Source organism: Chironomus tepperi, unplaced genomic scaffold (assembly GCF_022539635.2).
Source record: "Chironomus tepperi strain 1889 unplaced genomic scaffold, CSIRO-AGI_Ctep_v1 contig_73, whole genome shotgun sequence".
In the NCBI taxonomy this organism is placed as follows: Eukaryota; Metazoa; Arthropoda; class Insecta; order Diptera; family Chironomidae; genus Chironomus; species Chironomus tepperi.
Genome location: NW_027226195.1, coordinates 1,206,459 through 1,342,535, shown reverse-complemented (window position 1 = coordinate 1,342,535; position 136,077 = coordinate 1,206,459). Strand labels below are relative to the sequence as shown.

At 34.5% G+C, this 136,077-nt stretch overlaps 6 protein-coding genes, 5 long non-coding RNA genes and 1 other non-coding gene across 12 annotated transcripts; 4 read left to right on the top strand and 8 right to left on the bottom strand.

Annotated features, from left to right (window-relative positions):
* Positions 1-13,339: 13,339 nt before the first annotated feature.
* LOC139101035 (pickpocket protein 11-like) lies at positions 13,340-14,987 on the bottom strand. The gene is made up of 5 exons (XM_070653897.1): positions 14,907-14,987; positions 14,697-14,848; positions 13,859-14,229; positions 13,587-13,806; positions 13,340-13,535 (listed from the first exon to the last, which is right to left on the bottom strand). The coding sequence occupies exons 1-5, from the start codon at positions 14,985-14,987 to the stop codon at positions 13,340-13,342; spliced, it is 1,020 nt and encodes a 339-aa protein (XP_070509998.1).
* Positions 14,988-17,692: 2,705 nt separating this feature from the next.
* LOC139101034 (pickpocket protein 28-like) lies at positions 17,693-22,295 on the bottom strand. Its single transcript, XM_070653896.1, has 8 exons — positions 22,279-22,295; positions 20,181-20,540; positions 19,214-19,343; positions 19,005-19,153; positions 18,719-18,919; positions 18,229-18,599; positions 17,955-18,174; positions 17,693-17,903 (listed from the first exon to the last, which is right to left on the bottom strand). Exons 1-8 carry the CDS (start codon positions 22,293-22,295, stop codon positions 17,693-17,695), a joined length of 1,659 nt encoding a protein of 552 aa, XP_070509997.1.
* Positions 22,296-42,386: 20,091 nt separating this feature from the next.
* On the top strand, positions 42,387-50,635 carry LOC139100958 (cysteine sulfinic acid decarboxylase). The gene is made up of 4 exons (XM_070653744.1): positions 42,387-42,609; positions 47,657-48,244; positions 49,347-49,476; positions 49,848-50,635. The coding sequence occupies exons 1-4, from the start codon at positions 42,478-42,480 to the stop codon at positions 50,480-50,482; spliced, it is 1,485 nt and encodes a 494-aa protein (XP_070509845.1). The 5' UTR covers positions 42,387-42,477; the 3' UTR covers positions 50,483-50,635.
* Positions 50,636-80,549: 29,914 nt separating this feature from the next.
* LOC139101032 (pickpocket protein 28-like) lies at positions 80,550-82,303 on the bottom strand. Its single transcript, XM_070653895.1, has 3 exons — positions 81,960-82,303; positions 80,922-81,896; positions 80,550-80,856 (listed from the first exon to the last, which is right to left on the bottom strand). The coding sequence occupies exons 1-3, from the start codon at positions 82,301-82,303 to the stop codon at positions 80,550-80,552; spliced, it is 1,626 nt and encodes a 541-aa protein (XP_070509996.1).
* Positions 82,304-88,918: 6,615 nt separating this feature from the next.
* LOC139101031 (protein Cep78 homolog) lies at positions 88,919-90,567 on the bottom strand. Its single transcript, XM_070653894.1, has 2 exons — positions 90,303-90,567; positions 88,919-90,246 (listed from the first exon to the last, which is right to left on the bottom strand). Exons 1-2 carry the CDS (start codon positions 90,565-90,567, stop codon positions 88,919-88,921), a joined length of 1,593 nt encoding a protein of 530 aa, XP_070509995.1.
* A 9,411-nt stretch (positions 90,568-99,978) lies between these two features.
* On the top strand, positions 99,979-103,799 carry LOC139100944 (uncharacterized). The gene is made up of 3 exons (XR_011545493.1): positions 99,979-100,133; positions 103,298-103,493; positions 103,576-103,799. It is a non-coding gene; the product is annotated as an uncharacterized lncRNA (long non-coding RNA).
* Positions 103,800-111,349: 7,550 nt separating this feature from the next.
* LOC139100943 (uncharacterized) lies at positions 111,350-112,206 on the top strand. The gene is made up of 2 exons (XR_011545491.1): positions 111,350-111,603; positions 111,663-112,206. It is a non-coding gene; the product is annotated as an uncharacterized lncRNA (long non-coding RNA).
* On the bottom strand, positions 112,148-113,028 carry LOC139100942 (uncharacterized). Its single transcript, XR_011545490.1, has 2 exons — positions 112,861-113,028; positions 112,148-112,793 (listed from the first exon to the last, which is right to left on the bottom strand). It is a non-coding gene; the product is annotated as an uncharacterized lncRNA (long non-coding RNA).
* Positions 113,029-114,193: 1,165 nt separating this feature from the next.
* LOC139100995 (uncharacterized) lies at positions 114,194-115,040 on the top strand. Its single transcript, XM_070653819.1, has 2 exons — positions 114,194-114,347; positions 114,522-115,040. The coding sequence occupies exons 1-2, from the start codon at positions 114,218-114,220 to the stop codon at positions 114,968-114,970; spliced, it is 579 nt and encodes a 192-aa protein (XP_070509920.1). The 5' UTR covers positions 114,194-114,217; the 3' UTR covers positions 114,971-115,040.
* Positions 115,041-117,453: 2,413 nt separating this feature from the next.
* LOC139100992 (uncharacterized) lies at positions 117,454-118,248 on the bottom strand. The gene is made up of 2 exons (XR_011545502.1): positions 118,107-118,248; positions 117,454-117,924 (listed from the first exon to the last, which is right to left on the bottom strand). It is a non-coding gene; the product is annotated as an uncharacterized lncRNA (long non-coding RNA).
* A 636-nt stretch (positions 118,249-118,884) lies between these two features.
* On the bottom strand, positions 118,885-119,690 carry LOC139100962 (uncharacterized). Its single transcript, XR_011545494.1, has 2 exons — positions 119,551-119,690; positions 118,885-119,386 (listed from the first exon to the last, which is right to left on the bottom strand). It is a non-coding gene; the product is annotated as an uncharacterized lncRNA (long non-coding RNA).
* An 11,297-nt stretch (positions 119,691-130,987) lies between these two features.
* Positions 130,988-131,059, bottom strand: TRNAQ-CUG (transfer RNA glutamine (anticodon CUG)). Its single transcript has one exon. It is a non-coding gene; the product is annotated as a tRNA-Gln (tRNA).
* Positions 131,060-136,077: the final 5,018 nt, after the last annotated feature.

Below are 136,077 nucleotides of genomic sequence, written 5' to 3'. Positions count from 1 at the left end.
CTGTTGCTGGATGTATCACAAAGCTTGTACCAATTCTTAGTTTTGACATCTAACTGGCATTCCTTCATTACCGTCCTACGCCATGTTGCTCTTAGAGCACCTTGACGCTTTTTCCCTTGTGGATTCCAACCAAGGGCAGTATAGAAGGCTAAATGCAACTGGATAAATGTTTCAAGTTTTAGGTTTAGTACGTCAATAGGCAACCTTGTCGGAATATCCTACTTTCGTACATCCTCAACATTCTCAATATTTATTGTGACGGCAAAAACTGTACAAATTCAAGAAAAACCATACAAATCATCAAGAAATTGCATGGTTTTTGCCTGTAACAGGTTCCTGTTTTGCAACTCTGTTCCCTACACTCCAGGACATACCCTTAAGACACAAGTGCTCATCAGATCCAACAGATGCGCCATTACATCTCACCAACTCACAATCATCTGTCCTTTTCTATTACATTTCTTCCACAATTCCTTACCCATCCTTCTTCAAGACAACATTTTTGAGGCGGCAATTATTTCATCAGTTGCAGAGACAGTGTCAGTGTTCATGAGAAACTGTTTGTTGAGATCTAAAAACGAAAAACTTTTTTTTATCTCATACAAATGTTTATTACAGATACATAGAAGCACTGATAACCGTAATTATTTTATGGAAATTTTTCTTACCATCTCTTATCGCATCCCAACTCATTTTATGCAGCCATAATGAAATGCAAGAAAAAATTTGAATTTTTTTTTTTTGTGTTTTGTTGCTTGTTAAGTTTTTTTATTTCCAACGATCTCATCAACGGTGGATATGAGAAATTTACATTCATTTTCACGCCCAATGCATTGAGTATCGTTGCGAATGTAAAGTGGCTTTTTTGCTAGTACTAAATTAATATGTTAATGACGGTGGCTTTTTGCGATAAGAATATGGATATAGATAGAAAAGTTTTGGAATTTATGGTAGATATTATGAACTACTTTCAGCAGTTTTTCTTGGTGTAAATTCATTGGAATTCATTTTAATTCCAGTTTTTTGTGAGCTTGCAGATTATTTGGACTTTTTATGGCCAAACTGAATAAAAACAGACTTGCTAGTTATTTTCTTAAAATTTGATTTTTAACAGTCGAGCTGCTAGCCTGAACCCCCACAAGAAATTGAGTATACTGACCGAAATGTGAGTATATTTAATCATTATAATTGACCATCAATAGTGTGAGCATACTCATGAGCATGTACATTGATGCTCAAGAACAGTACAACGTGTACGCTAGGGCACAGAAAAGGAGGGCAAAAGAAGAATAACGTTAGGATTTCGGGATCCACCCACCTAAATACGCGCCTGCTAGGTCACCACTACGTCACCGTTTTAACATTTTGACGCACATCAACGTGGCGGCAAAATAGGATCAATTTCACGACAAAAAAAAACGGTTCACCGCAATATGCCTTTCAGGTAGGTTTATTAAATAAGTAAAGCTGCACGTGTTGGACATAACATTGCGGATTAGTAACTGCGATGTGCTGTCAACAATTGAAAGCTGAGGTTTGTTTATAACAGTATACTACCAAGATTGATGTTCTTAAAATATCTCAAATTGCATCCCAATTAGGTGCGTGTTCAAGTGAGGGGTTGAACCAGAGGTTGAAATACCACTTATAGACCCAGAGTTGCAAAACAGACACCTGTGACAGGTAAAAACCGTTCAAATTCATGATGATCTGTATGAATTTGTAAGAAAAACCATTCAAATCACGAATATCACAAGTGTCTGTTTTGAAACTCTGAATGTTCCTATAAACGGTCATATTATCTGTTAAGGTCAGTATGACATCAACCTTAAATCAGCCAATATTCATATTCTTATCCATCAATTTTAAAGCCTTCAAAAGCAAACCTTTAATAATAACTCATTAAAAAAAGAAATTCAAAACAAAAAACTTACTCATGCTCATCAAGCAAAAAAGCCACAGCAACTCGAATAATTTGCAATTCAAACTAACTGTAAATAGCGAATATCTCATATATATATAAAAGTAGAACAAAAATGTCAGTCTATTGTCATTTGTGCCAATATAGTTCATTAAAATACTATCCACAGAAACCAATCATCAAACATATTGATGAATAGTCATTAATGCATCATCCATGTCTATATGCCATGTTACATTCCACTATCATCAATTTCAATGACATCAAGCTGAGCTTAAAAAAAATATGAATTATATTTTGCCATTGAAGTATCGAAGTTCATAAGCATTCAAATAAATGTCAATCATGTGCACAAATTGATATGGACATAAAATGTGAAAAGAGAGTGAGTGAGAGAGGTTCCTAAACAAACATAAAATTCATATTTGTGTATTCAATTGAGAGCTTTATGAAAAAAAAATCCTTTTTTCCATTATATGACATTCTGCGGTCAAATGTTGGGAATGGTTTTGTCGATTGTTTTTAGTGGTTTTCATGGCCTGAAGAGATTTGAGTTCTTCTATTCCATCTTCTCTATCTCTAATGATGACTATATACATTCTCATCCTTATCTAATCGCTTTTATATGTCCCATAGATGATGGAGAAAATAAAATGATTACAATATGCTTGAGGTGAGGTTTTCAATTCTTTCTTTGGTCTTCTGTTGCTGGGGTTGATAAATTTTTTTGGAAATTTGATATTCACACTGAAATGAGTTTGGATTAAAACCTCAAATTTATAAACATATTTGAATTTTTGTGATTTAGAATCTTTTGTTAATTTTGAAATGGGAAGCTGTTGTTATTAATATTGAGTAGACAGTAAAATAGGTTATGGGAAGTCTATGAAAATCTTTAATGAATGCGTCAAGTCGGTGGTGCTTTATGGTTGCGAGATTTGACTTGAGAGCAGCGAAAAAGCGACAATGGTCTAGTTGGTTAGAAAGTCGGGTAATCGACTCAAAGGCTTCGGGTTTGATCCCAGGGAAAGTCTATTGATATACATTGGGTCATGCTGCATGCAGAGTCGAACAAAGTAAAACGTCCATTAGGATAAAAACAGTCATCACGATAGAGTCTGGTGGACTGATGATCCAGTTTTATTGACCTTCAAACGAAGTATTTCTACAAATAGCTGGTCAAGAAGACATTAATCGGGAAGGACTCAAGCAAAAGTATGACTGGATCACACGCTTCGGAAACGAAGCGCTAAACACAGTGGCTTAAGTGAAGTGTAGCACACACTTGTTTTACCGTTCTTAGTTGGAATCTACAACAAAAAAGCGTCTAGGTGCTCTGAAAGCAACTTGGCTTAGAACATTATTGCGAGAATATCAATTAGATGTCAAAACAGAGGATTTGTACAAGCTTTGTGATGTAGACCAGCAAGAGTCAAATGAATTGTCCACGCAATTGCCTGCCAGGGATACTTATCAGTGATCGATTTTCGATGAGAAGTTGGTTAAGCTTTTGTTGATCGGAACTAAGTGACGTCGCTTTCTATAGAGAATATTAGACAAACAACCAAGTTCGCATTTAGGATTAGTAATTAGCAAAAAGCAGCAATAAAGCCAGTTTTAGACTCCAACTGAGAGAGACTATGGATCACAGTTGATCTGTATGGTCAGCAAAGCAAGTGAGTATGATAAGGACCAAAAAGCCATAGGTTCGATTCTCGCTTCGAAAATAGAATCAATGACATAACCTTGAAAAATGTCTATTTATACTCTACTCTATTCAAAAGCTACAATCCAAAACATTTACTAGATTTCATCTACAATCTCCAAATGTTTCCTTACAGATAAACTTTTTCTTCTTTAATTCTCAAAATTGTAAGGTGTAGTCAGAGGATGCAAACATATTGCTATCTAAACAACGAATAAGGGATGAAAATATTTACATTCACAAAAAAGAAAGAAAAGATTCCAATGAACCCTCAATTTTGTCTTCCTTCCTCATTCGGAAACTAAAAGTAGAAACTTTTACTTCCATTTATTGTTTGTTTAAATTCGAGCATTTTCATGTGTGATTCCTTTCCTTTTTTATAGTGTGCTCTTCTTCTCCTTTAATCTAGACATTTTATGTTGTGTGACATTAGTTTAGAGTTTTTTTTTGTGTTTGTTCAAACAAGAGTGAATGGATCAAGTGTCTGATTTCAAGGTTTTTTGTAATACACAAATGGATTTTAAGCAAATTTAATTTATTTTGATAGAATGGATTTTAATTTAATTACAAAGATTGGAAAGTTTCATGTAGAATGTCTCAAATCTCGGTTAAGCATCTGCTATTTTTGGACTGGGTGTGTTGCTGGGAATGTGGAAACTGAGAGAAGGCATTGAAGGATAGCCAGAGTTGACGAGATTTCGTAAGTCAAGATTCCTAAATTTGCCTCCACTTTGCAGTTTGGAATCCTATTTTTGCCTCCACTCAGGAGTCCAGATTCCTATATTCGCCTCCAATTTGGAGACTCCTTTAGTCGCTTTTAGTCCGGACTCTAACGTAAAGGCGCTTAAAAGAGTCCGGAATCCTAAAGCAGCATCCACGTTGAAGTCCGTACTCCTATAGTCCCCTTCAGTTTAGAGTCTGGACTCCTATAATTGCTTCCACTTTGACTCCAAAGTCCGGACACCTATAGTGGCCTCCACTTTTGAATCCGGACTGCTATATTTGCTTCCACTTTGGAGTTCGGACTCCTAAAGTTGCCTCTACTTCTTAATCCAGACTTCTATAGTTGGTTCCACTTTGGCTCCAAAGTCTGGATTCGTTAGGTCGCCTTCACATTGAAGTCCTGCGAGCTCTTGGGTCAGTTTACAACACCGAATAATGTCCGGAACGCAAAAGTATGGGTAAGGGTAAGGGTCATCTTCCCGACAACGGATCTACATGCACCTCAGTCTAATGAGGAGTTTAGCTGCTTTCTACTAAAAACCACAATCAGAATCGCTTTGCTGCTAGCTCATTCCATCATTCCAGTTGCAAAAAACATCGTTGATAACCCCAATTACTTCATTACTATATAATTATAAGACTTGAACCCAGGAAGTCTTTAGCTAATTTCATTAAAGCAACTTAAATACAACTCTTTACAGCTCCCACAATCATTCCTGAAGCAAGTTAATTCAAACTTCACACAAAACCCTTTAAATCCTTTTAAATGTTTCACAATTAGTTCATTCAAATCCTTTAAATGTCACACAATAAATATTGTTCCTAAATACTTCAAAACTGCACCACTTTATAGAACAATTCCCTTTTCATAACTTTGGAATCATAAAACAGTACTTTAAGTGAAAGAAGTGCAAGAACGAATGTTTATTGTCAAAGGTATACTCGCGGGAATGAAAAGCATAAAAAAAAATTCCTTTTGATGTCCTTTGAAGCGTGCATTGTTGAAAGTTTTTCATTTCCATTTGTTTTTGATTTCTCTTGGATGGTGTTGAGCTGGATGTAAAAAAGTTTCTCTTGTTTGACAAACGCTAAATGATTATTTTAAGATGTGAAATTGGAATTAAAGGATGGAGGAAATTAAAGGAATTTAAGGGATGTTAGTAGGATTTGTTCTAATCTTCAGGTCTGTAGATAAAGATAGCAGGTTTGGACTCTTACTTGCTGCATACTAACAAGTTGGTTTCGGAAATGGTCGGTTGTAAGCCTTGCCATCTCTAGCTATGGTTATAAGGGTTTGCATTGGATGAAGGATAATGCAAAGCTCAAAAAAGCATGGTTTTCTCAAATGCAGGAAATGAAGGTCTACAGTTCATTGCCGAACCCTTGATATTCCAAAATAAATATTTCCAATGAAGCACAATGCGGCGAACCGAATTATAGCCGAAAAAATGAGTCGACATCAATCGTCATTATGTTTAATGTACATCTTTGCGTTTTACCGTTAATACGGCAACTTAGGAGCGCCCTAGCAAACAGCGTTGTGCTGATCGGGTATGCGTTAGGCCATTGGTGAGCAACTTGTCTGCCGTGGCACTCTAGTGTACACTAAAACATTGCATTAAGCCAATTTTTGTTTTGCAATGTCAAGAATCGTATGCGATGTGAGTTATTGTTCGAGGCTTCGAGGTATTGTACACCACCAAGGTCTAAAAAAAACTAAAAACTAAATTTGAATTAGATATCCTTAAAAGTAAAAAATTGTCATCCATTTTGTGACATCACTGTGACCAAGCAAGTGCTAAATTATTAATAATTCAAATAGAATTCCGTTATATTTTAAAATACAGCAAACATCATTATTCCGCATTCAAAAGAAATCATTATCCAGCACATAAAAATGCTCAGAAATCCAGACTCTATATTCAGTAAAATTATTCCTGAAGCGAGGACGTCTTCAAATCATCAAGTGCCTTTTTTCAGGATCTCATTAGCCATTCTAATTAGATTGTAGAAAAATTTGTTCCTTTTCATCGCGAATGCGATACGGTTACTGACAATTCTAGTCAGTATCAAGCAAAAAAAAATTAACATTTATTGTGATGCGGGAATGGAGTTTACTGCTTTAATTTCCATAGAATTAAGGCTTCCATTCAACGACCTTTAGTTTATGTAAATAATGGTGATATTTTTTTAGTCCTGTTGGACATAAAGCGCGTGGAAAAATTTTTTCATGGCTATGATTGAAAATTATGTATAACATATTTACCATTCAGTTGATGTACGTGATGCCTATGGGATGCTTATGAATTTTGAAAAGGAAGGAAATTATGGAAATGAGTGAGTGGAATTGAAATTGGCAAAAATATTTTAAATTGATTATTTGGAGTTTTGCGGAATTTTAAAGTCACATGTTGGTTATTGATTGTTGCTGAATATTGTAATTTAGCTGTAATTGTAATTAAGAGCTCAGTACTTACTTATATCGATGGTCGGACTGATCAATTTTGATCCATGGCCTCCCACAGTTTATGCTTTCTCGATACCGGGGCCGGGACCAAGCAATCAAGATAAAGTCTCGTCCAGGTTCCGTCTTGAGTCCCGGAAATCTTCTGGGACCGGGATTTCGGGGAAACATAGAAGCCGCCTGAAATTGGTCCTATCGTTAGCTTCCGCTTACCAATTTTCAATAATCTAATACTGTCACTATCAACAGCTTCCTTCCATGAATTCTTTCGACGTTCTCGTGAAGGAACTCAGTACGGATTGAAATATTACTAACACAATGTTTATTATTCGATGTTCAAGTGCAGGCTGAACTTTTGTATGAAAAGGGGTATTCAACTATGAAAAATCAAGATTACTTAAATCTAAAATGACCGTTATGATTTGGTTATGACATTATTCTTGATCTTCTCCATTTGGTAGTGTTTTGTGGACGATGCAAAGCAGTATTGAACAACCTAGGTGGCAAGCTAGGTAAGCAACAACCTCAATCGCATTTGGCATATAGCTCATGGCATTTACAGCAAAATTTACCAGAGTATACCGAGTCACAAAGGTTGTCAACCATTAATTTATAGTGTTCATTGCATATTCTGCAGGACTTTCAGACTTCGTGGAGTCCAGATTTCAGAACCAAACAGCATAACGTGCTTGCTAGGGCACCGAAAATTGTCTTGATGACACTGTAGCGGATGATTTTGATCTATTTGCAATCTTTTTGTCGGCGAAAAATGCGATATCCTAGATTGTGTTACTCAAGAGTAGATACGCCTCCACTACGCAATACTGCCAACTGTGATAATAATGAAACAGCTTCTCTTTCCTCATCAGTCACGAACCATTTAAAAAGTTCATAGTTCCGCCTATCATTAGTACTTGAACTTCTCATGATAATAATAAACAGTAAAATAATAATTAGATTTACGTCCTTAATGCCATCATTCATTACTCGCCAACGCACAGTACCCTTTTCAATGAAACTTAAGACCATTTTCAGCCTTCTCATTTTTCACCTTTTCGCTGTCGATGGCATGAAATTTTCACTTTTCTTTATCATAAATATACACACAAAAAATATCACGTAGAAAGGATGACGTTGTCGACGGTGATGATGATGGCATTAAGCAACACAAAAAAAAAATTTCTTTATTGTACAGGTTCTGTATTGTGCGAAAAAAGAGAAAAAAAATCTTTTCAAGATATGAAAAAAAAAATATGAAAGCATCCGCGAAAAATTAACAGTAATGATGATGATGGCGGTGATGTTGTTGCTTTATTATCGTAGATAACGTGGGGTAACAAAAAAATATTCTCTGTTGTACTTTAATGGATAATTGTCATGAAAATTATTCGCATTAAGATTCAACAGATGAACGTGATAAGCCAAATGTTTGAGCATAAAGTAATTAAGGCTTTATTTCAAGTTTCTTTTAAATGCTGTTTCAAGGAATATGATACAATCTTTGAGGCTTTTTTGTCCTCGAGCCATTTTCGAGTTTGAAGCAGAAATTAAAAGGGGTTTTAGGGATTATTGAGTATTATTTCATAGTTTTGGTCCAAAATTGCAGGCTTGGAGTCAATCTGGAACCTTTGACTAACTATAAGGTACAACACGAAACTGCAGATCTGCGGTTATTACCCGAACCCCATTACTTTATTAACTCAGTTTTACAGCTAAATTATGAAACTTTTCCAGGCTTACAACAACAACATTAACTGCCAATTTGCTCACATCACTGGACATAAAGATCAATTGCAATCCATGACCTTCCACAAAACTTAACTAAAACTACTTTAATTTCTCAAAAATCTCAATAAATCAGTCAATAATCTCAATGTAAAATAATAGAAAAATTCAACAATTGAAAGAAAAGAAATGCCAGCAAATAGTCCCAAAATGCCACCAACATATGACAGGAAATCGACTAATTTGAATTGTTGATATCTAATTTGAGCATAATATTCAGCATCCTTCCATATTATTGATATTGAAGAGTTTTTGGCTCTGTAAGGAAAAAGTAAAAAGTTATAAGTATAGTGATGTCTTCGATCGGCCAGACTATGTACGGCAATCAAGTGGTTTAAAATAAAAATTGCACCTTTGAAGCCATATGGCAACCACCTTGCAGCGATGAAAAATTTGTGTCAATCTGTACTAGCCATCAACTAGATATTGATTTGTCTTTAATTAGTTAAAACCAGGGTTAAAACGTATTTAGGTCCACTTTGGATAATGACGAGCAATCGAACGATAAAGAATATCGTGTGACGGTCATATGATTGTCTGACTGGATTGCCCAAGTAGAAGTAGACAAGATTCATAACTAGTTTCATGCCCAGTAAATATCTAGTTAATGACTAAGTTCTAACATTTTTTTTCCACTAGGCTCTTCGTCATTGTTGAGAAATTTCAATGAAAAACTTACTTTTTGTAAATGTTAGTGACCACTTCATATGTATACGAGACATAATTGCACGTAGGCAAGCAATTGCACTTCCCTTGAGCTGCAAACAGATGATCATACTGACTGAAGTTTGAGAAATTTTCAAATCCAATAGCACAATCGTGGAAACGTCTATATTCACAAACAGTTACCGATGAATTTCTGACGTAATAAAATGGAACGCATCCGCAGTTTAAGTAGACTGGAATTAGAGTTTGTTAATAATCAGGTAATCAGATGTGAATAGTTCTCACTTATTTCCGTCAAGCATTCCTGTTCGCAATTCCTTTGTGTATAAATTTTGAAATAATTCAGCTTCCTTTCATCATCAAAATAGCACTTTCTGAGACTAATGTCAACATGCTTCAAATCATCGTCCGTCTTAACAATTTCTGGCGTGATGAAGACATCACTTGTTGCCACTTCTTCATACCGAACTATTTGTGCATTGATTGGTAATTCATTTGATGGATGAATGATGAAAGAGTCGTAATTTAAGCATCCTTGAAACAATCTGTTTGTTTTGAAGACCAAATCTAGTCCAAAATTGTATCCAGATCTTGCTTTCCAAGGGAAACTTGTGTCATTATAACCATCGTATGTGTAGAGAAAGTCTGGTGATATCCTAGGAAATAAAGGAATACAGTGTGAAATTTAGAAAATAGTTGCCAGTTTTACATTTCCTCATTGAGAAGCTTCGACTTATCTATCAAATTAAAAGTATATCCAAATCCATGATGAGTTAAAATCTCTGCAAATGGAGGATCAACAGCTCCATTCCATTTTGCTTTTCTGTGCTTGAACCAAGGATTCTCCTGATGTGTCACAACACGAAGCATGTCCACAGGATCCGAAGACGATGTAAAATTGAATAGTTTAACTGCTTTGCCGATGTTGTCGAGTGTTTTACACAAAAGTGCATACATTTGATATCTAAAAGAATAAAATTACTACAATTTGGAATGTTAGGTCTGGTTCAAAGACTTACTGTACAGCAATTGAGTAGCGTCATTCATCATCACTATAATCATCATATTCATCATCATTCTTGACTGTGACTGTGACTTGATCTGTGACATCTGGAACATCAACATCATCTTTTTTCCATCGTATAAAGTACTTCCCTTCACCATTATGATCATTTACATCTGCAATTAATGTAAAAGCTGGAAATGGAATCTGGAATAAAGGAAATTGATTATTGAGCATCTTTAATTTTTGATGATTGATTACAGATCTCGAAATCGAGTCGAATTGACTCAAGTTCACTTCGAGTTCTGGTTGATTTGAAGCATAAATTACGTCTTGGACATTTGTTGGCTTTCCGTCTGAACTCATGTAAATCTCGCTTTCCTTTAGTTTTTCATAAACTTGCTGTACCATCAAAAAAGCAAGGATCATTGAGAGGACGAAATAAAGGAACCAAACTAATCTGTGGATGGAAATGAATCATTTTAAGGCACAAAACTTAGAACTGTATCTGATCAAACCTTTCAATTAACTTCTTATGTCTATCACCAAAATATTTGAAGCTGTGGATCGATGAATCCTCTAAATAAACCAAGATGTAGCTAATAACTGCATTTTGATGCTTCTTTGGTATTTTGTTCACCAATGGACGAACTTTAGTCTTTCTTTTAAGTGACGCAAATGGATAAATCACAAAATACAAAATGATTTCTCCAGCAGACAGAAACGAAAATCCAGCAAAAAGTCCTAGAATCCCACCGATCAATGAGAACATGTCAACCAACGTGAATACTTTTCGCTTTCTTGTTGCTAGCGTGCTTTGCACTCCGAATTCAAGTTTAGCTTCAATGTCATTAAAACTTCGGCCATCCATGAATGAGAAAAGCAATTTCCTTTTCCAGTCGAAGCTGTAAAGGATGTAAAATAATCAAATACATTGATTTAAGACAAAATTCAAGCTTTACGTCTTCTTGACTTCATATTTTAGAGTTTCGCATGGTTCATAGCACAAACAGGATGACTTCACATTTTGAAACTCATCCTCGACGTTTCTGAAGCAGGTTTCATCGATAATGCCACAAATTCTTGTTGCTTGATCTCTTACCATGTAAAATTGGACACATCCACAAGTTTCCAGCGTCAAATTTGACAAACATTCATGTTCGCAGTTGATTTTGTTGTAGACTTTGAGAAATTTCAGTTCACGTTCATTTTCAAGGTAACACTGTCGTCTATAGCACGTCAAATGAAAATAATTTTGAGTTACAGCAACCTAAATGTGCATTTGACTTACTCTTCCAGCTCAAAATCCATCATCGAGTCATCAACTTTCAAAATTCTTGGAATAATTAAGATTTTCGAATATGACGACTTTCGAAGTTGAAGATTCACAGAATCATCCGACAAAACTTCATATACATCATGAAACCAAATCTTCAATCCATTATAATCCTTATGTGGGACAGAATCAATCAAAAAATCTGAACGAGCTCCGGTTAAATTGTATCTTTGCATTTCTGTAAATCCCAAATGCAATCCTTTTCCTGGATTTTGTGCCTTAATTGGATATGACAGTGTGAGCATGTAATCTCGAACATGTGTGCTATCGGTACCGAGCATTGTTATTTCTGAGTAGTTAAAATCATTAGAAGTGCTGTAAAAATATTAAAAAATTGTGTATTAAATTTGCTAACTGATTTTGACTACAATGTTGCCTGCATGCAACCTAGTGGATATCATACTAAGAACTAAAACAAGTTAGTATTGACAACTCCTTGATGGTCGCTTGTAAGTCACTATCAAGTGGATTCGTTGGAGATCTGTTTTAAACTTCCGCGCGGCTGTCGTATGGACAACATTTAGCTTGATAGCAGTCAGCAAGTTGCTCTTAAAGAAATACAGCATGGTTCCAGCAAAATAAACAGCACGGATGTCGACGTCTTACCTGTTCAAATGAAACATTTCCGACGAATTAGGAAAATTAAAAGTGTAACAATATCCAGTTTTCCACAGAGTGTGTGTTAAGTTTGCTGCATATTTGTCTGTCCAATTAGCCGTAAAATATGTACGAAATGGTCTTTGTGGAAACATAGTATCTCCAAAAAATGTACCAAAACTTCCAAGAATCTCAACAAAATCATCAGTTGGAATTGATAAGTTTTGATAGTTTGATGACATGAACTGATCATCAGCAACTATGCTTGCTACTTGCATCATTTTGAGTTCATTTAGAGTTAAGTTACTAATGCCCATTGTCTGATTTTCAAGCATTGCCTTTACGTCATGATACATGAATGGTTTTTCCATTGTTTTAAATAAAATTCCAGGACAAAAAGAAACTGATGGAAAGTTTATGTCCTGGACACTTATTGCATTCTGGTCCGTATAAATGACAATTGGATTTGCTTGATTTTCGACTATAAATTTATAGATTAACAGTCCAGTTAAGCCAAATGACACAAAAGTTGAAAAACACCAGAAGATTCTTTCAATTCGGCTACGTGATGGTTGACCAATGTAGAAGAAGCCATGAAGACTTGTATCAGTACAGAAATTTTGAATCAATTCTATCATTTTTAGACGCTTTAAAGTGCTGAGAACTTTAAAAACTAAATCAAAACGCAATAAAAATTAATTTTTCGATTTAATGCCGTGACATTCATTCCCGAACAGCACAATGTGTTAGTTAGGCTATAGCTACGTCACTGTATTAACGATAAAGACAAAGATGCAGTTTCCTGCATTGTGTTGCTCGGAATTTTTGATTTACAAAAGTGATAAATTGTCATAATCAGGGCAAATTTATAAAGCAATTTCCACATTTATTCAAAAAGTTTGCATGCTGATATTTTAATATCACGAAATTTCCATATTACAGTAAAATTATGGAACTGCTACACGACTTTAACAATTCTTACAAACATTAAAAACAGCAACACTAAATTTCTACTTACTTACTTCGATTAACTGGGCTTACTGGTCGGCTGTGATCCATGAATGTCCGTAGATGCCATCGCAAGCTAGCTCTTTAGCTGACTATCGTTTGCTAACATTTTATGCATAATTTGCTAAATATCATAATAAATTAGAAAATAATCTCAATGTGAAATAATAGAAAAATTCAACAATTGAAAGAACAGAAATGCCAGCAAACAGTCCCAAAATTCCACCAACATATGACAGGAAATCGACTAATTTGAATTGTTGATATCTAATTTGAGCATAATATTCAGCATCCTTCCACATTAGCGATATTGTTGTGTTTTGAACCCTGTAAGAAAATAAGACTCATTAATAGGAATGGTTCAAAGGTGAAACTTACTTTTGATAGGCTCTTGTAACTACTTCATACGTATACGAGACATAATTGCACAACGGCAAGCAATTGCATTTTCCTTGTTCTGGATAGAGATGATCATACTCACTGAAGTTTGAAAAATCTTCGAATCTTATAGCACAATCGATAAAACGCCTGTATACACAAACAGTTACTGATGAATTTCTTATGTAATTAAATGGAACGCATCCGCAGTTTATGTAGACTGGAAGTAGATATTGTTAATAATCAGTTAATGAGATGTGACTAATTCTCACTTATTTCCGTTAAACATTCCTGTTCACAATTCCTTTGTGTATATATTTTGAAATAATTCAAGCTCCTTTCGTCATCAAAATAGCATTTTCTAAGACTGATGTCAACATGCTTTAAATTATCGTCCGTCTTAACAATTTCTGGAGTGATGAAGACATCACTTGTTGCCAAATCTTCATGCCGAACTATTTGTGCATTGATGGGGAGTTCATTGGATGGATGAATGATAAAAGAGTCGTAATTTAAGCATCCTTGATGTAATTTGTTCATTCTGAAAGTTACATCTAGTCCAAAATTGTATCCTGATCTTGCCTTCCATGGGAAACTTGTGTCATTATAGCCATCGTATGTGTAGAGAAAGTCTGGTGATATCCTAGAAATGAAAGAATGACATGTGATTATGAAGATGAGAGTATGTGAATCTTAAGGCTTATTACTTTTCCTCATTGAGAAGCTTCGACTTATCAATCAGATTAAAAGTATATCCAAACCCAATATGAGTAAGAATCTCTGCAAATGGTGGATCAACAGCTGAATTCCATTTTGCTTTTCTGTAAATGAACCAAGGGTCTTCCTCATGTGTCAGAATACGAAGAATATTTACAGAATCCGAAGTCGATGAAAAATTAAATGGTTTTTTGGCATGTCCGATATTGTTGATTGTTCTACATATGACTGCGCACACTTGATATCTAAAGGAAATATATTGGAACTGTCAAAAGTTCTGAATCAATCCTAGTCTGTTAAACATCTGCTAGGATTGGTCGAATACTAAGCTATACACCATGCTAATCACAATGATATTATAAAGTGCTGTTCGAACCTGTTTACCTTACTTACTTTACTGAAAAAAAGTAATCATCATCATCATATTCAACATTGCGTTTAAGTCGTGTATAACTCTTTTCGGTCTCTTCGATCATCGGTATGTACTCCATGTCATATGTGCGTTCATTAATATCTGGTACTAATGTAAAAGCTGGAAAGGGAATCTGAAACAAAGAAAATTGAGTATCATTGATTTTCGAGGATTAGTAAGAAGTGTCTTACATCTTCGACATTTGTAGCCATTCCATCTAAACTCATGTAAATCTCACTTTTCAGTAGCTTTTCATAGACTTGCTGTACCATCATAAAAACAAGGACCATTGACAGGATGAAGAAAATAAACCAAACTAATCTGTGAATGGGACTGGTCATTTTAAGGAACAAAACTTAAAATTACGTCTGACCAAACCTTTCAATAAACTTCTTTTTTCTATCTCCGAAATGCTTGAAGCTGTGGATCGATGAATCCTCTAAATAAACCAAGATGTATCTTACAACTGCATTTTGAGGTTTTTTTACCACTTTGCCCTCGAATGGATGAACTTTAGTTGATGTTCTTCTCATAAGTGATGCAAAAGGATAGATCACAAAATACAAGATTATTTCAGCAGCAGACAGAAACGAAAATCCAGCAAATAGTCCCAAAAATCCACCAATTAATGAGAAAATGTCAATCAGTGTGAACACTTTTCGCTTTCTTGTTGCCAGGATGCTCTGTACTCCAAATTCAATTTTAGCTTCAATAGTGTTATAGATTCGGCCATCAAAGAATGAAAAGAAAAATTTTCTACTCGAGTCGAAGCTGCAAAGGATTTGAAATAATCAAATCAAAAGTTATAAGACAAAATCCAAACCTTACGTTTTTTTGACTTCATATTTTAGAGTTTCGCATGGTTCATAGCACAAACAGGATGACTTCACATTTTGAAACTCATCCTCGACGTTTCTGAAGCAGTTTTCATCAATTATGCCACAAATTCTTGTTGCTTGATCCCTAACCATGTAAAATTGGACACATCCGCAAGTCTGCAGCGTCAAATTTGACAAACATTCATGTTCGCAGTTGATTTTGTTGTAGACTTTGAGAAATTTCAGTTCGCGTTCATTTTCAAGATAGCACTGTCGTCTATAGCATGTCAAATTAAAATAATTTTAAGTTCCAGCAACCTAAATGTGCATTTGACTTACTCTTCCAGCTTAAAATCCATTATTGAGTCATCAACCTTCAAAATACTTGGAATTATTAAGATTTTTGTATAGGAATAGGCCCGAAGTTGAAGGTTTACAGAATCATTTGACAAAACTTCATATGCATTATGAAACCAAATCTTCAGTCCATTATAATCCTTAGTTGGGATAGAATCATTCATAAAATCTGTAATCACTTCGAGTTTGTTTCTCTGCATTTCTGTAAATCCCAAAAGCAATCCTTTTCCTGGATTTTGTGCCTTAAGGGGATATGTCATTTCAATATTGTAATTTGTAACGAGTTTACTTTCTGTTCCAAGGAGTTTTGATTTCGTGTAGTTAAAGTCATTTGAAATGCTGAAAAAACATGAAATATTAATGATATCCAAAATTAACTTCCGTGTTCCCCGCGGAAGTTAATAGTTGTTGTCTCAACTATGTGTGTTATTAGAATTGGCATCCATAAGAGGATGTCGATTTCTTACCTGTTCATATGAAATATTACAGACGAACTCGGGAAATTAAATGTATAACAATATCCAGTTTTCCACAGAGTATGTGTGAACTTGGCTGGATATTTGTCTGTCCAATTAGCTCTAAAGTAATGATAATATAGAGAGCGATACATAGTATCTCCAAAAAATCGACCAAAACTTCCAAGAATCTCAACAAAATCATCAGTTGGAATTGATAAGTTTTGATAGTTTGATGACATGAACTGATCATCAGCAACTATGCTTGCAACTTGCATCATTTTGAGTTCATTTAGAGTTAAGTTGCTAATGTCCATTGTCTGATTTTCAAGCATAGCCTTTACGTCATGATAAATGAAAGGTTTGTTCATTGTTTTGAATAAAATTCCAGGACAAAAGGAAACTGATGGAAAGTTTATGTCCTGGACACTTATGGCATTCTGGTCTGTATAAATGACAATTGGATTTGCCTGATTTTCGACTATGAATTTATAGATTAACAGTCCAGTTAAGCCAAAGGACACAAAAGTTGAAAAACACCAGAAATTTTTTTCAATTTGGCTACGAGATGGTTGACCAATGTAGAAGAAGCCATGAAGACTTGTGTCAGTACAGAAATTTTGAACCAATTTTATCATTTTTAGACACTTTATAGTGCTGAGAACTTTAAATACTAAACTAAACGCATTTAAAATGAATTTATCTATTTAATGCCGTGACATTCATTCCCGAACAGCACACTGCGTTGTTAGGCTATAGCTACGGAATATAGCTACTGTATTAATGCTTAGATGCGATGGTGACCTGATGACATTGTGACTGCTGATTTTGACTTTCTTCTACAGCAACAGACGCAGTTTCCCGCATTGTGCTGCTCGGAATTTTTGATTTACAAAAGTGATAAATTTTCATAATCAGGCAAATTTATAAAGCATTTCCACATTTATTCAAAAAGTTTGCATGCTGATATATTTAATATCTTTAAATTTCCATATCACAATAAAATTATGGAACTGCTACATGACTTTTATAATTAATTAATTAAATTACAAACAATAAAAACAGCAACACTAAATTTCTGCTTACTTACTTCGATTAGCCGGGCTTAGATATTAATTTTGATGTCCCATGACCATCCATAGATGCCATCTCAAGCTAGCTCTTTTGTTGACCACAGCTCACTAACATCCAGTGCAATATTTCCAGCATCTTTCCATAGTTTCTTTAGCCGTCTACGTGATCTCTTACCATATATTATGTCAAACATGTAAACCTTCATTAACGGACCTTCCACTGGCCTCCTAATAAAATCTCCAGCCTTTTAAAGCCTGCAATACTATACATAACTTAATTTACTAAAAATCTCAGTAAATTAGAGAATAATCTCAATGTGAAATAATAGAAAAATTCAACAATTGAAAGAACTGAAATGCCAGCAAATAATCCCAAAATGCCACCAACATATGACAGGAAATCGACCAATTTGAATTGTTGATATCTAATTTGAGCATAATATTCAGCATCCTTCCACATTAGTGATATTGTTGTGTTTTGAACTCTGCAATAAATTAAGGATCATTAATAGCAATGATTGCAAGGCAATACTTACTTTTGATAGACTTTTGTGACTACTTCATACGTATATGAGACATAATTGCACAACGGCAAGCAATTGCATTTTCCTTGTTCTGGATAGAGATGATCATACTCACTGAAGTTTGAGAAACTTTCGAATTTTAATGCACAATCGTGGAAACGTCTGTATTCACAAACAGTTACCGATTCATTTCGGACGTAATAAAATGGAACGCATCCGCAGTTTAAGTAGACTGTAATTAAATATTGTCAATAAGCTGTCTATAGTATCACTGACTAGTTCTTACTTATTTCAGTCAAGCATTCCTGTTCACAATTGCGTCGTGTATAGATTTTGAAATAATTCAGCTTCCTTTCATCATCAAAATAGCATTTTCTGAGACTGATGTCAACATGCTTTAAATCATCGTCCGTCTTAACAATTTCTGGAGTGATGAAGACATCACTTGTTGCCAAATCTTCATGTCGAACTATTTGTGCATTGATGGGAAGTTCATTTGATGGATGAATGATGAACGAGTCGTAATTTACGCATCCTTGCCATAATTTGTTCATTCTGAAAGTAACATCTAGCCCGAAATTATATCCAGCTCTGGCTTTCCATGGAAAATTCGTATCATTATAGCCGTCGTATGTGTAGAGAAAGTCTGGTGATATCCTAAAAAGTAATGGAAAACTGTGTGATTATAAAGACAAGAGTATGTGGATCTTTAGGCTTGTTACGATTCCTCATTGAGAAGCTTCGACTTATCGATCAGATTAAAAGTAAATCCAAACCCAATATGAGTAAGAATCTCTGCAAATGGTGGATCAACAAATGAATTCCATGTAGCTTTTCTGTAAATGAACCAAGGTGTTTCTTCTTCTGTCAGCATACGAAGCATGTCTACTGGATCCGAAGTCGATGAAAAATTGAATGGTTTTCGTGCTCTGTCAACATTGTTGAGTGTTCTACATATGACTGCGTACACTTGATATCTAAAAGAAATATATTGGAAATGTCAAAAGTTCTGAATTAACAAGATTGCTTAGCATCTGCTTGGACGTCGGAATCATAACTTACTTTACTAAATAAGAATAGTAATCATCATCATCATCAACATCGCGTTTCCATCTAGCATCGTGCTTTTCGGTCTCTTCGATCATCGGAATGTACTGGAAACCATAATGGTCATTAATGTCTGGTACTATTGTCAATGCTGGAAAAGGAATCTGAAATAAAAGAAATTGAGTATCATTGATTTTTGAGGGTAAGTTAGAGTTTTATGTTACATCTTCAACATTTGTTGCCTTTCCATCTAAACTCATGTAAATTTCACTTTTCTGTAGCTTTTCATAGACTTGCTGTACCATTAAGAAAGCAAGGACCATTGACAGGCTGAAGAATAGGAACCAAACTAATCTGTGAATGGAAATGAATCATTAAAAGGCACAAAATTTAGAAAAGTAGCCGATCAGACCTTTCAATAAATTTCTTCTGTCGATCTCCAAAATATTTGAAGCTGTGAATCGATGAATCCTCAAGATATACCAAGATGTAACTTATAGTTGCATTTGGAGGCTTTTCTGGCCTTTGGTTCACCAAAGGGTGAACTTTAGTTGAAGTTTTCTTTTTAAGTGACGCAAAAGGATAAATCACAAAATACAAGATTATTTCTCCAGCAGACAGAAACGAAAATCCAGCAAATAGTCCCAAAAATCCACCAATCAATGAGAAAATGTCAACGGGTGTGAAGACTTTTCGCTTTCTTGTTGCCAGGATGCTCTGGACACCCAGTTCAATTTTTGCTTCAATTGAGTTATAGCTTCGGCCATCCATGATTGAAAAGAAGAATTTTCTACTCCAGTCATAGCTGTAAAGGTTATGAAATCGTTAAATACAAAGTTATAAGACAAAATTCAAGCCTTACGTCTTTTTGACTGAATATTTAAGTGTTTCGCATGGTTCATAGCACAAACAGGATGACTTTACAGTCTGAAACTCATCCTCGACATTTCTGAAGCAGGTTTCATCAATTATGCCACAAATTCTTGTTGCTTGATCTCTAACCATGTAAAATTGGACACATCCACAAGTCTGCAGCGTCAAATTTGACAAACATTCATGTTCGCAGTTGATTTTGTTGTAGACTTTGAAAAATTTCAGTTCGCGTTCATTTTCAAGGTAGCATTGTCGTCTATAGCATGTCAAATGAAAAGAATTTTAAGTTACAGCAACCTAAATGTGCATTTGACTTACTCTTCCAGCTCAAAATCCATCATCGAGTCATCAACCTTCAATATTCTTGGAATAATTAAGACTCTTGAATACGACTCGTCTCGAAGCTGAATATTCACAGAATCATCCGACAAAACTTCGAATGCATCATGAAACCAAATCTTCAATCCATTGTAGTCCTTAGTTGGGATTGAATCATTCATATAATCTGAAAATACTTTGACATACTGGTAACGTTGCATTTCTGTAAATCCCAAATGCAATCCTTTTCCTGGATTTTGTGCCTTAAGAGGATATTTCATTTTAAGTCTGTAATTTGAAACGCGACTTCGTTCTGTTCCAAGCATTGTTGCTTTCGTGTAGGCAAAATCATTTGAAGTGCTTAAAAAAACATGAAAAAAATTATGTAAAAAATGCCTTCCGTGTTCCACGCGGAAGCTATTTGTTCAAAACTAATAGTTGTTATCTGATTGTCATTAAATATTGTTTGATCAGCACATGCTAAAATGTTGTCCTCACGACATTAAAATTTCGTCAAAATGACCGTTCGGTTAACAGCTTTAATTACTTGGTGGTCACTTGATAGCCGCCTGGAAGTCACCCTAATATGAATATAGCAGTCGTAGTAAGCTACGACTCATAACTTACTCGATGTGTGGTTCATGACATTTTCCCAAAAATTTACCGGCTCACGGATTGCCCACCAATAGAATACAGGATGGTTCTGTTTAAAACTTTCGCGTGGCTGTCAGATTGACAACATTTAGGCATGCTGTTGATTAGAATTGCCATAGTTATGATGTCATGGATCATAATTAATCTGTGCGGTCATCGAATTAAATAGTAAGGATGCCAACTTCTTACCTGTTCATATGAAACATTTCCGACGAATACGGGTAATTAAAAGTGTAACAAAATCCAGTTTTCCATAAAGTGTGTGTTAAGTTTACTGGATAATTGTCTGTCCAATTTGCTTTAAAGTAAGGATAATATAGAGTACGGTACATAGGATCGCCAAAAAATGTGCCAAAACTTCCAAGGATGTCAACAAAATCATCAGTTGGAATCGATAAGTTTTGATAGTTTGATGACATGAACTGATCATCAGCAACTATGCTTGCAACTTGCATCATTTTTAGTTCATTTAGAGTTAAGTTGCTAATATCCATTGTCTGATTTTCAAGCATTGCCTTTACGTCATGATAAATGAAAGGTTCTACCATTGTTCTAAGTAAAATTCCAGGACAAAAGGAAACTGATGGAAAGTTTATGTCCTGGACACTTATTGCATTCTGGTCTGTGTAAATCACAATTGGATTGGCTTGATTTTCGACTACAAATTTGTAGATTAAAACTCCAGTCTGAATAAAGGACGCAAAAATAGCAAAAGCCCAAAAGATCTTCTCAATTTTATGACGAGATGACTGATTGATGTAAATAAAGCCATGAAGACTTGTGCTGTCGCAGTAATTTTCAAACACTTTTATCATATTTGAACTTGCATTCACGACTGATGTTTCATTTTTTGCGGAAATTAATTTTCCATTTCCTAAGTATCAAAAATTCATAGGAATATATTGCATGACAATAAATAGTGATAATGATCATATTACATGATATAAGGTAATTTGGATGTTGTGTTTAATTTTTAGATAACAATTTGTTTGAATTAAATTCAGAAAGGGAAGTAGCCAGATGAGCCATTGGATCTCCCCTCCGAGAATTGGAGGGGAATTTTCTGGATACGCTCCAGGATTTAGGAAAGTTTTTGTATTGTGGTCAACATCCTCCTCTTTTTGGCAATAATTCTTCAATTTGCAAGGGTTTTTCGTCATAAAAATCCTTTAACCCCACTAACCCTTTGGCACACCCTTTTCCAATCCATACCCAAATTTCCTGACTAAGTCTCTGCTTCGATTCCTATATTTATTTTTTAAGGTTTGCGTGTTAAATTACAAAATAATTTGATTATAATAAAAAAAATACTTTCCTGTTGACACGCGGAAGTTGAAAGTGAATCGTTCAGATCCATTCAGCTATTACGTAACGTAAAAAAATCGACTTTTTGAACCTCCTTCCGTTCATTGATTGTTTGAGTTGTAACAAAATGCCTACTCACCGACCATCTTCCTCCATTTTGGCTCTTCCTCTATCTAGACCCTTCCTCTATCCAGGTCCTTGGACTCCCCTCTTAATAGCATCAGATAATGAGTTAACATCCCCAAATGACAAAAGCATGTCCTCAAAAATTGAAATTAAATCCAAAACTCCAAAAAGTGTTCCTCATTCACAACCCATAATCTCACATAAAACGACTAATATAATGTACAAAACTTGTTGCGCACATATCCGATGACATTTTTGTAATTTAATTTTCCCATGGAAAATGGCATCAGTGAGTGAAATAATTCTTTCAGCAAGCAGCACTAAGCACAGTGACATGGAAAGTGAAAAAAAAATCCAATTTGCGAGTTACAAAGGAATCGAACCGTGAAAATTGATGACATAGATTACAATGAAATTAAATAAGCTTCAACCATATCCTTGAAATTTAAATTTTTTTGTAAGGAATTTATGGAGGTGGATGAAGTTTGGCACAGCTACGAATAATGAATAAAACGGAAAATTGAGATCAAATATTTGCGGTAAAATTGTTTTGATGCGAACCTTTTCCATGTCCCTTTTTTTATTTTGGTTCCACTCACACCAAATTTCAGTTCCTTTTTTCATTCACTCACTCGTCACATTCAATGGCCTACCTCTTAGTGCCACCACACAATTCTTGATCATAATGATGATTTTGTGAAAATGTTAAGAATGGAAAGAGAGAAAATGTTCATGTTGAGTGCGTGCGACGGAAGTGGCACCTTTTGAATTTTATTTACCAAATGAATGCTTTTTGAGGATAACCGAAAGATGAGGACGGGATGGTATGAGGACCCTTGAGGCTTTTTCTGTGATTTAGACTTTTTTTCTTCTGTGATGAAGGCTGCAATGAGAGATTGCTTCTTAAAGTGAAGATGAGTGAGATTTGAAATTTAAATTTTGACATTTTCTGTAGTCGGTGTTGAGTTGGAAGTTCTTTTGACTTAGGAGGATTAATTTTTTTGAAAGGCATTTGGGGATTAAGTTTAGTGAACTGTCTTGGATTTTGGGAATAATTTAACATTGTGAACTTTAAAATTGAATCTTTAGATAGTTGAGGGAAGCAACACGAATAGTGCAAACCGGTAATCGATCCGAAATTCGACAACAGGACAGCGTGAGTCTGGCATGATACTCACTTACATGACCTTTCTCAGTTGACGTCTAAAACTGGCTCTATTGATGGCTAACCTTTGCCAATCGCCAACACCAAGTACAAAACTCTTTTTATCAACTGCTTCCTTCCAAGAATTATTTAGCTTGCTCGTGCTATTTTGCCATCTACAAAAGCATCTTTGACGTCTTTAGCATGGTATCGGATATCAATCTACACAATAAAGGAAGCAAATCTAAAATTGTCATTAAATTTTAAGCAAGAACTTTTGAGCACTGTGATATTATCCTTAACAAGCTGTTGCATATTTCAGAGTTGCAAATCTGTCAATTGTCTGTAAAAAGAAATTGACAGGCAATGCCTGTTTGTAGTCAATAACTGCGAAGGATCTGTCATTGCTGCCTGTCACAAGCAACTCTGGCTACCTGTTTTTGCAACTCTAGAGTGTTCATCAGGAGCCAGTGTTCATATTACTTTTCATTCCAATAATTCAGTAAGTTACAATAAATTCAGGTTAGTTTTAATGGAAGTTCAACTAACTACATCATTCATGACTAGTTCTTACATATCTCACGTCATTAAACTGCAATACTTAAGAAGCCAAATGATTGAAACTTTCGAAAAATCATTTGACTGATATTGGGATTTGAACCTTGCCATTCAAATTCAACACTAACATTCATGATTCTCCAATGATGAGTCACTTTTCCAAGTGACATAATGCCAATTTAATGCATTCAAGGCAACTTCTCGTCTTATCGTTGATACGTCGTTAATGTTTTTCAACATAAGCCACTAAGAGTTGCAGCAATTGCTCACAGATTTCCAAAATTAGTTTCCGCATAGATTTTGGGGATGAATCTAAACTCTTAATTTGAAAGATGAAGTTAATTGAGACAATCACTTCCTACAGATTCTAAATTTTTAATAAAAAAGGATGCGAAATTCCATATTCCCTTAATGTTCATTACTTACAATAAAACTCCATCTGAAATTTACCTTCCTGATCTAATTTTGACTCAAATTTCCCGACTACACTTTAAATCAAAACGAGAATGTTCAGATGCCAACATCTTTCATTCCTTAATATAATCAGTAATATTTGGAAAAAAGAAGAAAATTGTCAAAAAAGACCCTCAATTTTATCATCACTGCCACACATCCTTCTATAATTTCATAAGTAATAAGAATGAAATGAAAAGGAAGGCAAGGATGAAAAAAATAAGAAATGTCCTTCAAATTAATTTAATATACGATGTCAGAAACCTTTTGATACGAGCCCTTTGCCTTATCCATCTTCTGTGCTAACCTTTTTCTTACTCTTCATGCCCTGCCCTCCCATCAACTTTTTTTTTGTGTGCTTCCCTCCTGTTATTCAATTTCTAGTCTTGAGACAGACACAATTTATTATACCACATGTAACATTTCCTTCTTCATATTTTTATTAGCGCAATTTCCCAAAAAGGGGATCTTTCCACGTTTTGTCTGTCCGTCTGTCCATCTGTCCGTCTGACTATCCGTCCGTTTGACTATCCGTCCGTTTGACTATCCGTCCGTCTGACTGTCCGTCCGTCTGATTGTCCGTCCGTCTGATTGTCCATCCGTCTGATTGTCCGTCCGTCTGATTGTCCGTCCGTCTGACTGTCCGACAATCAGACTGTCCGACAATCTGACTGTCCGTCAATCTGACTGTCCGTCAATCTGACTGTCCGTCAATCTGACTGTCCGTCAATCTGCGCTACCGTCGGTCACGTGTGGACGCGTCTGTACAAGTTTACTTTTTTCATGTATTTTATTAGATTTTTTGTAGAATCGTCTCCAACCTTCAAATCATATTTCCTTTCATTCCATCGCTTACGTTTACGTTTCATATCAAGTGACATGAAATGAAATAATAATAATGTTATTAATACAGGAAAAGGAATATATATGAAATCTTACTTTAAAGTTAGTAATTCCATTGTTTATGACAGAATGAGACAAAAATATTATGAATTTTTCTGCGAGTATGAGCATGTATGTGTGGTATTGTCAGAGATATGATACTTATGTCCATATATATAAGACATCATAAATCTCCTTTCTATGTGAACTTTCATGAGAGCATATTTTTTGTGGTTGAATGGGGATGTGTGGATTCAGTTTGAGGTTATGTTGGCGTTGAATTTTGGAATTTTTCTTGGATTCATCATTTGAATTGTGGATAGATTTGAGGGGAATGGTGTGATTAATTTGAATTTGTTAACAGCATGAGCAAGCATGCTCTCCATTTACATCATGGTACCAGACAAATTGTGCATCACTTACAGAACCTGGATTTATCACTTTCATCTGATTTAAATCATCCATTATAAATTAACGTGTTTTTGAGTTTCAAAAATTTAACGGATTACTTGATTTCAAAAATTAACATGTGTTCTAAAGTTTCGTACTAAATAAATGTAAACAAGTGATTATTTAATTAATTTATATGTTAAGAGAGTGATAAATAAGTAATTGAGTCGTCGTTAGGATATTCTTCTGTTCAGAAACTGCTGAGGGTCAATATTGAGGTCAATTTTGCCCAAAAGGTTTATTTTTGTATAATTTTTTTATTTTGTCAATTTTTTTTGCTTATAAGTTAGTTTATTGCGCAGATTGACTCCTTATTCAATATCTAAATGATGTTTCATCCTTAATATTTATAGCTTAAGCTCACCAGATGACCGCCTTTTATTGTTCAGAACAATAACAATTCCTTAACTGGATCTTTGACTCATACATTTCATGAATCTTCGAAAAAACAAGTGAAGCTGCCCTAATGGCACCGAAACAGCCGTCTTCCCCTCATCATGACAGCCTAAAATGTAACTTTAATGAGTTGCTAATTTCATTTACAAATCCATCCTCCACAAAGCGCCAACAAAACTTCATTCCACAAATGACTTTCCATCCAACTTGTTTTATTCATACATATAACATGAAATGAAGTAGAAAAGAGAGAAAAATCATAAGAAAGAAAAATGAAAATCACATTTTCGTAAAAATTTTTCTCTCTTTTTTATTCCTTTAAAAAAGATCCATCAATGTCTAAAGGAAAATGTGGAGTCATAATCTCAACATTTGTTGCGAGAACACTCGCCTTAAAAGCAAGCACATTCACAAGGGTGTAGATGATGATAATGATGGTGGGCAGAGATACATTTGGTGTGGGGTGTGGGAGGTGAGGATGGAATGAAATGTATAGTACTAAAAAAATCTCATTTTCACTCACAGCAGTCAAACAAAAGGCGAAAAAAAGGGAAAATTATGAGGCAATGAAAATTTATTATCATCCCAATTTGATTGTTTCGTTCGCTGACACAAAAAAAAATGGCCATGAAAAATGCAATGGATGTAATTTCTTACAATTTCTCTCCTACGGCGTAGCTTTAAATAAAATTTTACTAAGCAATCTTTTATGGCTGGTATCCCCTTTTATGATATGGAAATTGACCGGATACTGTGTAAACAAATTCATGAATTTAAAATCATTTACATCGTTTTTTTATTGCGCGATGGATTTTTCTGCTTCTTTTTTGAAAATTGGATGGTTTTTAATGGGAAATTTGAACATGAAATTTTGATGATGTGTGAGGATGTCTTATCGTTTTGGTTAGTTAGTAGGCCATCAAATAGAACAAAGTTGTTCAATCGATCCAAAATCTGGCACTGGGTCGGGATGAATCTGGTTTTGTTAATTTGACAAACAAAGTGTGATTCCAAATACCGGATCCCGCGAGTAGGACTCGAATCCACGTCCTACGATTCCGGTCACATGCTACTGAGCTATCATGGGTTATCCCTCTTACTACTGCATTCCTAATGCTATACAGTCGAAAGACCATTACTGAAATCCAATTCCAACAGTTATGGTATCGAATTGACTAATCGATTCAAACTCTAGCACAAACTTGACGTGATTCTGACATTGTGTTGGATTTATACTGAATCGGGCACCAAGTCCAAGTCCGAGATTCGATTTTTCATCAATTTACCGATTTGTGCTATTCGAAACTCAATTTGAGATACAATTTGGTACCTAGCCTTAACAATTGCTAACAACACAGACTTCGCGGCACACCTTGGTGGCTATTCATGCCCTAACACTAGTGTGTGAGATTGTCCACTCCTGCTTTAAGCCTACAATTCATAAAGGATGAAGAAAATTAGGTCAAAATTCAGTATGTAATTCGGTACATATGGAATTTGATGGGTTTGTTTAAAACTGCAGGTCTGTAGACAGAAAGTGGAGTCTGCAGATTTGCACGAATTATATGTTACAGCCTTAGACGAACTTTAAGATACAGACTTACACGAACTAAATGATACATTCTGCAGCCCTACACGACCTATATACTAAGCTACAGTCGTAAGCTGCAGGGCTATGCATTTAAAATGAACGACAGCTGAACCCTATTAAAATGTTGCCATCAAGTCTGAAGATGAGGCAGTATATTAAGAACCAACTAAGAATCAATTTGCGAATCTGCTTTTTTTCGTCGAGTGCCATTTCAAATTCAGCTGATCGGGTTGAAGATAATTTTGAGGTTTCCAAAAGCTTTGTCGATGACAATAAGTGGTTTAATAATTAATGTACTTTGATTTTCGATGTCAAGTTCCTTATCTCAGTCATGGTCGATTTCCAATCATCACTTCTATTCAATTCAAGGGAGGATAAAACATGCGTTTCTACAAATCCAGTCCTTAATTTTCAACTTTTATTCATCCTTTTTCTCCCTCTCACTTCCGTCATTTCAATTTGATTTTCTTTTTCCAAACCCCACAATCTGGCCAGATTAAATTAAGTTGTAAAGCATTCAATTTCTGGGTCTACATTTCTTCATTTTTGTTTTCATTCCTCTTTGTATTATTCCTTTATTTTTTTTCATCATCGTCATGCCTTAAAAAATTTTTTTTTCTGTTCAGTTCCTTTCTTTTTCATCTGTTCAAATAAAACACAATTCGAGTTACTTCACACTTCTCTCATATTCCCAAATCTATTCAAAAAACAATCAATGTTTGTTTTACTTTTATTTGTTTTACTCTTATTGGCACATCATTGTAAGCAGCGGAAGACAAAGTTGGGGATGGTGATGATGATGAGGAAAAATTGGAAAGAGATCGGGGTAATCTTTTATATAGCTGTTTAAAACAATTTATGTTTTTTTGGCTATAACAAACAAACAACAAAAAAAGAAATTACTTTTATGACTGCTTCTTTTCAGGATGGGATGGAAGAGTGGGATATGAGACTTGATACAATTTATTTTCTGCTTTCTTTGTTCTTCCTGTTTAGCTGACATGTTCTGTGAATGAAACAAATGGTGGAATGGAAACATTTTACACGTTTGGGATATGATGATGAGGTGGAATGGGAACTGATTTAAAGGTTATTTTTGAGGAACTTGACGCTGCAGGATATAATTCTTTAGTGCGATTTGAAATATTTTAGAAGTTTGCATTCAAAGTTTAGCTTTAATCAGGATATATTCCATTATTTAACTTTAAATTATGATAGTGCCCAAGCGAACAAATCCGAACAAATGAACCTCAAAATCTACTTTTGCCCAACTTTCTCCACGCTGAATACGCCCTTGACTCCTGGATCATTTAAAGCTCCGGTAAACCTCTTTTATTTACACCAAATGGAAGTTGCCTTCATGTGTATGCTAAATGGCAATCGTTAGGATGTGGGTCGAAGGGGCTCGGTAGCGTAGTGGCTTCGTTCTTCGGAAGTTAATCATTATACACCAACCAAGTGATCATGAGTTCGAGACTCGGCATGGGAAATAGTTTACATGTCTTTTTTAGAATAACATGATCAGGAAACTCGTCTGATAGCCTCCCTTTATAGGCTACATTCAGTAATGTCTTTCAAGGAGTGGTTTCGGATCCCATTGTTTATGTGTAAACCTACTGAATGCGGGTGCTTAAAGAACCCTCAATCGACATTCACTAATGTTAAATTATCATTAGCACTGAAACACATGCAATGTGAAGCACTGGATTCTGCTATGCGGATCTTTACAGTTACTTATGGATGCATCTTCATTTGTGTCGTGTCATTTGGAGTATTCATTCAGTATGGATAAGCCAAACTAGCTATTTAGCTATTATATTCAAATCAATAACCACTTATTTCCACAATTGATTCCCATATTTCAGAATTGATAATTTTCTCATTTTCTCATCCAACTTATCACACAACCAGCCATCTGTTTCCTCAATTCCACAAAAAAACATTCATCTTCCATATCAAAAAGCGAACACAGACAAAAACCAGACCAAAATTATTATTCATTAAACTATAAATTGAGTGAATCATATCATCATATGTCGCCCAACTTACAGTTGTTCCTTATTCTTCAATTCCATTTCTTTGCATTTCGTTTCTCCTTGGATCACATTAATATATTTTTTTTTGTGTCATTACTCCTCCACAATAAATTCATAAGGACAATATTTCTCTTCAAATATTGTCGTCAGTGATATTTGCACAAAAGGAAAAAGTATACAGCATGATAACAAAAAGCGGAAGATGGTAGAAGTGAATGGCAATGATGATGATGATGAAATGTATTTTTTTTGTGGTCTTCATTTAAACTGAATATTTTTGCCTTGGATGGGGTAAAAATATGCCTCATATCATAAGCTCAATCTGACATTATATGAGGGAATGAAAATTGACAAAAAAATGACTACGACGTATGTATGAGTTATGAGCACTTCCATTTTTAGTCAATTCGCTGTTATTTGTGTGCCATTTTTTGAAGCTTACTGAACTTGATGTTATTTTAGATTAAAGGTTTTTGTAGCTATTTTCTGAACTTGAATGTTATGGGAGAACTGTGAAGGATTTGCAAACTAAAATAGAGCAGATTTTATGAGCTATTATGTTACTTTGTCGGTAATAAAGGTCATTGCATGAGAACTATGTATGGCATGGAATATATGTATGTAATAAAGTTTTATTGGACATGACCGTGGCCGTAAATGTTGTAATTTGAGTGACTTTTTAAGGGTTGCTGTTTGTAATTGGTTGAGGTCGAAGTCGACTTGAGTTAGTTACAGTTCTCTAAAAACCGATTGAATTTACTTGGAATTTTTGTATGCTGACTCTTAACAAGAAGTATAACATTTCATATAAATTTCAATGTGTTCTTAGTGAACTGTACCGAACTATTTATGGTTTCCAAGTCTGGCAATTGCTTTTGACTTTGACTTATTTCATTTATTTGTGCTCAGCATGGCTGTCTGGTAGTTTATTGGATAGGAATAAACAGAATCTCTGACAACAACTTTCTGAGCAGTGGAGTAACAAGGGATAGGTTGGTGGGGTATTTACCCAGAGTGTTTCAGGTTTATCAATTTTGCGAATTTTCTTACTTAATTTCTAGAACCATGCTCCGATTAGGAGCCTAGATTGCCCTAAAAAAGTTTTTTATCTGAATTTATTGTTGACCGAATCACAAAGCTTGTACAAATTTTCAGTGCTCAATGCAAGCAAGTTGACATCTAGGTTGACATGTTCTTGTCCATTTGCAACAGCACCTAAAAGCTGACTCTTTTCTTGTTAGATCTTGTCTTATCGACAGTAATCTTTACAATGGATTGAGGGATATTACTCTGGTGGGAATTGAACCCAAGGATTCATAAAAGAGTGAGATATCTCCGGTCTGTAGAATAACCCCTCGGCCATAGAGGCCTTACAGACGCACTGGCAGATTCATCTATATATGACTTGATATCTCAGATTCCATTCTATTCATCCACCAAACAAATCAATTCTAACGCGATTTTAATACAGAACTTCTATTAGAATCACCAGATCAGCAGTGAATTATATCCAACTTCTAAGCTCAATTTGATAAGTTGCCATTTTATCCCGTCAATTTAACTCAAAAATATGGAAGCCATAACACAATCTCATTATAGTTTAAGTGATATTACCCTCATATATTCTAAAATACCTCAACTATAAATAATTTTCAATTATTTTCTCATCTGTATCTGCTCATGTACGATGATGAGTCTTGAAACTACAATAAACTTGCTTCTAAATTATTCACACAAGATTAAAGTGCAGTTCTAATATTTTTCTCTAATGTCAACATTACTTTAATTCATCTACTAATATGTGAGATGCATCAGGACTGTATGATGAAGTCCATTTAATTTCATAATAAAAGAATGAAAAAAACAGCACTAACAAATTCACTAAAAAATTCTTTATATATCATATAAGAAAAGCAATTTCTCGATGCTCCTGCCCTTCCTCCCCAACAATGCGCAAATATTTGTCATCCAACGATGCAGAAGCAATTTTTAATGTCAAGATCTAATATTGAAAAATGTATATCCAGTTCTTTTGTGCATGCAATAAAGCTTTTTTTTTCCTTTCTTTCTTGTATAATATTGCTAGATGTGGAAACTAGCATGCTGTGATGGAACGATGTGATGGAATTTTTTGTTATTGATGTTTTTTTAGATTTTTTTTGAATTTTGTTGCTTAGGGTTTTTGAGAAAGAGGTATCTTGGTCTGTGATGTGACATGTGTGGGGAATGACAGTTGGATAGCTTGCTTGAGCTGCATTTAGTCTTTATTATGCTGAATGTCCTGTTGCTTAGGGTTTTGAAGGACGTATCTTGACTTGGACAGTGGGACAGCTTGTCAGGGCTGCATTCTTTCTTTACTACGCTCTATGTCTTAAAACAGCGATGGACACCCTTCATATTCATTTATTTTCAATTGGGAAGCTTGACATGGACATCCTTGACTTAATTCCTAATTTACTGGAACCATGATCAAATTTGAAGTCTAGATTATTACAAAAGAGTCTTTCTATCTGACTCTTTTGCTAGCCACACCACAAATTTTGGTCGAATTCTCTGTTTTCAGAGGTTCTGACATCCTTGACTGGCACACAGCAATGTAGTGATGTCGTGCAAGCTAGGCTGTGTCACATAGTGCTACTCTTGTTTAGATCTCGAAGTCGACCTTGTCAGCGTATCGATGTTCTAGCTAGTAGGCTGTGCTGCGTAATTATTGTCTTGTCCACAGCTCCAGGTCAACCTGACTAAACCAAATACGAGTCAACTTTGAGCTTTTTTCTTGTCAACGCTGTGATGCCTTAGCTGTTAGGCTATGTCGCGTAGTTATTCTCTTGTCCAGATCCCGAATTCGACTTGACCAAACTAAACCTGATTCAAATTTGACAACATTTCATGTCCATGTCATGTCTAACTCAGGAAAACGATAAATCTTCATAAATTTTTGTAGTTTTTGGGTTCCATTCTGAGTTGTACACAACAGCATCAAAGACTTACTACATATACATTTAAATTTTTAAGCAAAATTTCTCAATTTTTTTTTATTTTTTGACTATAAAGAATTTTTCTCGTTCCTCAAATATTTTCACATCTCCATTCTATCTACTGTCGTTTTTTTTTCTTCTCTTACGTCTTTTGTCAGATTCAGCTGCATTAAAAATTACTAACATGCCATTATGTATATATGTATGTTGGATATATGTTGAAGAGATAAACATTCACTATACAGTTGCTGTAATGGCACAAAAATGTGAAGATGATAAAATTCCAAATATATATATATATAAAAAATATTTCTTTCTATAGTAATAAACTTCTTTCTTTATTCTTTTCAGTTCTAGCTATGCATTTTTAAGTTCAGAATATATAGATAGAGGGTGAATGGAATTCTAGATGAGATTGATGTGGGGATGGATGGAGCGCATGGTTTTTTTGGGAAACTTAAACACCACAAAACGATTACAAATCCAACCTTGACTCTGACTTGGTACCGATTTCGGTTTAATTCTGGCAAGTGTAACATTCTGGCACGAAGCAAGATTCTGGCATGATTCTTGAATCTGGCAAGATGAATGACTCTGGTATGATGCCAAATTTAAACCGAATCCGGCACCAAGTCACGGTTACTTCGGCCAATGGTTGGATTATTGCTTGATCAATCGCTTTGCCCAATTCGGGTAAGTTTGTAGTTTTTGGAAAGTCAAAGAAGAGGATTCTTTTGGATTTATATTTTAAATTGTTGGGTTTGTTAGCATTGTGACAGTAACAAGATGTGTACCTGAATAGCACAAATCGTATTATCAATCCTAAATCCAGCACCAGGCCGGCATGAAGCTGACTTGATGTCGAATTCGGTTTAAATCCTGTACCAAGTCAGAGTCATGCCTTGAAATGTCAAAGGTGAGGATTCTTTTGAACTTTGTTCGTTATTTTTGAGTATCTGAGCATCGTGACAATATTAAGAATTGCACCTGAATAGCACAAATCGTTCAATCGATCAGAAATCCGGCACAAAACCGGCATGAAGCTGAATTGATGTCTGATTTAAATCTTAGAATCACGCCAGCTTAGTGCCGAACTTCTGATAAATTGAGCGACTTGTGCTATGTATTTGAAGTAGTTCTGCGACTTGAAATAAATTTTGCTGGATTATGTACCAGAATAGCTTGAATCAACAGTCTTTAAATATCATATTGACGACATTAGTCATTTTTAGGTTAACTTCTAGGGTTAATTCACCAAATAGACACAAAAAGTTCTAAAAATTCTTAGTCAACAAGACAAAATGCTCTTAAAACTCTCTCATACCTTCCACATCAGTTGCGCATTTTCTTCTCAAAAAAGAACTTAAAAGTTTGCACATTTTAAATGTGTTTACATATTTTTCCATCGACACAAAAATAGACGAACGAGAATGAAGAAGAAGAAGAATTTATTCGCAATTTACAGTGTAACTGTTAGATATGCACTTATGTCACTCAATTTTGCTACTTTACTTCATTCCGCTCAATACAATTTTGTTGCTCACGAATTTGTGTACACTTCATTTTCAATATGTGTCTTTGTATGTACGTTTATCTCACTACTCAATATCTTACTGAAAATAAAATACATACACAAAAAAAAATTGAAAAGTTTGTTATGTGAACAACATCTGCGAGATTCTTATTTTACTTAATAAACTTCTTCATTCGTCGTAGCTTTCTTTTTCCTTTTTTTGGATATAAAAATACGTGAAAATAAAATAAAAAAACTATCGAGTTAAAAGAACCAAATTCTCTTTTTGCTTAACTTTTATATGCTTTTTTTTCTATTTTACTTTCCATTCTGTATCTATCGCACCTCATTTGGAATTGATAAAGAATATTGGATGAGATTTGGCTAATGCGAGGAAAAAGTTTTTTTGTTCAACAAATTTTCGAGAAAATGAAAAACTTTTTTCTGAGGATTTTAAATTTAAATTCCTTCTTTTTTGAGATTTTGGTAGAGAAATTCGGGTTTCTTTTGAAATGCATGCAAGTAAGGAAGAGTTGATGAAGTAATGAACTAGGCTGGATTATATCAGAAAAGAGTTTAATTCTATGGACTGTAAAATTCTGCCCATATTGTATCCAAGTGGACAAAAACAGTCATAACTACTCCCCAACTAGACATGAACAGGTTTTTAACTAGTTATTACGTATTTTTGTCTACTTGGCATAAGTTCTCAGAATATTTAGTAATGATCTAAGTGTTGATTCAGAGATCTGTCTTTTGGTAGAATTTGAACATCTGTCTTCACATAAAGTACTTCAAAATTACAGTTTGTTCCCTAACCACACGACTACAGAAGCTAGATTCTAAATGCCAGATTTGCTAACATTTAGTTCGATCAGTTTCCTGAATAGCACAAACCGGTAAATTGATTAAAAATCCAGTCTCAAGAATCGATTTAAATTCGGGATGCAAGAGTCACGACGGTCTGGTCTTGGATTTAAGAGCAATAAACCTACTCTGGTTATATTCTATTTATCAGGGACCATAGATTTCAAGCTTCTTCAGTTGTATTGTCTACACTTGACATCAGATTGTATACAGTCATGTAACTTAACTCTCACCCGAGTGGAACAGACTGTGATTAGACTACCGTACTTTCTAGTTATAAACCTGACATTTCAGACATACTGAGGGCAAGTTTCATAAATTTCAAATGTACAACTTGATCTAGGGTAGTTCTAATCGCAGTCTGCTCCAATAGGGTCTGAGTCCAAAACGTGATTTTTATCCTAACCCCACACATGGACACCGGATGAACAATCCTTTTGTTTTAGATGAAATTGTCATGTCCATGTCTGGCCCTAACCATAAAGAACTAGATCAGTTCTTGTAATTTCAAGTGTTGTCAATGTGCTGCACAAATTTGTGTGCATTAGGATTATTTGCTGAATACTAACTGCAGCAAACTTTCTGCTGTCTTTTAATGGTTTTACTAGGGGGAATATGATACTAGAGAGGTCATGGATCACAACTGATCTGTACGACCAACAAAGTAATAAGCAATATGATAAAAGCAATTTAAATTGAAAAATTCCAATTCATCCCTTAAAAAATTGCAATAAAATTTCAAATAAATTTAATAATCCTGAATAAGACACTCTTTCTGATTACTGAATTCCTTCAGAAAGCAATATTGTAATCTCAAAAAAACTCAAAAGCAAATATCATATCCCACAAGCACTTAACCAAAGTGAATACACAATCGCAATTTTATGAAATGTTATGAAAAAAAAGAGAGTAATAAAATGAAATTTCCAAAAAAGCTTCAGACAAATGATTTCATAATGCTGGTTCACTGCAATTTCCAGCAGAGATTTTTCATAATTTTTTTTATTTTTTTTCTTCTTATCTCTTTTTATTTTTTGGGTATTATGAAATTCAACATTGCATCTTACAAATGCCAGAAAACAATTTCAATAAACGATACATTGTAAAATTTATGGATATTGAGATGCAAAATTCATTCGACCAACGATAAATTTATCTTTTCTATACGAATTTATTTCTGGTAATGCTGGGGATTGATTTTAAATGATGTCTAATTCTTAGTTGGTTGTAGAAGGTTTAATAGTGTTCGATGCTGTACCTGATTTTTAATGCGTTTAAAATTATGTGCTGATTGGGGTTTGGAGGTCTAGACTTATATTGATGCAATAGATTGATGTGCCTAGGCATCTTATGCAAATGTAACTTAATGAACCAAATGAGCTTAACATCCTTAGACTCAGTAAATCTAAATAGTTCAGAGCAGTGCAAGAGAACTGTTTATATCTAATAATTATTTATCTGAGCAGCACGATGCTGCAAATTCTATTTTTGCCTTTAAACAGGACCAAAAACTGCCATCATTGTGTTCAGTTAGGGCCACTGCACGTATTCACGTCAACGCGGCGTCTAGTCATTCTTGAGATTTATTGCTAGGGTTAATGATGGAGGATTAGCTAGAGACCATTGAGCTCAAACCTAGACTTACAGTTTGTAGAGTAGGGAGCCGATCCACTCCTTTGTGGACATATAAAATGATACCACTTCGTTGCCTTCAAGAGGAAGTTTGTAAACCGTGCTTCCAATAAATGTGATTCGAATAAGGACAATTTTGAAAAATTTCTAATTCCGGGTTTCGAAACCATGATTGCTAAATCGATTTGAAATCATCAAATCTCTAGGAATTAAACCACTACGCCATCGAGCTACTTCGACTTACATGAGTTTAAAATCTTACTAAATTCACTACTTCCAAAGCAGAATTGCTATAATTTTCAAAAATTCCTACTAAGCCACTACAAACCTCTCATTCTTACTCAAGTCTCATTCATCCTGGACGTCATTTTCAAACAACCTCCAGGATATTCTGCTGAATCCAACAAAAAAAAAAAACATTTAATGGAGATACTTGCAGGAATGCAATAATCGCAGTAATATGCAACATTCACATAAAAATATTGAAGTTATTTTTCTATTTCAATATTCTTGCTTTTTATTGCATCATGAAAATCATTCCAAGCTCCTTCCTCAGTGCCCTTTACGATTATTTATGGCTTCTCATTCGAAAGAAAAAATTGCAAAAATTTAAGTTTTTTGCTATAAAATTGAAAAAGAAAGATGCTGACCGCATTGATAGCAATGAACGTGCCCCAATTTGAAACTTTTTAATCATTTCATAGCAACGAGCAATTAAAGATTTTACGATGATATAATTACGGAGAAATGCATCTTAGTTCATAGACATTCGGAATTAAGTAATTAACGCTAGACAAAAAGTGAAAGCTTTGCGGTTTTTATAAGTCTAGTGAAGCTACATATCAGTAAAAAAGTTTACAATGTAAGTAATATTTAATCTGAAAAAATCGGATCACGTTTTTAAAAGGAATTACCTAAGAAATGTTTTGAGAAATGATGACCAGATTTTAGTGGCATTTAAATTATGTGAGGCGGTGTACTTACTTACTTGCTTCGCTGGTCGTATAAATTGATTGAATTTCCTGGTGTCTTTTAAATGGCGTCTGATGCTGGCTACTATCCCCAGTGAACAAAAATACGTTTTGACTAGTTAAAGGCAAGATAGTGACTAGTTCTAACGTTCTTTTTTTCTTCAACTTTGGCAATGCTGCTCAATTAACAATACTGAATTTATTCCTAACTCTTACCAGCTTCCATCTACAAATTTTTGGATAACTCTTTTAGATCTTTAGCTGTATTTGGTTTTATAAGCTTGCTTTTAAGCCACTTGTCGATTCCCGATTCAAAGTGCCAAGTGAATTGACCTGGTAGTGCCAAAAGTATTATTCACATTAAAGGATCTTCAATCAGGGATAAATCTAAATTTTTTTATACGGATGAGGAGGGTGGGAGATTTAAAGATTGCAAATTGGTATTTGTATCCTCATCCTTTAAACCTACAGATTGTAAGACTCTATTAGATGCTACCAATATGACAATGATTCAGAACATGTTCATAAAGTTATGCTGTTGAGTTTAAAAATCCTTTAATTATTAAAATGAATCATCTCATTCCACACAATCTTCTCCCGTAAATATGATATCCAAAATAACATCGAATACAAATTAATAATTGATACAATCTGGAAATATAAAACAAGATTTTCCATTAATATGCCTTGCAGTCATCATCTATTTAATTGAGTACTGGTGTATTTTTTTAATTATTTCAGTATCAATGCTGAAGAAAGTGATACTCGTGACTAGCAAAAAAACAAGAAAATTCAAAAAACATCGAAAATCACTTTTCGAAAATTTTCATTTCATGTATTTTTTTGAGTGGGGTAACTGAATAGAACCAAAAAAAATATTGAAAACTTTAATCATTTATCAATAATCGGAGGATATTGGATGGAGTGGAAATAAGAAAAAGGAGAAAAAATAGGAAAATTTATTGTGAAAGTTTTTTTTTGTTTTATTTTTCCTTTTTATACCGAAACATGAAGCTATCTATCAATTGATATGTTATTCTCACATGTGCTATTATTTACATTTTTGTTCCTTCCTATTCAATAGCTTTTTGTTTAGTTTTAAATATAAATTTTTCTCGTGTGTATCGATTATTGTGATTTAGTTCCATTCTGTTTTCCCTTTTAATATTATTGTTATGTTTTTGTTTTCATTTTCACTTTGTTTTGATTAAATGGCATGTAGAATGGAAATGAATGGGGGATTTTAGGTAGTAAAATATTTAAAATTTGTCGATGACAAATTGGTGAATGTTAGGATTTTTAGATCTGAGAGTAAAGTCATTGTGGCCGAATGGTTTGTCAATAGACAACAAATCTAAAACCCCCTTCTTTTTAAGAACCGTGAGTTCAAATCCCACTGCATTGAACCATTGAAAAATCAGAAACATTGCATTCACAAAAGATTCCAATCCAAAAGAAACTTCCAATTTCTTTACATATTTAATATCCCTCAATTAGCATCCATTATTGGATTCACAGATCATAATATTCTTAATCTTCCAATTACTCACAAGTAAATATGAAAATACTCTAATTAGGCTGCAGTTATGAATACCAAGTAATAATCTTCATTTTTATCATTTCAAGAATGAAAGATAATATTGTAAGATTAGTAAGAAATAGCAAGATGAGCATACAAAAGCAAAAAAAAAAAAAACGGAAGCAGAAAAATTCTTTTATATTCATTGAATGTCTGAATTCGATCATTCATTCATATCCCTTTTTAAGCTTCAATAGGATAACGATAGACTTTACTATCCGCTTTTTTCTTATCATTCGACCATCGGGGGTGGATTAAGGAGGGGAGTCTAAGATTTCTAAAGAGAGACACCAAGACACTGAGACATAGACGACACAGAGACACAAATACATAGAGATATAAAGACACTGAGGACACAGAGACACAGAGGACACATATGACAAAGAGACACAAAGACACATATGACACAGAGACACTAAAGACACAGTGGACACAGAGACACCAAGACACTGAGGACACAGAGACACAGAAGACACAGAGGACACATATGACAAAGAGACACAAAGACACATATGACAAAGAGACACTAAAGACACAGTGGACACAGAGACACCAAGACACTGAGGACACAGAGACACAGATAACACAGAGACACAGAGGACACAAAGATACAGATGACACAGAGGACACAAAGGACACAGAGACACAGAGGACACAGAGACACAAAAGACACAGAGGACACAGAAACACAAAGACACTAAGGACACATAGACACAGAGACACAAAAGACACAGAGGACACAGAGACACAGAAGACACTGAGGACACAGAGACACAGAGGACATAGAGACACAGAAGACACAGAGGACACAGAGACACATAGAACACATAGTCTAGAAAATTCTTCAAAGTCTTTGTTTCAACTAATCTCGAGACTGAAACTTAGAAGTCTTCGAGAACCCTTAACTAAATCAACCCTAACTACCCCCCTGTCGACCATATCATGTATGTATGCGAATACCCACGCTTATTTATATGGAAAATGTATTTGAAATTGAAATTCAATTTCACATTTTACCATTTATTCGAAAATACATACATACAAAAAAAATTTTTTTTTATAGATGTCTTTTATGCTACAACATAAAAATCATCATCTCAAGTCGTTTATTTGCTTTCAGCACATTTCAATCATCAAATAAATTTCGCACAAATTTTTTATTTATCTTTTTTATGTGATCTGTTTTGGATATTTGTTTTTCCTTGCCTACGCTCCTTTTCACAAAATATATATATATCAGTAATGTCTGTATGCGCTTTGGTATACATGATTATTTTTTGTGTATGAATTGTACACTACGCCTCATATTACATATTCATCTAACACGCATCGGGGTTTATTTTGACATGCTTGCTTCTCTCCCATTACTTTTTTTTTTCTTCATTGCTTTCTTGTGTATTGCCTTCAAACATATATATTCTCTTATATATTGAGTTTACGCAATGACGCGCTTGAAGCAAATTGGAATTTCAATCATTTTCATCTCAATATGTCGTGTTGTTACTTCTTTTCGCTTTTATCTTTATCCTACAATATCTATACATTCAATTCTTGATGCTGGCTTTGTGTTTTTGTGTAATGCAATGCTTGATGATTGTGAGGATGGAATATTTAATATGCTTGAATTTTTTAAAAGATATTTAAGTTTTTTTTAAAGCTGATAAGTCAAGTGAAGTTTAACATGTTGTTTGGTGGCTTTAGTTTGTGTTCTTGTGGAATTTATGTTGAATTTATGCTGTTTTGCCAAGCAACATACATGCGAATTAATTCCATTAAGGACTCCGATACAGCCTAGCATGATCCTGTTGATTAACAAATCACGCTTACAAATTAGCTTTCCTTGTTGTAACCATGGTCCTAAGTTGGAGCTTAGGCTGCAATAAAACGCTTTCCATCTGATTTGGTTGCTGGCTCTGTCACTTAGTTCTAACAAATTCAATCGTCGCACTTTAAGCTGACATTCTTTCAACGGAGACGCTTGACGTTAGTGAATATGTCGATGACGGAGCCCAAAATGAGCTCTTATTCATTTATATCGCTCGGGTTAAGGATCTAAAGCTACAAAATAGTCCAACGTATTCGGTAGGGCATCACTACGTTGCTGTATTAAGGATAAGTCACATTGTAGTTCATCTGGCGCCACTGTAATGGATGATTTCGATCCATTTTGATGGCAAAGAATGCAATTTACTGCATTGTGCCATATAAACTATAGTCGACAAAAGTGTCATCGGAAAGTCCACATAATATGTAAAAGTCGAACCATAATAAAGTTGGCGTTATTATTAAACCCTTTATAATCCCCATGAACCCATCTTGAAACCATTTAGTAAGCCGAATGAAGTTCCTTGAAATGAATAGATCCAGAAATAGTCCAAAATCCAGCCGGAGGCTGACATGATTGCTCTGCGAACGGATTTCGTTGCAACCAGAGTTATGTTGGGCTGATGGGAAGAATTTGACACCAAAAACTACCCATAAATTCGAATCTGAACTAAGTCTCAGAATTTTAAGTTGACTTTAATATTGTATGCAGACAAGTGGATTTTACCATTCAAAATCCGACTCGCTTACGAGCTCCACAGTCAATATTCTGAAACTTAACTCTAAATTCTCACTCATAAAACTTTACAGCTCATCTTGTGTACCTGTTTTGCTTATTCCTAAATAAATATTTCTGAAAAACTCAACAACAAATTCAAAATATTCCGATTTATACAAAACAAACTCGTACTCACGTATGTTCAAATCCCAAAATGCTCACAAAAATTTTAATCTTTCGATTTAATCTCGCATTATTCTCTTCTTTTAATCTTCACAACAATGTATGTAGCTTTTAAACGATTTTATTTCGTATATTTTTATTCTCAATAGCTATCATCATCATCATTGAGTAATAAAAGTGTATACACACATTCATATGTATTGCAGTTACAATTGAAACTTTTAAAAACAAGCCGGTAAGAGAAACGATAAGATATAAAGTAATACGAATAATAAAACAAAATGTTGAGAGTTTAATAATAAAAAAAAATTGCTCTTTAATGGCTTTAAACTCTCGTTTTTAATGAGGCTCGTTAGTTTTCATCTTATCGCGGTAGTGGAAAGACGTGTTCAGTCAGCAAGATTCAGGCATAAAAATAATATTTTTAATACGTAAATATGGAAGATCCATCAGTGAAATTTCTAAGTAAAATATTTGATTTACTTAGGGATGGTGATGTGTTTGACACTAGTGACAAATGTGATAGTGAAAAATCAATGGTGGATTTTAGACATCCACCTGAGTTAAAGGTGATTAAAAGGAAAATGTTGATAAGTGGCTGTAAAAGAGTGTGAAATTTAATCTTTGAGTATCGATCAGCAAATTTTTGTGTTGGGTATTAAAATTTCATAAATAAATAAGTTGGGGATCGTTTGCTAATTACGTAAAACTCTAGTGGATAACTTGACATAATACTTATACAGTCAAAATTAGCCCTACGGTCGACAAATGTCATTCTCTCCGAAATGTTCCATAAAATTAGCTTTTGGTCTAGTTAGTCTAATAGACTAAAACTAGACATTTTATCAATTTATACACTCGAAACAGAAATCCATATAAGAGATTAAATCAATAGACTTTTCAACAATTCTATTGTTTTATTACCGGAATCGTGAAAATATAACGATCATTTTAAAAAATAATTGACGTTATTTAATGTGTGAATGAGCCCTTAAATTTCTCAAGATAAACATTCTTTCGATACAATTGTTCAAGTGGCAGCTATTTAAAAACTGTGACGGAGTTTGGAGTTCAAGTGTTTAAAGGTGTTAATATTAAATATGGTTGACTTTGGCTTCTTATTGTCGCTCGGGGTGTTGCGTAGTTTAGAAAATTCTTCATAATAAGGCCTGGAGAGCTTAGGGATCGTTCACTTATTACGTTCGCTTTTTAGGGGCGAGGGTGGTGTCTAAATACTCGTTTTTTTATGTAACGTAATAAATTAACTGCCCCTTATGGGAATGTTCGAAATGTTCGAAAATCCGGCCAGCGTGGGTTTGCCCCAGACTAGATTCAATTTAAGACATAGTCAAGTCGATCAATGTCCGGATTTCCGGCCGTCTTTGATTCGTTTTCTTACTTACTTACTGGAACCATGTTCCAATATGGTGCCTAAGTTTCGATAAAAGGCTTTCCATCTGACTATATTACTGACCATATGTCAGAGTTTGTACAAATTATTCGTTTTTGCATCTAACTGACATTCTATTAGTCTAAGTCATGTTGTTTGTATAGTATACGACGATACAGTGTTCTCAAATGTGGCATGGTGACAGCGTAGTTCTTCGTTGATGCCAATCCGTAGGTGAATTCAAGGTTTACCTTTATTTTAAAATGAACAAGTGCCGGTTTTTCACAATTTTCAATTGCGCTTATCGAGAAATGTTATTTTCGCTTGTTGAAAAAATGAGTCATAAGCAGGGATTAATTCTCGTTTTTTTTTACTCGAGTTATTAGCATTGAGTAAATTTTCAAAAGATTATTGAGTAACTTGAGTATTGAGTATTAAGCATGAATTCGATCCATGATTTCCATAAGGATTGAAATTATCCAAGAATCCTTGATGCTTTGTCTTCAGGAGCTAAATTACTTCCAGATTCTCCAGTAAAGTAATGAGATTTCATCCTAAAAACCATACCAGATGTTCATATGTTATCTTTATTTACAAGTGCTGTTTACAGACACAAATGTCAATGACCATAAATCTCATTGCTAAAATATCTCTATTAAAATGCCAAACACAAGCCAAAAGATAAGATAAAGAAAATCCCCAAAAATTCCCATAAGACTCTATATGCATATCAAGCTTAGCAATCATCGAAAAAGTAATCAGCACAAAAAAAATTCAACGAAAAACACACAAAATTTATCCTAAAAATAACTCGTCCCATACGACAATCAACGTCAAGTGCCATAAATTGTCTCAAAATTAAAAAGTAATGTGACATTAATGAGCTTACTCGTGTGAAGTGTATATGACATTAATGACTTGCCTTATCACATTAAGTAACTAATTTTTTACGACCAGAATTAAGTGGTTCAAGAAATTTTAAACTTGAATTGCTGATAAGAAAAAATCATCTGTTTTGTGTTTATTGTTTATGAATCACCGACAGCAAATTCATCGGCAGGTCTTATTTGAACGGCAATCACTGAAAATGGTCAAGGACAGATTTGTGTGCATTGGTATGATAGAATATAAATCTCGAATTTGAATTGCAATGTACTTTTTCCGATTAGGAAATTGTGAATTGAAACTAGAAGATGTACAACTGTGATGCACAACGGAGAATTGAAAAATATTGATATTTTATAGACGACATAGCATATAATAAAAAAAAGAAAGAAAATAGGACAGATGTTTTCAATTTTATTTGAATAAATAGAAAGTTATTTTCACAGAGGAAATTGAGATTTTTTTTGTGTGTTTCATTTTATTGAGTTCAGTGAATGGGTTGAGAGAGATTTTTATGAGTTTTAACTTGGATATACTGATTGTATCAAGTGGGAATCGAACTTTGTACCTATCGATTTCCGGTCAAGTGAACAGATCACTAAGTTACATTGTAGAATTGACAATTTGGAAATTTAAAGGCTTAGTCATCTAACATATCTCGAGTGACACAAATGATGAAGAATTCGGCACGGAGTAGCTTTCATATGGCTGCCAAAAAGAGACGGCTTCCATTTTGTGCTAACTGCGTCACTCTCGATTGGACATCTTGATATAATATCAAGTTAAGGCTTGATATAAGGTTGACGAGTGTCTAATAAAAAAGCTTTAGCGGAGCCTTGCTAAAAGTCTATGGCAAAGCATTCTTCAATTATGCTGTCCGGGCTTTTCTCATAATTGCAGTAGCAATATCACTAAATCCATCACAAGCTGGAAAAGACCGTGCTCTCAATAGCAGATTAAGCTGAGATCAGTACTCTCAATCATGCTCATCTAGTAGTTAAGTCAACCTTAAGACAGACAAAAGCTGATTAATGAAGATGATCATTAAGTTTAACAAAATATGAGAATTTCATATCATTTGTCTGTTTTTAGTTAGATCTTCTTGTATTTAAGTGGTATGGGAATTCCCAGTAATAAGATTAGGGATTTTTTAACGTGATACAATTATTGGCTGGCTAGACTATTTGAGTGCTCTTGAAATCGAAGCTCCTGAATTTGACCTTGAATTTTGATAACCAATACTTAGTCATTCCAATACTCAGAGCTAAAAGTCGACTTGGGTTATTGAAATCCGACTGGAGTCAACTCTACTCCAACTGTTGATTCAGAAGAACTGAAGGACAGAAGGACAGAAGGACAGAAGGACAGAAGGACAGAAGGACAGAAGGACAGAAGGACAGAAGGACAGAAGGACAGAAGGACAGAAGGACAGAAGGACAGAAGGACAGAAGGACAGAAGGACAGAAGGACAGAAGGACAGAAGGACAGAAGGACAGAAGGACAGAAGGACAGAAGGACAGAAGGACAGAAGGACAGAAGGACAGAAGGACAGAACGACAGAAGGACAGAACGACAGAAGGACAAAAGAACAAAAGGACAAAAGGACAGAAGAATTTAGCGACTAACATATGAAAATAGTCAGCAAATGGTCAGCCTACCTAACATTACCTACACATACTTCTATTCTTTAAACACAATTTTTAATTACCCAAAACTCAACAATCTAAGATTCAAATCATTAAAATTCCGCTAAATCATGGCTAGTTAGTCATCCAAAAAAAACCCAACCATAATTAACGCAGACCATTCCAACAATGAAAATTATATGACAAACAACATTCAAACATAAAAAGAGAGATAATAGGATGCAATAAATCATACTGTCTATAATTCAATTACAGTCATTGAAAGGAATCAGCTTTCTCCTATATCATTTTATATGCATGAAAATCTTATGCGTGTAAGCCTATTAAACTCAATACAGCCTCTCTCTCAATTTCAATCGAGTAAAGGCAAATGGCACTTGTTCGACATAGATATTTGCATAATATTGGTCATGACATATGTGCATATATACCATACATGTTCGCATTCAATTCATCTCATATTAATCACTCATACATATAATAAATGAAAAAGATCTTCATATTTGAAATTTCGCTGTATTTTAACATGCATTTTGTATGTTCGGGAAGCTTAATTTTTAAGTTTGATTGCGGATTTATTTGTTCATTCCGGATTTTTTTTTTATTCATTTGACAACGCGGTATTCAATTTTGAGAACATTTGAGGATTTGTTGCAATAGATTTTTGTAAGTTGGGATTGTAATGTATGAATGATATGCAGTTGAATTGTAAGGCTTAAGAGAGATTTGAACCTAGACTTATAGCAGTGAATGTTAAACTGTATGTTAAGGGTTGTATTCCAGTATTGTCTAGCCTTTACTGAACATACCTTTGTGGTCGACTGACAATTATACCAGACACGGCATATGGTTCATGCCATTCCGAAATCGATCATGGCCTTCGGTTCATGTCATTACCAAAAACAATTTTAGCTTCACACAATTTGGACAATATTGTTCTATTCTGTACAATCTCGTACAAAAGGCAGGGACATAGTCAGAAATTGTATGGAATGCAAACATTTAAGGAGGGTTTTTGGATTTTTGCCTCAAAATACTGTGTTAAATAGGAGAAAGTTTCTCAAAACGGGAAAGAGGGAGATTAGGGGTGGTCGGACTCCAAAACGCTCTATAATAGTATTAACAGTGCTATAAGTCGACTCGAATTTTGTATGAAGTTGGATCTACTCAAGTCTACTTTTTCATACAAAATCCAAGTGGACATCGAGCTATGGCATTAAGTAATGGTCAACACGAGTGACACAAAAAACTATCAGAAGAAGTCGTTTTAGCCAGGAACAGAAACCTGTTCAACCTCTTTATTAACGCCCTACGATTCACAGTGGATCAATAGGAACTAATTAACACTCATCAACTCTCGTGATGTGGGTCAATGACATGGGAGAGGGGGATGGATGTTGTTGGCTTTGAAACTCCTTTCTGACTATGCTTTAATTCCTGTCTCCATGCCTGTCATTATACCAAATAACTAAAAATTATCCCAGCCTAAATCTCACAACTTACTACAATTCCAACTCATCCAAGTGCGTTCCAAAACCCCCACATTCTAAATGCCAAACTTTTCCATATCAAACAACAGAAATTGCTGAAAATATCCTAAAAATACTCTCAATATCAGCCACTCGACATCACATATATTTTATCATATATTGAAAATCAATTTCTCTTTTATTTTTTGTTCCAAAAAATTTGCAGAAACTGATACCATTCTCATTGACCGATAACATAGAAACGCAACATGACGATGATGAAATTGAAAAGCTATGTCGAGATGTTATTAAGTTTTCTGTGAAAACAAACAATAGAAATTGTCACAATCAATTGTTTGGTGGATTAAATTTTTACGGTCTCGGTGCTGAATGGATGACAAGTGCTTTAAATACAAGTCAGTATACATATGAGATGGCACCGGTATTCACATTGATTGAAGAGTCTGTTGTGAATATGTCGCTTCAATTATTTGGATTTAAAAATGGTGATGGTATTTTATGTCCGGGTGGAAGTACATCAAATATGTATGGAGTTCATCTAGCAAGACAAACTAAATATCCCGAAACAAGACTTAAAGGTAATCCAGATGGATTAGTCATATTCACATCAGAGGATGCACATTATTCAATAACAAAAGGTGCAAGTTTCATGGGAATTGGAATGCATAATATGATTACCGTAAAGACCAATGAATTTGGTCAAATGGATGTTGATGATCTGGAAATGAAAATTAATGATTCAATTAAACATAATCTTAAGCCATTCCTTGTGAATGCAACATGTGGCACAACGGTAATTAATTTTTCATTTATTTTGATTATTTCTTAATTGTGTCATTTGAGGATGTTGTCATAGGGATTGAATGTAACCTTTGTTTTGGGAATAAGCAAGTTTGCAATAGGGGAAGAATTGATTTGTGAGGCTATAAATTAATGAATTGAATTGATATTCTTAGGTTCTTGGTTAGGGGAGGTAGTAAATGACGTCAAGATAATGTGGTTTATTGTGATACACATAGAGCTTGAAGTAGACTCGGATTTTGTCTAGAAATCTCGATTTGAGTTGACTTAGACTTTGCATACAATTCGTGTCGACCTCGAATTCATCCCCTTCCTAACATAATTTTCAAGGAAAAGAGCTTTACGTAATATCCGTAACAATAGAACGCACCAAAGTGGTCTGTTGCCTCAAAACGAGAATTGTTGACTCTTTTTAGTTATGAACAGTCATTGTCGATTCCATGAACCACATCCTATCGACGGCTATGGTCAGATGTACTTTTTTGGTTTCCGTCTTCACTGTCTGTTCTTCTGTGCGTCATATCTTAGTCTCATTTCATCTTAAAACAAAGAAAATAGCCTCTTCTTATCTTCTCGGTCATGCGCGGCTATTCAGTAAAGTACATATTCAATTAAGGGTTTATCAACTATAAACCTAAACTTCAAACTAATTCATATACCTTTTTAATACAATACATTTTCAATATCTTATAAAATTAATTTCCATTGCAGGTGTCAAGTATGCTTGAAAATTTTATGATAAGAACGAAAATTTACTTTTAAAGGATTTGTACTCGTATTATTATAAATTTGATAAAAGCTTACAATACACAAAAACAGAGCATCAATCCCCAGAATAAAAAATATTCAGCAAACTGAATTAAAGCTCTAAACCCTCAACAACCATCTAATTTATATTCAGAATCCAATTTAATTTTAAGATTTTTCTGCTTCACTAAAGATTTAAAATTATTTTGATGACCTTGCAGAATAAAAAAAAGTACTAAAACTTCTTCCCTCCATCCTAATGACCATTTAATCTTCTTCCAGCACACAAAATTAAAATCTTACAATTCATTATCTGTATAAAAATTTCTCCTATTTTTATCTCACAGGTACTTGGGGCATTCGACGATTTAAATAAGATTGCTGACGTATGCGAAAGATATAATTTGTGGTTGCATGTCGATGCTTGTCTAGGTGGATCTGCAATTTTCTCCCGAAAACATAAGCATCTGTTAAATGGTAAATGATGCATTAAAAATAGATATAAGTATTATGATGATGCAGCAGAATGATTTTTCTGTAGATTTATGGGTTGATGGGACGATTTTAGCTTCATTTTGGGTGTTTGGTTAGAATTTTGGTTAAATTTGCAGTGTTTTGTCTCGGATGTTATGTAAAATGATCCTTGCCACTTTTTTCTATAAGATTAACTCAAAATCTACGATAAATCCTTCATAATTCAAGTTTAAATCCCAAAAAACTTTTCGAAGTGAGAAAATTTTAAAGCCACAAAAATTTCAAACATTAAAAAATCGTTAAAACATCAAATCACCACAACAGTCATCAAAAATCTTAAATTACATCTAATTTTCCACTCCAATTCATTACAGGATGTGAGAGGGCAAACTCAATATCATGGAATCCACACAAAACAATGGGCGTTCCACTTCAATGTTCCTTATTCATGGTAAATCAGAAGGGAATATTGCATGAATGCAACTCATCATCAGCAACATATCTTTTTCAACAAGATAAATTTTACGATACATCGTATGATACGGGCGATAAATCGCTATCGTGCGGTAGAAAAGTTGATGCATTTAAATTTTGGATAATGTTCAAGAAGCATGGAATGATTGGATTTGAATCGATGATTGATAATGCATTTGAAAAAGCATCGTATTTTGCCGATCAGGTTAAAAGTCGTGTGGGATTTGAGCTTGTTGTACCAATACAGTATACAAATGTCTGCTTCTATTACGTTCCGGAATACATGAGAAATCAAGAGTCACGGGACGAAACTTGGTGGAAACGAATGTCAAAAATAACAGCATTTATTAAAGAGCAAATGGTCATGAATGGAAATTTAATGCTCGGATATTCACCATTGGCAAGCAAGAATCTTGGGAATTTTTTCCGAATGGTCGTGACCTGTCAACCACATGCTACTTATGAATCGATGGACTTTGTACTGAATGAGATTGAGAAAATTGCTCAGAAATTTGAGTTTCATGATCATTTCTAAATTATTTATGTCCACTGCACGTCATGTCCCCATCATGTCTGATATGAAATTATATTATTGAGAGACGGGATGGAAGGCGAGGAGTAAATTCAATCAAGGAAAAGTTTTACGACTCAATTTATATTAAATAATAAAGTTATGAATGTCTTTCAATCATTTTTTCTTTTTTGTTGTTGTTGCTCAAAGTCAATATGATAACAGAAATAAGCAGTATCTATGGTGATGACATTCAATTTTTATACGTTTATCAGTTTTATTTGCAATATTGGGGTTGATTGTAGATGATGACAAGGATTTGGGGTTTTAGGGTTATTTATTGAAGAAGCAATGGGGTGAGTTCTTAATCAAACGTTTAATATATTTTAATGTCTGTAATGTGGATTTTGCGGCATTTAAATGGCATTTTTCAGAAAAATCCAATCCTAGACAGTCGTGAGTCTTGCATCAAGTCAAATTTCATCGAATCTAGTGAAGGACTCGAATCACGCAGGTCTCTTGAGTGAAATAGACTGTGATTAATTGATCATATGACTAGTTATAAGACCGTAACTGGTAATTGCCGAAAATCCAACCCCAGACAAACTTAATTCTTGCCTGAAGCAGGATTTCATCGAATCCGGTCTAGTGTCAGAGTCATGCCGAGCGATTTCCGAGAATCTTGACATTCTATTTCCACAAGCGTCAAGTCCAATTAGTTCTGGAGTGATTTTTTTTCCACTTTTTGACTCCATGTGCCACTGTAGCGCCTTAGGCCGTCTTTGCTACACTATGCTTCCTCGATACCAGTACCGGGACCGGGAAATCCCGGGATTCCCCGGAAAAGTTTCGGGACCGGGATTTCGGGAAAGCATATGCTACACCGCTTAGATGAATACCTAGATAAGTGTATCGCGGAGCATAGTTTGAGAAGCACTTGCCTAGACTCACATGTTTATGTGAAAGACTCTCGGTGTGGAATAGTAAGAAGATAGTGTCTTCAGGAGAGTACAGTGGCTGACGTTACTATCGTTTTCTGTCGAATTCGGTATATTCCAACCCCAAGCTAGAGTCAAGTTGACTTGTGGACACTAATCACGTCGTGTTCCTTTCAGACTAGATGTTCATTGCACCTATGCTATACTCTAAGCTACTTACTTCATTTTATCGTTGAAGTACTAAAACTTTTTGAACCCTAATTCATGCATAATCCATGTTTGCTTCCTTTAACCCTTTAAGGAAGATTTTTTTTCCTTGATATCATTTACAAACAACCCCATCAAAAAAATAAATAAATTTCATTTAAAGGAAATAAAGAAATAAATTATGTTGGTTAAATAAACAAAACAACAAGCACCAAAAAAATTACAAAAGTACTCGTTCTTATCGAGTGACTTCAGCGCATTTTTGTCCCAGCGATCAGTAATTGATTAATAAGTCACTTCCAGACCTAAAAAACGAGATCTAGTAGGATCCAGGTCACTTCCAAACCCACAAAGCGAGATCCAGTACGATCCAGGTCACTTCCAGACCTAAAAACCAATATCCAGTAAGATCCAGTTCATTTCCAGACCTAAAAACCAAGATCCAGTAAGATCCAGGTCACTTCCAGATCTTAAAAACAAGATCCATATAAAACTTCCACAAATTTAAGAACTTCATCATTTAACGGATTTTCATAATTCAAACCTCATAACGGTCAAAAAAAATTCAAACATTGTTCAGTAAACACTGTAAAAACATCGAAAAACATTGAAGAACACTGTAAAACAATGAAAAAACGTGTTGTTGTTTTTGTTGTTGTTGTAAATGAAAATGAAAATTTGTTAATTATAGTATTTATGCTTTGATTTGAAACTTCTAAATGACCGATAACCCAATAACTCGATAGCACTAAGCTATTAAAACAAACTAGAGCTCTCTACGATGTCTAGTTTTCGAGATCTCGCGTTCCAGCCGAACAGCCGACCGAACGAACGAACGAACGAACAAAGTGCATTATTAAGCTACCTTTTTGAAAACAAGTTTCAAAAATGCGCTAAAAAATGAAATTATTTCTGAAAAAAATTTCCGCCTTTTTACCTCTCTCCATTCACCGCTCATCGCTTCTTGTTGCATATTATTTTTTCCATGGAAAAAAATGCTTTTTTAAATATTTGCTGAAAAGGAAATTAATCAGAAAATTGAGTCGTTTGTGAAGCAGGGAGCAAAAAACTGAAGCTTTTCTGCACTTCGTGATGTTGACTTGATGAAAATTGAAGCTTTTTTTTTTGCTTTTTCGCACGAAAATTGCTTTGAGATTTTATTGAAATAATATTTGAGGTAAGTAAATGAACCTTCTTTGGGGATGATAAAGTAAATTGTTATTTTTTTGAGAAGATTCTGTTGACTTTTCTATAGGACTTTTGGGTTTGTTGTGTCTGAGTGACTTGATGGCGCAGTAGAATAGTTATGTGGCACTAACCCAGACAGCACAAGTCAGTTAATCAATCAAAAATCAGGTTCCATGCTGAATTTGGTACCATGTCAGAGGCTTGTCTGGTACCAAATTTCGGTAAATTAACCGACTTGTGCTGTTCGTGTTAATGCTCATATAGCAACTCAGTGGTCATGGGATCGAGACTCGTCATGTGAATTATTATATGTCGTTTTTTACATCAAATGTACTGAAAATCTTGGTTTGTAGGTTATAGACCAGTAGTGGGCAACATGTGTGCCGCGTCGCAGCTTGTGTGTCTAGTATGTCGCTAAAAATGTTTGAAAATGCCCTGAACCGTATGCCGTGTGAGGTTTTAGTCAAGTATCACCACCAAGATGTGTCGTGAAAAATAAGAGGCTCCTCATTGCTCCTATAGACATTGATGCCAAGAAAGGCACTCACTAGTGTCTTGTCCAGACTTATGCCTAATATTTATGAATTTCCAAAACTTTTGACTCATACATAATCCAAAAATTCATTCAATTCACCTAAAAATTCACAGCATCAACTGCAATTTCATCTTGTAATCATCAAAACTCCATCCATCTCCTTCCTCATATCACTTTTCAAACACAAAAATCCTTTTAATTTAGTCAAAACAACACACAAAAAAAAATTTATACAGTCAGAAAAAAAAACCCTTTTGTAAATTGATCGATCAAAGAGCAAGCCAACACATTCAGGCATACACAAATAACATGAAACTTGATGTTTGTGAAGTAACCATTAAATGAATGTGTAGAGGTGTATAGATGAATGGCCAAAAAAGTTTGGTTGTTGATGAATGGCCTGGTTCGGTTTAACATGATGAACTTTTCAATCATTGTTTGCAGTTTTTGGTATCGAATGAAAAAGTAAGACATGATTTTCAGAGAGGATGTGAAAATTAGTAGGCTTTGGTTTTTGTTGGAATGGAGAATTTTTTTTGTCAAATTTTTTCAGAGAGGAAGAGAGGGAATGTGGATGGATTGGTAGGAATGAGGTGAACTTGATGGTGCTTTGGTGATATTTTTGGATAGAATTTATTGAATTGGATGTAAATGATGTATGATATTGTGTGAATTGTTGTCATATTATCAACATTCCATGTATTTATTAAGAGATTAGATTCTGATGGGAATCGAGCTAATGTCCTCAGAGAAGAGAGGATTGTAGATATCCGGTGTGTTGAGTAACATGCCGATCTACTTGACCTCGATGACTTTACCGTATTACTGTCAAATTCGTCTTCATTTGGTCCGATTTCGCAGATTCCAATCTACTGCAAACGGATTCAATGAAGGTTTTGATAATTAAGAATTGACTTAGTTGCTACAAAGGGTACACGAAGACGAAAGTACCATAAAACCTTCATCGAGCCATCCTATAACAGTTTGTTGTAGAACTCAGTCTTCCATCGTCCTTATTTCAATCTGTTTCCTTATTTTCTAGCTTAATACTCCATTCCAGGTATGTGATACTCATCTATAGAGCACGGAAGTCACATGGCCTAAAAATTGCTGAAAATCCAGTCCCAGGCACTGATTTTAGGTCAGATTCTATGAAATCCGTCTTCAGGCCAGAGTCAAGACAGTCTGGTGTGCGATTTTTGGCCATTTCTATACCATGTGCTTTCCAAAAGCCTTCGATGCAAATCTAATCACCCAAAAACTCCAAATTACATCAATATCCAAATATATCTACATCTTTTCTTCAAGCTCGATATCAAACAGTCTCAAACCTTCATCAACATGTTCCCTAATTACCAATCAATAATTTTTCACATCATTTATTATTCATTGAAAACTTTAGAACATCAATTGAGAATAATAATTCAATTCTTTACATCAGATGTTCCTATCTATTCCTATCTATAAAGAATATATAAATTCTCATTTCATTTTCAGTACAAAATTTTATCGATCAAAAGAGTTCTAGAAATTGAGAGAAAAACTCATTAAGTTTTATAATTAAATCTTTTACTCGTCTTTCATTTTACCTACATTTTCATGTCCATGAGATGAAAATTTTTTTGTTGTTGTGAATTGGGAATGGGAAAGTGGTTGTGGAGGATGGTAATGTTTTGAGGTTGTTATGAAGCGCATTTGACAAGTGAAAAATTCAAAAATTGGTTAAATAATTGCTTTTAGATCTAATTAATGAGTTTAAATTAGAGTCATATCCTTATTACATAACGCATGCCGGGTAGGTGGATCTGAGTATCAATAGGGAGCGACATCTGGGGATCGAACCAAACATTTTGTGCTAAATGCTAAATTTGCTTTAACTATCTTTAATTAGCCATTGAAAACCAATGTAAGTGATGAATTCAGCACTAAGTCACACATAACTCAATTTTTTCACAATTCTCAACGCTTATTAAGCTTCGATTTAGTAGTTAACAACTTTTTTTTTGTGCCACGGCACTCCAATGAGGAGAAGTTCGCAGATTGCCCGACCTCTGGACTCTTGCTCTAAGAATGCCTGACTCTTCACCTGCAGCTGAGCCTGAATCTAAAATTTAGCAATATTTTTTGTAGGAATTTCAGGTTTTTACCTGATTTACAGGCAGTATTAGCAGCAATTTTACAGTTTCTTAGTAATATATTAGAATTCATGCCATGAAGGCCACATGGCATCGAAATGCCAATTTTCAGGTCAACCATTATGAAAATGCCTACTTCGAAGTCATGTGGTCGTCATCTGATTACCATGAAGACGTGTGCCGATCGGATCAAATCATTCGACCATCTTGTATACATTTCAACTGGTCTTAATCAGGTCGGTTCACTACTGTCTAAATTTTAGAGCATTACGATCAAATTTCGACGCATCAACCTTCATTCTAATACAAAACGACTAATCCACATTCAACCTAACCTCAAAAAATCAAGCAAACATAAAACATCAAACTTTTGAAATTGAAAGGCATGAGTTTTGCCTTTTAATGATGATTATTATGATTAGGAATGGAAGAAAAAAAAAACAAATTATAATAAAAGGTAAAAGAAGAAAAATTCCCACTCAATATGCATTCTTAATTAATGACAAGGGTCATCTTTCCTAGATCACAAGTTCATAAAACACAAGAAAAAAGTTTTTAATAAAAAAAAAAAAATCCAATTAAAAATTCTTTTTCGTGTTAATGATGGAAAGATGGTAAGATGAAGTGAGATAAAAAATGCAAGAATTTGAAAAGTAATTTAAATTACATTCCACTGCTGTGATAATGAAGCATCAGTTTTGAGGATGAAAATAAAATAAAAAAAATGGAATTAAATGTCAAGTCAAATCGATTGAGTTTCTTTTGCTCGTGTCGTTGTTATTTAATTGGGATATTTTATTTTAAGGTACTTAAGTCTGAGTATTGAGTGATTGTTTGGGAATTAATTGAAATTTTGAGTTAATTAGGGATTGGGCTATGAATTAGAGTATTTAGGGTAGTTCATAAATGATGGAAATTATTGACTACAAACTGGCATTTTTTGATTCAAATCCCGATCAGCACACGTTAAAATATTGTCCAAGCTGTACTTATTCCTAAACGAAGACAATTCAACCTGAGTCAAATTTGGAGTCGGCTTCAAGCTTTTCTAAACGACATGAAAAGAGATGTCTTTACTAAAGCTCTTCAATCAGAACCAAGTGATGTTAATTTGGTATTCCCAATAACAGTCTAATAATCAAGATTACTGCATCTCTTCAGCTGGTCCAAACTGTATCTCTACTTGAGTGATTGATGAAACTGAAGTCTGGCTCCAAAGTTGACCAAAATGTACCTATTTTCGTGGTACAATCAGTCAAACTCCACAATCAAGCCTTACCATCCCTAAGGCTTGCAACCGACCATTTCCGAAAACAAAGTAAGCATCAAAGTCACTAAATTACGTAACGTGAAAAATCGATTTTTTGAATCATTTTCGTAGCAAATTTTGACCCAAACACTACCTCCTTCCCCACTGAGAGAGTTATTTAATAATTGAACGGCCCCAAAATAAGCCCAACTGCCTTGCAACGTCACAAATACGCTTAAACCTTCAAATCCTTACTTCATCAACTTTCCCCCAGTGCTCATAAAGTGTAATTAATTTTCCAAGAAGTGTCATACGATTGATTCCGATATCATTACGGTTCCCCTTCATATAATTAAAAGATATCCAACTTTTTGGGTCAGAAATATTTCACTCCTCTAGAAATCCTGTCGAATTAATTTCCGTAGATTGACAAAGAAAAAAAAAGAGATTTCTGAGAAGGATAAGAAGAACATAATCAATAGAAATTTCTGTTTGTCGCTATGCTTGATGTGGAGTTATTGGAGATAAAATGTTTGTCTTTTATTAATATTTTATGGAATGGGGGTTCGTTTGGAAGTTGGGGAATGCCCTTAAAGGCAAAGAGCATGCTGTTAGGGATGAATTACGAATAAAAGGATAGAATCTAAGAGGAACGCGGTATTAAAATAGCCGAAAATAGCAGTTCCTGGTTGACTTGACTATAGGCTGGAGACAGACTGGTTACTTGCTGTAACCGCGATGCCAGAGCTTGAAATCGACTAGAATTTTGTATGGAATTTAGTCGAATTATGTCGATTTTGCGCTCTGGGATCGTTGTTACAGTAAGTAGCCAGTCCCAGGCTAGAGTCAAATCAACCTTAAACTGTATTTTCAGCCATTTCTACACCGCGTCCTTGATTCTACTCGGATTTTGTATGGAGTCGAGTCAACTCAAGTCGATTTCAGGCTTTGCATGGTCCTATGTGGAACTAAAGCTATAACAAATGACTTTCCATCCGACTCTGTTGCTGGCTTTGTCACCTAGTTTGTACAAATTGTCTGTACATCTGTTTAGCTGACATTCTTTTATCACTGCCCTGCGTCAAGTAACTTTTAGAGCTCCAGACCATCTTTATCCTTCCGAATTCCAACCGAGGCTAATGTAACAAATATATATCTCTGTCTCAGCATTGATATTCCCCTCCATGAGCGGTACACAATATGTGAAGCAGCCCCACACCAATCTACGACTCTAGACGAGTTTAATACACAATATTATGATTCATTACAGACCATAAATTGATTCCAGTTCATATATTAAGCCATAAAATACATTATATGCGTTAAAAATTGTTCATTATCTGTAAATTATTTTCCACAAAAATGATCTTAGCAAGCATAAAAGTCCATTAATCAAGTGAAATTTAATTATATTCATAAAAAAAGTTAATACAAAAAAATTCCACAACAGCATTTTCGTGTCTAAAAGCCTTTCGACCTAATTTTCTTCATTCCACCTCACACTCAATTGCTCACATAGTTTGTGCTACTACTAAATACATAAAAGTGATAAAGGAAGTGATGAAACAAAGTCATTGCAATAAATTTTACTTTTATCGCATAGAAGAAAAAAGGCAAAAAAAAGTGTACGAAAGATTGTGGAAGGAAGAGATGGAAAGTTAATGACTTTTTTTTTTGTGTTATCAAAAGTAACAGCAACAGTAGCAAAAGTAAGTAAAAGGTTGATGAACATTCATTTCCCATTCATTGTAATCAAATTGACAGAGGTAGCATTATTCTCTTAAATTTACAGTCCACATTCATCTATGTCCTTTTGGATTTACTTCTCATTCTCTCCTTTTTTTGCGCTTGCCATTTCGTAAAACCGCTAACTGTACATTTTGTGACTTTGGTTGTAGATCGGAATGTACGTGATATGCAGAAAATCATGCTACTTAATTCAGTTGCACCTTTTTTTTGTTGTTGTTGGATGTCTTATTTATATTTTTTCAAAATGGAGGGGACTTTTGTGCGAAGGGTATTAATGGGATTTTGTCGCTGTAATATATGTGAATCGAGATTTTTACTGTTGCAAGTTGTTCTGTTACTAGGTTTATATACATTCTTGCTGGGGAATTAGATTCGACTGAACATGTTGAGTTTCAAAGTATGGAAAATCTTTAAAGTGATGTCTCTAAGATGTATAAAATTATATTGCGAGATTTACATCAACTATGTTGGCGATATTTACTTTTTAAAGACTTCCATGAACTCTAAGTTGACATATCAAGTACTCGAACCTTCAGTCAATCAATTGTTAGTTTGCATTCTGCAATTCTGGCTTTTCATAAAAAGACTCAAAATTTGGATTTAAATAGAGCTTTCATAAGTGAAACAAAGTTTCCCGATGGCGGAATGGCTTAGCACTTCTTACTTACTTACTCAGCAGGACATACAGATCAATTGAAATCCATGACCTTCCATAGATGTCGGCTAAATTTAGCTTTATCGCCCTGGGAAGCAAACGGCGTAGAAATGACTGAAAATCCAACTTCAGGCCTGTGTGATTCTGTATTCAGGTCAGAGTCAAGTCGTTCTGCAGTCAGGTTTTGGGACAGTTCTGCAATACTGTATCGATCGACAGATTCTTTTCAGGACTTTTTTGTGCCGTCTACAAAGTCAGAGTTAAAGACTATACTTAATGGAACTGGTTTAGTACTTCGGTACCTAATATCCTTCATTTCCCTGACAGACTTGAAGCACACTCATGAGCATGCCCAATTATATTGATTAAGAACACTCATGATTTAGTTGAATATGTTGATTGTCTGTTAGGGTTTACTGGTTAAAGGCAAAATGTTATCAAAGGAATGGTTCTGATCCCTTTAGAAACTGTGTTTCTTCTTAAAATAGTTAAACCAATTATTTGCCTTAAAATGTCCAAATGCAGTTCCAGATATCAATGATCGGACCAGCTAAAGGTTTAGATTTCATAAATATATACCCAAAATCCTCATTGAAATATCACTCAATATCTAAAGCCGTTCACACAAAATTCTTTCAATTCCATGAATCATCATCACATCTCCTTTCTTTTATCCTTTGTTCCTTTTCAAAACCATAGCTTTAAGAATTCACATTAATGAATTCAATTTAGATAACAAGAACAGAATATGAAAGAATAGAAAGGAACAAAAAAAACTTAAAAAAGACGATATATGCAGCATCAGCATCAACTATACAATATATCTATCCATGTTAAACAATTTTCTTAGTTCTATTCCAACTATGATTTCAAAAGAACATGATTAACATAAAAGAAGGAAATGATGAATTGGATTCAGAATCAAAGAAGAAATTGGCAGACGAAATGTTCAGCTTTTATGGATATAAAATAATATGAATTATGAATAGCAGATAAATAAATGAAACTTGAGCTTATTTTCTCTTTCTTTTTTTTTGTGTAAGTCAGGCTTTATCAGCCTCATCACAATTGTTTCATTTTTTTTCTATTCTTTTGAAGGATTTTCTAAAGGCAAAAAAAGCATGAAGAAAACTTCCCTTTTGTGTTATAGTTTTATGACTGTGACTGAATAGCATTTTAGTACACTCAATGAAAATTGAATTCATTTTCTTATTTTTGTGGTGTTTTCTTCTGCTTGAAATGAGAATGCTTTCTGTTCAGTTCTCATTTCTTTTATTGTTTCTTCATTTTCTTTTCTATTTTCGTTCCTTTTCTGTGAACGGAACCTATTTGGCGGATTTTGACGCGAGGAAAATTCTTTTAATCAATCACTTTGACTGATTGAGTTTTGTTTCCATTTATTGATTCGTTGGAAATGATGGAGTTGAGAAGTTATGTCTGTTTAGGGAGATTGAGAGTAAGTTTGTTATTGCTCATTATCAGGGAGCCATTGGGGTTGAAATGGTATCAATAGCCTAAATGGTAGAGTGTTGGCCTTATGTGCCAAAGGTCCTGGGTTCAATCCAAGGTCATGACCGATTTTCGAAACTCCTTTTTTCCATTTTACCGTTCTAGTTACGAAACTAGATTCATGTGTTGGGTCGAATTTTGAGGTCTTTGTCACATAATTTGCCTCTATTGCTATCTACAATAAAACTAGATACATTACAGACCATACCAGGTCTTATGATACATAAACTCGTTATTGCAAGTGGTTCGGATATCACTGTAAACTGTGATGGAGACGCGTATTGGGACTGAGTCAAAGGCTCTGGATATCGTTGGATCACTTAACAAAACCTCCATTCTGAATACGCGCTAAGAATCCCAAAAGAAGACCTCTTGTCGAAAGAGGCTTAATTCCAAGACCATATCAGAGCCAGATCGGTCTGGTGATCACACTGGCCTGGTGTACAATTTTTGATCAATATCTTTACATAAATGGCAAATTCACACCTAATTAAAATTTTCTCAAGGAAGCGAAAAACAGCAGTGGCGGTTTATTTAGAGTGTCAGTCTACCAAATTTAATGACCTGGGTTCGATCCCATGGAAAATTCAGTTGCATTTGGGTGCTTTTTCGCTGTTTTTAGTCACAATAACTCAGTTTGTGTATTCGCGACACGTAGATTGTGACTAGGTACTGTGACTGCGCCTAAGAACCCCCCACATTATGAGGCCCTCAAAGTCATTTCCTTCAATATTTATAAATTCTCCTCATAAATTTCAATCCCATATAAGGTTAAAATAAGAAAATATATAAAACACAAAAGCTAAAAGTAAAAAGTCTGATTTTCTATTTTGAATTACAAAAGAAAAAATTTCTTTTTTTATGTTTCTGGCGCCATTTTCCGTTTCCTTTTTTTATTCATTGCCTTCGACTTAATGAAGAAGAAAAGGAAACTTTAACACACAAGTAAATGATTTAATAAAAAAAAAGATAAAGAATGAAAATTTTTGCTCTTCTCATTTTCAAATCATTCATTTGGGATGAAAAAAAAGGAAAAATTATTTTGTGCTTGATAAAGATATGGGAAAGATATGATGAACCTCGAAGGCACAAAGATAAAAGAAAAGTTATCATATAGATTATTGATTGAGTAAAGGCAAGATGGATGTGGGAGTGGATTACAAATGATGTTAATCATTTAGTTCAGTGGAGGACAGTCTGTGTGGTGTGACACAAAAACCTGTGTGGTGTGACACAAAACCATGTGTGCCATGACACAAGACTCTGTGTGCCATGACATAAGACTCTGTGTGGCATGACACAAACACTCTGTGTGCCATGACATAAGACTCTGTGTGGCATGACACAAACACTCTGTGTGCCATGACATAAGACTCTGTGTGGCATGACACAAGACTCTGTGTGCCGCGACAAAAGAGTCTGTGCGCCACGATACAAAATCCTGTGTGCCACGATACAATACTCTTTGTGCCACGACACAAAAACTTTGTGTTTTGCGACACAAAATTCTATCACTTATAACTTAATATTGCACCTCACTTCTTAACACTCCCAACTAACTAGAAGTCGCTTTAGATGGTAAATCAATTCCCATAACAGCACAATGTTATTAAAGTGCTAAAGTTTCTCATCTCTAACATTTTTTTTTTCAATCAAATTGCAATTCACATTGAGACTAGAATTTCATCTATTTTACTATTGCTATGAATATAGGTTAATGACATTGAAGTTATTTCTATACTTAAAATACGTAAGTTAAGATTGATTGCCTTGAGGCATAAAATTCCTGGAAATATAGAATTTGATTTGATACTGATTTTTGATGTCATTCCTTTTGTTAACACTATTGTGGGTCTTTTGAACTTTCTGATGAATGTCTTTGATCTTTTTAGTTGTATGGAAGTGACACTTATGGATAAAGGCATTAGAAATGAATAGTTTGTTTGTATTTGTATTGTGTGACAATTAATTCAAGTTGTTTAAGAAACAAAAGTGGGTTGGTAGCTCATTTAGTAAAGAGCGGACTACAGTGAGAGAGGTTAAAGTGAGTGTGGAGTAGGAGCTTCGAGTTCGAATCCCAATATCTGTCTAGTAAATTTGGAAGTTTTTAGATATTTCCATTTCTTAAGTGTGTATGCAGCAATAAAATGATAGAAACTAAGAATTAGGTAGAGAACGGAATAATCCAGCCATGAATGTCAGCCATGAATAATCTAGTTAAAATAAGAATAGCTACCAGTTAGGCATCTATGCCCTAAATAAGCCTTTATCCTATTCTGATCATTGACATCTAGAGCTGAGTTTGGCGTTTCATGGCTAACAATTGTTTAACGAGTCTCAACTAGAAATCGGCTTGACATGCCATTGTACTCAGTAGAGCTACCGACTGTAAGGGGTTTAAAATCTTTCCCTTTGGATGAGAAAATGTCTGTAGCCTACAAAGGAAGGTTCTAAACCGCAATTTGACTACAATATGATCCGAAAAAGAACAAATGAATTATTTTCTCTTGCCGAGATTCGATCCCATGATCGCAGAGTCAGCACTGTAATAATTAAGTACCGAAGTACTAAACCATTCCGCTCACCGAGCCCACTTTCAACTCACAAAATGCTCTCTAACATCATGCAAATGAATTCTCATTATTCAAAACTTCTAGACCTTTATCTTTAAATTTTTAGATACTTAAACTTAGTCTCCCGGCAAAGGTGAAAATAAAATGAAGACAAAAAAAAAATTAATTTTCATAATGAGCATTAAAATTACGCTGTGCATCAACAAAATCCGCCCTTCCATTTAACTTTTCAGCATTTTTTTTCTTATTATTTATGAATGTTTTGCGAATATTTTACGCTTACTTAAGCATATGCCGCTATGCTTCTCTCGAAATAAAGTTTTTTCATGGTTTGTCACTGAAGACTAACAAGGAGGTAGAAACCCCAAAAAAAAAGAACCATCCACAATTTTTACTCTCTCGCCCCTTCTTTATGTTGCCACAATTTAAAATTATTATGCAATGAAGATATTTTTTATGGCCAAAATTTTCTGTAATGTGGTTTTTACCTTTTTTTTGTGTGTGCTGCCTTCTTCTTTAACCTCCATCCACAATCCAATACATTTTACTTAAATATATTTAGTATGCTAGAGCATGCCAAAAATATCTATACAGGAAATAGGCTTTGGAGAGAGAAAAAAGTTTTTTTTTACATGATATCGAATAACATACAACATTTATATCTATAGATGTACTATGTAATGCAGAAACATGGTAAGATATAACAGTTACTTAATAATGACAAATAACGTAAAGTTTTGAAGCTGGATTTTCCGGTAAATGTGGGATTTGGTGAGATGCAGGATGACTGAGGAGGATTTCGATGATTAGCTGGATTTATTAGAAATTGAGGAGTTTAGATTTTAAATTCAAAACACGCAGGCAGTCAAACAGTCAAACTGGTAAACAGTCAGGCCGTTGGACCGTTCGGTAGACAGTTGCAGTGAGGCTTACCATGCATTCATACAGGCAGTCAGACAGAATCAGGAGGTCAGACAGTCAGGCATAGTCGTGTACAGTCAGGCAATAAGGCACATAAAGGCAGTTAAGCAGCTAGACAATAAGGCAGTAAGCAATCAGGCAGTTAGAATGAAAGACAATAAAGAAAGAAGGCATTAAGGCAGTAAGGCAGTAAGGCAGTAAGACAGTAAGACAGTAAGGCAGTAAGGCAGTTAGGCAGTAAGGCAGTAAGGCAGTAAGGCAGTAAAGCAGTAAAGCAGTAAGGCGCAGTAAGGCAGTAAAGTAATAAGGCAGTCAAGCAGTAAGACTGTGAAAGGCAAGAAGACAGTGAGACAGTAAATCAGTTAAACTGTCAGACGGTATGACAATAAAGCAAGAAGACATCAAGTCAGACAGGAAGTCAGACAGAAAGTCATACAGTAAGGCAATAAGGTAGTAAGACATTAAGCCAAGGAGACAGTAAGTTAGACAATAAGTCAGCAGGAATTAAGTAAGGCAGTAAAGCAGTTGACAGTTAGGCAGTCAGTCAGTCAGCAAGCCAACCAGTCAGGCAGTTAGATAATCAGCAATTAAGGAAGTCAGTCAGTCAAGTAATCAGGTAGTCAGACAGCAAAGCATTTTTGTCGTTAGATAGTCAGGCAGTCAGTTAGTACGACTGTTAGGCAGTTAGGCGTGCAGTCTGTTAGAGGAAGTAGTCAAACAGCCATGAAGTCACTCAATCTGATAGTATGCCAACAACCCAGTCAAACAGTCATCCAGTTTGATGACAATCATCCTAAAAATGACCAACAATAGCTATGAATATAAATTTGTCCTAAAACATGCTTAAAACATCACAAACGCTTTCATCAACAACAACCATAGAATTTATGCGCTTCAAATTGATATACCAAGCACAAAACCCAACCCCAACATTCATTTCTGTTTGCGGTAAAGAGGAAAATTTAACGCACAATATGAAGACATTGTTGTGTCCTGCCATTATTAAAACACCCATACATTTAGAGTTAGAGACAGCAGCACAGCAACAAAAAAACTTTGTCGTCCGTCCACAAAATTGGATTCACTATGCTCTCTGTATGCTGATGATGTCATTACAGCATCCACACAGAAGCACAAAAAAAAAACGGAATGAAAATATCTCTGTGGCTCTCGAAATACCAAAGCGGAAAACTTTTTGCATGAAATGAAAAATCTGATTTCATATTTTTGTTAGCAGCATCAGTTGAGGGTAGGAGTAGTAAAAAAAAAGAGTCAAAGACTGGTCGAGCACATTTCTCTCACTTCCTCTCCTAATTAAAAAAGTTTGTTCCACTCGAAGCACAATAATTGCGAGAGCTTTTTTTGCTAAGGCTCTCAAGCTGCACTTTTTTTTATTCATGCTTCTTCCGAAGCACACACATATAACAAGTTTTTTGGGTATTTTTTTTGGATGGAATCAAGTTTCAGCTGTGTGAACATCACGTATGGTTCATGAAAATCAATTTGCAGATCGTATAAAAGTTGTTTATGAAAAAACTTCTTCTACATTTATAGGAAAAAGGAATGTTGAAGGGAATGGAGATAAAAAATTCTGTATCATTTTCAGTGGAGTTTGTGAAGAGCGAATGACGGCGGTCAGGGGTGTAGCTATCCGGAAAGCATAAATTAAATTAAAAAAATTGCGACCAGGATGGTGGTATCGAGGTGTAATGATGGAGTTGACGTGATCTCCGCAACAAGTCGGTGTGATGAAGAGTGGAAAGCGAATTTCAGACCAGAATCTTGACTTTTTTGATGTTGTTTGTCATCCAAGCTAGTAATATTGAAGAGATGAGTATGAAAGAACAGTCATTGACTGAAATATAGCTTTTATTAATTAGCTGGATTTATAAGAAATTGAGAAGTTTCGATTTCAAATTTAATTCACGCAGCTTTTTAGGCAGTCAAATAGGCAGATGCTCAGGTAGTTAGGCAATCAGAGAACCAGACAGAGAAAGTATGTGCCAATTTCTAGGAGAAAGGTTTTTATTTGACAATTAGTTGTTAGGATGCAGGTAAGTTTGAAGGGTTTGGAACTAAAAATAAGAAATGAATCAATATTTGAGAATATCAAGTTCTAAAGACGACCAGTGTCATCACGATACCATTCTTAGAATTATTGTCAATATTAAAACTAGAGATATATACAACTTGTTTAACAGACCAGCCTATCCAACCGCGACTTTGAATGAAATTCTTAGAATCACGACATAAACCATTTGGAAAGCATATTGCGTATAATAGATGAAAAATCCGGTACCAAACTGATTTGAATCTAGCTTGAAACCGGATTTCATTGAATCTGTCTCCAGGCTAAAGCTACACATCATTATACGCAATATGCTAGGCTAGAGCTACACAAAGAGGTTCTTAATAACTCAGAGTTTAATGCAGATCTCTGCCAGACAAAGAGCATGCTCTCAAGATCAGAGTAAGCTATGAGCAATGCTCACGAGTGTACTCATCTGATATATTTGAGGTGAGCAAGCTCTCGAGAGCATGCACTTTGTCTGTGCTATTTATCTGTTAGGGAACTCATATTTTGTATAGAAAAGTCGATTTGAGTCGACGCGACTTTAAATGATATTCAGATATTCAAGTCGACTTTAATCTTTACTTAGTAATGCATACGCCAACCTGCATAACCTCCCTAACTCCATCTCTTTCACTACTTGAAGGAACACAAACGATAGAAAATAGATAACGAATATGTGTTGAACAATTTTTATTATGATTTTATATTTTGTTAAAAAATAATAATAGCGAAGTAAGCTCTTATCTATAAAAATTCATAAAACGGAGCATCATTTTGTGGAGTGGGCGTCTGCTAAAAATATCTTTTTTCTGGAATCACGAACGGAAAATCTTAATGCACAAAATATGTAAAAGGAGAAAGTTTTCATCTTCTTCCTGTACTTTTTCTATTTTTATCATGCACAACACAAGAAAAATCTCTATTTTTAAAGAGCAAGTGAATGTCGAGTAGGAGCAATCTACATAAACACAACGAGAAAACTACAATTGCATAAGGAGCTGCTTAAGGAGAAGCACAAGACATGTGAAAAGACTTTTAAGAGTAAAACATTGAGCTTTTAAGGAAAAATAAAATGTCATGAATAGAAGTGGTTATTTATAACTCAACAATATTGTTTGTCGGTAGTGGTTCTAATGTCTATTGTTGATGGTGGATGTTGGACTTTTGTGGATGAGGAGTTTTAGCTAAAGGCTTGTTACCAGGATGAGTAATTGAGATGCTGATAGCATTATTGGTCATTTTTGGTAGATTGAGTGAGAATGGCATTTGATCGGAATCAGTCAGTTCCGATTTTCGATTCCTATTCATGTCATCATGCTACAAATATTCAAATTAAAGCATCAGAATCACCACAGATGCGCAGGTTTCCTGACTAACTCTTGATTATTTCACTAGTCGTACAGATCAATTGTGATCCATGACCTTCCATATGTGTTGCCTGCCTAACCAGAACAGCAGAATATGCGATAGTGAGTCACCACGTCGCGGTGATGATTGCAAGACATAGAGATGCCCTGATATTTATGATATTGGCCCTTTCTTACGGCAAGCAATGAAATTGACAAGAAATTGGCCGCATCATGCTGTTCAGGTATGCAAGGAAGTAAGTTTTCCCATTTCATAGCTCTTTTGAATCACAGCTACCAATTTACAGTTCCAATCCCCTTTAAATACCTCTGTTCGTCAACTGTTCCCTCCTAAATCACAGATATCTCAACCGCAATCTAAATATATCGAGAACCCCCAACCTCACATCTACCTCCCGTTAAATCCTCCCCACAAAAAAACATCCATAAATACACAAAAAATGTACAAACTAAAATGAGCAACACATAAAGAGCAAACCTATCTTGATCTCAACAGAGAGATTCAGTTTGCCTGTTTGTTGTCGCATTGAACTAAATGGCAAATGTCAGTTGCTGGATGTATATATATACATGCATGAACATATATTTAAACTCTTCAACATGTTCCGCTTTTGGCAGGGAAGAAATAAAATAAAATATATATAAAATTTTTCGTGTGCTATTTCATATCTTCATATACACAAAATTGTGTGCTTCTACATTCCATTCCTGCCATACATACTTTTATCCTCAGGAGGATTATGTTTACTAAATGCTTATAGTATTTAACTAAACATTCGTTCGTTTAGTACTTTTTTTTCCTCAAAATATTACTGTATTTAAGTTTCTTGTGTATTCTGGTATCACCGTCGCTTTCATTTATGTATGTACGAAAAATGGGAATATGAATATGATGTCTTGCCTTACCTTCTTGTGGGAATATACAACACTATGCAACACATGTTGTAGAATTCTAGTTGACTTCATCATTTAGATCCTTTCTGGATTATAATGTTGCTTGCTGCTTTTGCTTGATATTTTCTTATTTACTGATTGATTTTGGAAGTGAGCTTTGTTAGTTTTGATTAGTTTTTTGAGGAGTGGATGAATGATGGGTGATTGGAGGGTGATGGGAGATTAAAAGGAGCAGTTATAGAGAGATTTTGGAAGGAGAAGGAATAAGTGTTTTAGAGAAACGGGAGCAATTAAGATTCTGAGATTTTTGGGTATGAAACTGCTTAGGTAGTGACATTTCAGTCAATATTGACTTACAGGAAAAGGAAGATTTGAGTATTTTATGGATGATTTACATGTACTTAACACTAGACTGATGAATTGCGTTAAAATCATGACCATTAAGTAGTAAGATTGTTAATAAGAGTAATCCAGGGACGTATCCAAGGACTTTTTGGAATTTTGGCTCTTATTCCTACAAAATTCTTCAATTTTCTATGGTTTTTCGGGATGATAATGGTATTTGCAATTAACAAGCCTTAAACAGCAGGACAACCTCCTTCAGACACCGTCCAAATACATCAATACATCACAATTGATCTAAACATCTAGCAAAGCACATAAGTAAGACCACAAAAATGCATTGACTTTATAAATTCCTTCTTTTAGTCAATAAACTTGACTATTTAAATAGAAAAACTTTTCCACTATGCACAAGTTTATAATAAAAGTTCAAACATGCATGTTATGCTTTAAATATTCCTTATATCTAAATCTTCTATCCGAAAAGCTTTCATTTCAAAGTTCCAGCATAAAGAGACTCAAGAAAAAATAGAAAAAATTTCTATTCCAAAAACTGCATTTAATTAAAATATTCATGTAAAGCTCAACATTCCAGCATTCTCTTTTTTGATTTTGATTTTCATCCCATTATAGATAAACATTCTTCTATAATACCAGTCCCGAGATGCACAATTGAATGAACAGCATTATTTTTGGCATATAACCTTAACATACACAAATCATTTTCACATTATATGCTCGTTAATGTGAGCAAGTTCTGTGTATGTTAAGGTTTATACACCAAAAAGTATGCTTGTTTCCAACTTTTTTCATACAAATGAGCATGCTTACAAAAATGGATCGAAACTAGACATCATGGTGCCTTCAAGGCAACTTATGCGAATAGAATGAATCGATTAATCCCAGGTTTCAGGTTGCAGGAATAATAAGGCAACTGACAGACGCGACTTTGATTTGTATGCCAAAATCCGGAACAATGTCAGAGTTATATCGTTCTGGTGCCGAATTTTGGATTGATAAAACGACTTGCTGAAACGTATTCAGGGAAAGATAGAGGAGAGCGGGTTAGGGTCGCGATGTCAAACTTCCCTCTTTCCTTTTTGTAAAAAAAATCTTTAAGTTTATTGAGTAATTCGTGATGAAAATCCAAAAATATCTTCAAAATGCCCCCAAAATATTCTCTAAATTTGGAACCCGGAAGGTAACAAAGGTAACAGAACAAACATAAGGTGCCATCTGAGTGAGACCATGGATCACAATTGATCTGCATGGCTAGCAAAGGAGGGCAACTCACTTCATAACCAGGACGGTGAAATGCAAAAAGAGCTTCTAAAATTAGTCGTGACCTATGATTGAACCTAGGACCTTTGGCATTTAAGACTATCTAGGCATCAAAGACAATTTCGGCCAAAAATGTCATTTCACCGCTTGACATGGTAACGCAGAGTTAAACTAGCATCATAGTGTGCAGTCCGGTATTCCCAAAAAAAATATAAAATTTTCTTTATATCATCCTGATCCATTCATTATATTCATAGCTGTTGTTGCTGTACTGTGTCAAGAATTTCAAAATGTTTTAGTTTTTGCTTATGCATGAGGAAAAATGTTTAAGAATAAAAGAAGGAAGAAAAAACTTGTTAGCACATTTACAAAGCTTTTTACCTTATCATGAAGAACAAATAACAGTCTTATGTTCCCACAACAACAGTATCAACAGAACACAACAGCAAAAAAAAAGATTGAGAATACAAAACTAATAGAGATGAAAAGAAAAGAAGAAGGAAATAAAATTGTGTCTTTTATATTATATAAATATACATAACATATACATAAATAGTCTTTCCTTTAGTCCTTTGAAATTTCCTCCTTCCTTTCTTCCTTTTTTTGCTATCTACAATTGTTTGTGGTGAAACCGAAATGAATAAGAATTGTTTATGGAGCACGTTCCGTTAAAGACGATAGTAGATGAAGGGGGAATGAGCAGTGTTTGTTGTACTTTAGCAGTTTTTTTTTCTATTCAACTTTATGCTTTTTGCCATCACTAAGATTCTGTTTTAGCAGATTTTTTTTTTCTTTCTTTCGTGACATTGAGAGAGGTGCTGGGGGAAATGATTTTGTGACTTTTCTTGGATGAACTGGATTTTTTTGAGAGAAATTAGATACGGTGTTGGAATTAGGGATGGTTTGTCCAACCTTCCAGAGTACTTATTATTTGAATTTGATATACTGGTCTTGAAATCCTTCTCCTCAACTCCCCATCTTTCCACTACCCTAACCCACATCCACACTCTTCTACCTCACCTAATCACTCCTCCATGACCATACCACTGATTTCAATGTTTAATTAAGCACACAAGCTAATGATGTTTGAGACTTTCCAAATCAGTACACGTGTAAATGAGACTGTAGAATACTTAGTAGTGGTGTCCAGGTCACTTGATGACAAAATTTGGAAGGATCATGATTTCGAGTGGACAATAATAAGCTATGAATAGTTGATGGCAAGTTAATGTCAAGTTTATGACTAGTTCTTACGCCAAATCGGAGATAGAACAGCTTAATCTAATCGATATATATTGAAATGTTGCTACCACGACGATGAAGCGGCAGTAAGTGGCTGTTACTTGTACTTTTAAGTATACTGCCGCCTCGTCAAGTGATTTCCATTTAGTTCTAAGTGTAATGCCACCTTTACGAGTAGGTGACAAAACTTTAATATGTGCTGAGCATGTGATGATTACTTCCTATTGATCTACTGTGAATCATAGGGCGTTAATAACTGATAGAACAGGTTCCTAGCTGTAAAAGCATCTTCTGCAAGTTCTGCTGAGCATATGTTGGGCAACAAACTGTATTAGCCGTCAGATTTCCATCTGACTGATCCTAAACCCAGTATCTCAACTAAGTACCTAATTTCTTATGCCTATAAATTCCACAACTGATTCAACTGTTCTGAATTCAGGACATAAGCGTGTCCTATAAACAACAATTCAAATAAACAGCTTTAAAAATTCGCTCCAAATACCTTTACCTCATTATCGCCCTCTCAACTTGATTTTCTATGTTTAACCATAAGTTCTTATTAGTTTCCATTTTGAAGCAGCATTTTTTATGACTTTTTGTCGTTGTCGTCATTTGCCATTTTCAGTTGACCTCAGTGGTGAAATGGGTAACAAAAGTGATACGATAATCGTAAAAATCACATCAAAAGGTTTTCATTTGTGCCTCTCACTTCTCTTTTTCTGTGGCTATAATGTACATTATTTTGTGATGTCTAATGTTAATACTTGGCAATATTCACGTTTTTCATTTTCTTTTGCAGCGGAATCAGTGAGGAAAAGAAGGTCATAAAATGTGATGTTTTGTATGTGCATTTAGTTCCAGCTATAAAATTTGCATTTTTTTCCATCTCGAAACCCAACAAACATCATTATGACAAAATTATGCTAACAAGCTGTTGATACAAGTTGAAGGATTCATCAAGGAAATGGAACTGAAAATGTTTTAATTCCTTAAAAGCACTAATCGGTTGCAATAGCAATTATCATTCATAATAATTGCATTTTTCAAGTACAATCTTAATCTTTAAAATTAATTATCATCACAACTTCTACATCCCGTCTAGTATGTACATACATACTTCATGTTGAAGCACTAAAGTATTGAAATGAGAAAATTATTCTATTTTTTTTTGTGTGCAAAATTGAAAGGAATAACAAGTTTTTAATAGTTTTGAAGTTGAAAAGTGCTTCATAATGAACAATAATTTTCAGAATTTTCTCTACATTCAGTACATATACAGACATACATTCAATACACAAAGAGGAAAATCCTAAAGAAGTACCATTGAGAGTCATTAAATATTGCTCGAAACGATTCATTAAATTTTAAGTGCTTTGACAGCTCGGAAAATGCAAAATACCTCAGAAATAATTCAGGCTAAATTTGCATTGAATGGAATGGGATGTGAGTGTGTTTGGAATGGCGAAATAATGTTGATTGATGTGAATTGGATAGGATTTAGAGTTGGTAAATGGCCAGTAGTAGAGTTAGCTTCAGGCGACAACTAAGAGAGGTGATGAATTGCAGGTGATTTGTAAGGCTAGAGAAGTATGTAAATAAGGCAGTAAGGCTGTTCACATATTCTACTCTCTCCAGCGGAACCGGCTATAATTAGAGGATCTTATGTCTTCTCATATTATTTGAAGAAATTTCCATGAAATGGAAAGATTTTCACTAAACATGCGATCGATTTAGAGAATATGGGAAGCCAAAGTCTGATTCCGTAGCTGACCAAATGTCAAATATATAGCCTCTTGATGTCGCAACTTACATTCTTCGTTTCTCCGTCAGTAGAGATCAATTGTGATCCATGGCCTTTCTTAGTTTGCATCTGAAGTTGACTCTTTCGCTGGCTTCGGTCTGCGATTTACCAATATCAAGTTCATTACCATCTCTATCGACAGTGCATTGCCATGAGTTCTTGTGCCGGTCGCGTGATCGCTTGATATCTCCTAATACCGGTAAAGATATCGTTAGTATTCGAGCTATGTGCTGACATAGAGTAAAATACTATATTTACTAAAAGGCAGAAGCACGGTCGACTAATCACAGTCGGTTCCACTATAATGGGTATGTGTTCCAATTTTCCCTAATCCACAAGACATGAGCACAGTCAAGAATTAAACCCAAATAGTTCAAATCGTTAAATCAATGATATATTCGATTTCAGGCTGTCTTTGACTCTAACTTAGTGCTGAATTCGGTTTAAATCAGGCAGCATGCCAAAGCCAAAATGTCCTGATATTGGATTTCGGTTCGTGCATAGATTAATCGACTTGTGCTCTTTATGAAACAGGATTTATAGCGCTGCAGTCTTGACTTCAATAATAAATGCAAAAGAGCCACAAAACAGTAATTGTCTTCATGAACTTGCTATAAAATCCCAGACTACAAACTTATTCAAAATGCACTCGAATTTATTGCCACTCACAATCATCAACTAGCACCAGTGTTGCAATGGAAGATGTCTGCCGAAGACAAAGACAGCAGATTCTTCCACAGAATTTGTCTTTCAAAAGATTTTATCTGCGGAAGAAAGTTGTCTTCTTGCAGATAAATAAAATTGTCTTTTGGAAGATTGTGTCTTCCGGTAGATTTAATCTTCCGCAGACAACTGTCTTCCAGTAGACAAAAAAAAGTGTCTACAGGAAGACAGAATCTGCATGTAGATTTATTCTTCCGCAGAAAAATCTACCAAAAATTTCATTTTTTTGCAAAATCCCCAATTTAACAATGTATTACCTATTAATTATGTACTATTTATGTTGAAAAACATGAATATTAATATATTAAAGCTTTTAAAATACTGTAGATCATTTAAAACATGTGTAAATAGAGAAAAACAACTTTTGAAATTCAAGATGCCGTTATTTTTTGTTTACATTTGTTTTCGCACTATTTTGCATGAAAATTCCATGTAAATTGATTTTAAAAGCTTTGAAACATTATTATTGATGTTGTGGAACATAAATAGCACATAATTAATAGGTATTATATTGTTGAATTAGGGAATTTGCAAAAAAAATGAAATTTTTGGTAGATTTTTCTGCGGCAGAATAAATCTACATGCAGATTCTGTCTTCCTGTAGACATTTTTTTTTGTCTACTGGAAGACAGTTGTCTGCGGAAGATTAAATCTACCGGAAGACACAATCTTCCAAAAGACAATTTTATTTATCTGCCAGAAGACAACTTTCTTCCGCAGATAAAATCTTTATAAAGAAATTGTCTTCTGCAGAAAAATTGGCAGATTGCAACACTGACTAGCACCATCAAATCAACAAGATAACGACGATAGATAGACGAATTATTTAAAGTGATGGATAAATAAGGAATCGGAATGTTCAAGTTTGAGGTGAAAATTGAGATTTTAGTTTTTTTTTCGGGTGTGGGTGGAATGAAAACTTAGTGTGAATGACTAAAACTTTTTGAAGCCGCAATAAATTGAGCAAACTTAGCAAGTAGTGAATTCCATCTCACAGATTCCTCGCACAAATGATTAAACTTTAAATTGATTTCGATATTCAAGGAATAATTTTCTCTCATTTCCACTTCTCCTCCTTCATCTTCAATTGCATGCAATTTTACTTTATTTTTTGAAAAAAATAGACGAAGATAAGAATTGAAGATGCTATTGGGAATAATAACAATAATAGATAGAAGCTGAGAATGGGTTTGGTATTCTGAAGGAGATGTAAATTTTCAAACGAAAATCATCATCTTGAGATTCATTGAAATGGATGTTTAATTTCAATTCACAGTTTTTTTTTTCATTTTATTCTATGCTTTGTTAGCAGCTGTAGGTATGTGGATATCTATTGCATCTGTGAGTGTTGGAGGAATTTTGTCAGAATTTTCGATGGAGTTGATGGTTTTGGAATTGATTTTAGGAAGTTTTGGGAAATGTTTTTAATAATTGTTGTACAGCAGTAGATCATAACCTCAACAGACAATGAGCATTCTCGTATAAATGAGCGTTTAAATGAATAAGAATCAATCTGTAGAATTGAGTATGCTGCTTCTCTGTTCGGGTAAAATCAATCTCAAGTTTATCTATTAATATGATCATTTTATTAGCTATACTTACTTACTTCGCTTGCTGAACAGATTAATTAAGATCCATGACCTTTCAAAGATGTCGCCTAAAACATATTCTATAACTGGCTATAGTTTACTGCAAAATTGGTATAAAATCTGTGTAAAATCATGATCCGATAATTGATGCCGATTGAAGATTACATAATGCAGCTTTTGTCTTTATGATAGTATTTATTGAAAGAAGCCTGACTCTGTTTAATCCATTAATAGTCCATGAGCGTTTGAGTGTCTCTGTACTGTAGTCGGCAAGGTATTTGGCTCAAATTTGATCTGGTTACTCTAAAGTCCTCAGTTTGAATCCTATCAATTCCAAATTGGCTCAAATTTGATGTGGTTACATGAAAATCGTCGGTGCGAATCCTATCAATTTCAAATTTATACCTCTCCAGAGGTTTGGATGTAACGAATTCCTAATCAAGTAATTTTCAAGACTTAGGAACAGGTCAGAAACATGTAGTGTTGCACGAGATATTGATAGACATCGTCTAAAAGATGTAAAATTGCTCTGATTTCAACTTTCAACCAATTTGACAGCAACACAAGATTTATAGCATCATGATACTCGACATTGCATTCAACATAACTCTCGACTAAATCTCACAACTAAACCAAAAGCTTCTCACTAAATTAAAGAAAATTCCTCAAAACAAATTCCAACACATCAATGCAAGGGACACAAAAGCATTTACATAGTTGAGGAATAAAAGGAAAGAAAAGATTGTGGATTGTTAGAAGATGAAAATATAATAATAAGAAAGAAGATCTCCTGTATAAATGCAGTAGAAACACAGCAGAAGCATCATTGCGAATGTCTATTGAATCAAGGGTTCAATTGAAAAATAAAAGCTAGTAAGAATAGATGAGAATGGATAGAAGAAAAAAAAGTGCAATTTGAAATTAATTTCTATCTACTTTATGCTCATTTTGTGGAAATTTATATTGATAGAACTTTTCAATTCCCGTTCAACACATTTCCAATTGTGGAAAATTATCGCTTTTGATCATTAAAGTTGAGAGTTTATTGTATCTGATGAGATGGGATCTTTGGGTTTTGTGGGTGAAGCTTTGGTTGATTTTTGGGAATTTTATGAGTTATTCATCTATTAAAGTGGTGGACTAGCTGTTGTTTTACACGGCAATGGAATCTGACATCAATGTTGTTCGACGTCAATGGAGTCCGACGTTAATGGAGTCCGACATCAATGTAGTCCGACGTCAATGGAGTCCGATGTCAATTTAGTCCGACGTCAATTTAGTCCGACTCCAATGTAGTCCGACTCCAATGTAGTCCAACTCCAATGTAGTCCAACTCCAATGTAGTCCGACTCCAATGTAGTCCGACATCAATGGAGTCCGACGTCCATGGAGTCCGACGTCAATGGAGTCCGACGTCAATGTAGTCCGACGTCAATTTAGTCCGACGTCAATGGAGTCCGACGTCAATGTAGTCCGACGTCAATGGAGTCCGACGTCAATTGAGTCCGACATCAATGTAGTCCGACGTCAATGGAGTCCGACGTCAATGTAGTCCGACGTCAATGGAGTTCGACTACACACTTGGCAACACACTAGGCACACAGATTGTACACCACTGATCTATAGCTCCTCAATCAATGTAAACTAAAAATGTCAACAATTTATTTCATAATTTCCATCAACTTACCAACTAAAATTCAATTTCCTACAATTCACTACATCCATGCCTGCATACAAATCTAACAAAAATAAACTGTCAAGTCCACAAGAGTTCAAAGCACTCGCACACAAAACTCTTTCATCTCTTTTAAAATTCAAATTTCAACAGAAAAAAAAAGTTTTTCATCTCATTTAAGAAATGAGAACAGGCACACTCAGTCGCACTCACACACACACACAGTTCGCATAGTCTTGCTGAGTAGAATTCCTTTTTTCAACTGCTGACAACAAAAGAATTCAATTTTCATTCATGTCACAAAACACAGCGACAGGAATCCAATTGAAAATGGCATCTTCGTTTTTCATTGTTCATTTTATTTTCATATCATTGCCGCAAAACTATTCATCTTGTTCCATTTTTTTTTCTCATCTATTTATTTCTTTATTTTATATGTATTATGGCGGATAAATGGCATAAAACTTGAGAAGAAGGAAGTATTTCATCTTTCTTATTTTTTTGTTCGCAATAAACAGCATAGCACCATCACTTATTTGCTTTGGAGTCACGCAATTGAAATGAGGGAGAAGGAAATGTCATCTCAAGAATTTTCATGCATTCTCAACTTCCGATGAGCATTATTGAGGCAAACAAATAAAAATTGAGAATATGCTTTTTTTTTGTTCTTGTACACATCAAGTGAAGTAATTTTGTGTGTAGAATGGAATGCTTGATGACTTTTATTGGGATTTTTGGAATATCTTTTTTGATAATGTGGAAGCACTGATAAAGCTTGTGATGAGGTTTGGGGTTGTTGTGTTGAAGTATGAGCTGAAAAGATTGTGATTCTTGATGAAGAACTGAATTGGGACATTTTAATGTTGATGGTAGATATGAGGGGACCATCAGATCGGTGTAAAGCATGATCAGAAATTGGTAAGTGGAAATCATCGATAGATGCAACTTCAGGCGACATCTTTGAGGGGTTATGGATCACAACTGATCTGTACGACCAGCAAAGTGACCAAGTAAAGCTTGATTCAACCTCGTCACACCGCGGAAGGCACACGATGTACAAATGACAGACAACTGAACTGAAAACTAGCAATTCTTTAATTTGTGGCGGAATTTTTCAGAATTTGGTTTCAAACTTGAGAAAAAATCTCCTGATTTGGCAAAATCCAACCTCAAGCCAAACTTACGTCGACTCTAAACTGGACTTTTCGTCTTTTGTTCACCATGTGCTAGGAGGAGATGGTCGAGAGAGAGGGAGAGAGTCGTGAGAGTGGGAAGAGGGACCGGAAGAGCTGGAGGAGAGATTGTGGAGAGATCGAGAGACATGGGGAGTGATGGGGGAGAGAGGGAGAGAGAGGGAGAGAGGGGTGAGAAAAGAATGAGAAATGAGAGAGAGAGGCGAGAGAGGAAGGAGTGAGGAAGGAGAAAGGAGGGAGAGAGGAAGGAGTGAAAAGGGAGACAGGAAGTAGTGAGATGAGAGAAAGGTTGGAGAGGAGTTTTATATGAAATTTAAAAATTTAGGAGATTTTTTGATTTTTTTTCACAAATAAGCCACAAAATTAAATAATTTATTTTAAAAAAAGCAGTTTTGACACCCAAATCCCCCTCACCTGAATTCAACCCTTCCATCTGCCTTCCGGAACCATCATATTTCCAACATTGTCCCTCATCCAGAAATCTAACATATAAAATCTAATTAACATCATTTAAATCATCCACACATCAAATCCAAATCAAAAGCTTCCATCCATAGGCTGTTTAGGTCGATCATTCCACCAGCCATAACATCAAATATTGAATTAAATTTTTGTGCTTCTCATTCTGTTGCCGCGGTAAATATGAACAAATGTTTGACAATAAAACTTCAAATAAATTGTCGCTTTATTGTCCTCGTTGTGGTCTTTCTGTCTCTGTGCTGTATATACGCTCAACGCATATAAATATTGCAAATAATTTAGTGATTTTAATACGCGATTCTTTATGACTTTTTATATTATAGTCGAGTTTATTTATTGCTTGCTATAAATATACATGAGAATTTATGAATGAAATGTGACATGACGGATTGTGTGGGTCTTAAATTGATGGTAAATTGTGGCTTGTTTTGATGTGAAAAAAATTTTCTTGTTTTTTTCAGGTTTTGAGGAACTTTTCCCGTACCCTCCATCTATTGCCATTTTCCTTTCCCTCAAATCAAACTGAATTTTTCATGCAGCAACTTCCTTATGGACGTTAATTAATTTTTCAGAAGACAGAGTTCATTTTTCCTGTAATTGTTTTTTTTTTTTGCTTCATTCTGTTCCCTTCCATTACAGCACTTTTTTTTGTCTTGTTATTTTACTTCCTTCTCTTTCAGGCGGAAAAAGAAGCAATCAATTCTAAATTAGGTCATTAAATTTCATTACACAATTTTTTTTTGTTGCTGCTGTGTAAAATTACTTCATTTTCTTATGAGTTTACTTTTTTTAGATGCTTTAATTTTTATAATTTTTAGACAGGCATGAGAGGAATTAAGGATTTTTTTACCGGATTTTAGATTGTATGCAGGATGAAGAAGCTTTAAGGTGCTTTAAAGAAACATTAAGTTTTAATTCTTTTTTGGATGAAAATTTAATTTGGATGTTTAAGGAATTTGGGGATTCTTATTGAGTCAAAAGTGTCAGAGTCATATATTTAGCTGACAATGGCTTAAGACATTGTCCTGAAATTGTTTTCATTGCTTGTTAAGTAAAGTGAATCTGTCAGTTCAGGAATGAAACATCTATGGTCAATTTGTTTGGCAATACATCAGAAATTTATAATATTCTCCTTTGTGAGGACGAGGGTTTGATTCCTGCTATAGTTCGATCGTTCAATCATTACATATATTGTAGTCAATATGACATGGATTCGCACTATATCTCATGACAATTGCACAATTAAGAGCATTATTAAAGTACAACATAATACAGAAAAACTTTCAGCTATAAAAATAGGTCGAAATCAGACATCACGGTGTCATTAGCGCAATTTCGTGTCTTAATGTAAATACAGCATCATAGCGGTACCTAAAGTAGCAAACATGTTGTACTGTTTTGGATTGCTGCTTTGTCAAATGTTTAATTGTCTAGCATTAAATCTATCTACAGGATTAGTTTTAATTCTGATAACTCTGGGTAACGATAACTAATATTACAAAGAGGTTGTTAGTTGTCCCTAGAACTAGACATACAGCTAGTCAAATTGAATCCTGTCCATTTTAGTTTCTCAATCTTGCAATGGCTTAATTATATGCTGTCTCGAGTGGACAAAAATACATTAAAAATAGTTGATGACATGTTAATGTCCAGTCAATGTTTAATTCGAACGTATTTTTGTCCCATCGGGTGTTAAGCACATAATTCTTCATACTCATACCCTAAAAATCCTAATAACCCTAGTCTAGTTCCTTCCTAGTATCCTCTTTATTTAATCAATATAATCATATTTAGCTGGATGAAAGATTTTGTTATCAAATGTATGATTTTGATTGCGCTGAAATTTCTTCACAAAACTCAAACTATTGAACATATTCTGATAAAATCTCACAGTCACATAGAACAATATTTCAAATACAGTAATGATCGAGCAGCCTAAAAAGAGACCCAAAATGCCACCATAATCACTGATGATGTCATACCATGCAAAAAGTACATCGGTTTTGTAGAGAGTGGAATCTGTTTCCGGAAAGTAGACCTTAAAGATTGACAAGTCTGTGTCTTCATCTAAGCCGGCTCTGAAAATGTTAGGAATATGAAAAATTTAGCACTAAATCTAAAGGAAGTCAAGATAAAAACTTACAGCACAGAACCTTTGTTGACATAATGAAAATTAATCGCTGCTGATGTTGAGTCAACGATATAAACAGTCGATGAGCACAACGGATAGCACAGATCACAACTTAAGGAATCCTCAATTTCCCTCTCAAGTACTTTGATGAAGTCTCTTGGTCTGAATGTTCCCCATTTGATCTTATACTTATTCAGGCACTGCACATTACCCAAATTACAATAAGGAAGTGATGCATCAATGTCATTGAAATTTACAGGAACATTGAACGGAATGCATTTACAGAGAGCCATGACACTTTTCAATTTACACTTGACCAGGCAATCTCCATAGACATAATTGGTTCCGAACTCATTTGGATAGTCATTTGGAAATAAGCACTTGCGTTTACTAACACCATATCTCTGAACTTCATTGACAGCATAGAAACTCATTGCACCAAGTGTAATTCGAGTCTCTAAATTTCTTTCAATCGGAACTTCCCGGACAAATCCAGTGGCTGAGTCAGCAAACTCTGTGGAATCAAATATCAATGTCGTTGCACCGCCAAAGTTCTTAAGTGGATAAAAATAGTCAGCAATTGATAAATTAAGCAGAACAGTCAATCCCATGTCAGGACCTATGCCGGCAGCAATGAGTGGCTTCTCTGCAGTTTCATTGAATGTACTTGGACGGATGTAATTGAATGTACAGCAAAATCCTTCATTTGTTGTTCGACTTTTGAAGATATTTGAGCATCTTACTTCCGCTCCACCCCATTTACACTTCTTGACAATCTCCTCACATGTCGGTGCCAAATTACGCAGCTTTTCTTGCATGTTGTAGATTCCCGTCTTTTTATCAGAATCAAAATTGTCGAGGATTTCTTGAAACTTCACAAATTGGTCAATGCCTTCAATGTCTGCATCATACATCCTTCCCATATATCTTATTAAATTCATCAGTGTATCGTGATTCTTGTATTGCAATGGAATACTCAGATTCATTCTGGAATTAGTAAATGAAAGCCATAAAATCATTCCTGCTTACTGCAAATTCAATTGTACTCACAAATATTCAGCATACTTTTCCGCATTCGTCCTACTTATCTTATTATTCGAGCATATAGCAATAGCTGGAAAATTCATTTCATAGATTGAATAATGTTGACTCTCAAGCGTCGTTATTGTTGGATTATCCGTAAATCTTGACCATGCTGACATGACTACGCCGATAGCACATGCAATTGTTGTAATATGAATTGCCGTCCACATAAGCTTTTCAGGTGTATGACGATCTGCATCGGCTAAGTAATGATATGCATGAAGGTATGTCGTCAAGAGGAATTCTTTGATGCTTTTCCATAGAGCGTGGCCGATTTTTAGTTGCTTGAGTCCTGGTTTACCCAAACGCATATTGGTTTATTGGGTATTTATTTTGAAAGGATTGAAGAAGGAATGAATTGCGAAGTTGTTGGTTCTTTTGGTTTTATATGGAATTAATGTCACAAATTATTCATAATTTTCGCATTGTTTTGGTATTATTTAATTATTGGTTATGGAATAGACTTGCTGAATTTAGGTGAATAACTGAATATCGTGGCTTACATAAGTCCAAGGGACGGACAACTCAATTTGCAATATTTGTCGCATTTGTCAATTGTCAAATCAGCAGCTCCTGGAAACTACAGGGCTATAGCTTTTGATGAACTATAACGAACAGCCAAAAACTGCAGGAGACGGTCTGCTGAAATGCTCTTTCATCTACCCGTACCCAAAGTATACACCTACACTTACTCTAAGAGTATGCACTAAGTGTAAGTGTAGCAGCAGGTGTATCCCGAGAAACCGGCCCAGGCTTTAGCATCTAAAATGCAGGAAATCCAGGTCTACGGTTCTTGGCCGAACCCTACTTTTAACTAATGGATGGCAAGTCAATGTCTATTTGATGTCCAATTATAACGTATTTTCGTCCATTCGAGAAGTTGACAACTAGATAGTAGGTCTAGTTAGTGTCTAGTCACAACAATCTCTAATTGGATGTGATCAGTCATCGCTGTACCTAAACATTGTCTAGATAAATCAAGTAAAAGTCAACTTGTCAACAATATTTCTTATTTTAAATGTTCAGTCTGTCCTCAAACGAATATTTAACTTCATATAGTCATCCTACAATACCACAAAATTGCAACTGCCTTCTCAACATATATCTTAATTATTATTTTCCCTTCCCAAAATCATATCAATAATTCGAACAATAGCAAATAATGAATAAACTATATTAAATCAAATACTGAGCTTAATAAACCTCAAAATGAACGAGAATATTCTCCATGTCATTTCATGTACAGTCAAACAAAATTGTAATTAGTGACAGAATGCTATAGGCTAAATCAACATTGTCATTATTTGTTAATATTTATTCATCATGTTGAGTTGTTTCAAGGTGAAAATATTTTGATAGTGATTAAGTATAATTGATTTTTGTTGACTTTGATTATGATATGAGCAGATATGAATGTTTTTTCTTATTTGGTGTCAAGGAGGATTATTGGAATTGATTTTTGGTTTTTTTCTTTTGGAGCTTATGGTAAAGGCAGTCTATATCAAGTCTATATGAGAGGTTTATGAATGATCAAAATTAGAGTTCATAGTAGAAACATATAGCATATAAAGTTAGATTCGAAATCGAGTTCTGATCCATCAATAATATCTAAAACTGTCTGATGGGTGTTTTGCATAGTCCGGACCAGAATTTCTCCAGAATTCTGAAGAATTAATGGTCCGGCATATGCAACATAATCCTGTCTGATTCAATTAGTTAAATGGAAATTAGTCATATCCGAGCCGTATATTGCGGTGACTTGCTGGTTTCGTCATAAAACGACGTAGTTCTAGCAATCGCCGTGTGCTGTTATGGATAGTGACTTAAAAACATATCAATTAACAGGTAGTTTGTCAGCTAACTGCTCGCTTTGCTTGCTTACAATTTGACTTGAATTTGACTAAGTCATTTAGATTCAAGAAACCGATGCAAAAGGCTCTCGATAGAAGCTAGTTAGATGTAATGTACGTTATCTAGTTGACTTGTTGGTTAAGTTGCTGGTTATCTGCATTAATCACTGAGATCTGATTCTAAAGCATATATAGTGACCAGAATATATATAATGACTCAAGGCCCAGCCTTATGAGCTGGAGACACTGCGATCTTAAATCTGTTGTATCACAAACACAAGAATATATAGTAACCAGATGACCAGCAAGCTAGGCAGTCATTGGACCAGTTATCTAGTTAACAAGCAGTCATCTATCCATCCAAAATGAATATTGCAATGGATTGCTAATAATTGGCATCATTTCAACTAAAATCACATTTAAAATTCCTCCCTAAAATATTAAAAATCAATTAAATGAATGAAAAGTTGAATTTAAAACTTTCCAACAAACTCAACAACTTTATAAATGAAGACTTTCCAAAAACTTAAAATGATTTCATCATTTTGAGAAAATTGACAAATGAAATAAACTTATTTCAGAAAGTTTTTCCTATAGTTTTTTAATAAAAAAGAATCTCTTCCTTAATATTTTCTTTAAAATAACTTTTTATGCAGCATTCAAATGATGGAATAAAATGTAATTCCAATTTTTAGTCTTTTTAGTTCCTACTGTTGCTTCCTTTAAATATTTATTTTATGGTGTGTGCTTTTTACTCTGTGCTGGAATGTAAGTAAAATGTAATTCCATAAGATTACGTCTTGAAATGGAATCAGAAAATTGCTCTGTGATTTTATTGTAAACTTAATATTCACTTTATGTGCATAATGGAAGGAATTTTTGATGAAATAGTTTAAATCAGACTTTATTATTATTTTTATGAATTTTATTGTCTTTTGAGGAATTTGAGTTTAGTGGATGACTATAGGGAGTCATTTGTTTTTGATGTTAAAATAGTGTTGTACAGACATTAAAGCTTTACAGAGGACTTTTTTGGCAGTTTTCGATAAAATATTGATAGTCAACCTATTCATTGATTGATTCTATTCTTGACAAAATTTGCAATATTCATCGTTTAACGAGATGGATCACAAGCAAGCCAACTTGAGGTAACTTTTCCATGCAAAATCAGAGTCAACTTCGAGCTATCGTAACACATATATTTACTTACTTACTTTTTGTAACCATCTTCTAACCCTAACAGGCAAAGAGCATGCTCTCAAAATCAAGCTCTGCTTGAATAGTTGAGTATGTTAACGAGTATGCTCTCAGCTTACTCTGCTCTAAGAGCATTCTCTTTGTTTGCTAGGGTAATGAAGCTTATTCGACATAAAGTATTTTGGGGTTTCAAGGATTGTGACTTTGCAGAACTTCTGTCGACGCAAAAAATCACTCCCGTTTTCAAGACCGAGATTTAGCGTCATGGTTCGAGTTCCTTTGCAGTATTGTGCTCGAACTCAATAATTCGCAGAAACTCAAAATTTTAGATTCTCAAATGGCTTGCGTCCTAATGGTTTAATCCTATATAAAATTCCAGTCAAAATGTCAAGCAGGATCTGGTTTCGGATTTGCGAATCAAATTAAATCGAATCTGTTAACGTTTAAGTAACGACTCTACAAGTTTTCAGAAAGGCACATGGTGAAGAATAGGCGAGCAATCCCACTCAAGTCGGTGTAAGTCTGATCATAGGTCGGATTTTACATAATCTGGGCCGAGAATAGAGTCTAATCGATTTGATGTAAGAGCTCACCATTTTCATGCCTTGTCCCCTATGGGCAATTGTTTAAACAACAAATCGATAATTTGAGATTCTGCCTTTTATGAAGAACTGGTTTTAATTATTAAGTGTCGATCAACTAAAAATTACAGGAAGTGCGGTTAATTCCACGGGAATTCAAACTAATAAAATGACAAAGCAGTCTAACATTTTGAAATTCCATCGCAATGCAATTCATGAAAGACTCTAATTCTATCCACATTGAACATACATCATCAATACTCAATTTAAATCATCAAAATGCAACAAGCTCACATATAAATATGACAACCATCATAAGTCGTAATAAGGAAAGAAAGAAAAAAAAGAGATTCGATGCTCATTTTCATCGTCTTTATGTCATCTTTTCCGAGAAGAAAAGAAAAAAATTTGTAGCATGCAACATAAGCACATTTATCAATAAATAAGGGAGAAATAAATATGAAGTTCATAATATCGATAATGGCAGCAGTAATATGAAGTATTTATCGAAAAACTACAAGCAGACTGAAATTATTGCTTCATCGACAAAAAATAAGAGAACCAGTACCATAACTATATGTAATAATAATTTACTTCCATTTGGTGAATTTTGAGAAAAAAAGGCAATGAGCAAAGTTCACCTTATTGATGCTGTTTCTGTGCTGTTGTTGAGATTTCTATCGTTAATTTGATGATATTTCTTTTTTTGTGCATTGTAATAAACGAAGCCATTGATACCCGATAAATATGTTTTTTCTATGTTCCTCCCCTTCCTTACTGCTGTTGATTTGGCAACAACTTCTCTTCTCCTCTTTAACTTCCTATTCATAAAAATACTTACAATGTACAGCTCATTTTCTGCTCGAGCTTGTTGAACTATAAATAAAAATCGGAAGTATCGGTGTTATGGGATCTATTGATTGCCATTCATTCATTCATTATGCTTTCGACACGAAAATGTGCTTGAAATGAATGAAAAAAAGTTAATGATTTGAGATTGTAATTATCAAGTAATTGCTGTAGTTGTTTTTGTTTTTGTGAACTATTGGTGTTGTTGTGACTTGTAGACGTACGTAAGGTTTCTGACGATTTAATTATAGATGGATTACTTATGTATGATATTAAAAAAAGGCATTCAAAAAAGCATTAAAAAGGGTATAATTAATTTTAAAATGAAAAATTTAATTATACAATACATTAAGGTCAGTTTTTCCAAAGTTTTTCAGAGCAGAATTGGGGTCAATTTCTCATATTCTGTCCTTTTCTCTATTCCTAATCCTACAATTTTCTAAGATTTTTCGAGACAAAAATTGCAAATCTCCTTCTTAATTTTAATTTGCCATCCAAAAAAATCAAATTAGTGTCTCTAAATCAATGACAGAGGCAATTGGGGTTCTAAAAGGACTAGTATTCGTGATACCCGAGAGACACAATGCGATGAACCGCAGTTTTCGCCCTAAAAAAAGATTGAAATCAATCGTAACGGTACTGTTAGGGCCTTTTCGATTCTTGTCGTTAACACAGTGACTTAGAGGTGCTTTAACGAATACGTTGTGGTGTTTAGGGTAAGTACTGCAATGTTAACAATGTAAAATAATGGTGTATTACAGCAAATACACGAAATACTGTTTTTGGAACCTGTAGGATAGACGAATTCATGAGAAACCTCATGCTACTTGGGACTGGTCAATTCATGAAGAAGCTGCAATCTATATCAAATAACTTAATGTGCTTGCTGCTTTAGTGAATCCCCTAAACTTCATAATTATGTAAAAGGACAGCATCATCATAACGATGCCATACATTGTGGTGCAATAGGTTAGTAGCAATTTTAGGCATAATATTATGATAGATTCGGATGATGATGTCCTGTTTCTTTTAGTACATGCTGTACTTTGCTTGATTTAAAAGCCTTGCTCCATAAAAGTAGTTCTACAAACAAAATTATGAATTCTTAAGTGCTTTTCTTTTAATTTACTTAATGAATCATCAAAATAAGCCTTAAAATTCCTAATTATAAGTTAGTCTGCAACTTAATCCATTCATAATTACTCAAAACGATTGTAATCTCTTGATATTTCCTTCCCATTAAATTTATCCCTCTACTTGATTGACACCTTGTGGTTTAATTAACTTCCTTTGTACACATCGTAAGAAGCACGAAGTAAAGCCAAACTATATAAAGTAAGCATGCAATGGAAAATTAAATAATAAACTGCAAAAAGAGCCACAAAAAATTTTCAGTGTGAAATGTCAAATAAAAGCGAAATTCCTGAACAACATTGTCGCATTTATGTCAAGGAAGCGACCCGTAATGGTTCATGAAAACAGGACATAAAGCATAAATGTTTGAGAACGGGCAAGAAAAGGAAAAAGTGAAAACTAGTGGCTCATAAAAATCAAAAATCAACATTCGTTATGGCTTCACAAAAGCACCCGAAAGCGACATGAAAAAAAATTAGTTCAAGACTTTTTAATTTAGTTACACCACAAACCAGTGGCACGACAAATGGCTGCAAAAAGCGCACAGAAACAGAAAATCAATATTAATGGATAGAGGTGGCAAAAAATAATCGGTTCTGGAGGAAGAATGAAAGAACGTCAACAAAAATGAGCAAAACTTGTCATAGTTATTAGTTTCTGTGGATATTGTTATTGCAGAGCTACCAGCATGCACTAAATTTTATGAAGAAGATGAAGTCAGACAGTTCTGTGAGTTATTGGCAGGAATGGCCTATATTTTGTGATGAAGCTTCAGTTTTGATTGATATGAGTTTAGACGTTGGGCTTAGGCTATGTATTGAGGTACACAAGTAGATTTTGGGAATTTTGAATGTCGACTGACTTTAGAGCATGGTTGGAAAATGATAAGTTAGAGAATGAAGCTCGTAATTAAGAACTAACCAAATTAGTAATTAAGAGCCAATCTAGGATGAAAATTTAGAAAATCGAGAAACAAAGTGGTAAATCTCAATGATAGACAACCAGTGTGCCGCCAGATTAATACTCAATCAAGACAGGGTTGAAGTGTGTCGTGACACAAAAAATGCTGTCCACCACTAATGTAGACAGAATTGTCGGCGCAAAGTTGGCTGAAACCCAAGGACGACTTGACACTGGCTAAGGGTATGATTTTCAGCCTTTTTTTACACCGTGGGCCTTAAGGGATTGCATCAAAAAATCAAGTAGATCTGAGCAGGCCGGTGTATTAAGATGCACTGGCTTTAGGCTCTTTTACAAGGATTTTTGAACCATCCTTTAGAATCAAAACTTAAAAAATAGCAGATAACAGACTCATTTATTCATCATCAGAATTATAAGGTACACGTGACGACGACGACTGAGCAATATTCTCAAAGAACGGCAAACTTCCACTTTTTCTTGCAACAAACGACTTCAGCAGCGATGCACCATTAAATTCTTCATCATCGTCATCACTTGAACTTTGCTGAATCTCGTCATTCTTCATGCTATCGCCAATATTTTGCTCAACAAATGCTTTATGTTCTTTTACATTTTTCGGCTTTAACTTGACAGCTGTAACTGATTTTGAGTTGACGACTTTGTTGATTGGACTTTCAATGACGAGACTTCTGACTTTTTTGATTGGATGTCTTCTTCTACGTCTTAGTCTAACAGCGACATTTGATGCTGTTTTACGGATAGCCATTCTGTCTAAGTGTTCATTTGCGACCAAAGTGAATCCATCTGGCACATTTTGCTTCAACTGCTCATTTAGCTCTATTATTTGCTTATTATACTCCATGTTTTGGTTATGGAGACTCTGAATCAGTTCCTTCATTTGCTTCTGCTGGAAAGCCTCTAATTCCAGTTGATTCTCTAAGAATTTGATTTTTTCGTACAATTGGCTCTTAGTCACTTTCATTTGCACAGGTTTTGATTCATTAGAGTCACCGCTGTCAACGTCACATGATCCAAGCCGCTCTAAGATTTGCCGATGCATATGTTCAGGAAGATCCAAATTATTTGCAACATTAAAGTTCAAAATTGTCTTATTATAGTTCAGGCAGGCAATAATTTCATTTGCAGCAACATGCGTCAATCCACAATTTTGTACTTCAATGTCTTTGATCCACACATCCTCGGACAGCTCGTCAGTCAACAATTTCAATCCTTCATCTCCAATTTGTGGATTAGAATTGAGTAAAATTCTCTTTAGACCACCAAACGATGAGTCATTGATGTTTTGGTACCGCAAGCTACGAATCCAAGCTTCTGAAAATCGATGAATTTTTTGGGTCTTAATGTAGTCAACGACAGCATTTACACCTTTGATGCCAATATTGCAGTTGGATAAATTTAATGTCTCAATATTTGTCAAGTGCTTGATATTTGAGCATAAAATTTCACATCCATCGTCACCAATTTTACTTCTCGACAGGTTCAGCACACGAATTGATCGATTTGTGAAGCAACCTTTGGCCAAAGTCATCATGAATCGATCCCGGATTGGAAATCCTTCAAGTGACAGCAACTCGAGGATGTTATTATTGACAAGCAGGCCTTGAAGTGATTCGATGAACTCGTTGAAGATGAATTTTGAATAAATTACCGGAATTGAGACTACGTTCCTTGATTTTTTCAATGTATCGACATGTTCGAGGACTGTTGGAAGTAGGTTGTGGTTATTTAAGGATGTATATATGTACTTCAATACTTACCATATTCATCATTCTTCCTAAGCTTAATTGTCACATACTTCAACGTCTTGTCGTTCTTTAAAGCCTCACTAATCGCTATCCAGTCATTTGCCTTAATCCGATCAGCATGGAAGTCCAAAACATGAATATTATTTTGCTTGATTTTCACTTCCGGCAGTGGCTGGAGAAGTTTTGTCTTGCAAATTGATAAATATTTTTCATGAAATCCCTTCTTCCTTTGTGAATAACTACGAATTTCGACACTGCTTTTTGACTCGATTAGCATTTTTTTTTGGGCAGAAGTGGATTTTTGCGCGACTTGCAAGTGGATTCGTTGATGACTTTGTGGAAAATGAATGAAAATTAATTTCAAAGTTTGCTGAGATCTTATTTGTAATTTTTTTCAAATTTAATTGAATGTCAAGTTTTGGGTGCAATTTATGAGGGTTTTACATCGTGTTTGGTAAGGCATCGCTACCTGGAGCGACAATAAATGGACCAGGCTCCGCCATGGAACTCTAATGGCTCCACTTAACCTCTTTAATTAATATAAAATGAAAGCCGTCAATTTTTGGCATCCATTTGCCCTAATAGGCAAAAATAATGCTTCATAGTACAGACTACGGTACCTAGGACAGACTTTTTGCGTGGAATGGATGGCTGCTTCATTTTTGTCGGTCAGGTAGGTTGCCATAAGACTCGAAGTTGCCCTGACGGCATCATGACATGAAAGAAGCGGTTCGATGCATTGTGCCGCTCAGATTATTCAGCTAAGTACCTTAAAATCCAACAAGCTTGAGCATCACTGACAATTCCCAAACCCTCATTCATTTTATTTAATATTTCACTGTCAGTACAAAAATAGAAATCGATTTGCATGCAAACCCCATTTTTTTATTCCAAATTTAATTCAAATTCCAAGAAGAATTTTCCATTCAACCCAAAAATTAAGTTTTCATGCTGCACAAACTTTTTTTTTGTTCTATGTAATTTGGAATATATTTTTTGATTACCTGTTGTCATTTGCAAAAGAATTGGAACTATTAGGAAGTCATTTCGGAAATGATGTGATTGCATGTACGTAAAAAATGCATTTTTCATGATAGAATTTTAATGGATATTCTTGTGTAGCTTTAATTAACAACTGTCGGTGTGACAGAAATTGAGAGACAGCAAGGAAATAATTGATAATGCTTTATGTCGAGTATTGTAAGAGATTTAAATTAAATTAAAGTGTTTAAAAATAGATAAATTGTGATAATTTATGGAAAATGGAATAATTGTGTTATGGGTGGATGTGCTTGAATATTTCATGGAACTTAAAGGAGGTTTGTTGCAGTTCTGTAAGAAGAATTCATCGATTTAACCTTAAAATTTGGATTTTTTGAAAGTTCTTTCAAATAACCTACCTCATATCGCTCATACCTACTCTATTCCACTCATACCTACCCCATGCCACTCATATCTACCCCATGCCACTCATACCTACCCCATACCACCCGTACCTCCTCCATACCTACTCCATATTACTCAAAACTACCCCATACAACTCATAACTACCCAATTCTGCTCATTCATGCCCCTCTTTCACGTAAATTCCCCTCAATACCCCATTCATAATTCCCAAAACCCCTGTAAATACACAATTACCAGATCCGTAAATCAAATTAGTCTCCGCAAATCCGACAATATAGTTAAACATTTCTACATAAAAGTCTCAAGTTGGTACGAAAAAGTTATTGGAATAAAATTATTGTTATCCCTTTTTTGTGTGTTCTATGAATAGCATTGTCGTGGTATTCATATGGAAATGTAAGCTTTTTTTTGTTAAGCTAGATGTTTGCGGTAAACATAAAAGAAAAAATCTTAATGAGGAATTTTTATAGTATAAATTTTAATTAAACCAATCTTATTCGTACAACACAATATTTTATAGCCATATGATGTGGGCGGATGGGAATGTTTGGATATTAGGGAACGCTGATTGTGCTTATTACAGACTGATTTATCTCTTTGAACGTAATTTTCGAACAAACTTTAAAAAGTGCAATGCGGAGTTTTAATGGACAGCTAACTACACATGACCTTTAAATGGCAGTGAAAAGAACCCTTTTAACACACAAGACTATCCTTTAGTTACCGACATGCCACCATCAAGGAAACTATACCCAACAAAATATTAGATTTTATTTGATGATCTAGCAGCTGCTATTTCATCAAAGTTTTGATACGCTCCAGATGCGCTGAACATTGCTGATATAAATAGAATTCATAACAATAAATATGGTTCATGCTGCTCAATTGTGCTTAGAAATCCCGAGTAGCATAGTACGAGGAATCGTAATTTTCGCATTTAGAATGAGTTGAAATCAACTATCACGGTGATGTTTTGTCAACTTCGTGTCTTATGATTAATACGACGACATATCTACAAATGTCCCTACAGTGTCCTATTGAGCATAGTGTGATGTTCAAGGTACATGACCTGTCATGTATCAAGCATATTGCAATCACATCATCGTTCTATTTTTGACATAACCAACACTACGCCTAACTACAAGACCTACATAGATAATGAGTCAAAACCCTACAACACTGAACAATTTCCTTCAATTTAGAAAAAAATCAAAAACTCTCTCAAACAATCCCATCCAAAAACCATAAAATTCCTCTCTCAAATAGACCTAAAAGTTCTCATTTCTCACTTAATGCAGACACTCTCGAGACAAAGACGTTTTATGTTCACACCATATACATTCAACAAAAGGACCATTCAGGCTATGATGAGGTAAGAGCAATATGTATGACGTAAAACAATACTATAGTCATGTAACCATGACTCTCTTTTAGCACGCATGCACTTTGAGTACATTTTATAGTTTTGTATGTAAGAGAAAACGGCATGGCATCCACATGCAGTTTGTTGGTGATGTGAAAAATGCTGTGGATGGAATTTATTGAAATTCAATAAAAAAGTGGATATAAATTCTGGATTCTTATTGATGTCAAAGCTGTGTATGTTGGAGTTCTGAGACTACGACGCAACAAATTCAAGTGCCTGACATAACAACGCTGTCAACTGCCATTAATATTCATACACATTAATTTCGTTCAATCTCTCAAACACAAGCAAGACGAGCTCTAAACTCATTAAATATGATGAGAAACTTCAAAGTGATTAATTGACATTTGCATGTGAATTAATTACCATAATAAATTTTAACATGCGTGGAAATAAGAAAAACGCGAATGAACCACAATGTTGAGTATCTTATCATAAAATTATCATCAACATTGTAAACTAATTTAAGTCAGCAATTATGCATGTATGATGAAAATAGATTTATTTTACGTGAAAATTTCTTTATTTTGTTGGATTGACTGTGAGTGATGTGTGTCTAGAACAGCGGTGGACAACCTTTTATGTTTCACGTCACACATTGGTGATAAGGCTTGACCGAAACCACACATGACACGCGGTCCATGGCATTTCCTATCATTGTGGTCGACACAAAAGTGGATCACGACACACACGTTGACCACCACTGATCTAGAAGTTTGGGTTGTGGTGTGTCAAGAACAAGGGTCAATCCCGAACAACACAAGTTGGTTAATCGATCCATATATCAGTACCAGGCCTGTGTGACTCTGACTTGGTGCTAAATTCAATTTGAATCCGATACAATGCTAGAGTCACGATAGTCTGAGCGGATCTCAGTGTTTGAGTGGGTATCAGTGTCTGAGTGTCTGAGCGAGAGTATTGAGTCATACATAGTCAGTTGCAAATTAGGCACTTGGCACAGACAAAAATCGTACAATTTCTTAATAATTTCATGGTTTGGAAATAAAAACGATACAAAGTATTTAGTACGGTATTTTGTACGGTTTTATCTGAAACGGGTGCATGTTTTGCAACTCTAGACTAGATTTTTGATCGACTAACCGAGTTATGCTATTTAGATGAACGACACGCTGGGATATATTCAGTTATCTGCAATAAAAATGGGCTGAAAAAAGAAGTGGTTTGTCGTTCAAGCGTCGTCAGAGCATCTCGATGTCTTGTCGCTGTCCCAGCTCAGTTTTGTCCATAGTGGTTTGTGTTACGACACACCTTAGTGGCTAGTCACATCGAAGTCTACACTTATGCCGTCAGATCACCTAAATACCTTGTCTTTGCCTAGCTCAGTGCCGCTAACCTTGATGTTAAACCACGTCCAAAAGTGCATAATGACGGTATTTTTATTGATGTGCCGCATCACACACTTTGAACAACACTTCCCTAACTGCTTAAAATACTTCACAACCAAACAACCCCCAATTTACAATTTTCACAACTTTATATTATTTGCCACGTGCTCAAACAATCATTATTATACATATTTTTGTTTAAAATACTTTTTTATTGTTTTCATTTAAAGGAAGCGATGAAGAATCAACCGTGAAATGTAAATTTTTATTTTCCGGGGCAAAAAAAGAAAAGCAATCAACTTTTGACACTAACAAATTATTTTTTGTGCTCCATTAAGCCGTTCCGTTTAAACAAAGAGCGTAGAAAATTTTTCGCTAATTCAATAATAATTATCGTGTATAATTAGTCACTGACTCAAGAAAATATTTTTTAAGGTTTTTTGAAAAATTGTTGTTATTGAATGTAAATAATGAAAATGAATTTTGTGTCTATGGAGGCAATTTTTGAGTTTGAGAGTGATGAGACGGGAAATGAATTGAAAATTTTAATCATTTTTTTAGAATTTAAAGTCGCGGAAAGTCGATTCTTTCGTGTGGAGTCTGAGCGAAGTGGAATCGTCTAAGTGTCTGAGCGGATCTGAGTGTCTGAGCGGATCTGAGTGACTGAGCGGGTCTGAGTGTCTGAGCGGATTTGAGTGTCTGAGTGGATCTGAGTGTCTGAGCGGATCTGAGTGTCTGAGCGGATCTGAGTGGATCTGAATATCTAAGCGAGTCTGAATTTCTGAGCGGATCTGAGTGTCTGAGCGAGTCTGAATGTCTGAGCGGATCTGAGTATCTGAGCGGATTTGAGTGTCTGAGCGAATCAGATTGTCTGAGCGGGTGGTCTAAGTGTCTGAGTGGATCTGAGTGCCTGAGCGAGTCTGAGTATCTGAGTGGATCTGAGTATCTGAGTGTCTGAGCGGATCTGAGTGTCTGAGCGAGCCTGAGTGTCTGAGCTAGTCTGAATATCTGAGCGGGTCTGAGTGTCTGAGCTAGTCGGTGTGTCTGTTCCACTTTCATGTTCCTGACCCGTTTCTTATTTCAATGCAACTCAGAGCTTCAATTTCGATTAATCTAACCGTCACTTATTCAAATGTTGTCTACACAGTGGCCAAGTGGACTATTTAATTAGAACCAAACATTTTCTTCTCGACAGTGGCTTTCCATACTACTCCTAAGTGACTAATGGATTTTCCTCAACTGTCAAATAGATGCCAGTTTATTTTCAATATACTGTCAACTTGTGTCGTTCAGATAACTTGAAATCCATAAGCTTTACTCTCTTTCTATCCACTGCTTTTTATCTCCCCATACCATAATTATGTGCTAGAATTCCTACGTGCCAATGTCAAATCATGACTTCAGCAATAACTAAATATCGAAAGGAAAAATTCTACTTGAAAAAAGTATAAAAATAGAAAAAATTCTCATGTGATATGTAGCAAATCGTGGAAGAAGCAAAGCTACCTCCAAAATGGATTTAATGGATATGTTTCATTTCACCTTCTCTTTTTCATTTGCTCCTACTCGATCCATCTGTAAAGTAAGTGTCACGACAGAGAAAAAATTTCCAATTCCGTTCACATACTTTGAAATGGATACTCTTCTTGCATGGTCCAAAGTCGTAAATTCTTATTACTTCTCATTTCATTCGGTTCGAATGTTTGTGTCACTGGATCTACTGTACATTTTTATGATTCATTTTCTTCATCTTTTTTGGGTTTTGCCTACCTTTTTTTACTCATTGGATAATATCAATAATAAATGGCATGAAACCCCTCAAAATAGCTGATGAAATTATCTAAGACAAGCTTCATGTCATTTTAAGGATTTTTTTGTCCACAAAAATCTGATGACTTCAATAACAAGTCACAAGACATGAGAGAACATAATCATCTTTATTGTGACATCTTGATTGAGTCATAAAATCAAAAAGCGATTTTGTTCCTTTTTTTGCTGTTCATGACTTCAGAGATTCCATACGGATAGAAAATAGATTGGACATAGTTTTGAGAGAAATCATCGACATGATTAGAAACAAAGGTAAGCTTATGCTTGTGATCGATAAAGTTTGGCAACAATGAGAATGAAGTCAGAATTTTAGTTTTGTGGTAAATTGAGCATGCTGATTTGATGGTCTTTTAAATAATTGAGTGTCTTCTTGAATACTTCTTGGATAGTTGTGTGATGTAATTGAAGTTTGTGGATTTTGGAATGTTCAAATCAATTTCAATTGAGTATTTGAGCATGAATTTCTTGTGGACTTAAGGTCAACATGTTAAAAAGTTGATTTTGCTTCAAATATTTTTAATTGATCTGGAATCTGTTGTGTCATGGTTCCTGTAATGTTTGAACAGACTAAAATCTGGAGTATCTAGTCATGTATAGGTGAATCTACCTAGTGCGAAAGACAGACCTCTGTGGCGAAGTGACTAAACTACAGGTTTAATATCTGTATTACAATTTTTTGAGTAATTGAGAGTTCGATTCCCAACAGAAGCCGCCCTTTCAATCATTATATAGAATTCTGTCGATTTCATCTAACCTGGACGTGAGCTTGGCAGTACTATTTTCTGTAATCATGTTCGTATGTACACATGCAGAACTTATGACACAAAAAAATGCTTTCTTCCTGACTCTGTAGGTAATTTTTCTTGAAATTGATACCAAAATTTCCTCAAAATTTGTCGAGAATGTGAAGGATTCCCTTGAAATCTCGGTCTCGATCCCGGTCTCGAAAATTCGTCAAATACGAGATTTCGGAAAACCCTAAACACAACACATTTCTGTATGACCCGGCGCACTGTTTGGACAATGCTGTAGTAGGGGAACTGACCCCTGATATGAAGTTTCGACGTAAATTCTAAAATATTTATACATTTTCATTCTTCATGCACGCTTTCATATTAAAATCCCAAATAATTATTTTTAAGTATCACGTCCCCTAAGTCGTCCCGAAAAAAAAGTTTAATTTTCTTCCGTTTTTACTTGATTTATTTTGTGCTCAATGAAACGAGCGTTAAAAGGCCCCGGAAGAGAGCTAAAAAGAGGAAACAAAAAAATAAAACACAAAAAACCGCAAAATGAATAAAATATATAAAAGCAGCACCACATAACTGCGGATTTTTTTTTATTTCATTTGTACTTCAAATATTCATTCACTCCAGCACTCTTAATTTTTGTTGGATTTAATTACATGGAACGCAGAGACTGAATGAGATTAAATTTCATTTCAATTAATGAATTAAGTTTGTGGAATGAGGAGCAAATAAAGCAAACATTTATGACCCATTGCAGCAACATTATTTGACGTAAATACGAAGTTTCTTCAATTGCAGCAACATCCGGACGACTTTGTGATATTCTATAGAAAACTCATCGACTTAATTGAATGTACTTGAAAGAATCTACAGTAAAACTGTATTTGATGTGTAAATATCCATCGCTTCTTTTTAAGATTATATAGATCTTGAAGTTATTATGTTGTTTTGATGACGATAAATTTTCCTCGTCGCTTTCTTTCCCCACTCGTGTGTTGAGTTATTAGATTCAACAGAATTAAAATTGAAGATGCCAAAGAAGATGTCTAGAGTGATTGAAAAGTAAATTGAAGAAAGTTGAATTGGATTTTTTCTTGAGAAATTTTATAATTTTCTATAAAGAAAATAAAAAAAAAAATATTAAGTTCACTTAGCATCAATGAATGAGAGAAACTACTCGGGATAACTTTTGATTGCTTTTTTTTGTCTTCAAGTGATGGACATGAAAGTGATTTGTTTTGATGGAGATGATTTTTAAAATAGCAAACAAGGATAGATTTGTTGCTGATGAATGCACAATTTATGAGGAATTAGTGGTTTTTAATGGTTAACTACAAAGAAGACACGAACTGAATCGAATAAATACGAATAGATAGGAATAGACGCGAATAAACACAAATTGATATGAACAGACACGAATTGATACGAATAGACACAAACTGATACGAATAGACACGAAAAGATACGAATTGATACGAACCTATATGAATAGATACGAATAGATACGAACAAATACGAATAGAAACGAACTGATACGAACTGACACGAACTGATACGAATAAATACGAATAGACACGAACATATACGAACTGATACTAACAAATACGAATAGACACGAAGTGATATGAACAGAGACGAACTAATACGAATAGACACTAACTGGTACGAATAGACACGAACTGAAACGAATCTATACAAACAAATACGAATAGAAACGAACTGACACGAACTGATACGAATAAATCGAATAGACACGAACTTATATGAACTGATACAAACAAATACGACTGTATACGAACTAATACGAACAGACACGAATAGATATGAACAGACAAGGACAAGACACGAATCAAATCGAACAAACTCGAACAGAAAAGAACATATGAGAAACCAAATTTGGGCAGTTATGAGTACACATTATCCACACACTTCAATTTACCCACATTATGTCCTTTAATAACACTAAATAATCCAATATCCTCAATTTTATTAAGGAGCATGACATTCCAATATTCTATAATCAATTTCAAAAACCTTTAATCCAACGATTGACGTTAAAGACCTTTTACCAAAAAACATTGAATTTCTTTAGAAACTTCATCGTTATTTCATTCCTGTAAAAGCTATAAATAGAAATCTACAAAACTGTATCGTATTACATGCTATAATTCCATGTATGCACGTAAAATCAATAAAACTTAATTTCCTTTTGTGATAAGTCTATTATTCGCCATAAAGAATGAGATCTAACGATAATAAAGGCTTCATGTTGCTACAAATTTCTATTACAATAAAAATAAATCCATCATGAAGGTATAGAAGAATAATAAAAAATGAAAATAGTTTTTTTCCACTTCTAGTTCCCTTTAATATCAACATCAAAAAAATCTTTGAATAAGGCAGTGGTGGACAACCTGGAAGCGTTTTTTCGTATTTGTCCGCATTAATTCGTATCAGTTCGTATTTGTCCGTATTAGTTCTTGTCTGTTTGTATCAGTTCGTATTTGTCCGCATAAGTTCGTGTCTACTCGCATCTGTTCGTATCAGTTTGTGTCTAATTCGTATCAGTTCGTGTCTAATTCGTATCATTTCGTGTCTATTCGTATCATTTCGTGTTTATTCGTATCAATTCGGGATGGAAATGCTATGAGTTGCGTGTCGTGTGCTCTTTTGGTCGAGGCTTGCCACCAAGATGGGCCATAATATATAAAAGGTTGCCTACAACTGGAACTGCGCATGAAAAATGTCTTGAACAATTTAATAACGCTCAACACCCTCCCCTCTCGACCTCCTTCATATGAAACAATCAAAAAATATTCAAGACGACATATGATTAATGACTTATAGAAAAATCATTTAACATGCGCAGCTGATAAAATTGAATTTTTTTCCTTCTTTTTAGAGTCTAGCGTATAACAAATAAATTCAATTCCTCTACAACCAATTGTTCATTTCCCTCAAGTTGGAACTTATTTGAAATATATTTTGTTAAATTTGTCAAAGTGTTAAACTCCGTACACGTTGTTCGGTATGCTTTAGATAAATGAGAGCTTCATTAATGTTCATTCAACACGAGTGCACAGCAGTGAGTATTAAGCACAGTGTCATTAGAAATTTGCTTTTGAGAATGTTTGCTTATTTTTTTCATGCTGTATATTTTGTTTGTGGATATTGTATTTGTTTTGTAAAATATTCATTCGTTCGTACATTCATGACTTAATTTGTTAGTTTAACTGAACATTTTTTTGCTGTAGAATTATGAATCTAGTTTTTGGAGGGGTGATTGCTGTTGGTTGGGAAATCCACTTTGTCAGTGATTTTAATGGGTTTATATTTGAATTACTGGGAAATTTTAGGAATAATTTGGATTTATTGGAAATAAGGTTGACGGAATGCTGAAATTTTCAAAATTTAACCTAGATAAGCTTCATGGTGCAGCTGCTGTGATTTACAGTATAGAACACTAAGTCCTAAATTGTAAAAATTACAAAATTTGTGTTTCAAACCTTAATAATTCATTAAAATCTATTTTTAAAACCAGAAACTCTTCCTAAACTTTATTTTCTATCAAAGACAACCTTCCTTCAATTCCAAACTTCCACCAAAAACTCAACATCCCTCAACTCTTTAAACAGCAAATAAGCCAAAATTCTCCAAAACAAACTCTATACATAGCAAATAAACATCCACAAATAATACAAATGTTGATTTTAACACAACTTTGTGTTCTATTCCTTCATATTACTGTTCATATTTTGTATGCGCTTAGGGAATACCAGAAGAAAAGCAATAAAATATCATAAAATGTTCATGAAAAGTAAAAGAAAAAAGAAAAACTTTTTTGTAATATATTTATTTCCATGTTTACCTATCTATACGCTCCCAACCATCTATGGAATTTGAGTTCCTTGAAAAGCTCACAACGGTACATGTCGTGTCAGAAAGATAAATGATTTATCATTTGTTTCAATGAGTAACATGACAGCGAAATGTCCCCTAGTTCTCAAACTATTTACTTGTTATAGTTCGCTTATTATATGACTGTTTATTTCTATATATGCTGACTATTATTATTGAATGAAAATTTTTTCTTGTTGTAATGATGATAGTTTGTTATAATGACATTGCAAGTTTTCTTTTCTATCAACAAAACCCTTACTTTTGCTGTATTTTACCATTCTTGTTTGTTGTGTGTATATACAAGCTTTTAATGATAGACAAGTTAGACATTTAGTCAATTTATAATGCGATTATAAATAGAGACATTTCCAAGTATAAACACAATAGACTTCATATTTCTTGTTACTTCTTCATACTCACTCCTTTGGATTTATGTCGTCCTTAAATGCATGGGAAAATTATTGCTTAAAAAATAGAAAATTGAGCGTTTTATGCTTTAAATGAGGTAGGATGGTCGGGACATGTGGATCAATAGTTAAATGGGAAGATTTGATTGGAATGAAGCAGTAAAATGCAGTAATAAAGACAGCTTATTATAATTTTGAGCTAACGACCTGAGCTTGATCTTGACTCATGTGCTTAATAATTTCGTATTGAAGAATTGACCAAGAGTCAACTTTTGAGTTTCAAGTTATTCTCTGATGAATTTTCAGACATACTATTCCCAAGTGAAAAGCTGCGATTAGTCGACTTTATGTCTAGTAATCAACTCGACATTTGTTGAACGTCAAAGAACGTCAAGTTTACAACTAGTCTTCAGATCTACTAATTGTAGCCTGTTCCACTCGGGATTGGGTTATACAGTAAGACCTGCGTTGTAAAACTTGACCCAGTACTGCTATAGACTTACTTAACTTCTCCTGATGCTCTATTGTTACCATAGTGTCAATTCCGTTTGTATACAATGCTGCTTTTGTGATTCTTTCATTTCTTTCCTATTTTTCGATGTTTTTTCCTTAAATTTTTAATCTTGTATTTAATACTGAAGAATAATCTTACAACTGTTGAATTCATTATAAAGACATCTAATATTCCTCTTTATAGCTTTCCTTTAGATTTAGCCATTATCTTTTCCTTTTTATTGTTCAAGTTACAATGATTTTCAGTCCTCAAAATTCCTGGTTTTATCCATAAAGTTCGCGCCAAAAATTCCTAAAGTTCAAACTTTGAACTTCCTTCTAAATTTTGAACTTTCGTTACTTTTTAAATCCAAAATAATCGTTTAATCTCTTTTGTCTTGGTTTTTGATTCTTAAAACTAGAATGCGGTCAATCTAGAATTGAAATTAGTTGACACATGACCAGGCAACCAAAAGATCAAACACGTTAATATACACGATAACTCATGAACTAGACATTGCGGATACTTCAGGCTTTTTATATCCGATATTTAAATCAGTAGTAGCTTCTTCAAACAAACATGCAAGGTCATCATTTTCTTCAATGTCCTTCGGTACAGGAAGTTCTTGCTCCAAACTCTGTTTTGGAACTATGTGAAAAACACTTTTGTCTTTTGGAAAGCTTTTCTCCTGAACTTTAACATTGATTACTGGATGAATTTTCAGAAATTTTCTGTTCAACTTTTCATTTCTAATCTTAGGAATTTTCCACAAATTTTCAACACCTCGTCGTAACTTCCAAAACACCTTTTCAGCTATAAATGCAATGACTGAAATCACACAGAATCCCAGCCAAATATTAAATCCAAAACTAAGTCGATCAATCGTCAACACTTTCCAATGATTTTGTTTCAATAACTTTTGTTTACGTTTAAAGCAATTTTCAATTTTATGTCCAATTATTCCCGTCGGAGTAAGTCGTTGAATGACATTATTGACATTTTCAAAAAAGTAATTATTCGCCAAGAAACCAAATCCAGATTGACTGACTTGAAGTGGATAGTTAGGAATACGATGCCAATATGATGGTTCCTTTAGATTACGCTCGTAAGTTTTTAAAGTTAGTGAACTAACCACAAATGCAGACTTGGATGAAGCATTGCTTGATTGACTTAAAATTAATTTTAAGAAATCTGATTTGTTGGCTGATTTGATTGTCGGCCTGAAATGGAAATGGAATTAATGTTGAGCTATGTCTAATTAAGGATTTAAACTGATTTAACATTTAATAAACAAAAATAAAAATTGAACCAAATTTAAACTGAAAACAAAAATTTAAATTTTAAAAAACCGTTAGTAATTTTGAATCCAAAAAAGCCGTTAACAATAAAATAGTCAGTTAAGTCTATCACTAACCATAAATGCCTTTCATTTTTTACCAATCTTTCCAGAGCATTTGCATAAATTGAATATATTGTAAAACATCCGTTCTTTAAATCAGCAATAGATTTTGGTTGTGGACGTCTCGGTTCACTTGTCATAAACTCAAATAATTTACTTTGATAGCAGGTCCGAAAGATTAAGCAAAAAAGGACGAAATTGATCAGAACAAATCTAGCGAGACTGTTGACCGGAACTTTATACTGAGTAAGTCCAAAAAATGTTGTGATGACATTCGTAGCTGGTGTCTGAATATTTTCACCAAATACACGGATTCTTATGAATTTAGGCAATTGATTGATGATGAGGATTGATATAAATGCTGATAAAAATGTCAACAGAAGCAACATCCATGTCATGTCATCAAAAGGAAGCCACAGTTTCTCATAAGGCGTATAAAGTTCACCTGGTGTTGTTAGCATTATGTCCTGATCCTCTACAAATGGTGACGTCATATGTAGTCGATTGAATGTTAATAATGGTAGCCATTGCATGACGAAGTATACATCCACATCCACAGCTTCACCTTCTAAAATCACGATTTCTGGATAAAAATTCAGCATTCTTGATAAAATCTTAAATAAATCAGGTTTCAAACCCGTTATTTTTGGTTTTGAATTCTGATAAGTTCTTACTACACCCCAGCATGTAGCTTCATTAGTGTAATGCTGAGATTGTAAACCCATTTCGAGCTTACATTTGTGAAAATTTCGAAATTTTTCATAATTTTCTAATTTTTTTGACCATTTTTGTGTAATTTTGTTGTAAGAATTCAGGACTGTAAGCTGTGGCATGTTACATGCTGCTTCTGTAAACCATTCGATTGTCGTAAGATGCACGAAATTTCCATCATTAATGAGAATGAATTCATATTGCTCAATTGATCCAGATCCATGTGTGAGGACTTTTGTTGGAATATATTGATCGATAGTGTCCTGCAACAAGCTTAATGGACAAAAATCGATAAAAATCAAAAATTCCATCTTTTTAGGATAAATATTCTATAATTGTCCTTGATAGTGAAGTGCATACAAGCCATGACAAGTGCTTGCTAGAAATAGAGTAGATGTAAGGATACCATACATTTCAGGACGAACCCTTTTTGTTGGAACTATGGTACTTAATTCATATGAATTGAGTTTGCTGATCTGCGATATAATTTCATCATATAATATAGTCGATTCTTCGACAATCATGGCAATGTCAAAGCGGATGTTGAATTTTATGAAAAATTCGTCAATAACTTCTTGGAACATTTTGGAAAAATCTAAAATTTCAATATTTCGAATCAATAAATTTGAAATTTGCTCACTAAATGCAATAAAAATTATCAAAAAAACTATCAAAGCTTTAAATTTCATAGCGACTTTTTATGCTTATTACTCTACTAACTTCTGTTTTCTCACTAAAAAGTAAGTTGAAGGTTTTTGACGCTCGTGTCATATTTAATCTAGCTCAATTAAAGAAATCTATTTCCATATATCACTCCTTCAAATCTATTAGTTCATCTGAAAATAACAAAAAAATTGTTTTATGTAAAATTTGTCATACAAATAGATCTAAGAACTGGACAAGTTGAGATATACACATGTGCGTGAAGTCTAAGTCTAAATGCTTCAATTTTAAATGCACTTTCGGTTTTGTAAGGTTAGATTTGAGGTGTCCAACCCAATTCTTGAAACCTGAATAGCAATTGTCGGTCAATCGACCGAGGATTCGACACCAGGGTGAGTGACTTTGACATGGCACCATAATCGGCTTAAATCCAACACAATACTAGAGATAAGTTGCCTGATCGACTCAAAAATCCGGCACCAGGACAGCTTGAGTCTAACTTGGTGTCAGGTTCGATTTAAATTCGACACCACATGAAAGACAAGAAGCTTATTCGAGATCCAAAAACCGGCACAAAAGTGACGTGACTCTGACTTGGTGTCAGGTCTGATTTAAATCCTACACCATTCCAGAGACAAGATGCTCAATCGATCCGGCTTTAAGGCGGCGTGACTCTGACTTGATGTCAGAATCGGTTTAAGTCCGACTGCACCATACCAGAAATGAATCGCTCCAGGACGGCGTTACTCTGACTTGGTGTCAGATTGGATTCCAATCCAAGGCCATACAAGATTTACGCCGGTCTAATGCCTGATTTAGGATCTATTAACTGACTTATAAAGAATTCTTGGAAGGAAACTGTGGATAGACAGTTTAGCACTTGGTATTGGCTATTGACAAAGAGCACCAAGCGATAGAACCTGTTTTGTCCGTCAATTGAGAGAGGCCATGAATCTCAACTGATCTGTTTGAACAGCCAAGTAGGTAAGGTAAGTAATTGACCGACTAGTGCTGTTCGATTTTCAGAAATTGAGTTGGATAATCCTGATTTAATTGGCCATAGTAAAGACATTGTGAGAAATGCTTTTACAATGTCAACGTTATGCTATGTCACACGGAATTAGTTCTGTTGAAATGATGTCTTCTTCATGTACTGTCTGCTTCATAATTAAGTAAAATTACACAAATTATGCTTGGTCTATCTCTGATAACGATGTGTATGTGTAAGTCTTACGATGTGTATATGTCTTCGTCTGCTCTCCATCCAATACACTAGTTTTAAAAGGATTTTCCTAGAAAAAAAGAAGGCAAAAAATAAGATATTAAGTACAAAAAAGAGAGACATTAGAAAAAAGCTTAAGTATGATGGGCATTTCATTCGATATACTTCAAAATAAAGCCATAATTTAGAGAAAAAGAATCTCAAACATGAGCACATAAAAGAAGAGCATCCTTCGCAAATGTTCTTCCGTGTCCCTTTTCAAAAAAAAAATTCCTAAAATGATCCCCTTAACATAGTCGAGAGGCAGCAACAACAACAACAACAAATACACATTTACCCAACGCACAAAAAAATAATCCTTCGATTCCAAAATATGTCATAAATGGACACAAAAATTGAATTATTGTAGGCTCTCATATACTTTTTTTTTTATTCCTCACTGCCTTTTTTTCCTTCCTTCTTCTTGTTGCTCGTTCGTACATTTCAATATGTTACACTGATTGCTCTCAAAGTTATGGAAAGAATGTTATGTTGTGTAGCATTGGTTGCTTGGTTGTTTATGATATTTCCTCCTTCAGGATGAGGAAGTGTATTGTGATGAGTATGGGATGATTGTTTAGTGATTTTTGATTTGTAAGCGCATTTGAATAGTTTTGATTGATGAAATTTAGAGATGGGATGTTAAGGATGTTAAGGAGTTTAAAGAGCATGATGGACATTTTGTCAGAAGGGCTATAATATCTCTACTTACTGAACTCGAAAAGCTCAAGTTGGTTAGTCGATTGAAAATCCCACCCCAGACCCACGTTCATCTGACTTGCAGACAATTACTTAATTACTTCCTTGGCTGCGACGCACGTGGATCCATTGCCGTGCAGAGAGAATTTCTCTATCGTTTGAGAACATCTGTAAGTTCGGAATGTTAAGGACTTTAGTGTCCTTTTCTACACATCCAATCTTGCTGCCACATTTTATCTAAATCCGGTATTACGCCAGAGTTTTGAAGAGCTAGATTGATTAACAGATTTGTGCTATTTGCTTAGAATTAAGTCTGATTTCGTATCGAGATGGCAAGCGGTGTAGAAAAACCCATTAGTGCGGACCAAGCTCAGCTTGACTCTAAGCCCAGGCTAGATTCGATGAAATATAGTCTCAGGTTATACTCAATGCAGTAACAGTTGGATTTTACGCAATTTTTAGGTCATGCGCTTTCCAGGGTAGATGGTGTAGATTACCAAGGAACCATTAAACGAATTTTGATGATAAAGTCAGTGCTTTCTTGACATTTTAGTAGTTGTCAAGAGATAGCGAGCAATGCAGTCAGCTGAAGATACCATCTAATCCAGAAGACAAAGAAAAGTCGAAAAATCTTTAGACAATCCAGCCTGAGATCGGATTTATTCTACTGTGTCTTCAGGCTAGAGTCACTCTACACTAGTGTTATATTTTAAGTCATTTTCACGCAGTGTGCCTTTCAGCAAAATACGTTATGGATCACAATTGATCTGTCCGGCGTCTAAGATAAGTAACCACGCCTTCGAATTCACCAACCCTACCCAATATGCCTCCTTTCAAGTCTTCATCTTTGACTACAATTTTGTCATTGTCTTAAAAACATTTCCGTCTTCCTTAAAAGAAACTTTATATTTTTTTCTTATGATACAGACGTTGCCATAGCCGCCTTTCATATGTATCGTGTTGAGCACGAGAATATTTTCTTCTTTTCAATTTTGTCCAAGCGAGAAACAAAAAAAAAAAAAGTTAACCGAAAAAGTTTTGTTCCTCGAATTTTTTTGAATTACATTTTTCGGTACCATATGCTGCACAGCACTAAGATTCAAAAGTATATTTTCTCGTTCTGTGAAAGCTAAAGCTTTTCTCATGTAGCAGGTGGTTTATGACTTTTTCATATGATGGATGCTGATTACATGGACCGAAAATCTTATTTTTTTTGGTCAAGAACATTTTTATTTCAGCAATGTTGGATATAAATTTTCCCTTAAAAAATGTTGAGCTTTGTCTGGATAAATGATTTAAGGGCAAGAGAATATTTTGAATATTTAAGGTAGAAATCTTTCCTTTATTCAGTCACGATTGTAATATCTTTTACGATTATGGTAAATGATGAATAAAATATCCTTAAATCGTTTTTATTTGCATCATTTGCGTTGCTTTTATTCATAATGTTTGAGTCCTGAGAATTCTATTAAAGCATCTGTAATGAAGAATAAGATCATTTTGGCTGGAATGTTGTATTGGAACAGAGTGGGATTTGGGATGCTTTGCTACGTTTGTACAAATGAATCAGTGGTTTCATCAAAGTGATGAACGCGCAATATATGTGACTTTATGTCACTCTTAGCTTAATCTCAGCGTACAACTTCTCATTCTTCAATCCAAATAACTAAAGGAAAGAAGCTGTCGATAGAGATAGTGTCACACTTGGAATTGGTAATTGACAAGCGGTAGTCAGCAATAGAGCCAGCTTCAGGAGCCGACTGAGAGAGGCCATGTATCACATTTGATCTGTACGGTCAGCGAAGTAAGTATGTAAGTATACAACTTCTCGCGGTGGAGACCAATCTCAAGTCACATAGTGGGTTGGAGTCAAGCAAGCTCTGATTATTACAGAATGCCTCATCCTTAAAGACAAAAGCTACGAGAACCAAGGTGAGAGCTGGACTAGAACTAACAATGATGACCAAGACTAAACGGAAGTCAGAGCTTTAAGTCGACCAAATGAGCTCGACTAGAGTTGACTCGAAGTCGACTCGGTTTTTCTGGTCGACTCGACTCGACTCAATTCAAATGTACTCGACTAGAGTCGACTCGAAGTCGACTCTGTTTTTCTGGTCGACTCGACTCGACTTCAAGCTCTGATGGAAACGGACAAATGATTTGAATCACAAAAATTGGAATGTGCGAACGCTCTCAAGACTAGATTAAGTAACATAGCTTTATTGGTTTTTTTGGTATTAATGCTATATTTGGGTCAGTTCCTTTCATGGCTACTGTTTATTATGACATGAGCTTAACTCATTATCTTATTAAATTATAAAATCGCAAAACTTATACTAGCTTAATTAGTTATTAGTTAAATTAAATTTATGGCAGTATAAAATCAACTCGTTGACATACAAAACGATAAGAGCTGTAACAATGAAGATCGTTGAATCCAAATTTTTCATTAATACTGTCTTTTCCAACACCCATACAAAATTGATCGACAGTATCTGGTCTTTGGGATAACCAAGGAATTGGAAATGAAATTTTTCTTCCTGATTTTGTCCAATACCAATCTGTAGGTGATTTTCCTGTTAAAGCTATAGCATCTATCCAAATCCAATTGGCACCTAATGTTCTTAGATAATTGTGATTATCACACATAGTGAGTAATGCTCGAGCTTCAGCTAGCGTTTCCATAGATGATAATTCTAGATCAAATGCTTTACAAATGGCCTTTGTTTCAGCCCAAAAGGAAGTAGAATGTCTGGATAGATAGAATGATTTTTGATATTCTGCACCATTATCGGTGAATCCTCCTGAATTGAAAAATTTGCAGCTTTATATGTACATAAAAAAGTAAAATTACTTACTAAATGTTCCCAATTTATAAAATGCAACATCATCAACCACAACATCAACATTTTGCAAATTAGAATTACAAAAATAACTTTTTTCATCTTTATAGGAAGTTACTTGTTCGGTGTACTTTTTGAAATGAATTGTTTGTTCAATAAATCAGCTGCATTTATATACCAAACAGTCAAAATACTTTCTTTTGAATACAGCCGATGCAAAGTCCTTGTTATCAGTTCATTTGGACATGAAATCCACATAAAGATAGTTAAGACATTGAGCTATAAATTTTAATCAAATTTAACAAGAAGAAATAGCAAACAAAATCTAGATTAGTTTTTAAGGAACAACACAAGAAACTAGCACAAGTAGCAGTTTAAGCCAGGAACAGATGCGGATCTATAGGAACTAATCATCAACAGATAACGCATAAACCTTTAAGCAATTCTGAATGAATGGTACTAACATTGTTACCAGAAAGACGAAAAGCCTGAAAAAGTCGGAAAATAGCAGGTCAAAATGACTCTAGCGCTGTGCAGGATTTAGATAAAGAGATTTGATAAACATTGTGTAAATATTATTAAATTTTTGAGGAAAATTGGATTGAAACTGATTGAAATAGCTGGAAAATCTCATTTTATATACGAGTACATTTTGTCATTAATTTTGATGGATGTCCTTTTAACTCTGTAATCAGAAAATTAAAGTGAAATCAATTCACAACGAATCTTATCTTTAGTTAGGTAGGTCAGTATCGTACTTTCAGCAACTGCACAATTCAGCTCAAGAATACTATAACAAAAGTCATCTTATCGTACAGTTTGGCATAGATAAGTGACCCACGACTTTAATTTTTCATCGAAATGGGTTATCTGCTGCTTTTTTCTTGCGAAATGTTTGTAAACATTCTGTACTTATCATGGCTTAACTTTTAAGTGATTCAGCGAAATGCTACTTAGCCATGCCATTATCAAGCAACAACAGATTTTAAAATCACAACGACTACATGTGTCTGGCATTTAATTTGAGATTCATAATCAAAACAATTCATCAATCGAGAAGTAAAATTGCGTAAATATGGCTAGATAGGTCATACACTTCGAAAACGGAATAATGTTGTAGCTGGGAGTGAGACACATGCTTGCTATACTGCTCTTGGTTGGAATCCACATGGGAAAAGGCGTTCAGGTGCTCCAAGAGCAACATGGCGTAGTAGTACGTTAATGAAGGAATGGCAGTTAGATGTCAAAACTGAGAATTTGTACAAGCTTTGTAATACAGCCAGCAGCAGAGTCAGATGGAAGGCCTTTTGTAGCAACCAGGGCTCGAAGTCGAAGCATTGTGTCAGTAAGTAAGTAAGTAATGTAGTAGTAGTATTCTTTATTTACCATAAAGGTATTTTGATTTACAAATGAAAATTGATACAATTGAATTTTTGGTACACAGTATTTTTAAAACACATTGATATGTAGGATCAAGTTAACAATTTTTCAAATCTAGGTTTCAAATAAATTTAAGCTCTCGTTTCGGCGGCTATCTAGCATATTACGTGATACTTTTCAGGTTCGTTCTATCCAATTCCAATCATTAGGTAATAGGCTAGTAGCTCTCGTCCCTTTGTCTCTCGCTACTTTTCAAGTTTATGACCCGTTCCTTAATCCAACGTTGCCCAGTATTTCAAATTAGGCTTGATCTCGTACATTAAGCAATCAAAGTATCTAAACTTCCGAAAAAGAACAAATTTGGAAAATGGCTGGATTCGAACCGACGACCTTCGAGTTACCATTCCAAATTTGAGCCAAGCGCCTTACCTATTTGACCAGCAAGGCACTTAACTGCTTTTTATTTATATTTATATTTTAGTGACAAGTGCAGCTATATTTACCATTGTGATCATCCTGTTGTTTATTCCTGGCTAAAGATTAGATAGAAGCTTATCGCATGAATACAAAATGGATATGTGTTGACGAAAAAGATAGCGATTTGGATATAAATTCAAATAATTTCTTAAATAAATTATCAATTTGAATCAAACAGAGCTTGACATGAATAAAAGGTTGCTGATTATTTTGTGTTTAATTTTAAATAATTATAAAGCATTAGGAGATCCAATTTCATCAGAATCGCATATTGATCCAATTATTGTAGACGATGTAGCCTTTATCAAATTAGGAACATATAGTAAGTCTAAACAATGATTTTTTAAATTCAAAAATACAATTTTCGTGATCATTCAAAAGGAGGATTTACTGATGGAGGTGCTGAATATCAAAAATCATATTTCCTCTCAAGATATTCAGCCACACAATGGGCCGAGTCTCATGCAATTTGTAGATCTTACAACTTAGATTTGGCATCAATGGAGACACTCCAGGAGGCTCGTGTATTCCTTAGTATGACTGAAAATGACACAAACATTAAACAACTCAGTCTTGTTTGGCTTTGGGTCGATGCTATCACATTAGTGGAAAAGTCAACAAGTGATTGGTATTGGACAAAGTCGGGAAAGAAAATATCATTTCCACTTGACTGGTCTGATGGTGATCCAAGTGGAAACGGACAATTTTGTTTGGTAGCTGGTAAAGGAGCAATTAACACAAAATTTGCATTTAATGATGGCAATTGTGGATCTTCTTTTAAGTTTGTATGTCAAAGGGTCGATTATTCGTATTCTAGTAGGAAGGCATTAAAGCACAGACACTTTTGTATAGAGTAATACTGTAAATTCTTGTTGCAGTTAATTAAAAATATATATATACGCTTTATTTTATTGATGAAAGTTTAGATATTTGTGTTATAATTAGGGACCGGCCATGAACCACATGCTTGCATTTCAGATGCGTATGTCTGCAGTTTTGGACTGTATCTCAGTTAAAATTAGTTATTTAGTTATTCAAGCGGTTTAATCAATTTTTAAAAGAATCAAGAAGGAATCAAAAACTCAATTTTTTGACATAAAAATGTATACGAAGTTGATGAACATGATGCATCATTAAATCCAGTTGCACCAGCAGCACTTAATTTTCCAAATGTTAAACACGCTTCATTCTGATTATAGGAATTGTTTGGTTCGCCTGGTAGCCAAGGTAAGTTAAATGAAACTTTTTTATCTGATTTTGTCCAATACCAATCTGTGGGTGATTTTAAAGTTACCGTCATCGCATCAACCATTATGCCTGTTCCAACAAGCGTTCTTAAGTAACTGTCAGCCAAATTAAAAACTGCTTCCATTTCTGAATGTGTTTCAAATGTTACTAATTCAAAATTATATAATTGACATGCTGCTTTTGACATAAATAATGGTGCTGTTGGCGAATATCTCGGTAAATAGTATGATTTTTGGAATTCAGATCCATCATCTGTGATCCCTCCTATGTATATCATGAAAATATATTAATTTAATTAATTATTTTCATGAATATTCTCTTGATTACTCACTGTAAGTTCCAATTTTAGTAAACGCTACATTTTTTACAGGACTGAGTTCTGAATAAGTTGACGACATAACTGGATTGGAATCGACTGTCACAATTGTGAATAAAAAACACAAAATCACGATTTTCATTTTTAAAAAATTATTTTTTAGCACCTAACCAAAAGAATGGATTAATAATATTGATTGTTTAAGTCATAAATTTGCGAGCTTTTATATGAAGGATTATCTCTAAGATTAACAAACTGTACCGATTAATTGTAATGTACTCCGATTCGATTTGGTAGAGAAGCCTACTTGTTCAAAGATAAGATTAACGTTTGAATTGAAATTTAATGTTAAGTATTGGGACATGTCTGTGACAGAGGAGATATACAACAACTACAGCAATGAACCAAGCTCTATATAGACACCCTCACATTAACTTTGAATAACCACAAATCAATCAATAACGGTGCCTTGTGAACAGAGTTGTCGGATACAATAACAGGCAAAGAGACTGCTTTAAGACACCGGTTAGAAAATGGTCTTTCTATGCCATGAACGTGTGCTCTTTGCTTGTTAAGGCTAGGTGTCTTTAGAAAGAAGCTTATGACCAGGCATGCCTAGATAAAGATAAAATTGAAAGAACTAAGAATCCAAATTTAAGTTTAATTTTTTTGTTCAGGAGAATTTGGGAAGTCGAATTCTGACTCCAAAGCTGACTCAATGTCAAGTGCAAAACTTTTCGTAATATTCTTTGTTACCACTAAATGCATCGCTGGGGATCGAGCATATGTTCTTTAAAAAAAGAGCTTTTAGATCAACTTAATAACCATGTCTGAGGTAGGGAAAAGTAAGAATCTGCCATCTCCAAACCCAACATCTATTAAGACAACAACACAATGTGATCATGCTGCGAGAAGGTTTTAACCAATTGTGAAGCATTTGGGCAACATATTGCGCAGTTGAAGAAACAATCACGAGCTTAATAATAGCCACATTTTATGACTTAAACAGAATTTTTAATTTTACCAAGAAAACAGTTGATATCAATAATTAAAATAATAAGCAGCTATGATTAAATTTTTCCGAATGATTTCTTAATATGTACTTAAGTTGTTTACATTCTTTAAAAATTTTGAGGAATGATAAGAGAGCGTGAGCTTTCATAGCTTTTCAATTTTATTATCTTAATTAAGATCTTGACTTAAATTATCACGTATGAACTGATTTTCACATTTATTACAAAACCAGCACTTAATTGCAAGGTTTAATACGCAATATAATTGATAAACTATCCATGCTATAAAAGCCCAATACTTTCCTGTGCCTAATCAGTTTTTATACAAGCATTGACTAAAAAATCACAAAAAAAAAAAAATGTTAAAAGCAATTTGCATTTTATTTGCATGCACTATCCTGACTGGTTCTAGTGCATTTGTTCTACAACCGACTATAGAGCAACAGACTGTAATTGATGATGTGGCATTTAGTAAATTGGGAACATATAGTGAGTATTATTGCCAGGGTCATCCATTATTGGATTATTGGCAATCTTGGCAGCAAGCCTTAATCAGAGTCGCTTAAGTTAGGTTCTTAGAATTTTCAGTGTGTAGCGACACACAGGTTGCCCACCACTGCTCTATTGTAAGCTATTCCTAAAAATTTAATTTCAATAATTTAGGAGGATTCACAGCCGATGGAGTTGAGTATCAAAAGTCATATTTCCTCTCAAGATATTCTAAAGCACCTTGGGCTGAGACGAAGGCAATTTGTAGAGCATTTGATTTGGAACTACCGAGATTCGAAACTCTTACAGAAGCACGTGCAGTTCTTACAATGGCTGATAATAATAGCATATTAAAAACCTTGACAAGTGTTTGGATATGGATAGACGGAATTACGTTGACTTCAAAATCAACTACAGATTGGTATTGGACAAAAACTGGAATGAAAGTTTCATTTCCAATGGATTGGTATCCAGGGAATCCAAGTGGTGGACAGAATTGTTTGGCTATTAGTAAAGCAGCTATTAATGCGAGATTTGGATTTAATGATGTCGAGTGCTATACACCACAAAATATTATTTGTCAACGTGTTGAACTTTATGTACCAAATAAGGAGGAGATTTAGCTGCTAATTAAGATAATTGTAACTTAAAATAAATTGAAATAAAATTAATTAATGTTTTTAAAGTATAAAATACGTCAATATCCAATAACTTCCACTGAAATCAGTGTTATCTTATTAATTACCGATAACATTTCCTCCTGAATTTCTCAACAGACGCTTAAGTTGTTTACGTTTTGTTTTTAAGTCAATGCAGATGAAGATAAGCATGCATTGTTTTCAAAATGTTTGTCATTTTTCCTGCGAAAACTCGAATCACTCAATCATTTAAGACGTGGACTAAATTTGTTTTTTTGTTGACATTGAACTATATGCTGAAATCGCCAAAGGAAAATACTATTAATTTTATCAAGAAATATTGAGGTTGTTGTTAAGTGTGCTTTATAATATATACAAATTGCGGCATAAAGGAACACATGAAACAAATATATTTGAGTATTATCTATTAATCCTGATTATTGCATGTGCTTTAAGGATTCACCAGAACATTTATGTACCAAATAAGGAAGGTGACTTACTTACTTCTTACTTTCTTGGCTAGGACACACGGGGGCCCATTGCTGCGTTTAAAGAACTTCTGTAGACAACTCTATCTTTCGATAACTTCTTCCAATTAGGGATATTGAGAACTCTAGCGTCCTTATCCACACAACCAATCCAAGAATTGGAATTATTCAAAAGCAGGAACCACACAGAATTGTATCTGCATTACAGATACTGTTGACAAGGTTAACATGCTCTGTTAGGCTGTCCATGCTGTTAGGAGACCTGTTGAAGCTCCGATTAACAAAGACTTTAAATCTTATTTTCTATAAGGCAAGCGATCACGAGAACGCACTAAAAACTCATGGAAACAAGCTGTCGATAGAATGGTAATGCTCCTAACATCGATAATTCGCAAGCTGTTGCCAGCGATAGAACCAGAGATAGCTTCAGATGCAAACTAAGCGAAGCTGTGGATGTGTCATCATTGATCTGTACGGCCAACGAAGTTAGTAAGCAAATAATAGAACGTTTCCCTAACAGGAACTATCTTTATTTCCTTAACAGGAACTGTCTGTACCACTGCTTTCATGGTACAGACTTTACGGTACCTAAAAGAGGTTAGCAGTGCATCCTAAGCTATGACTTTTTTATTTATCTCTATAGTGGTAGAGAAGAGACGAGTCTGGTATATTGAGGTCAGTATAAAGTCTCGAGGTAGACCCAAGAGCTCATGGATACTGCTCAACTCTAAGAGCAACGATGCAAAAGTATTGGGAATTAGAAACTGGCGGAATTTATCTTAAAACAGATCCAGTTATCGATGAACTATAAATGCAGCAATGAGCCATAATGAGTCTTCGTAATGGAAGTCAATAAGTATGAAGTATAATTTTCCAGTGTGCCTTTACAGCCGAATTGTTACAAATCAAATTTAAACTGATATTTAAATTACATTAATTAATTAAATTTTATTCATTAAGCAATAAAGGAACAATAAAATTACATATGCAATAATTATATAATATAATTTTAAAGCATATAATCGAGTCTAGAACATAAGAAAGGACTTCCTCTATTAACGCATGGATAGTCACCAAATCTATAACTTGGCGTTGTCACGTCTTTTCCAATTGCAAGACAAAATTCTTCACTACTATAAAAGTCAGGTTGATTTGGAGCCCAAGGTATGATGAATCCAACTTTCTTTCCAGTATTTGTCCAGTACCATTCTGTTGATGATGGAGCTGTCGTTGTCATTGCATCAATGTGAATCCAAAAGTTTGTTGGATTTAAAACTGATTGAATAAATGCATTATTTTCAATCATATTCATGACCATTAGTGCCTCAGTTATTGTCTCAAATGTTGTTAGCTCAAGATTGTATGCTTTACAAATTGCCTTGGCTTCAGCTATTCCATTTCTAAAGTATTTTGGAAAGAAATAAGTCTTTTGGAACTCCTAGCCTTCATTGGTGTTTCCTCCTGTTTAAATTAAGTTTAAATTTATAAAAATTTCTTAATAAAAATTAAATTTCTATTAACTGAAAGTTCCAATTCGTTCGAATGCGATGTCATAGCCATACGTCACTTGTGCTTGACATCCTACTGGTTGATCTTCAAGAATGATTTCGCCTATTGGATCGGAGCTGGTGATAAGAAGCCATGAAGCAAGAATAAAAATTATTTTGAACATTTTAATGTATTTTCTACTATAAAGTTTGTTACTGAATGATATTTTGGACTGAAAAAACTGTCAATTTATATGGTCAGCATATCAAATGCAGTATTAACTGTTGAGTACGTTTATCGTTTTTGTAGAAAAATGATAAAATTTATGGTACTTGCTTATAATTAAGTTAGTTATCTAAATTTTTGATTTACTGCTGTTTGATAAGGTTGCATCATGTTAATGAAGTGTCGTTTGAATATAACAAGTCGTTTGATTGATTCAAAAGCTATAGGCTTAGAGCTTAACAGATCAGATACCAAAAACAGCGCAAATTCAAAGATTCAACTTTATTTTTATTTATTAAGGTACAAATAAGTCTAGTCTGTTACATAAAATCATATTATTTCCATTACAATTTCCATTATCAAATCCAAACTTCCCGGCTGTCAAATATCTACCGACTGTCAGGCAATACTCTTTCCCGTCATGATTGTTAGGTGCTCCAGGAATCCAAGGCATTGTATATCCAATTTTCTTTCCAGAATTTGACCAATACCAATCTGTTAAAGATTTTGGTGTCAAAGTGGCTCCATCGACAAAAAGCCAAATACTCGTATACAATTTTAAAATGTTATTGTTATCAGCCATAGTAAAAATGGCTCGAGCTTCGTTTAATGTATCTATTGATGTAAATTCTAATCCATATGAATGACAGAATGTTCTCGCTTCCACAAAAGTTCCAAACGAATATCTGGAGGCATAATATGATTTTTGATACTCCGAACCATCATCTGTAAATCCTCCTACAAATAATTAATGGGAAAATATTGAAATTTGCTTCCTATAGACATTACCTAAATAAGTCTGGCTGGCGTGATTCTATAATGGTCCAGGATTTACTTATCCTGTACCAATTCACAGTCACGCCGTTCTTGGAACAAATATTTCATCGATTAAAAGATCAACTCAGTTATCAAAAACTTACTGTATGTTCCTAATTTTTGAAATACAATCTCATTTACAAATGCGGGATCAATATTTGTAGACCAAGGTACACTTTCAACAGAAATCGTGTAGATTGAAATAAATAAAATTATTTTTAACATTTTTGGTTATACTTGATTAATGTTTTGATTTTTACTGTTTTCGAGTGAAAGTTTCTGAAGTATTATATAGGCAGAATTATCTTAATAGATAAGAAATAATTTATTGATTAGCACTATCCATAGATTGCTTATAGAATAAGGACTTATTTTCCTTCTTTATTTGTGTCGCTCGAGTAACAATGGATAAGCGTTGCCTTAAAAGCTCTTTTGCAGAACCTTCCCATTTGTGTCACTAGGGATACAAAATTAAGTTAACATCGCAACATCTCAACCCAGAACAAGTACAATAAGTAATGTACAAGATGATATCACATTTTTGATAAAGTAGGTAAAGTTCAAGTTGCTTAATACTCACAACAAAACATTAAGATAATACTGCTTTACTGAAAAATTGTTTTTATTTGATAAAATCGGATAAGAATGACTTTCCAGCTAAGTCACCGACAAACCAAGTACTGCTACAAAGAGCTGGTCAGGAAGACACTAATCGAGAAGTCCTCATTCGAAAGTATGGCTGGATAGGTCACACGTTTCGAAAGCGAAACAGTAGAGAAAGCTTAGCAAAGCCTCCATCTCTAAACACAAGCTAAGAAAAGTAATGTGTGAGCCGGACTGGTACTAACAGCATAGAAGTTGAAAGTAATTAAAAATGTGAGATTATTGATTTTAAGTTTATTGAATCAAAAAATGACAATTTTTATAAAAAAAAGTCTTAATTAAGGTATCAAAAATTCAATCCTTTGACATGGTATAAGTCTAGCGCCATCACATGTAGCATCGTCAAATCCAAATTTTTCATTAACACTTCCCTTACCAAATGTTAGACAATATTCACTACCGCGATAATTGTCGGGTGTTCCTGGTCGCCATGGCATTGGATATGAAATTTTCTTTCCTGATTTTGTCCAATACCAATCTGTTGGTGATCTTATTGTCAAAGCAACAGCATCAATATTTAGCCAAGTATATGGTAAGGTCCTTAAAACGCTATTGTTATCAGCCATTGTAAAAACTGCTCGAGCTTCTTCTAAGGTTTCTAGTGACAGAAATTCTAAGCCATATGAACTGCAAAAAGATCTTGCTTCAATAAAATTTCCATATGAATATCTTGTGAAGTAATAAGACTTTTGATACTCAGATCCTTCGTCTGAGAAGCCTCCTATAAAAAATGGAATAGATAATTAAAAGTGAAAAGCTATTTCGTCACACAATTTTAAGAGCTTGAAGTCGATAGCCTGACACCAATCTGACCTTATCCAACAAAATCCGAGTCGATTTCGAGCTCAATGCTGAATTTGGTCATTTTAGATTCTAATAACATACTGTATGTTCCTAATTTATGAAAAGCGACATCATTCACAGTAAATGGATCAACATTTTTTGACAATGATCCACATCGGACTAATAACGAGTGTAGTAAAATAATTAAAACAATTTTTAACATTTTTTATTATATTCGACTGCTTTTTTGATTTCAAATGATTTCTTATGGGCATTTCCGAGCTTATATAGTCAGATTTTTCCTTAACTATTGATCCAGTTTGATAAGATTAGTAAGCTAATCACATTATTTTAATCTGGATTTATAAAATCAAAAGATAAAGATAATTCGTTAGAACTAGTCATCAGCTAGACATTAACTTGCCATCCACTAGATTTGACGTATTTTTATTCACTCGGGCATGCCGTGAATAAGTCAGAAAAGCCATCGTGACTTTGGTTTCGTCAAAATTCTGCCTATCGCTGCCGTCAATCCAAGCCACATAGTACGACGGAGTCAAACGAGTCTCTGGTCATTGCGGGGTACATTGGCTTCAAGCCTCAATTTTTAAACACAAGCTAAGAGAACCAATGTGTGTGCCAGACTGGAACTAACAACATAGACCAAAGCTAAACTATGAAATAATTGCTTAATTAGCTTAAATTGTACATAAATTTTATTTTCTAGGTATTATAAAATCAATCATTTGACACAATATTGGACATCCGCCTTGATTAACTGCATCATCAAATCCAAACCTTCCACTTGTCAAATATCGACCAATAGTTAAACAATATTCACTTCCACCATGATTATTTGGTGCATCTGGTCGCCAAGGTATTGGATATGAAATTTTCTTTCCCGAACCAGACCAAAACCATTCTGTTGGAGTTCTTAATGTCAATGTGACAGCATCAATGTAAAGCCAAACACTTGTATACGATCTCAATATGCTGTTATTGTCAGCCATTGTGAGAACTGCACGTGCTTCTTCTAAAGTATCAAGTATTATAAGATCTAAACCATATGATTTACAAAAGTATCTTGATTCCGTAAATGACCCTTTAAAAACTCTTGTGAAAAAATATGTCTTTTGATATTCTAAACCATCATCAGTGAATCCTCCTGAAAATATGAAGCTACAGCACTAATAATTAGAAATCAAATTTTAAACTGATTTACTATAAGTTCCAAGCCGTGCAAAAATGATGTCGCTAACAGACGCTGAATTAATTGTTGGAGTTGATAGCTCTGAAATTTGTGCATTGATGGAACTGCTATAAATTATTAGAATAAGTTGGTGTAAAAAGCAAAATTTCGTCATTTTATTAATTTTCACTGTATTCTGAAATTTAGTTAGTAATTGTCTGAATGAAATAATAAATAAATTTCATATTTATACCATTTTAAACAGTCGATAAGATTGGCTATAAGCTATACAATAAAAAGCTTTAACAGTTCCATCTGAGATAATTATTTCCACATACTTTATTACTTCTAAAGGAATTTTATGGCAACAAAAAATCAACTCTGTAACATCCAACATAAGCACTACCCATACAAGTCGCATCATCAAAACCAAATCGTTCAGCAATACCAGTTCTGTATATTGTCAGACAATATTCACTTCCACCACCATTATTTGGTTGACCCGATCGCCAAGGAAGAGTAAATGAAATTTTCTGTCCTGTTTTTGACCAATACCAGTCTGTAGGTGATTTCGATGTTAAACCAATTCCATCAACGTATATGTAAAGGCTTCCTATGCTTCTCAAAAAGCTATCATTGTCAAGCATTGAGAGATAAGCTCGAGCTTCTGTTAGAGTTTCCACTGATAAAAATTCTAAATTGTAAGATTTGCAAAATGATCTTGACTCGGCCCACGGTGGTTTGGAATATCTCGAGACGAAATATGTCTTTTGATATTCTGAGCCATCATCAGTGAATCCTCCTGTAAGAATATTAAAATTTAATTGATTATTAATAGGTAATGATATAAATTCGGTAAAGGTAGTCTATGTTGTGTCAGTCAATGTACCCAAGCTAGCGTAACCCTAGATCCGGCCTCAAGATGCCGGCAACCCAAACCACATAGTCAAATGAGTCTCTGTTAATTTCAGTGTGCCGTTATCTTTAAACACAAGCTTAGAGAACCAATGTGAGAGCCTGACTGGCACTAGCAACGTCGACCAAGGCTAAACAAAAGAGCCACGCTGGGTCCTTAATTAATTCCCTCCATAACTTCAAATTTTACACGAGGCACAAGCCAAAATCAGAATATTGACTTACTATATGTTCCAATCCTTACAAAAGCAACATTTTCAACGATTACTGGATCGGCAAATTGTGTCAATGACTGATTCTCTATTGTGCTAGAATTCAGTAACGTAAATTGAACTAAAAGAACTAAAATAAATTTGAACATTTTTGTAAAATGTATATTCTCGTGAAATAACTTGTTAATTTTGATTGTTAATTGTTGAACTTCACTAGTTTATATAGGCTAGGATTTCTGAACACAAAAAATGTGGGTCAATTTTATTATGCTTTGATAAGATTTTGTTATTTGCTATGATTGATTGGAGATTTATAATGATATAATATGTGTATGACGAGCTGAGTCGAGGTAAGTCAAGCGAAGTCGAGCTAAGTAGATGAGTCGAGATGAGTCGAGCTGAATCGAGCTAAATCGAACTAAGTCAAGCTGAGTTGACTAAGTCGAGCCAAATTGAGCCAAATTGAGCCAAGTTGAGCTAAGTCAAGCTAAGTCGAGCTAAGTCGAACTGAGTTGAGCTAAGTCGACTAAGTCGAGCTGTGTAGAACTAAGGCAAGCGACGTCGAGTTGAGTTGAGCCGAGTCGAACTAAGTCGAGCTATGTAAAACTAAGGCAAGCGACGTCGAGTTGAGTTGAGCCGAGTCGAACTAAGTCGAGCTAAGTCGACCAAGTCAAGCAAAGTCGAACTGAGTTGAGCTAAGTCGACTAAGTCGAGCTATGTAAAACTAAAGCAAACGACGTCGAGTTGAGTTGAGCCGAGTCGAACTAAGTCGAGCTAAGTCGACCAAGTCAAGCAAAGTCGACTAAGTCAAGCTATGTCAAGCTATGTCAAGCTAAGTCGAGATGAGTCGAACTGAGTCGAGTTGAGTCGAGCCGAGTTGAGTTAATTCAAGCTAAGTCGAGCTCAGTCGAGCCAAGTCAAGCTAAGTCGAAAAGACGTATATTTCTCGATTTAACCAAGAGAATTGAAGATTTTGGTTCAAAAAAGGAAGATTTTGAGCCCAAACTTACCCTAGTTGAAATTGATTTTAATCAATTACATCACCACCGACTTTGAGCTTTTATCACAAGAAGTCTTAAGCTTGTTGTTTTTAAAACCTCTGTTTATAATATATAGGTCAAAATAAAAAAACTGCATACCGATAAGAATATAAACAAAAGATAAAGTAACAAGAAATAAAATGTTTTTGGCACTTGAAAGTATTTACAGATTTTATAACTGGAATTGATAAAAGTAAAGCTTAATTAAAACGATAAGGGGTTAATGACGTTTTAAGGTTTTGAAAGCTATGGTAGAAATGAGCTTAATTTGAAAATATTTAGGTCAGCTTTATTCACAACTAAGGACCAATAGGCTTATCATATTTCTGACACAAAAATGGAAATATGTCAACACATGGAATGTCATTGAATCTAAAATTTGGAGTAGATTGACCTTTTCCTATTGAAAGGCAGAATTCGTTATTGGCAGCAAAATCAGGTTGTTGTGGAGCCCACGGTATATTAAAAGCAACTTTCTTTCCAGAATATGTCCAAAACCATTCAGTTGGTGATTTTGGTTTTGTTGTTATTGCGTCAATAATGATCCAAAAACTTTTAGGGTCAGCTATGGATTTTATGTATGCATTGGTTTCGCACTTATTAAGGACCATTAGAGCCTCAGTAATAGTTTCAAATGTTGCCAGTTCTAGATTGTATACACTGCATATTGATTTTGCTTCAGCCATTCCAGTTTTGAAGTATTTTGGAAAATAATAACTTTTCTGGTATTCTTTGCCGTCGTTTGTAAATCCCCCTAAATAGAAGCAGTTAATCAGTTATAAGAAGCAGGTAAGCGAATTTAAAATACTAACTGTAATTTCCAATATTAACAAATGCAATATCGAGTCCATTTGCAGCCTGAATCTGTCTCACTAAGGATTGATCTTCGACTATATTTCCAAAAGCTTCAGATCTGAGCAACAGAACACAGGAAGCAAAGATTAATATTATTTTGTACATTATTAATGGAAAGATATAATAAAACTATGAAATATGTACTATATGCTGACAATTTATAGGAAATACTCACTTGCGATTACTTGTGCTGGAAAGTCATCGAATGGAATCTATTATCATTTTTATAGTTGAACGATCAAATAATTGATTTGATTGAGAAACTTAACTACTTTATAAACCCGAGTTGAACAGGCTGATATTTTTCGACCTGTATCTGTATCATGAAAGCATGCTCATCTGTTTCGAAAACAGAATAGTGTGGTAGCTGGGGGTGATACACAAGCTTGCTATACTGCCCTTGGTTGGAATCCACAAGGGAAAAGGCGTCCAGGTGCTCCAAGAGCAACATGGCGTAGGACGGTAATGAAGGAATGGCAGTTAGATGTCAAAACTGAGAATTTGTACATGATTTGTGATACAGCCAGCAACCCGACCGGCACAAATTATTCATGTCATCCAAATAATTGTTATTTAGTGTCCAATAAAAATAGCCTCTGGTTGCCTTTAAAATCGTGTTTTGATCAGGATTCTGAATTCCTTCAAGTCGCTGTGGTGACATTCAATACCAACATTTGTGCCAATCAGAAGACACTTAAGTGGAACTCTTTGATAAGTGCATTGAGTAAAATGACCGATTAGTATTTTAAACAACTTTATTTTATGCTTAATTTACAGTATTAAGGTACATAATTAAATTAAATTTACAATGTTATCATATATTCAACATTTTGGCACAAGAATGACAAATTGACATTTAAGCAAGGCGCATCATTAAATCTGTAATTTGGTGTCGATTGATCTTTGCCAATTGTAAGACAATATTCATTACTAATATTGAAATCTGGCTGATTTGGAGCCCATGGAATGTTGAATGGAATTCTATTTCCAGAATTCGTCCAGAACCATTCAGTTGCTGACTTCGGTGTTGTTGTCATTGCGTCGATTATAATCCAAAAACTTTTAGGATTAGCTATAGATTTTATGTATGCATTATTTTCACACATGTTGAGGACCATGAGGGTTTCTGTTATTGTTTCAAATGTTGTTAGTTCTAGATTGTATGCTTTACAAATTGCCTTGGCTTCAGCCATTCCATTTCTAAAGTATTTTGGGAAAAAGTAGCTCTTTTGATATTCTTTACCTTCGTTGGTATATCCTCCTAATTATATTGAAATTATTATGAATTAAATGAATTTAATTTGATGATTTTACTACTTACTGTAAGTTCCAACTTTCACAAATGCAATATCATATCCATTTGTCACTTGAGCTTGACATCCAATCGGCTGATCTATGAAAACCTCATTTATAGGCTCTGTGCTAGCTAAAAGTAGCCACGAAGAAATAATAAAAATATTTTTAAACATTTTAATTGAATGATTTTTTTGTTAATAAAATATTAAGTCTAAGGATTCGTGAATTTATAGAAATAAGGTTTTAACAAATATTTATGCCACTAGGTCAGTAAGTCCATAATCTTATCATTTTTCGCAGAAAAAGATTTAATTATTTACGAAATTTTCAATAATTTATCAGAAAAGTCAATTTAAGTCAATGTCATTTGATAATGATAAGTGAGACTTAAAAATGGAACATGTCCGATCAAATGTTATCAAATTAGTGTAAATTGTTGTCGGGTATCAATAAGTGGAATCAGCTTTCAATGTCGTGTGACCATTTTGTAATTTTTTGTTATTTCGACAGCAGTACTCTATGTAATGATTGAGAGATGGGAATCAAACTCAGTGCTCTCAAAAGTGTGATATAGATATCCGGCCTGTAGCTTTATCTCTCGGCTATAGAGGCCGCATTTTTGCAATGACAGAATCGACTGTATATGACTCGAAATAATAGATTTGACTGTCCTCAGACTCAACAATACTAATTAAGCATTACTCGTATGTTTTTTGTCTACATCAGTGTTAGACAACCTTTTATTTTTGGCGGTACATCTTTTAATAATCCTCGATCAATACCGTCCAAAGTATAAGATTCATAATTGATTTGCTGGCTTCCGAATCAACTGTGATCTATGGCTTCCCTTAGATGTTGCCTAAAACTGGTTCTATCGCCGGCTTCCGCCTGCCAATTGCCAATACCAAATGCATTGCTGTCTCTATCGACAGCTTTGTTCCAGGAGTTCTTCGGTCTACAACGAGTTCTACAACGAGTTCCATACAAAGTCTTAGCATAAGATTCATATCATTTCCAAAAATTGTTGGCGGCTCATAGGTTGTCCATGACTGGTCGACGTTGTCTTTTATTCAGTTTAGTTGGATCCTTTCAATCTTCAATAGCATGTCTAGAATTCGATTGTAAGTCACACAGCGTGTTGTTTGAGACACCGGTTCGACATCTTATTAAAAGATGCAGATGCTTTGACAGCTCCGTGAATTAATGCAACGAAAAATGCAATTCACATAGGGTTTCTGATTAACCGCGTTTTTTCATAACCGCTGTTATGCTGTTATGAAAAAACTCAAAACAGCTGTTAACGCGGTTAACAGCGGTTATTAAGAATTTTTAATAATATCACAATTTTACTTTGTTAATGAGCTTTTCATTGATATATTTTCTTTTTATTTGGCTCATATGGTTGAATTAGGTTACGTAAACCTACAAAAGTAAAGATATTTATCAGAATCAAAGAAAAAGAATAACTTTTAATGATTGATGAACTCCAAAATTATTTTGACTATTGAAAATTCATAAACATTAAGGCGTTTGTAATATATTTGAAAGCAATGCTGTTTTTTTTGCACAAAAGTTTGCAAAAGTTAAGAACACTCACTTCGCAGAAATTTGGACCGAAATTTTCCTGATTTTTTAAAGGCAAGCAAGACGAAAATTGCCCTTAACTCCACGACAATGGCGAGATTTTGAAAAAAATTTCCCAAAATCTTTCAAGTTTTTCAAAGGAATTCTAGCATAAAATTTTTATCCAAAACTCACATTTTCTTACAAAAAAGGAGAGATTTATGAAAAAAATTAAATTTTTTTTTATTAAAATTCAAAATTTCCGTTAAAATTTTCTTATTTAAAGCCTTTACAGATAAAAATGCTGTTAACAGCGGTTAATTTTCTATAACCGCTGTTTTGCGTTAACCGCATTTTCAGGTAAAAAACTGCTGTTATGCTGTTAACGGTTAACCGCTGTCAGAAACCCTAAATTCACAGCACTGTGTTGCTCGGACCACATGACTCACCTCAACCCAAATAGAATTCTTGCACAGCTCTAATTTTCATACATTTTGATTCCATACCTTCACACAAAAGTACAACCATGAACTGGATAATTGAATTTTATAGGTTAAAATTTAATACACAAGCAAAAATGCATCAATTTTCCATCCTTCACGAGCATTAAATATGTGCATTAAATATTCACTTCTTTCAATTAAATCCCCTGATTCACATAAAAATGTGTAAATTCGCAATTAGTTCAATTTTTTGTTCTTCTTATTCATCCGCATGCCAATCCCACATAATCATGCATCATGTATAAAAATAAAAAAAATTGTGCAAATCGTAACCGTTTTCATGTCGAGTAATTGCTTGCTAAATTGTGCATTAAAAATTCATTATCATCATGCTTTTTTTACGGTTCTTGAGTGACATAAATTATGCAAAATATCAAGCTTGTTCAAGTAGACAAATTGACACCATGTTGGACGGTGAATGCAAAACGTGGTTACAACCAGTCATGTAAGGAAGGAACTAAGCAAGGTGCTCACATTGACATGATTCTCGATGTTCTTTCTCCTACGATATTACATGCATTACATGCTTTACATCGTGATTTGATGTTAATTTTAAAAATTTATAAAGGAAGAAGTGGATAGTCTTTCATGGCTGTAATGTTGGTTGATGATTTATGCACGCTTCGATTATAGAATCACTAAGAGAGAGCTTTTTAGTATGCGATGGAGGGACGTTTGGTAGCGGATTTTTGAATTTTAAGCATTCTAGTCGTGTATCTTATGGAGGAACTGATAGAGTTATTGACCTTAAGTAGGTCAGAAATCGAAGAGTTATTATTTGTGCAGGAAATGATTTAGAATCGGAATTTACTGTATTTTGCAGCTCAATAGCTTCATTTTGTAGTATAAAAGCTCAATTCTTGTATTATTAACTGCTTGATCAGCTTCTGATGTTATATTATGGCTCATAAAAGTCTAAGAGATGAGCACCCCTAACAGACAAAAAGCAGAGGAATAAAGAGAAACATTCAAGTACAAGCTCATCTAGTAAATTCTTAGTCAGCAACCCAACTCCAAATCATGTTCTTTTCCTGTTAAGGCATGTTGTTGGATAAGCTTGGGATGAGCATTCTAAAAAGCATTATAATTTCAATATTCTTACATTTAAAGGATCTGGTTCCATGTAATTGGTAAAGCAAGAAAATGATGACTACAAAAAGACTGACAAATAAGTCAAGATGGTGTTTGATTCAGGATTAAAGAGTGTTTGGTGCAAAAAAAATCCGAAAAATTAGCACTAATCAATGTAAAATTTGATCCTAGGTCAATGAGACTTTGACTAGATATCAGATTCGTCTTATGTCTAGAGATCAATGTCAGTATGTAGGGTCACAGTATCGGACTTTTTGAATGGTAAGAGATCTCAAGCAAGACCAAAGAATTCATGTATTGGATGTGAAGAAGAAGACACTAAAGTTCTTAACATTCCGATCTGCCAGAAGTAATGGAAGGACTGATTCGGCTATGATAGAATCGTATGCCCAAACCAAACGTATGAAGACCGAAGAACACCTGTATTGAATTCTTTAATATCCCGAACTGGCAAAAGGTTTCGATGGTTTGAGCTGTCTTTAGATATTCCCTACTCGCGGCAATGGGCCCTTGTACTCCCCAGCCAAGAAAGTAAGTCCAAACTAAGGAAATAAGTAAATAAGTAAGAACCATTCCAGAGTCACGCCAACCTGATGCAGGGCTTTGGATCGATTAACAAACTTGTGTTATTTGGGAAATTATAATCAAATTAAACACATAAAGTTTAGTTCCAAATTTATAAATTATAATCTCTGCATTATAAAGCGTATCAACATGGAAATAATTGTGTAGACGGAGTGAAAATGAGTAAGAAATCCCGGCGAGGAAAATTAGCAAACATTATGAAAAAATTATTATTTTTCCTCTCATCTAATTTAATTTTCATGAATGAGTGAATTAATTAAAGCAATTTAAAGCATTGCATGCATTCCCACATAGCTTTTATTGCGAGAAAACTCTCAAATTGAAACTTTTTAATTATGTCTATCACTTTTTGGATGCACTTAAAAGTGCAAATGATAAAAAATTAAAAATTAAAGTTGAGTTGTTTCGTGTGATGATTCCTGAATGTGTGGGCTTTTGAACTTTTTTTAATATGAAAAATTAAGTACGGAAGAGCTTTTATAAATGATGAAATTTAATTAAAATGAGAGCTTTTGATGTAAATTTTTTGTAATTAATTTAATTAATGCTTAATTATGTACATCGTCGGTCATTCAGATCAATTGTGATTCATGACGTCCCTTTGATGGTGTTTGGTGTTGGCACTATCGCTGCCGAAAGCTTGCCAATTTTTAATATTAAGGAAAATAGTGTCTGTTGAAAATAAATCAATAAAAATGAAATTTCATAGAATGTAGTAAGTCTTACTTCCTCGACCAAGGCGCACGAGGGCTCATTGCCTCATTTAGATTTCGTCGAAAGCTGGATCTGACTTTATATAACTTCTGCCAGTTTCTAATTCTAAGCACTTCTACATCGTTGTTCACACAGTAATCTCATGAGCTACTTTAGACCAGTGCTGTCCAAACTGTGTGCCACGGTACAACTTGGTGATTAGCCATAATCAAAACCGTACATGGCATGGTTGAGGCTTATAGTATTCACGAAATTTTCAAAAAAATTAGACAGAACATAGATTGCTCACCTCTGCAATGGATCAATGATGAGTACTGCCACGGAAGACCTTGGTGGAAAAACACAACCGAAATCACACACGGCATGTAGTTCATGAAATGTCCAAAGAATTTCAGTTTCACAGTTTAGACAACACTGCTTAAGATGGAGATTTGATAGGATTTGAGATTATATTATTCGTATGGATTGTAAATTTAGGGAGATGGAATAGGGAGTAGAGGTGTAAGTGGTTAAGGTGGGTAGGGTGTAATGGATTACGGTATTGGTCTCAATTTTGGTCTCAAAAATTCATTCAAAGAGTATAATTTTGTCCAAAAAATGGCAACCAATTTGGTGCTAAGTTTGATAAAGGTTTGAGCTTCGAGTCTCCAAATTCCCTTTCTCTGGCAACGCCTCAAAGGGTAACATACCTCAAAATCAGCAACAGTGTCTCAAATCAACTCAATTACTCCCAGATATTCTTACAAAAATTCACCAAAAATTTCCTAATGTCTATCAACTTCCACTTCAACATTACAATCAATTTCCCCAAAACAAAGCTTTAAATCTTCATCAATAACCAACCAAGCTTCATAATATTGAACAAATTTTCCAAGAAAAATACTATTTCGATCAGTCATGTAGTACATTAGCCATAATACCACATTGAAATGTTTCATCCACAATATATATATTCTCCTTTTTGGTATATCCACACATACCATTATTTACCAACATAGAATGTTGAAAATTCTCATAAAATCCATGGCAAATCTATTGTTCATGACCCAAAAAAATGAAAACATTTCTTTGTTGTTGCTGGTTGCTGCTTGAAAGTACATTGTAATGTGTAATATTTCAAGAGGAACTTCCCCAACACACAACAACATTCAAGTCAAATAGATTCAATTTCAAAAAAAAGTACTAAGAATGAGAAGGATGATAAGCACAAAAATTTATTCCTCCTTTAAAAGCTACTTTCCATGTTATGTGCATATAAATAGCAATTTAGAATAAATTTTCTACTCGTTCTACTTGTACTTAATGGGAACTACAACAAAGACTAAGAGCTGTAAAGTCCTTTTACAGTAGGTGAGGTTTAATTAAGTCCAAATGTCAATCAACGTTGTTGACAACAATTTTAATTAATCTACAGTATCGAATTTATTTGCATATAATCTCTGCATTCTTTTTCTGGATATCCAGAACACTCTTTGATATCATCAAGTGATGTGAATCTATGATTATCAGACAGAGAATTACAAAATTGCTTTTTGGATTCAAAAAAAGAAAAAAAATGAATTAAAAAAAAAGTTTAGGTCCCACCGAGATTTGAACTCGGGTCGTCAGATTCAGAGTCTGAAGTGCTAACCACTACACCATGGGGCCAGATGGCAATTTTTGAAGTGAAAATGAAAATGGATTCGTGCTGTATTTTAATGTTAAGAAAGTCGACCTGCGCTTGACCAACGTTAGAAATATCTGAATGATAAAAATAGAAGAAAGACTAGATGAGAATTTAACTGTTGAAAGATGTGGGAAGGTAGATTTGTGCTTAAAATGTAATTAAATTTAGGATGCATTTTTCTTGAAATTTATAAGAATTTTATCAATGTTTGATGTTCAGCATTTGAAGGAATAAGGATGCTAACTTTCTTCACTGGAAGGACAGATCATCTGTTGTCCATGGCTTCTCTCTGTTAACGTCTAAAACTGGATCTATAGATGTCTAGTGAAGCACGATCATGAAATTCACCAGCATCCAGCTCTTAGCTTCATTTATTTTCAAATCGCACCGTTGGAACCGTGTCCAAATCTCAAATCAATATAAAACAATTAATTCAAACTTCCTTGCAATTATCCCCCAAACATTAACCATTCAGCAGCAAAACTACAAGCACAAAAGAACATTAAAGTCCAACATAAAAATTAAATAGGTAAAATTGAGAAGGAAATAACAATTCATAAAGGAACAACAAAAAAAACTACCATAAATAGAAAGTAAGCATAAAGAGTTCATTATTAATTCATGTCTATGCTTTCCTGCTGTGCTGTTGATGGCACAACAACGATGTAGCAATGCTTTAATTATGATATTCCTTCATATACACAAAACAATACAAACATTTCATATTTATTACAAGGAAGGAAATAGAGGAAGAAAATATATAAAAATAAAAATGTTGTAAATAAGTGGCAGGAATGGACAGGTGAGAGGGAGTTGGGGATGTTCAGGTTGGGAAGATTTTGAGGATTGTTGGGAATTTTTCGGTGGATTTTGTGTGCTGAAGGAGCTAGGTAGCGTCATAGAACTATCACGAACAGCATAACGTGTTCGCTAAGGCACTGCTACATACAGCACTATAAAAATATGCAACTTACACTTCAGCTTCATAATTTTCTCAAAAACCTTCTTAAATATAATTAAAATCTTTAAACACTTCAAGCTTCCATTAAAGCATTCTCAAAACTACTTCATCAAAACTTCGTCGTTCCAAAACCGCAACCAAACTCAACCTCCATAAAAAAAGCTTGAAGCGTCTAATCATCATCAAATAAATAATCAAGTAAATATTTTCCATCCGATTTTCGAGTCCACAATACTTTTGGCGCATACACAAATGTATAATATTCTACACAGCACAATCAAACCTTTAATGAAGCATAAAAAAGAAACTGAAAATCATTTTAGCATTTCCTTTTTAACCGCATTTGCTTGTTTTATGGCACATACAAATGTTTAGTAATGTTTAATTTATACGTTTTTCTAACAATCCATTTTTTATGCTTCCTGCTTGCTCATCAAAGAATCCCTTGATATTATTATTATGTCCCGAGTGACACAAGTTAAGAAGACTCCTCTAAACCTCTGTTATCAATGCCAAATTGGTCTACATGCCTATTTGGCCTCCATATGGACCTCTATTTGGCATCCATATATACCCCCATTTAACCTCCATATAAACCCTTATTTGGCCTCCCTATGAACTCTCATTTGGCTTCCATATAGACTCTCATTTGGCCTCCATATAGACTCCCATTTGGCCTCCACATGGACCCCCATTTGGCCTCCACATGGACCCCCATTTGACATCCATATAAACCCCCCATATAGCCTCCATATATACCCTCATTTGGCCTCCATATGGTTCCCAATTTGACCTCACTATGAACCTCTATTTGGCCTCCATATGAACTCTCATGTGGCCTCCATATGGACTCCCATTTGGCCCCCATATGGACCCCCATTTGGCCTCCATATGGACCTCATTTTGCTCCTATTTGGCATCCATATGGATCCTATTTGGCCTTCACAAAGGCGGCTTTCAGTTGGTATTGATATGGTGTAAGAGAACTCGGTGACAGAGCCTTCATCATTTGCATCGCTCGGATGTGTATGTAATGAAATACACGATGATGACGTGGAATAGCAGTGGCAACTGAACGAGCTGTGAAAGCTTGAAAAATTGCGCGAACGAAAACAAACTGAAGTCGGAACCGCACGCCATTATTTGCTTTAAAAAATTCATTAGCTGATTCCATGTGTTAAAGAATGGAAAAAGCATGAAAAATTGTGCTTTTTGACTTCAAGCATTCTACGAAATTTCATGGCACAATAATTGGAATTTTTTTCAATAAAAGAAATGCAATGAGTATGAAATAAAGCAATAACATTGAATAATTTGCCATTCTGATGAAATTCGTTTGTATGAGGAAGCGGAAAATGTATTAAAAATAATAATAATATGACTGAATGGATGTGAAAAAAAATCTCATTATGTCGTGGTTGGTTAAATGGTATTTTAATATCTTCACGTCATTGCTTGTTTTCAGATTATTATGAAATTGAAACTAGCGTAAGTTGTGATATACATAACTATATGATGAGAAGCATAAGGCGATGTTATAGAAATTTGTGATGTTTTATAGCTTATTCATGCATGGCACCATATTGATGTAGAGATTTTGGAATTCGAGTACGTGGTATATGGAAAAAATGTTAACTTCCCCGAACAATTATAGCCGGTTAATCGGTCTAAAGTCTGACCCCACATAGGCGTGACTCTCTCTCAAATCGATGTTTGACTCAAATCATATCTGGCACCAAGTCTGAGTCACGTTGATCTTGTGCAGGATTTTTGATCAATTAGCCGTTTTTTGCTGGTCTAGTTCCTTTTGATTCTGATGCCTGATATTGTTCTTGTAAATCAGGAAACCCTTGTGACCAAGTTGGATGATCACTTTTGAACGTTCTAGAGCAGAGTTGTCGGATAGGTTTCTTTGGTGAGATAACTAGTTGTATCATGATTTCATATAGACTTGCCTGGCTATCACCATTACCTGGCTATGTCCAGACAAAGGCCAAATCATCAGGCATGTCTGGCCTAACCAATGACATAGAGACCAAGAAGTATTTAGAGTTTGGTAGCTTAAACTGCTAATTTCAACATTCTCTGAGATTCCAATGACTTAATATTCAAGCTAAGCACAAATATGAAATCTTCAACAGTAACTTTCTCAACCTCGAACATAACAAAACCTCTCATAAAAGTTTCAACACTTTATATCTTCACATTCTTCTTCCAAGCATATTCCAAACACGATCAAAGTCCCAACAGACCAACAGACAGCATCAGCAACATTTCAGACAAACAAACCAAAAATATATGCTAAGAAAGCAGAACACAACATGGTAATATTCAAGGTCGCAATTATTATTGTTATTATAGTGCAATCAAATGTCGAGTATGTAATCTGATAAGCCACAAGCACGAAATAAAATTTTATTTTTCTTTTCTTTTTTTGCATGTACGCGTAAAATATATATTTATTTTTAAGTGTATGTATGTATATAGCACTAAAAAAAACGAATATTATTTTCTACAGCCGTTCGTGTCTTGAATAAACAGGTGATGAAAAATAATAAGAAGTAACATAAGAAAAATTTGCATGAAAAAAATTTTTACTTCGATTAGTTAAGTTTACGAGGCTAATTTGTAGATAATTTCATGCCAATCAAAGCATCTGGCTTATTCGCTTAGTCGAGGCTGAAAGTGTGATGATGAAAATTGTTCATGTTGCTTAATGGAATTTTTAATGAGTTTCGTTCCCTGAAAAAAAAACAGAACAAAATCGTGTTCTATGCTCATAATCAACAAAATAATAATCCACAGCGAAGGTAAAATTTGTCAAAAGCTTTCTTTTTTGACGAGGAAATGAAGGAAACCAAAAAAGCTTGTCGAGGACTATAAAAATATCGGTAGATATAAATCAAAATGACATTTCCGGCATGAAAAATCAATCAAATAGAATAGTTTCGGTGCTTATATTTGTGTTAGAAACTAATTTTCTTAATGTTTTGTGAGTCACGCATCAGTCGTGATTGTTTAAGTGGCAGTTTTTGAGATTTTCATGATTTTTGTTGGATTAGAACAAATTACAGAACTTGAAAAGGTATCGTTTGCAAATGACTTGAATCAGATAATGTGATTTCTGACATGGTTGAACTGTCACAGATCTAGAATGTTGCTTCTCAAGCTATATGGAGCGCGACACAGTAAACCACATGTTTGATGTGATTCTGATGTGTCATTGGATTTCAAGCGACAATATTGAAATTTTTGACGTCACATTAGTGTAACACTAGTCTGTTATAGTCGTCACTAGACGTCACAAGTCGCATTAATTGTCAGTTGATGTCCCTAGTCATGCTAGTCGTCATTTTTGTCATAGTTGATCAGTCATATCATGTTTCTTAAGCAACATGGAGCGCAACACAGTAAACCACATGTTTAATGCCAATTTGATGTGTCATTGGACTTCTAGAGACACCTTTGAATATTTTGGTGACGCACTGGTCAAAACTAGTCATCACTAAACGTCAAAAGTCGCATTAATTGTCACTTGTTATTCTTAGTCATACTAGTCGTTATATCTGTCATGATTGAACTGCTATAACTAGCTCTAGAGTATTGTCTCTTACACTTCATGCAGCGCGACACATTATACTACATGTTTAATGTCACTTTAATGTGCCATTGAATTTTTAGCGATACACCTGATGGTTTTGATGTTACATTAGTGTAACACTGGTCATCAAGACGTTAATTGTCGCTCTAAGCGTAACTTGTCATCAATTCTCACCATAGACATCACCAGCAACCACACTACTGTGTCATGTCACATAATCAAAGCAACACAACTCCAGGTACATCATTTACCTCCTAAACTTAAACATCATTAAGTTACCTTCCCCAAAGGTAAATAAATTTCATTGAATCTTCTCACATATGTATGTACTTATACAGAAGATAAAAGTGACAATTCTGATATGGCATCTTGGAATGCGAATGAAAATGAAAATGTTGAATGAATGAGAATATTTTTATGGTTAAATGTGAGATTGT

Coding starts and splice junctions, on each gene's coding strand:
- LOC139101035 (XM_070653897.1), bottom strand. CDS start 14,987: ATGGTACAGCAAGTCTATGAAAAGCTACTGAAAAGTGAGATTTACATG. Junction 14,230..14,696: donor GATTACTTTTTTTCAGTAAA/GTAAGTAAGGTA, acceptor TTTCATTTCTAG/GATATCACCAGACTTTCTCT. Junction 13,807..13,858: donor GGAATGTTTAACGGAAATAA/GTGAGAATTAGT, acceptor ATCTACTTCCAG/TCTACATAAACTGCGGATGC.
- LOC139101034 (XM_070653896.1), bottom strand. Junction 18,600..18,718: donor GAGATTCTTACTCATATTGG/GTTTGGATTTAC, acceptor ATTACTTTTTAG/GATATCACCAGACTTTCTCT. Junction 17,904..17,954: donor GTCACAAAAGTCTATCAAAA/GTAAGTATTGCC, acceptor AATTTATTGCAG/AGTTCAAAACACAACAATAT.
- LOC139100958 (XM_070653744.1), top strand. CDS start 42,478: ATGGAAGATCCATCAGTGAAATTTCTAAGTAAAATATTTGATTTACTT. Junction 48,245..49,346: donor ATGCAACATGTGGCACAACG/GTAATTAATTTT, acceptor TTTATCTCACAG/GTACTTGGGGCATTCGACGA. Junction 49,477..49,847: donor ACATAAGCATCTGTTAAATG/GTAAATGATGCA, acceptor AATTCATTACAG/GATGTGAGAGGGCAAACTCA.
- LOC139101032 (XM_070653895.1), bottom strand. CDS start 82,303: ATGCGTTTGGGTAAACCAGGACTCAAGCAACTAAAAATCGGCCACGCT. Junction 81,897..81,959: donor GAAAAGTATGCTGAATATTT/GTGAGTACAATT, acceptor TACTAATTCCAG/AATGAATCTGAGTATTCCAT. Junction 80,857..80,921: donor GTCAACAAAGGTTCTGTGCT/GTAAGTTTTTAT, acceptor TAACATTTTCAG/AGCCGGCTTAGATGAAGACA.
- LOC139101031 (XM_070653894.1), bottom strand. CDS start 90,567: ATGCTAATCGAGTCAAAAAGCAGTGTCGAAATTCGTAGTTATTCACAA. Junction 90,247..90,302: donor TAGGAAGAATGATGAATATG/GTAAGTATTGAA, acceptor TACTTCCAACAG/TCCTCGAACATGTCGATACA.
- LOC139100995 (XM_070653819.1), top strand. CDS start 114,218: ATGTTAAAAGCAATTTGCATTTTATTTGCATGCACTATCCTGACTGGT. Junction 114,348..114,521: donor TAGTAAATTGGGAACATATA/GTGAGTATTATT, acceptor TCAATAATTTAG/GAGGATTCACAGCCGATGGA.